Source organism: Ranitomeya variabilis, chromosome 1 (genome assembly GCF_051348905.1).
Source record: "Ranitomeya variabilis isolate aRanVar5 chromosome 1, aRanVar5.hap1, whole genome shotgun sequence".
Taxonomy (NCBI): Eukaryota; Metazoa; Chordata; class Amphibia; order Anura; family Dendrobatidae; genus Ranitomeya; species Ranitomeya variabilis.
The window spans coordinates 560,620,539-560,764,717 of record NC_135232.1 but is presented as its reverse complement, the minus strand read 5'-3'; the positions used below and the strand labels follow the sequence as shown (position 1 = coordinate 560,764,717).

The window sequence follows — 144,179 nt, the reverse complement described above, 5'->3', positions numbered from 1 at the left end:
AGGGTGGTTTTCTTCCTTATATTTGCTGCAGATAGATTCAGTTTTTTGGCGCGGTGCCATCTGGACAATTGTTTTTTCTGATACATCTCTACAACAACTGTTAAGAGGAGACTTTGTGCAGCAGGCCTTCATGGTAAAATAGCTTCTAAGAAACTACTGCTAAGGACAAGCAACAAGCAGAAGAGACTTGTTTGGGCTAAAGAACACAAGGAATGGACATTAAACCAGTGGAAATCTGTGCTTTGGTCTGATGAGCCCAAATTTGAGATCTTTGGTTCCAACCACCATGTCTTTGTGCGACGCAGAAAAGGTGAACGGATGGACTCTACATGCCTGGTTCCCATCGTGAAGCATGGAGGAGGAGGTGTGATGGTGTGGGGGTGCTTTGCTGGTGACACTGTTGGGGATTTATTCAAAATTGAAGGCATGCTGAACCAGCATGGCTACCACAGCATCTTGCAGTGGCATGCTATTCCATCCAGTTTGCGTTTAGTTGGACCATCATTTATTTTTCAACAGGACAATGACCCTAAACACACCTCCAGGCTGTGTAAGGGCTGTTTGACCAAGAAGGAGAGTGATAGGGTGCTACGCCAGATGACCTGGCCTCCACAGTCACCAGACCTGAACCCAATCGAGATGGTTTGGGGTGAGCTGGACCGCAGAGTGAAGGCAAAAGGGCCAACAAGTGCTAAGCATTTCTGGGAACTCCTTCAAGATTGTTGAAAGACCATTCCCGGTGACTACCTCTTGAAGCTCATCAAGAGAATGCCAAGAGTGTGCAAAGCAGTCATCAAAGCAAAAGGTGGCTACTTTGAAGAACCTAGAATATAAGACATAATTTCAGGTCCACATTTTTTTGTTAAGTATATAATTCCACATGTGTTAATTCATAGTTTTGATGCCTTCAGTGTGAATGTACAATTTTAGTAGTCATGAAAATACAGAAAAATCTTTAAATGAGAAGGTGTGTCCAAACTTTTGCTCTGTACTGTATATTATTTTATTTCAAAACTGTAAAACTCTCTCTAGCTAATTCTCTAACATATTAAAATTAATTCTAACGGTTCTTAAAACTGAAGTAGTGAAATTGTTTAATCTTAATCAATATTCAAGTCCAACAACAATATTCTTGACAGCAGCAACAATGCGAGGGACCCGTTATCAACCCCCAACCAGTGGCGTAGGAAGGGGAGTCCGGGGGGGACCCAGAGAGGAGGAGGAGGAAGAAAAAAAAAAAAAAGGGAGACGCGGGCCGTTTAAATCTTCGGGCGGCGCCGACCGCCGCCACGACCAGGGCCCCATCCCTCCCGATGCTGACGCTGGCATTGGGCCCCCCGTTCTAATACTCACCTCTCCTGGTTCCTGCGGCAGCTGCAGCGTCTTCGGCTCCCTCTGACTCTGCGACGTCTCAGGGCAGAGGGTGCGATGACGTCATCACTGCGCGCTCAGCCTCTCTGTCCTGAGCGTTGCAGAGCCGGAGAGACACTGAGTGCACCGGACCTGCGCTGGGAACGGGAGAGGTGAGGATTTTACTTTTTTTTTTTCTTTATATCTAACTCAGACACACTGGGGGTAATATGCTGGACACACTGGGGCAGATAGATTGCTGGACACACTGTCTGGGGGCAATGCTGGACACACTGGGGCAATGCTGGAGACCCTGGGGCAGATTGCTGGACACACTGGGGGCAATGCTGGACACTGGGGCAGATTGCTGGACACACTGGGGGCAATGCTGGACACTGGGGCAGATTGCTGGACACACTGGGGGCAATGCTGGACACTGGGGCAGATTGCTGGACACACTGGGGAAATGCTGGACACTGGGGCAGATTGCTGGACACACTGGGGGCAATGCTGGACACTGTGGCAGATTGCTGGACACACTGGGGGCAATGCTGGACAGACTGGGGGCAATGCTGGACACTGGGGCAGATTGCTGGACACACTGGGGCAATGCTGAACACTGGGGCAGATTGCTGGACACACTGGGGCAAAGCTGGACACTGGGGCAGATTGCTGGACACTGGGGGCAATGCTGGACACTGGGGCAGATTGCTGGACACACTGGGGGCAATGCTGGACACTGGGGCAGATTGCTGGACACACTGGGGGCAATGCTGGACACTGGGGCAGATTGCTGGACACACTGTGGGCAATGCTGGACACTGGGGCAGATTGCTGGACACACTGGGGGCAATGCTGGACACTGGGGCAGATTGCTGGACACACTGGGGCAATGCTGAACACTGGGGCAGATTGCTGGACACACTGGGGCAATGCTGGACACTGCGCCTGTGCGGCCGCCCTGCTTGTGAATCCCAGCCCCGCACTCTGCATAATGCATAACACACTGCGGTGCTGGGATTACCAAGGTGGGTGGCCGCACTCGCTGCACAGGCGCAGTCTGCAAGCCTGGCTGTGACGTCAGACGGCCAGAGCTCTCTGCGCCTGCACTAAACAGCGATACACAGCGCAGGCACCGGATTTAATGGGTAAACAGCGCTGAGGGGGCGGCGCCCGGCATTGAGTGACGGCAATGGGGGGGGCGCCAAACTCGGGAACAGCCCCGGGCGGCAAAAGCTCTAGCTACGCCAGTGCCCCCAACGTAGGGGGGCAGGCTACAAGGCGTATCCAGACCCAGGGTTCTGCCACGCCAGCGGGTTTTGCTTCAGGTCTCTATGTAAACAATCATCAATTAAAGGCAACTTTGGAACCATCCCTTTAAGGGTTCCACATAAAACCAGTAGAAAGTACCTAAGGAGGTGCCAACTATATACAGTAAAGTCTTGATCATGCCCAGTTCATGATTCTGCAGTTCTTTTGAAACAAATAACTGAATTGTCAAATCAAGAACCTGATCGAGTTCAAGAATACTCTTCAACAGGAACTTTAGAGGTTAAACTTTTGCAGTCATTAATCAAACTTTAGAAAAACTGTCTATTTATTTTTCCAGGGTAACTGGGAAGGATTGCCACTTCCTGGTCATTAAAGGCCATGTTCACACTTTGCGGTTTTTACCACGGAACCACCGCGATTTTGATGCTGCGGGTCCGCAGCAGTTTCCATAGCGTTTCCATTTACATGTAAACCCTATGGAAACCGCAAACCGCTGTGCACATGCTGCGGGAAAAAACGTGCAGAAACGCAGCGGTTTAAAACCCGCAGCATGTCACTTCTTTGTGCAGAATCGCTGCGATTCTGCACCCATAGGAATGCATGGAACCGCTTACTTCCCGTATGGGGCTGTGCCCACGTTGCGGGAAGTAAGCGGATAATGTGCGGGTGGTACCCGGGGTGGAGGAGAGGAGACTCTCCTCCAGGCCCTGTGAACCATATTTGGGGTAAAAAAAAGAATAAAAATAAAAAATCATGTTATACTCACCTCTCAGCGCTGCACGCGGCCGGCCGGTCAGAGTTGCTGTGCGAACAGGACCTGCGGTGACGTCGCGGTCACATGACCGTGACGTCGCAGTCACATGACCGTGACGTCACGAAGGGTCCTTCTCGCACATCATCTTTGGAACCGGACCGCCGGGTGCAGCGCCGAGGAGATCCGGACATCAGAGGGTGAGTATAACCAATTTTTATTATTTTTAACATTACTATTGATGCTGCATATTGCTGCATATGCAGCATCAATAGTATAGGAGTAATCCCGCAGCGGAAACCACGGAACAAACCGCTATAAATCTGCAGGGATAACCGCAGCGGTTTTGCCCTGCAGATTTATCAAATCCCCTGCGGGAGAACCCACAGAGGTCACCCGCAAAGTGTGAACATGGCCTAATACTCTGGATCATATTTCCCCATGGGTACTGCACACCAAGGTCTATTGGCTAGTTCCACTACTGGAGTCTGTGTAGACTGGTCACGTTTGGGCATTGGCCTGACCTGGGCTGTGATTTTTGCAGGGGCTGAGGGTGGTACTAGCTTTTTGCAGTCTAGTGCATACCATTCTTTTTCTCCAATCTGACAGGTATAGGTCACATGGTCGCCAATATTCAGGTCCCTATCAGCGTGTCCCTCAATTAAGTTTGACTCCACATCCCTGCGGTTGATGAAAATTTTGTTTATCATGCCTGCTTCCTTTATAAAGCCCCAGCCTTGCTGTTTATTAAAGTTTTCAACTTCCCCCAGCCGCAGTGGTCCTCTCTCTGACCCTGGGGCCTGTCGCATGCGGGCCTTTCCTGCAAGATTCTTTTCCTCAAATGCTGCTACACAAGCTAAGGATTCCTGTCGCTCCCTCTCCTCCCGGCGCCTGCAGTGCTTCCGCCAGGTGATCATGGGGATCTCACCCTGGAACGCTATCATATCCTCCTCCACAGGGCCCTCTGCAAAAATCATGGGCTCCGGGGAGCTAGCCTGGGGCCCACTGACGGGGATCAGTGGCGCTGTCAGCTGTCTCAGTTCGTTAGTGTTCCGCGGTATCCGGAGACATGTCTGTCCGCCCGGTGGTGTCAGCGTGATCGGAAATGGGCCTAGCAGAGTGTTGTCGGGCCCAGAAGATGGTGTCGAGCTGCCGGCCGGGATATCCTCTAGGTACGGTGGTGTGTCGTTGAGGGCCTCATCACCCTGGTCGGGTGTGTATTGCAGGGGAGGTGAGTTCAGAAACTCAATGGGACCTTTCGCCGTCGGGGTTGTCAGGGTCATGCCCCTTACATCTGCCTCCGGAGCACTGGAACTCCTCTTCGGCTCCAGAACGGTCAGGGTAGTTAGCGGTCAAGGCCTCTCTCCACCCGGCCATGATTTCCTGCTGCAACCGTGTAAGTTGTCAGGTCAGCTCCTCCATTTCTTTCCGCAGGAGGTCCGGGTTCATCATCGGCGAAGGGTGCAGTTCTTGCGGGTCCCGGCTGGGAGAGTCCTCTTGCTCCATCCCACGGTCTGGGGTCCGCTCACCTTCCTCCACCATCTTGATTACCGGTTCTGCCTCCTCGGTGTTGCTTCCCGTGGTTTTGCTGCACCACACCTGTCTTCATGGGCGGTTCCTTTTCTTCTCCCCGCCATCCCAGATCAGGAAGTGGACCTCTCTAGTTGATGGGCATATTTCTCGGACATAGTAATACTGATGAGGGGCGGCCATGGTTTTCACTCCATTCCTCCAGGTGCCGTCAACGACGGCACACTCATTTCCTCCCACACACCACATGGTGCTATAATGGCAGCGGTTTTGGCGCAATTTACAGTTCAATAGTCGCACAACAAATCACAGTCTCTGAGGCGCACATGACCCAGTTCGCTGGGTTGGTCCATCCTGTTCGTCATGCCAAGTTGGAATGCACCGCCAGGGCAGCAGGGTATCGGGTCCGGTCTTAAAGGGGATGTCACGGTGGCTGCGACCCGGTCCGTGGCCCTGGGCACCCAATTAAAGGGGAAGGTCTTTAAGGGAATTTGTAATGTATATGTTCGTAATGGCACCTGTGGTTTTCGGTCAAGTGAGGACCGACGCTGCTTAAAGGGGTCCTCTGTGTTGATGTTGTTGCAGCAAGATAGTAACACTTCCCACAGGTGAAGCGGGGTCCCCAGGGCTCACAAGGTGTGTGACAAAGATGGTATATGCCGATGAATAAGTGGAGGACACAGAGTCTTTTACCTGGTTTACTGATGGTAGCAATCCTCAGTCCAGGGTACCAAGTTCAGGGTAGCTGTGGTCCAGCCGGCTTGGAGGCAATAGGAGATCCCTCTCCCAGGTGAGGTCCGTAAGCCTTTCCTACTTGCTTTGTTTAGTTGGTTAGGTCCCTGCCACTTGAAGCTCAGTGCAAGTCCCCTCTCTCCTGTCCTAAGATAGATGTCTGTACGATAGGCAGTTCGAGCCTGTTTTTAGGGACTCTATCTTGCCCCAGGCTCTAAAGTTACTGCTTCACCTCAGACTTGATGCAGGCAATTGACATACAGTCCTATGTCCTCCGGTTCTGCTAAGTGTCCTAGAGTCCCACTATAGCCTCGAGATCTCGGTACCCGGTTCTGTGCTGTGGCTCCCATGGTGTCCTTCCGCTGTTCCCCTTCTACTTCTCACTCATTCCAGGGGTAGCAGCTCTCTCGTGGCTGCTCGGCCCCCACGTCTGCTCCAGACGTCCTTCAACTCTCAGACTCACTACAAATTGACTGGCTCCTCCTCCAGACCAGGATACATAAAGTGTAAGGAAGCTCCCCTGAATCTGGTTTCAGAGCTCCCCCTCCTGGCCTAGATTCAGATTTGTTGAATGCGAGTGCCTTACCTGATAGAGAGAATCTCCCTTGCCAACATACGTAACATCACTGCAACAACCGGTTCCCTGGGGTGTTGCACATGAACCAGTTAACAGCCTAAGTATGTAACAGTACAGGCACAGAGGGCGATTAAATGCATAAAGCATGTGAGAACATGAAAGCGAGGAACCTGATTATGATTTAAGTTAGCTTGAATGTGCAGCACCCCAGAGTCCTGGTTGTTGCAGTACTGTGGCTCCGCCACTACGGGGAGCTATGGTACGTCTGATTGCACTAAGGAGTTTCTCTGATCAGGTACACTCACACCACACTTCACACTCCGGCCACCGGGGGGGTGGTCCTATCTAGTAGGCCACTCCTCACAACTCTGGTAAAACTGGGGGTTGGACAGGAAGACAGGGAGAAGTAGCTGGGAAGAGCTAGTGAGAGGACCTGTCAGGGATGGGATCCTGGCAGACTCCTCAGAGCAGAACTAACCAGTAAACAACGGGAATACAGAAAAGGAGAAATACCAGAAGGGGTCTTGCTGTTAGACCGAGGCAACATCCTTCTGAGGCGCAACAGTCGGTGGCCGGAACGCCGAGCAAGTAAGAGACTTTAAGTACATTGCAAACCACGGCAGGACAGCTAACTACAGGTTGGCTGTCTCACTTAACACCTAAGCAGACAACGGAGGCAGCTGCGGGAGAGGGGCGACTCTAGAGTCCGGAAGAACTCCAGGCCTACCCCGTCATACGGGTGCGTCCTACCATATCACCTGGGGGACGGAAAAAGAACAGTAGAGACAGAAAGAAACAGTTGTGAGGACTATCCCGGGAGCTCAGCAGGGAAGAACTACAACACACAGCGCTAGAAGGTAGATACTGATTCCCACCTGTAAAGAGAGCTCCTGATGTGTCGTTGGACCGGCCGGTCTCTGAAAACCCAGTTAACAGCGCTCTGGACTGAGGTCTCCCACATCTTCAGTAAAGAGGTAAAGAGACTGCAATCTGGTGTCCTCGTTATTTACCGCGACCTGCACCCCACAACTACACCACCGTTACAACATCACTTATTCTACCGGACGTCCCCCACTGACAGACAGGGCCACGGACCGGGTCCAGCCACCGTGACAACCCCAGGACTGAGACCCAGAGGCCCGGCTCCGGGTACCCCTAGGCCCTGCGGCGGTGTGGGGGCGCTCCAACTTGGCATCACGAACAGGATCTACTTAAGCCTGAGGAATCAGGTCATGTGTGCCTTGGAACTGTGATTTGTTGTGCTTGGACTGTACTTTATTGAGAGAACTGTGTGCTACTGCTTGCCGCGGAAAGTTACCGCCAAAATTCGCCATTGCCGCGCGCGGAGGGAAGAGCCTTAGCTACGTGGGCGGGATCAGCCAAAAGAAGCGCGGGACGGAAAGCGCGGTGAGATGCCAATCCCGGAAGAGGAACTCCGACCTCCAGCAGGTTAGTGGGAGGAAGGGACGGCCATGTCCGAGTCGGGAGGAGAGGAGATTGCGGTCGCAGCCGCGGACGCAGGGGCAGCTCCGGTCCCCGCAGCAGGCGAAGCCGTGGCCCTAATACCACCACTGGCTGCCGCAGAACCCGCTGCCCCCATCAGCCAGTCGGACACTGCCGCTAATGCAAAAGCCATAATGCCCTTCTCCATGCCCTACCTGCCCGGAGCGGCCTGGCTCCCACGATACTCTGGGGAGGCGCATACGTTCACTGACTTTAAGGAAGGGCTCTGCAGCCTGCTCGAGTTCTATCCCCTAACCGAGCCTCAGAAGGTCCATATGATAACCGGCCAACTCTTTGGGGCGGCTCTGAGAGAATTGAAATCCTGGCCCGCTGAGGATAAAGGAACTGCACAACAGATTTTTGCCAAGCTTAAAGCCACCTTTGATACTCGCACTGCTACAGAAATTAAACTGACTTTTTATGGATGCAAACAAAGGTCACAGGATAGCTTACGGGACTATGCCCTTAATCTCCAGGAAGCGATGCGGGCCATTAAGCAGAGTGACCCCGGCAGCATGCAGGATGAGGATAAAATCCTGAAGGAGCGGTTCATTGAGGGGCTCCTGTGCAGTCACCAGCGGAGCCAATTGCACTTCCTGGCCATGCAAAATCCAGACTTGACTTTTGCGCAGTTTAAAGATAAAGCTATCCAGGCATTGCAGGAGCGACAGCCCAGCCGCGCAATACCACCCAGGCGCCCCGCTCTCACATACCACCAGGAGGTGGCATCGGATACCCCAGTTGCCGCGGAGGCCGACGCCCAGAGCTTCGAGGACGACTCCCCTGCAGGACTCCGTCTCCAAATGCAAGAGCTAACCAAGAGCGTTGCTGCCCTGGCCCGGACGGTGCAGTCCCTACAGGAGGCCCCCAAAGAGAAGATCCAGTTGGCTTCCAGTCCGGAGGATGTCCCTTGGATGCGACAGAGGAGGACTCCGCCGACTAGGAGCCGGCCCGACGATCGCTTCCACCCGGATGGACGACCCATCTGCCGCCGCTGTCACCAGGTGGGCCATCTTGCAAGGTACTGTCCTTTAAACGAGCAACCCCTGGGGCAAAGGGCCAACCCCCAGGAGTAGGACGGTCAGGCCCGCGGCATTGGAGAACCAAGTATATTGGAGGACGACCAGTTCTCCCTGTAGTGATTGATGGAATCCCCTTGAATGCTTTGCTGGACAGCGGTTCTCAGGTGACGACTATACCTTACGTGCTCTACAAACGGTATTGGGAGGACGCTGATATTACTCGTGGCCCTGACGATGATTTCACCATAATCGCCAGTAATGGTCAGCCGTTGCCACAGGTGGGGTATAAGGAGGTCACCATCAAAGTGGGGCGGGTGGAATTGAAAGCCCAAGGGATTGTGATTGTAGATATTGATCGTCGAGAATGTAATCCCATGATGACTCTTGGTACTAATGTTATAGAAAATTGTCTTGCAGAAGTGATTGTTTTGTTGCAACAGGTGGCAGAAACCGCTGGCCACAGTGAGCAACGTGCCCTGCAGAAGGAAATCAGAGCTCTGATGCAGAGACAACAGGTAGAGCTGACTGGTGGTGAGATTGGTCGTGTCACTGTGAGTGATTCAAACCCCATCGCGATACCCCCCAAAAGTGAAATGTTAATATGGTGTCGAGCAGCCATAGGCCTCAGGGGTAAGGACTACCAGGCCTTGGTGGAACCTGTATATTCAGACAATAGGCCTACTGTTCTGACAGCCCGGGGGGTGGTCGACGTCCGACAGGGGAGAGTGCCCGTACGTGTCCTCAATTGTGGGGAGGAAGAGGTCCACCTAACCAAGTATACCACGCTCGCCAAACTGTTCACTGTCAATAATAGTGTAATACAGACACCTGAACCCTTGGTCCCGTCAAACGTGGCGGAGAACAAAGGTTCTGCCGAGCACTTGAAAGACTGGTGTCGGGAATTGCATGTGGGCACTGACTCTACCCCATCTCATCAAATACAGGGGGCTTACAGAGTGGTACACGAGTACGAGCAGGTATTCAGCAAACACCCCTCAGATTTTGGGCAGGTGAAAGGGATCCAACATCACATCCCCACAGGAGATCACCGACCCATAAAAGAGAGATATCGCCCTGTACCCCCAGCTCATTACCAGTGTGCCAAGGACATGTTGCGAGAAATGAAGGAGGCTGGGGTGGTGAGAGACAGCTGTAGCCCCTGGGCGGCTCCGTTAGTCCTTGTTAAAAAGAAAGATGGTACAATGAGGATGTGTGTTGACTACAGACAGTTGAATCGCATTACACATAAGGACGCATACCCACTGCCCAGGATAGAGGAGTCTCTGGCTGCCTTAAAATCTGCTAACTATTTCTCTACCTTAGATCTCACCAGTGGGTACTGGCAGGTTCCTGTGGCGGAGGCGGACAAAGAGAAGACGGCCTTCACGACGCCAATGGGCCTCTGTGAGTTCAACTACATGCCCTTCCGATTGTGCAATGCTCCCCGGAACGTTCCAGAGGATGATGGAGAGCTGCCTGGGACACCTGAACTTTGAAACCGTGCTGCTATATCTGGATGACGTCATAGTCTTCTCTAAAACCTACGAAGACCATCTGAAGCACCTGGCCGAGGTGTTTGAAGCCTTGTCCAACTTCGGCCTAAAAGTGAAACCGTCCAAGTGTCATCTGCTGAAACCTAAAGTGCAGTACCTGGGCCATGTGGTGAGCGCTGAAGGAGTGGCCCCAGACCCTGACAAGGTCACAGTGATCAAGGACTGGCCAAAGCCCAGTGACCTCCACGAAGTCCGGCAGTTCCTCGGGCTGGTAGGCTATTACCGGAGGTTCATTAAAGACTTCACCAAAAAGGCCGCACCCTTGCAAAACCTGTTGGTGGGCCAACCAAAGAAGACCAGGGGAAAGAACACCCCCTTTGACTGGAACGGGGAGCTGGAAGAATCCTTCACCTGCTTGAAGTCGGCGCTGACGGGGGAAGAGGTACTGGCTTACCCCGAATACGACCAACCGTTTGTGCTGTACACAGATGCCAGTAATGTGGGATTAGGAGCCGTGCTGTCTCAAGTCCAGAAAGGCAAGGAAAGAGTGATTGCTTACGCCAGCAGGAAACTCCGTCCCACGGAAAGGAACCCTGACAACTACAGTTCCTTCAAACTGGAATTTCTTGCCCTCGTCTGGGCGGTGACAGAGAGGTTTAAGCACTACCTGGCCTCTGCGAAATTCACCGTCTTCACGGACAACAATCCGCTAACGCATCTGGATACTGCCAAACTCGGGGCTTTGGAACAGCGGTGGATGGCCCGGCTGTCCAACTATGATTTCACCATCAAATATCGGGCAGGGCACCAGAATGCCAATGCCGATGCTCTGTCCCGAATGCCCAATTTACCAGAAGTGGGAGAAGACCCGGAGGCACTTGAAGAAGTGGAGCTGCCTGCCTTCCATCGCCCCAAAGCCACTCAGAACTCTCACCATGTGAAGAACAGGCACAAGAACCAACCGGATGCCACGCTGAATCCCCTGCCCCACCACGGATGGGCAGAAACCCAGGATAGTGACCCCGCGGTCCGTCAGGTGAAGGAACTCTTGACGCAGGCTGGCTTGCACCCTGGCCCAGATGATCCACAAGAGACCCAACAGCTGTGGAAGGGGAGAAGCAAACTGTTTATCCATGATGGCAAGTTGTGCAGGAGGAGCATCGACCCACGTACTCATGAATTGGTGTGGCAGATAGTGGTGCCAAGGCGAGATGCGCCCATGATTCTGGGAGCCTACCATGATGGAGCCGGACACTTTGGATGGAAGAAGCTGGAGAAGCTGCTCCGAGGGAGGTTCTATTGGATTGGCATGAAGAGAACCATTGAGAAGTGGTGTCGGGAGTGTGGTCCATGTAGTCTGCGCAGGAAGGACCGTGACAGTCAACGGGCTCCCCTGCGGCCTATCATCACCAAACGGCCGCTCGAACTGGTCGCGCTGGACCATGTGAAGCTGACGCCTAGCCGGTCGGGCTATATCTACGCCCTTACCATCGTGGACCACTACTCCAGGTTTTTGGTGGTTGTGCCTGTCAAGGATCTAACAGCTAGGACTGCCGCCAGGGCCTTCCAGCAGCACTTTTGTAGGCCCCATGGCTACCCAGAGAAAGTACTGACCGATCAGGGGCCTGCATTCGAAGCGGAAGTGTTCCAAGAATTCTGCCAGTTGTACGGGTGTAAGAAGATCAGAACTACACCGTACCACCCTCAAACCAACGGGATGTGCGAGAAGATGAACCAGGTGGTAATTGATTTATTGAAGACCTTACCGGTGGAGGAACGGAACCTGTGGCCGACAAAGTTGCCTGACTTAGTGGATATGTACAATCACATCCCCGTAAGTTCCACCAACTGTACTCCAGCGTACCTGATGCGAGGAAGATCTAGTCGGTTACCCGTTGATCTGGACATGGGGGTCCTAGTACCCGAAGATACCTCGCCGGATGCAGATTGGGATGCAGAAAGGCAGCGAAGGTACCGCGAAATACAGGAGTGTGTAGAGAGAAGTCTCGCCCAGGCCAGGCAGAAACAAGAAAGGGACTACAATCAACATGCTCCTGCGACTCCCCTGTCACCTGGTGAGCAAGTGCTTAAACGAAAGAGGAGGTTACACAAGCTCGATGACCAATGGGAAGCGGAACCGTATACCATCTTGCCATCCGACTTCGACAACACTAAGGTCTGTCTCATCAGCAAGGACAGAGGGGAGACCTCGGCAGCAGTATCCAGGGATCACCTTAAGGTCTGCCCCGATAAGTTGAAAGAGGGGGGCACGGCCCCAGAAATCTCCCCGCCGGTAGAAAAGGAGAAGGTGTTCCATACTGTCCTTGGTGACTTTCCCCAGTCCTGGACTCAGATAAACCAAGCCCTCGTGGTACCTGTCCTAATGTTTCCACAGCCGGACCCGCCAGAAACGATGGAGGTACCAGATCATCCGGCCCCACTACCTCAACAAGCCTTACCTGATGAAGCCATGCCAACCGTTGAACCGGCAAATCCTCCCTCTGCTATCGGTGAATCTGCTGTACCCACTGTTGATAGCAGCAGCTCTGAGAGCCCTAACCTGCCAGTGCTACCCAGACTCACTAGAAGTGTAGCTAGAAGACAGTGCACTACACCAGCGGTAGCAAGAATAGCGGGCCCTGTTAGGCCAATAGCAACCCCTGCGCTGCGAAAGTCCACACGCAGCACTCAAAATCAAACTCCCCTCCGCTACAAACCTTGGAGGTATTAATAAGGGCCGCTATTTAATTGAAAATGTTTGTATATATATCTTTTTGTTACAGGGTTTTAAATGGACAATAGAGTAATGGACGGTGAATTGCTCAAAAACTTTCAAAAAGGGGGCCCCTTTGTTTACCCGGGGTCCCCGCTGTTTCAACCACTGAACTGAGAGTCATAAACTATGCATGACCTAACTTTTGCAACGTTCAAGAATCCTCACCTCCTGTAAAGGGAAGCATTGTTATGTTCAATTGTTATGCTATTTCAAAAATTTGTGTGTTTTCTGTTAACATGTATTATTGTTCTTGTTTTCCCAGTCCCGGAGTACTGGATTTAACCGGGGGGGAGTGCAGCACCCCAGAGTCCTGGTTGTTGCAGTACTGTGGCTCCGCCACTACGGGGAGCTATGGTACGTCTGATTGCACTAAGGAGTTTCTCTGATCAGGTACACTCACACCACACTTCACACTCCGGCCACCAGGGGGGGTGGTCCTATCTAGTAGGCCACTCCTCACAACTCTGGTAAAACTGGGGGTTGGACAGGAAGACAGGGAGAAGTAGCTGGGAAGAGCTAGTGAGAGGACCTGTCAGGGATGGGATCCTGGCAGACTCCTCAGAGCAGAACTAACCAGTAAACAACGGGAATACAGAAAAGGAGAAATACCAGAAGGGGTCTTGCTGTTAGACCGAGGCAACATCCTTCTGAGGCGCAACAGTCGGTGGCCGGAACGCCGAGCAAGTAAGAGACTTTAAGTACATTGCAAACCACGGCAGGACAGCTAACTACAGGTTGGCTGTCTCACTTAACACCTAAGCAGACAACGGAGGCAGCTGCGGGAGAGGGGCGACTCTAGAGTCCCGGAAGAACTCCAGGCCTACCCCGTCATACGGGTGCGTCCTACCATATCACCTGGGGGACGGAAAAAGAACAGTAGAGACAGAAAGAAACAGTTGTGAGGACTATCCCGGGAGCTCAGCAGGGAAGAACTACAACACACAGCGCTAGAAGGTAGATACTGATTCCCACCTGTAAAGAGAGCTCCTGATGTGTCGTTGGACCGGCCGGTCTCTGAAAACCCAGTTAACAGCGCTCTGGACTGAGGTCTCCCACATCTTCAGTAAAGAGGTAAAGAGACTGCAATCTGGTGTCCTCGTTATTTACCGCGACCTGCACCCCACAACTACACCACCGTTACAACATCACTTATTCTACCGGACGTCCCCCACTGACAGACAGGGCCACGGACCGGGTCCAGCCACCGTGACAACCCCAGGACTGAGACCCAGAGGCCCGGCTCCGGGTACCCCTAGGCCCTGCAGCGGTGTGGGGGCGCTCCAACTGGGCCACACAGGGATAGTTAGGTTAATGCTTTGAGGCGGTAGGCCAGTCTGAACAATTGCATTTTTTTGACACACTTAACACTGGTGGGATTGGGGATTAATTGTATTAACCTGGTAGTGCATTCCAGAGAATTGGCGCAGCACATGAAAAGTCTTGGAGACGGGAGTGGGAGGTTCTAATTATTGAGGATGTTAACCTCAGGTCATTAGCAGAAAGGAGAGCACAGGTAGGGTGGTAGGCTGAGATCAGGGAGGAGATGTAGGGTGGTATGAGCCATGGAGCACTTTGTGGATGAGGGTAATAAGTTTGTACTGATTCTGAAGTGGATGGGTAACCAGTGTAATGACTGGCACAAGGTAGAGGCATTGGAATAACGGTTGGTGAGGAATATTATCCTGGCGGCAGCATTCAGAACAGATTGGAGAGGGAAGAATTTGGTAAGAGGGAGACCTATTAGTAGAGAGTTACAATAGTCCAGATGAGAATGAATAAGAGAAACAGTAAGAGTTTTTGCAGAGTCGAAAGTAAGAAAAGGTCAAATTCTAGAAACATTTTTGAGGTGCAGATAACAAGAGCGAGCCAGTGATCAGATGTGGGGGGTGAATGAAAGCTCAGAATCAGGTATGACCCCAAGGCAGTGGGCATGTTGCTTGGGAGTACTGGTGGAACCACACACGGAGATGGCAATGTCAGGCAAAGGTAGGTTAGTAGAGGGAGAAAACAGGAGGAGTTCAGTTTTTGACAGGTTCAGTTTCAGTTAGAAGGAGGACATGATGTTAGAGACTGCGATAAGACAATCACTGGTGTTTTCTAAAAAGGCAGGTATGATGATCCAGTGTCGAATACTGTGGAGAGATCCGAGAGAATTAGCATGGAGCAGTGACCATTAGATTTAGCTGTTAGTAGATCATTAGAAACTTTAGTGAGGGCAGTTTCAGTAGAGGGTAAAGAGTGGAAACCAGATTGAAGAGGGTCGAGAAGAGAGTTATCTGAGAGACAGCGCATAAGACGGGAGAGAACCAGGCATTTGAGGAGTTTAGAGATGAAGGGAAGATTAGAGACAGGTATATATATATATATATATATATATATATATATATATATATATATATACTGTATATACAGGGCCGTATTTAGAGTTTCTGCTGCCCTAGGCACTTTTAGTGCTGTCTCCCCCTTTGGTGAGTATGACACTATCGGCAGTGACTTTGGCAAGAATCGCTGATGTGAAAGTCGCCTTTTGCAGCAGATCCGGCAGTTTTTCTGCATGTCCCGCTTAACGGATCACTTACGGCAACACTGCGCTTGGCCTCATTCATTCCCTATGGGATTTGCGGCACTTGCCATGACCTGGCAAATGCGGTACCATACCTCCCAACTTTTGAAGAAGGGAAGGAGGTATAAAGTTTGCTGCGCGTGTAGTGCGCCGCGGCAAATTTTAGGCCACGCCTCTGACCACACCCATTTCACAACTAGTCACGCCCATATCCACTTCCCAACCACAGCCATTTAGCACTGCTGATCACACTGTTCTATATACAATAATTATAAACAAAAAAATATGGCCACACAGTGCTCCATACTGTATAATGGCCAAACATGATGCTCAATACTGTATAACGGCCACACATGATGCTCCATACTGTATAATGGCCACACACAGTTCTCCATACTGTATAATGGCCACACATGATGCTCAATACTGTATAATGGCCACACATGATGCTCCATACTGTATAATGGCAACACACAGTTCTCCATACTGTATAATGGCCACACATGATGCTCCATAGTGTATAATGGCCACACATGATGCTCCACAGTGTATAATGTCCACACAGGATGCTCCATACTTTATAACGGCCACACATGATGCTCCATACTGTATAATGGCCATTGGCCACACATGATGCTCCATACTGTATAACGGCCACACATGATGCTTCATACTGTATAACGGCCAAACATGATGCTCAATACTGTATAACGGCCACACATGATGCTCAAACTGTATAATGGCCACACACAGTTCTCCATACTGTATAATGATCCCACATGATGCTCAATACTGTATAATGACCCCCCTCCTGTATGCTTGGCTAATCCCTCCAATCCCATATGCATGGCTCATATCCCCCTCCTGTATGCATGGCTCATATTCCCCCTCCTGTATGCATGGCTCATATTCCCCCCCTGAATGCATGGCTCATATTCCCCCCCCTGTATGCATGGCTCATATCCCCCCTGTATGCATGGCTCATATTCCCCCCCCTGTATGCATGGCTCACATTCCCCCCTGTATGCATGGCTCATATTCCCCCCCTGTATGCTTGGCTCATATTCCCCCCCTGTATGCATGGCTCATATTCCCCCCCTGTATGCTTGGCTCATATTCCCTCCCTGTATGCATGGCTCATATCCCCCTGTATGCATGGCTCATATCCCCCTGTATGCATGGCTCATATCCCCCCTTGTATGCATGGCTCATATTCCCCCCTGTATGCATGGCTCATATTCCCCCCCTGTATGCTTGGCTCATATTCCCCCCCCCCATATACATGGCTCATATCCCCCCCGTATGCATGGCTCATATCGCCCCCTGTATGCATGGCTCATATCCCCCCGTATGCATGGCTCATATTCCCCCCCCTGTAAGCATGGCTCATATTCCCCCCCCCCCCGTATGCATGGCTCATATCCCCCCTCCTGTATGCATGGCTCATATTCCCCCCTGTATGCATGGCTCATATCCCCCCCCCTCTATGCATGGCTCATATTCCCCCCCCTGTTTGCTTGGCTCATATCCCCCCCCATATGCATGGCTCATATCGCCCCCTTGTATGCATGGCTCATATCCCCCCCTGTATGCATGGCTCATATCCCCCTGTATGCATGGCTCATATCCCCCTTGTATGCATGGCTCATATTCCCCCCCCCTGTATGCTTGGCTCATATTCCCCCCCCCCTGTATGCATGGCTCATATCCCCCCCTGTATGCATGGCTCATATCCCCCCCTGTATGCATGGCTCATATCCCCCCTGTATGCATGGCTCATATCCCCCCCTGTATGCATGGCTCATATCCCTCCTGTATGCATGGCTCATATCCCCCTTGTATGCATGGCTCATATTCCCCCCCTGTATGCTTGGCTCATATTCCCCCCCTGTATGCATGGCTCATATCCCCCCTGTATGCATGGCTCATATCCCCCCCTGTATGCCTGGCTCATATCGCCCCCCTGTATGCATGGCTCATATCCCCCCGTATGCATGGCTCATATCCCCCCCGTATACATGGCTCATATTCCCCCCCGTATGCATGGCTCATATCCCCCCCCTCCTGTATGCATGGCTCATATCCCCCTGTATGCATGGCTCATATCCCCCCCTGTATGCATGGCTCATATTCCCCCCCCCTGTATACATGGCTCATATTCCCCCCCCATATGCTTGGCTCATATTCCCCCCCTGTATGCATGGCTCATATCCCCCCGTATGCATGGCTCATATCCCCCCCTGTATGCATGGCTCATATTCCCCCCCCCTGTATGCATGGCTCATATTCCCCCCTGTATGCATGGCTTATCTCTCCACCCCCCTTGCCCCGCTCCCCCCGCCCCCATCTTGCATGGCACGCCGGCTTATGTCCTCCTTCATCCCCCCGTCCCTCATACTCACCTGTCCCTCACCGCGCGGCCACTGACATCCTTCTGGCTCTGTCCCGACTCAGCACCTTCTTCCTGTGTGAGCGGGGATGTGATACCGCTCATTAAGGTCATGAATATGCGCATATTCATGACCTTAATGAGCGGTACCATGTGACCGCTCATTCAGGACGAGCTCCAGACGCCGAGACCAGGCATCGCTGGAGCAGGGTGAGTATCGTCTTCAAGGAGGGTGGGTGGGAGGTGGGCGGCCGGGGGGGGGAAGGGACGTGGGGGCAGTCGGGAGGTGACCCAGGACTTATGACGAAAAAAAAACAAAAAAAACAACAAACCTTGCTCAGGTGCCGCCCCCTGCATTGTCCCCGCCCTAGGCACGTGCCCTCAAGTGCCTAGTGGCAAATACGGCCCTGTATATATATATATATATAGTTAGCGGCACAGTTTTGGTCAAGGGATGGTTTTTTAAGTAATGGATGTATGATGGCATGCTTAAATGAGGAGGGAAAGATACCGGAAGAGTGAGAGAGGTTCAATATTTTTGTTAGGTGAGAGGTTGAGAGGTGACAGTAGGGGAAAGGGACTGGAGGAGATGTGAAGGAATGGAGTCACTGGTGCAAGTGGTTGGTCTTCTTCTGTGACTGGTTCAATGTTAGAGAGTGAGCTAGATGCAGTGGGGGAGGGAGGACAGTGCATGATATGAGGGGATTGGGAGATAATTTCTTGTCGCATATGGCCAATTTTTTATTTGAAATAATTGGCCAGATCGTCAGCATGGAGATCCGTGGTTGGGGCCTGCACTCTTGGGTTGAGTAGGGAATGAAAAGAGTCAAAGAGACGTTTAGGGTTATTGGACAGTGAGGTGATGAGGGTGTTGAAATAGGTTTGTTTGAAGAGGTGAGGGGCAGAGTTGTATGTTTTAAGCGTAAACTTATAATGGATGAAATCTTCGGGTAGATTGTATTTTCTCCAGAGGCGTTCGGCGCACCTGGAGCACCGCTGTGGGCAACGGGTTTGCAGCATGTGCCACGGTTGTCGCCATCTGTGCCGAGTTGTTCTATGTATAGGAGATGCAATTTCATCCAGGGCACTTTGCAGGGCTTCATTGTAATGCTTCAGTGCAGAATCAGAAAAGGAGAGGCAGGAGATAGGGGATAATGAGGACTGTAAGTTCTTCATAAGTTTCTGGGTGTTAATGGCCTGTATGCTTCTATAAGTGTGGAAAGTGGGGGTGACCTTAGCGGGATGGTAGTTCTTGATGAAATGAAAAGTTGAGAATGAAAGAAGGTTGTGGTCAGAGAGTGGAGTTTGTGAAATCATCCACTGAGCAAAGCCAGCAAAAGACCAAGTCGAGTGAGTTTCCATCTTCATGAGTTGGAGACTTAATATGCTGCGAGAGATAAAAGGTGAGAAGCAGATGGGGAGAGGGGAAAAGCAATGGGGATGTTGAAATCACCCATGATGAGGGTGAGGATGTCACAGGAGAGAAAGTGTGGAAGCCAGGTGGCAAAGTGATCCAGGAACTGATGGGAGGGGCCCGGAGGACGATACACCACAGCCACTGGCATGGAGAAGGGGATGTAGAGTCTGACAACATGGACCTCAAAAGAAGGGAAGACAAGTGAGGGTACTTGGGAGATAACATGGAAGGTACATTTGGGTGAAAGGAGTAGACCACTGCCTCCACCTGCTCTGTTGTCCGATCTTGGGGTTTGAGAAAAGTGTAGTCCACCATATGAAAGAACAGCAGCAGCGGTGGTGTCTGACTGTTGGATCCAGGTTTAAGTAAGAGCTAGAAGGTTAAAAGAATTTGAAAGGAAGACTGTTGTGAATTCCGTTCTCGAACTCCCTCCTGTGGTCATGAATGGTACTTCGGCGAGTTCTGTCCGTGGACTCCCTCTGGTGGCTGTGAGTGGAACTGCTGGTTCTGAGGTTGTTTCCTCAGCTGCCCTCGTTTGCGGCTAGGCTGGCTTTTCTATTTAACTCCACTCAGATCGTTACTTCATGCCAGCTGTCAATGTATCGGTACTGGTTCAGATCTCTCTCGGATCTTTCTGATGACCTGTCTACTCCAGCAGAAGCTAAGTCCCTGCTAGTTCATTTGTTGTTCATTGTGTACTGAATATATTTATTAGTACTTGCTAAGTTCTTGTCCAGCTTGCTAATATGATATTGCCTTGCTAGCTGGAAGCTCTGGGGTGCAGAGTGGCACCTCCGCACCGTGAGTCGGTGCGGGGGTCTTTTTGCACACTCTGCGTGGCTTTTTGTAGTTTTTTGTGCTGACCGCATAGATTCCTTTCCTATCCTCAGTCTATTTAGCAAGTCTGGCCTCCTTTGCTGAAAACCTGTTTCATTCCTGTGTTTGTGACTTTCCTCTTAACTCACAGTCAATATTTGTGGGGGGCTGCCTTTTCCTTTGGGGAATTTCTCTGAGGCAAGGTAAGGCTTTATTTTCTATCTTTAGGGGTAGTTAGCTCTTAGGCTGTGAAGAGGTGTCTAGGGAGAGTTAGGTACGCTCCACGGCTATTTCTAGTGTGTGCGATAGGATTAGAGTTTGCGGTCAGCAGAAATCCCACTCCCCAGAGCTTGTCCTGTTTTCTAGTTTAACCATCAGGTCATTCCAGGTGCTCCTAACCACCAGGTCATAACAGAAGACGTCATGGATGAAGGAGAGTTTACTACACACTGAGCGAGAATTCCAAAGGGCACAATTGAAAGAGACAGAAGGCATGCATGGAATATTAATAAGGTTAGATGGGTTTCTGAGTGTAGCAATTGGGAGGTTTAACTTGCTATAACATGGGGGGCCGGGGTTGGGAGAGATGTCTCCTGCGACTAAGAGAAGGAGGATAGAAAGAGTGAGCAGATGGTTAAGTGATTTGTGAGAGCATCTCATGGGACTGAGTAGATCTGCGCTGTTTAGCAATGTGAACAGAGCGTGAGTGTGATACATAGGTGAGGAAAGGACAGAGGGGCCGATATGGATGGAGTGTAAAGAGTTAATGCAATGGCGGTGAATGTGAGTGAATGCAGCAGCCAGGATATAGATTATACAAATGCATATGCTGAACATTTGTTGTGCTCCAAATGTACAGGGAATAGATTTATTTAATTGTCTTACCTGTCTCCTGTCCTGTCTAACTGCCATGTTATAACTGCCAGTACTTTGATAAAATGTACTTCGATTAAATGTGCACAAATGTCTCCCAGGCTGTGTCTCAATATATAGGAGACTACCTCTTAGCTCTTACTTTTTTTTCCCCTCTCATTAGCAATCAATCAGACTAAGGCTGTGTGCACACTTTGCGGATTTGATTGCAGTTCCGCAGCGTTTTAAGCGGCACGGAATTGCATTAAATCCGCAGTGTAGTGCGCAACCAATGTAAGTCTATGGGAGCCGCAGACTTGTTGTGCACATGCTGCGGAAAATGCCGCACCGAAATGCAGCTTTTTTTTCAGCAGCATGTCACTTCTTTTGTGCGGAACTGCAGCATTTCTGCACCCATAGACTTGCATTGAGTCGGGCACATCTGCAGCAAAACCGCAGATGTGAAAAAGATCTGCAGTTTTGCTGCAGATGTGGGTCTGAGAACCGCTGCAGTTCGGAAGGAGGGAAATGTATGGGCGGAGTGTGGGTGGTGACTGCGTGCGTGTATGTGTGTGCGGGCGGGGTCTGCGGACTGTTCTGGTGTGTGTGGTGCTGTGTGGGTGTGTGCGGGACTGTTCGGGTGTGTGCGGGGCTGTCCAAGTGTGTGCGGGGCTGTTCGGGTGTGTGTGGGACTTTCCGGGTATGTGCGGGGCTGTTCGAGTGTGTGCGGGGCTGTCCTGGTGTGTGCGGGGCTGTCTGGGTGTGTGCGGGGTTGTTCGGGTGTGTGCGGGTCTGTCCGGGTGTGCGCGGGGCTGTTCGGGATGGATAGGCGTCTTATTGACGCCTCTCCATTATTAACCGGGCTTAATGTCACCTTACAATAGCAAGGTGACATTAACCCCTTATTACCACATATCCCACCGCTACAGGGGAGTGGGAAGAGAAAGGCTAAGTGCCGGAATTGGCGCATATTACAGATGCGCAATTTCTGGGGCAGCTGGGGGCTGGTATTTTTTAGCCGGGGGGCAAATATCCATGGCCCCTCTCTAGGCTATTAATATCAGCCTGCAGCTGCCTGTGTAGCATTTCTGGCTATAAAATGTAGAAGGGCCCCACGTCATTTTTTGGGGGGTCTCCCTATTTTAATAGCCAGTAAAGGCTACGCAGACTGCTGCGGGCTGATATTCATAGCCTGGGAAGGAGCCATGGGTATTATCCCTCTCCCATGCTACAAATATTGGCCCCTGGCCGTCGGCTTTTACCCCTGGTGCAGAAAATTGCACGGGAGCCAAAACCATTTTTTTCCCGTTTTTTTTTTTTAAATTAAATGTTCATTAATAAAGATCGACCTTGCTGTTATATAGCCCATGTGTTCCTGTTTCCATATTACAGTATATATCTATGGATAATCTATCTATATATTTATAGATATATCTATAGATACATAGATATATCTATCCATATATCTATAGGGTATTAGTCTACGGGCCGGATTGCCGGCGCTTTGGATGGAGCAGAAAACTCGCTGCGCCCAAAGCGCCGCCCCTTTCTGTACGCTCGGTGATTCCGGATGTGTTTATTGCACACATATGGAATCTCCGCATCTCATACGTAGGACCCTGTGATTTACCTTGCAGCGACGGAGCGTCGCCGCAAGGTAAACAGACATGCTGCATTCTAAAAAGACGTGCCGCATATCCATAAACGCAAGGCCACCGGATGCGTGTTCGCACGCATAGTGGAGACGGGATTTCATAAAATCCCCTCCACTATGCGGTAACGTCTGGATGCTGCGGGTTGAACACTGCGGTTGTACGCAGCATCCAATCTGCAGCTAATCCCGATGTAATCCGGCCCATGGACACATATCCTACGCTATCCATATATCTATTGAGTCGCCCGCCAGGGCCGTGTGGTACCCGGTACCGGGTCCGGTGTTCACAGGGGCATGTCACGGTGGTGACCTGGTCCGTGTCCCTGGGAGCCCATGTAAAAGGGGAAAGTCTTTAAAGGGATTTGGTGAATAGAGTTTATGTTCGTGATGCCACCTGTGGTATTCGGTCAGTGGGGACCGACGCTGCTTTAAGGGGTCCTCTGGGGTGATGTTATGGCAGCTAGATGGTATAACTTCCCACAGGTGAAGTATGTCCCCAGGGCTCCCGGTGTGTAGATGGATGATGGTGAATGGCGCAGTAAAGAACGAGGACACAGGTTAGCAGTCTCTTTACCTGGTTTACTGAAGACTTCAGGCAGCCACAGTCCAGGGAACCAGATCACAGGGCAGGCAGGGTCCGGCCGGTTTGGAAGGGAATCCAGAGTCCCCTTTACCAGGTGGAGTTAAAAGCCTTCCTCTAGCGCGGTGGTGTTGTAATCCCTTACTGTCTATGGCTTCACATAAGGTCCTCACAGTTGTTCTCTCTGTCCCCCATATAGGATAGGACATAGCCTGTATGACTGGTGACTTGAGCCTTTTTACAGGGACTCTAGCACACCCCGGGCTCTATAGGTGTCACCGTGCCTCCTGGGTATTAAGGCGGAGAGCAGAATATTATCATCTGTCCTGTGATGTCCGGCTGTTACATGGAGCAGAATATTCTCATCTGTCCTGTGATGTGCGGCTGTTACATGGAGCAGAATATTCTCATCTGTCCTGTGATGTGCGGCTGTTACATGGAGCAGAATATTCTCATCTGTCCTGTGATGTGCGGCTGTTACATAGAGCAGAATATTCTCATCTGTCCTGTGATGTGCGGCTGTTACATGGAGCAGAATATTCTCATGTGTCCTGTGATGTGCGGCTGTTACATGGAGCAGAATATTCTCATCTGTCCTGTGATGTGCGGCTGTTACATGGAGCAGAATATTCTCATCTGTCCTGTGATGTGCGGCTGTTACATGGAGCAGAATATTCTCATCTGTCCTGTGATGTGCGGCTGTTACATGGAGCAGAATATTCTCATCTGTCCTGTGATGTGCGGCTGTTACATGGAGCAGAATATTCTCATCTGTCCTGTGATGTCCGGCTGTTACATGGAGCAGAATATTATCATCTGTCCTGTGATGTGCGGCTGTTACATGGAGCAGAATATTCCCATCTGTCCTGTGATGTGCGGCTGTTACATGGAGCAGAATATTCCCATCTGTCCTGTGATGTGCGGCTGTTACATGGAGCAGAATATTCTCATCTGTCCTGTGATGTGCGGCTGTTACATGGAGCATAATATTCTCATCTGTCCTGTGATGTGCGGCTGTTACATAGAGCAAAATATTCTCATCTGTCCTGTGATGTGCGGCTGTTACATGGAGCAGAATATTCTCATCTGTCCTGTGATGTGCGGCTGTTACATGGAGCAGAATATTCTCATCTGTCCTGTGATGTCCGGCTGTTACATGGAGCAGAATATTATCATCTGTCCTGTGATGTGCGGCTGTTACATGGAGCAGAATATTCCCATCTGTCCTGTGATGTGCGGCTGTTACATGGAGCAGAATATTCCCATCTGTCCTGTGATGTGCGGCTGTTACATGGAGCAGAATATTCCCATCTGTCCTGTGATGTGCGGCTGTTACATGGAGCAGAATATTCCCATCTGTCCTGTGATGTGCGGCTGTTACATGGAGCATAATATTCTCATCTGTCCTGTGATGTGCGGCTGTTACATAGAGCAAAATATTCTCATCTGTCCTGTGATGTGCGGCTGTTACATAGAGCAGAATATTCTCATCTGTCCTGTGATGTGCGGCTGTTACATGGAGCAGAATATTCTCATCTGTCCTGTGATGTGCGGCTGTTACATGGAGCAGAATATTCTCATCTGTCCTGTGATGTACGGCTGTTACATGGAGCAGAATAATCTCATCTGTCCTGTGATGTGCGGCTGTTACATGGAGCGGAATATTCTCATCTGTCCTGTGATGTGCGGCTGTTACATGGAGCAGAATATTCTCATCTGTCCTGTGATGTGCAGCTGTTACATAGAGCAGAATATTCTCATCTGTCCTGTGATGTGCGGCTGTTACATAGAGCAGAATATTCTCATCTGTCCTGTGATGTCCGGCTGTTACATGGAGCAGAATATTCTCATCTGTCCTGTGATGTGCGGCTGTTACATGGAGCAGAATACTCTCATCTGTCCTGTGATGTGCGGCTGTTACATAGAGCAGAATATTCCCATCTGTCCTGTGATGTGCGGCTGTTACATGGAGCAGAATACTCTCATCTGTCCTGTGATGTGCGGCTGTTACATAGAGCAGAATATTCCCATCTGTCCTGTGATGTGCGGCTGTTACATGGAGCAGAATATTCTCATCTGTCTTGTGATGTCCGGCTGTTACATGGAGCGGAATATTCTCATCTGTCCTGTGATGTGCGGCTGTTACATGGAGCGGAATATTCTCATCTGTCCTGTGATGTGCGGCTGTTACATGGAGCAGAATATTCCCATCTGTCCTGTGATGTGCGGCTGTTACATGGAGCAGAATATTCCCATCTGTCCTCTGATGTGCGGCTGTTACATGGAGCAGAATATTCTCATCTGTCCTGTGATGTGCGGCTGTTACATGGAGCATAATATTCTCATCTGTCCTGTGATGTGCGGCTGTTACATAGAGCAGAATATTCTCATCTGTCCTGTGATGTGCGGCTGTTACATGGAGCGGAATATTCTCATCTGTCCTGTGATGTGCGGCTGTTACATGGAGCAGAATATTCTCATCTGTCCTGTGATGTACGGCTGTTACATAGAGCAGAATATTCTCATCTGTCCTGTGATGTGCAGCTGTTACATAGAGCAGAATATTCTCATCTGTCCTGTGATGTGCGGCTGTTACATGGAGCAGAATATTCCCATCTGTCCTGTGATGTGCGGCTGTTACATGGAGCAGAATATTCTCATCTGTCCTGTGATGTGCGGCTGTTACATGGAGCAGAATATTCTCATCTGTCCTGTGATGTGCGGCTGTTACATGGAGCAGAATATTCTCATCTGTCCTGTGATGTCCGGCTGTTACATAGAGCAGAATATTCTCATCTGTCCTGTGATGTCCGGCTGTTACATGGAGCAGAATATTCTCATCTGTCCTGTGATGTGCGGCTGTTACATGGAGCAGAATATTATCATCTGTCCTGTGTTGTGCGGCTGTTACATAGAGCAGAATATTCTCATCTGTCCTGTGATGTGCGGCTGTTACATAGAGCAGAATATTCTCATCTGTCCTGTGATGTCCGGCTGTTACATGGAGCAGAATATTCTCATCTGTCCTGTGATGTGCGGCTGTTACATGGAGCAGAATATTCTCATCTGTCCTGTGATGTGCGGCTGTTACATGGAGCAGAATATTCTCATCTGTCCTGTGATGTGCGGCTGTTACATAGAGCAGAATATTCTCATCTGTCCTGTGATGTCCGGCTGTTACATGGAGCAGAATATTCTCATCTGTCCTGTGATGTGCGGCTGTTACATGGAGCAGAATATTATCATCTGTCCTGTGTTGTGCGGCTGTTACATAGAGCAGAATATTCTCATCTGTCCTGTGATGTGCGGCTGTTACATAGAGCAGAATATTCTCATCTGTCCTGTGATGTGCGGCTGTTACATGGAGCAGAATATTATCATCTGTCCTGTGATGTGCGGCTGTTACATGGAGCAGAATATTCCCATCTGTCCTGTGATGTGCGGCTGTTACATAGAGCAGAATATTCTCATCTGTCCTGTGATGTGCGGCTGTTACATGGAGCAGAATATTATCATCTGTCCTGTGATGTGCGGCTGTTACATAGAGCAGAATATTCTCATCTGTCCTGTGATGTCCGGCTGTTACATGGAGCGGAATATTCTCATGTGTCCTGTTATGTGCGGCTGTTACATGGAGCATAATATTCTCATCTGTCCTGTGATGTGCGGCTGTTACATGGAGCAGAATGTTCTCATCTGTCCTGTGATGTCCGGCTGTTACATGGAGCAGAATATTCTCATCTGTCCTGTGATGTGCGGCTGTTACATGGAGCATAATATTCTCATCTGTCCTGTGATGTGCGGCTGTTACATGGAGCAGAATATTCTCATCTGTCCTGTGATGTGCGGCTGTTACATGGAGCAGAATATTTTCATCTGTGCTGAGATGTGCGGCTGTTACATGGAGCAGAATATTCTCATCTGTCCTGTGATGTGCGGCTGTTACATAGAGCAGAATATTCTCATCTGTCCTGTGATGTGCGGCTGTTACATGGAGCGGAATATTCTCATCTGTCCTGTGATGTGCGGCTGTTACATGGAGCAGAATATTCTCATCTGTCCTGTGATGTGCGGCTGTTACATGGAGCGGAATATTCTCATCTGTCCTGTGATGTGCGGCTGTTACATGGAGCATAATATTCTCATCTGTCCTGTGATGTGCGGCTGTTACATGGAGCAGAATATTCTCATCTGTCCTGTGATGTGCGGCTGTTACATGGAGCGGAATATTCTCATCTGTCCTGTGATGTGCGGCTGTTACATGGAGCAGAATATTCTCATCTGTCCTGTGATGTGCGGCTGTTACATGGAGCAGAATATTATCATCTGTCCTGTGTTGTGCGGCTGTTACATAGAGCAGAATATTCTCATCTGTCCTGTGATGTGCGGCTGTTACATGGAGCAGAATATTCTCATCTGTCCTGTGATGTGCGGCTGTTACATAGAGCAGAATATTCTCATCTGTCCTGTGATGTCCGGCTGTTACATGGAGCAGAATATTCTCATCTGTCCTGTGATGTGCGGCTGTTACATGGAGCAGAATATTCTCATCTGTCCTGTGATGTGCGGCTGTTACATGGAGCAGAATATTCTCATCTGTCCTGTGATGTGCGGCTGTTACATAGAGCAGAATATTCTCATCTGTCCTGTGATGTCCGGCTGTTACATGGAGCAGAATATTCTCATCTGTCCTGTGATGTGCGGCTGTTACATGGAGCAGAATATTATCATCTGTCCTGTGATGTGCGGCTGTTACATAGAGCAGAATATTCTCATCTGTCCTGTGATGTGCGGCTGTTACATGGAGCGGAATATTCTCATGTGTCCTGTTATGTGCGGCTGTTACATGGAGCATAATATTCTCATCTGTCCTGTGATGTGCGGCTGTTACATGGAGCAGAATATTCCCATCTGTCCTGTGATGTGCGGCTGTTACATAGAGCAGAATATTCTCATCTGTCCTGTGATGTGCGGCTGTTACATGGAGCAGAATATTATCATCTGTCCTGTGATGTGCGGCTGTTACATAGAGCAGAATATTCTCATCTGTCCTGTGATGTCCGGCTGTTACATGGAGCGGAATATTCTCATGTGTCCTGTTATGTGCGGCTGTTACATGGAGCATAATATTCTCATCTGTCCTGTGATGTGCGGCTGTTACATGGAGCAGAATATTCTCATCTGTCCTGTGATGTGCGGCTGTTACATGGAGCAGAATATTCTCATCTGTCCTGTGATGTGCGGCTGTTACATGGAGCAGAATGTTCTCATCTGTCCTGTGATGTCCGGCTGTTACATGGAGCAGAATATTCTCATCTGTCCTGTGATGTGCGGCTGTTACATGGAGCATAATATTCTCATCTGTCCTGTGATGTGCGGCTGTTACATGGAGCAGAATATTCTCATCTGTCCTGTGATGTGCGGCTGTTACATGGAGCAGAATATTTTCATCTGTGCTGAGATGTGCGGCTGTTACATGGAGCAGAATATTCTCATCTGTCCTGTGATGTGCGGCTGTTACATAGAGCAGAATATTCTCATCTGTCCTGTGATGTGCGGCTGTTACATGGAGCGGAATATTCTCATCTGTCCTGTGATGTGCGGCTGTTACATGGAGCAGAATATTCTCATCTGTCCTGTGATGTGCGGCTGTTACATGGAGCGGAATATTCTCATCTGTCCTGTGATGTGCGGCTGTTACATGGAGCATAATATTCTCATCTGTCCTGTGATGTGCGGCTGTTACATGGAGCAGAATATTCTCATCTGTCCTGTGATGTGCGGCTGTTACATGGAGCGGAATATTCTCATCTGTCCTGTGATGTGCGGCTGTTACATGGAGCAGAATATTCTCATCTGTCCTGTGATGTGCGGCTGTTACATGGAGCGGAATATTCTCATCTGTCCTGTGATGTGCGGCTGTTACATGGAGCAGAATATTCTCATCTGTCCTGTGATGTGCGGCTGTTACATGGAGCAGAATATTCTCATCTGTCCTGTGATGTCCGGCTGTTACATAGAGCAGAATATTCTCATCTGTCCTGTGATGTGCGGCTGTTACATGGAGCAGAATATTCTCATCTGTCCTGTGATGTCCGGCTGTTACATAGAGCAGAATATTCTCATCTGTCCTGTGATGTGCGGCTGTTACATGGAGCAGAATATTCTCATCTGTCCTGTGATGTGCGGCTGTTACATAGAGCAGAATATTCTCATCTGTCCTGTGATGTCCGGCTGTTACATGGAGCATAATATTCTCATCTGTCCTGTGATGTGCGGCTGTTACATAGAGCAGAATATTCTCATCTGTCCTGTGATGTGCGGCTGTTACATGGAGCGGAATATTCTCATCTGTCCTGTGATGTGAGGCTGTTACATAGAGCAGAATATTCCCATCTGTCCTGTGATGTGCGGCTGTTACATGGAGCAGAATATTCTCATCTGTCCTGTGATGTGCGGCTATTACATGGAGCAGAATACTCTCATGTGTCCTGTGATGTGCGGCTGTTACATAGAGCAGAATATTCTCATCTGTCCTGTGATGTGCGGCTGTTACATAGAGCAGAATATTCCCATCTGTCCTGTGATGTGCGGCTGTTACATGGAGCAGAATATTCTCATCTGTCCTGTGATGTGCGGCTGTTACATGGAGCGGAATATTCTCATCTGTCCTGTGATGTGCAGCTGTTACATGGAGCGGAATATTCTCATCTGTCCTGTGATGTGCGGCTGTTACATGGAGCAGAATATTCTCATCTGTCCTGTGATGTCCGGCTGTTACATGGAGCAGAATATTATCATCTGTCCTGTGATGTCCGGATGTTACATGGAGCAGAATATTCTCATCTGTCCTGTGATGTGCGGCTGTTACATGGAGCAAAATATTCTCATCTGTCCTGTGATGTCCGGCTGTTACATAGAGCAGAATATTCTCATCTGTCCTGTGATGTGCGGCTGTTACATGGAGCAGAATATTATCATCTGTCCTGTGATGTGCGGCTGTTACATGGAGCAGAATATTCTCATCTGTCCTGTGATGTGCGGCTGTTACATAGAGCAGAATATTCTCATCTGTCCTGTGATGTGCGGCTGTTACATGGAGCAGAATATTATCATCTGTCCTGTGATGTGCGGCTGTTACATAGAGCAGAATATTCTCATCTGTCCTGTGATGTGCGGCTGTTACATGGAGCAGAATATTCTCATCTGTCCTGTGATGTGCGGCTGTTACATGGAGCGGAATATTCTCATGTGTCCTGTGATGTGCGGCTGTTACATGGAGCGGAATATTCTCATCTGTCCTGTGATGTGCGGCTGTTACATGGAGCAGAATATTCTCATCTGTCCTGTGATGTGCAGCTGTTACATGGAGCAGAATATTCCCATCTGTCCTGTGATGTGCGGCTGTTGCATGGAGCGGAATATTCTCATCTGTCCTGTGATGTGCGGCTGTTACATGGAGCAGAATGTTCTCATCTGTCCTGTGATGTGCGGCTGTTACATAGAGCAGAATATTCTCATCTGTCCTGTGATGTGCGGCTGTTACATGGAGCAGAATATTCTCATCTGTCCTGTGATGTGCAGCTGTTACATGGAGCAGAATATTCTCATCTGTCCTGTGATGTCCGGCTGTTACATGGAGCGGAATATTCTCATCTGTCCTGTGATGTGCGGCTGTTACATGGAGCGGAATATTCTCATCTGTCCTGTGATGTGCGGCTGTTACATGGAGCGGAATATTCTCATCTGTCCTGTGATGTGCGGCTGTTACATGGAGCAGAATATTCTCATCTGTCCTGTGATGTGCGGCTGTTACATAGAGCAGAATATTCTCATCTGTCCTGTGATGTCCGGCTGTTACATGGAGCGGAATATTCCCATCTGTCCTGTGATGTGCGGCTGTTACATGGAGCAGAATATTCTCATCTGTCCTGTGATGTGCGGCTGTTACATGGAGCGGAATATTCTCATCTGTCCTGTGATGTGCGGCTGTTACATGGAGCAGAATATTCTCATCTGTCCTGTGATGTGCGGCTGTTACATAGAGCAGAATATTCTCATGTGTCCTGTGATGTGCGGCTGTTACATGGAGCGGAATATTCTCATCTGTCCTGTGATGTGCGGCTGTTACATAGAGCAGAATATTCTCATCTGTCCTGTGATGTGCGGCTTTTACATAGAGCGGAATATTCTCATCTGTCCTGTGATGTGCGGCTGTTACATGGAGCATAATATTCTCATCTGTCCTGTGATGTGCGGCTGTTACATGGAGCAGAATATTCTCATCTGTCCTGTGATGTGCGGCTGTTACATAGAGCAGAATATTCTCATCTGTCCTGTGATGTGCGGCTGTTACATAGAGCAGAATATTCTCATCTGTCCTGTGATGTGCGGCTGTTACATGGAGCAGAATATTCTCATCTGTCCTGTGATGTGCGGCTGTTACATGGAGCAGAATATTTTCATCTGTGCTGAGATGTGCGGCTGTTACATGGAGCAGAATATTCTCATCTGTCCTGTGATGTGCGGCTGTTACATGGAGCAGAATACTCTCATGTGTCCTGTGATGTGCGGCTGTTACATAGAGCAGAATATTCTCATCTGTCCTGTGATGTGCGGCTGTTACATGGAGCAGAATATTCTCATCTGTCCTGTGATGTGCGGCTGTTACATGGAGCAGAATACTCTCATCTGTCCTGTGATGTGCGGCTTTTACATGGAGCAGAATATTCTCATCTGTCCTGTGATGTGCGGCTGTTACATGGAGCAGAATATTCTCATCTGTCCTGTGATGTGCGGCTGTTACATGGAGCAGAATACTCTCATGTGTCCTGTGATGTGCGGCTGTTACATGGAGCAGAATACTCTCATGTGTCCTGTGATGTGCGGCTGTTACATAGAGCAGAATATTCTCATCTGTCCTGTGATGTGCGGCTGTTACATGGAGCAGAATATTCTCATCTGTCCTGTGATGTGCGGCTGTTACATGGAGCAGAATACTCTCATCTGTCCTGTGATGTGCGGCTTTTACATGGAGCAGAATATTCTCATCTGTCCTGTGATGTGCGGCTGTTACATGGAGCAGAATATTCTCATCTGTCCTGTGATGTGCGGCTGTTACATGGAGCAGAATATTCTCATCTGTCCTGTGATGTGCGGCTGTTACATGGAGCGGAATATTCTCATCTGTCCTGTGATGTGCGGCTGTTACATAGAGCAGAATATTCTCATCTGTCCTGTGATGTGCGGCTGTTACATAGAGCAGAATATTCTCATCTGTCCTGTGATGTGCGGCTGTTACATAGAGCAGAATATTCTCATCTGTCCTGTAATGTGCGGCTGTTACATAGAGCAGAATATTCTCATCTGTCCTGTGATGTGCGGCTGTTACATAGAGCAGAATATTCTCATCTGTCCTGTGATGTGCGGCTGTTACATGGAGCGGAATATTCTCATCTGTCCTGTGATGTGCGGCTGTTACATGGAGCAGAATATTCTCATCTGTCCTGTGATGTGCGGCTGTTACATGGAGCAGAATATTCTCATCTGTCCTGTGATGTGCGGCTGTTACATGGAGCGGAATATTCTCATCTGTCCTGTGATGTGCGGCTGTTACATGGAGCAGAATATTCTCATCTGTCCTGTGATGTGCGGCTGTTACATGGAGCAGAATATTCCCATCTGTCCTGTGATGTGCGGCTGTTACATGGAGCAGAATATTCTCATCTGTCCTGTGATGTGCGGCTGTTACATGGAGCGGAATACTCTCATCTGTCCTGTGATGTGCGGCTGTTACATGGAGCAGAATATTTTCATCTGTCCTGTGATGTGCGGCTGTTACATGGAGCAGAATATTCTCATCTGTCCTGTGATGTGCGGCTGTTACATGGAGCAGAATATTTTCATCTGTGCTGAGATGTGCGGCTGTTACATGGAGCAGAATATTCTCATCTGTCCTGTGATGTGCGGCTGTTACATAGAGCAGAATATTCTCATCTGTCCTGTGATGTGCGGCTGTTACATGGAGCGGAATATTCTCATCTGTCCTGTGATGTGCGGCTGTTACATGGAGCAGAATATTCTCATCTGTCCTGTGATGTGCGGCTGTTACATGGAGCGGAATATTCTCATCTGTCCTGTGATGTGCGGCTGTTACATGGAGCATAATATTCTCATCTGTCCTGTGATGTGCGGCTGTTACATGGAGCAGAATATTCTCATCTGTCCTGTGATGTGCGGCTGTTACATGGAGCGGAATATTCTCATCTGTCCTGTGATGTGCGGCTGTTACATGGAGCAGAATACTCTCATCTGTCCTGTGATGTGCGGCTGTTACATGGAGCAGAATATTATCATCTGTCCTGTGTTGTGCGGCTGTTACATAGAGCAGAATATTCTCATCTGTCCTGTGATGTGCGGCTGTTACATAGAGCAGAATATTCTCATCTGTCCTGTGATGTCCGGCTGTTACATGGAGCAGAATATTCTCATCTGTCCTGTGATGTGCGGCTGTTACATGGAGCAGAATATTCTCATCTGTCCTGTGATGTGCGGCTGTTACATGGAGCAGAATATTCTCATCTGTCCTGTGATGTGCGGCTGTTACATAGAGCAGAATATTCTCATCTGTCCTGTGATGTCCGGCTGTTACATGGAGCAGAATATTCTCATCTGTCCTGTGATGTGCGGCTGTTACATGGAGCAGAATATTATCATCTGTCCTGTGATGTGCGGCTGTTACATAGAGCAGAATATTCTCATCTGTCCTGTGATGTGCGGCTGTTACATGGAGCAGAATATTATCATCTGTCCTGTGATGTGCGGCTGTTACATGGAGCAGAATATTCCCATCTGTCCTGTGATGTGCGGCTGTTACATAGAGCAGAATATTCTCATCTGTCCTGTGATGTGCGGCTGTTACATGGAGCAGAATATTATCATCTGTCCTGTGATGTGCGGCTGTTACATAGAGCAGAATATTCTCATCTGTCCTGTGATGTCCGGCTGTTACATGGAGCGGAATATTCTCATGTGTCCTGTTATGTGCGGCTGTTACATGGAGCATAATATTCTCATCTGTCCTGTGATGTGCGGCTGTTACATGGAGCAGAATATTCTCATCTGTCCTGTGATGTGCGGCTGTTACATGGAGCAGAATATTCTCATCTGTCCTGTGATGTGCGGCTGTTACATGGAGCAGAATGTTCTCATCTGTCCTGTGATGTCCGGCTGTTACATGGAGCAGAATATTCTCATCTGTCCTGTGATGTGCGGCTGTTACATGGAGCATAATATTCTCATCTGTCCTGTGATGTGCGGCTGTTACATGGAGCAGAATATTCTCATCTGTCCTGTGATGTGCGGCTGTTACATGGAGCAGAATATTTTCATCTGTGCTGAGATGTGCGGCTGTTACATGGAGCAGAATATTCTCATCTGTCCTGTGATGTGCGGCTGTTACATAGAGCAGAATATTCTCATCTGTCCTGTGATGTGCGGCTGTTACATGGAGCGGAATATTCTCATCTGTCCTGTGATGTGCGGCTGTTACATGGAGCAGAATATTCTCATCTGTCCTGTGATGTGCGGCTGTTACATGGAGCGGAATATTCTCATCTGTCCTGTGATGTGCGGCTGTTACATGGAGCATAATATTCTCATCTGTCCTGTGATGTGCGGCTGTTACATGGAGCAGAATATTCTCATCTGTCCTGTGATGTGCGGCTGTTACATGGAGCGGAATATTCTCATCTGTCCTGTGATGTGCGGCTGTTACATGGAGCAGAATATTCTCATCTGTCCTGTGATGTGCGGCTGTTACATGGAGCAGAATATTCTCATCTGTCCTGTGATGTGCGGCTGTTACATGGAGCAGAATATTCTCATCTGTCCTGTGATGTCCGGCTGTTACATAGAGCAGAATATTCTCATCTGTCCTGTGATGTGCGGCTGTTACATGGAGCAGAATATTCTCATCTGTCCTGTGATGTCCGGCTGTTACATAGAGCAGAATATTCTCATCTGTCCTGTGATGTGCGGCTGTTACATGGAGCAGAATATTCTCATCTGTCCTGTGATGTGCGGCTGTTACATAGAGCAGAATATTCTCATCTGTCCTGTGATGTCCGGCTGTTACATGGAGCATAATATTCTCATCTGTCCTGTGATGTGCGGCTGTTACATAGAGTAGAATATTCTCATCTGTCCTGTGATGTGCGGCTGTTACATGGAGCAGAATATTCTCATCTGTCCTGTGATGTGCGGCTGTTACATGGAGCAGAATACTCTCATGTGTCCTGTGATGTGCGGCTGTTACATAGAGCAGAATATTCTCATCTGTCCTGTGATGTGCGGCTGTTACATGGAGCAGAATACTCTCATGTGTCCTGTGATGTGCGGCTGTTACATGGAGCGGAATATTCTCATCTGTCCTGTGATGTGCGGCTGTTACATAGAGCAGAATATTCCCATCTGTCCTGTGATGTGCGGCTGTTACATGGAGCAGAATATTCTCATCTGTCCTGTGATGTGCGGCTATTACATGGAGCAGAATACTCTCATGTGTCCTGTGATGTGCGGCTGTTACATAGAGCAGAATATTCTCATCTGTCCTGTGATGTGCGGCTGTTACATGGAGCAGAATATTCTCATCTGTCCTGTGATGTGCGGCTGTTACATGGAGCAGAATATTCCCATCTGTCCTGTGATGTGCGGCTGTTACATGGAGCAGAATATTCTCATCTGTCCTGTGATGTGCGGCTGTTACATGGAGCGGAATATTCTCATCTGTCCTGTGATGTGCAGCTGTTACATGGAGCGGAATATTCTCATCTGTCCTGTGATGTGCGGCTGTTACATGGAGCAGAATATTCTCATCTGTCCTGTGATGTCCGGCTGTTACATGGAGCAGAATATTATCATCTGTCCTGTGATGTCCGGATGTTACATGGAGCAGAATATTCTCATCTGTCCTGTGATGTGCGGCTGTTACATGGAGCAAAATATTCTCATCTGTCCTGTGATGTCCGGCTGTTACATAGAGCAGAATATTCTCATCTGTCCTGTGATGTGCGGCTGTTACATGGAGCAGAATATTATCATCTGTCCTGTGATGTGCGGCTGTTACATGGAGCAGAATATTCTCATCTGTCCTGTGATGTGCGGCTGTTACATAAAGCAGAATATTCTCATCTGTCCTGTGATGTGCGGCTGTTACATGGAGCAGAATATTATCATCTGTCCTGTGATGTGCGGCTGTTACATAGAGCAGAATATTCTCATCTGTCCTGTGATGTGCGGCTGTTACATGGAGCAGAATATTCTCATCTGTCCTGTGATGTGCGGCTGTTACATGGAGCGGAATATTCTCATGTGTCCTGTGATGTGCGGCTGTTACATGGAGCGGAATATTCTCATCTGTCCTGTGATGTGCGGCTGTTACATGGAGCAGAATATTCTCATCTGTCCTGTGATGTGCAGCTGTTACATGGAGCAGAATATTCCCATCTGTCCTGTGATGTGCGGCTGTTGCATGGAGCAGAATATTCTCATCTGTCCTGTGATGTGCGGCTGTTACATGGAGCAGAATGTTCTCATCTGTCCTGTGATGTGCGGCTGTTACATGGAGCAGAATATTCTCATCTGTCCTGTGATGTGCGGCTGTTACATGGAGCAGAATATTCTCATCTGTCCTGTGATGTGCAGCTGTTACATGGAGCAGAATATTCTCATCTGTCCTGTGATGTCCGGCTGTTACATGGAGCGGAATATTCTCATCTGTCCTGTGATGTGCGGCTGTTACATGGAGCGGAATATTCTCATCTGTCCTGTGATGTGCGGCTGTTACATGGAGCGGAATATTCTCATCTGTCCTGTGATGTGCGGCTGTTACATGGAGCAGAATATTCTCATCTGTCCTGTGATGTGCGGCTGTTACATAGAGCAGAATATTCTCATCTGTCCTGTGATGTCCGGCTGTTACATGGAGTGGAATATTCCCATCTGTCCTGTGATGTGCGGCTGTTACATGGAGCAGAATATTCTCATCTGTCCTGTGACGTGCGGCTGTTACATGGAGCGGAATATTCTCATCTGTCCTGTGATGTGCGGCTGTTACATGGAGCAGAATATTCTCATCTGTCCTGTGATGTGCGGCTGTTACATAGAGCAGAATATTCTCATGTGTCCTGTGATGTGCGGCTGTTACATGGAGCGGAATATTCTCATCTGTCCTGTGATGTGCGGCTGTTACATAGAGCAGAATATTCTCATCTGTCCTGTGATGTGCGGCTTTTACATAGAGCGGAATATTCTCATCTGTCCTGTGATGTGCGGCTGTTACATGGAGCATAATATTCTCATCTGTCCTGTGATGTGCGGCTGTTACATGGAGCAGAATATTCTCATCTGTCCTGTGATGTGCGGCTGTTACATAGAGCAGAATATTCTCATCTGTCCTGTGATGTGCGGCTGTTACATGGAGCAGAATATTCTCATCTGTCCTGTGATGTGCGGCTGTTACATGGAGCAGAATATTTTCATCTGTGCTGAGATGTGCGGCTGTTACATGGAGCAGAATATTCTCATCTGTCCTGTGATGTGCGGCTGTTACATGGAGCAGAATACTCTCATGTGTCCTGTGATGTGCGGCTGTTACATGGAGCAGAATATTCTCATCTGTCCTGTGATGTGCGGCTGTTACATGGAGCGGAATATTCTCATCTGTCCTGTGATGTGCGGCTGTTACATGGAGCGGAATATTCTCATCTGTCCTGTGATGTGCGGCTGTTACATGGAGCAGAATATTCTCATCTGTCCTGTGATGTGCGGCTGTTACATGGAGCGGAATATTCTCATCTGTCCTGTGATGTGCGGCTGTTACATGGAGCAGAATATTCTCATCTGTCCTGTGATGTGTGGCTGTTACATAGAGCAGAATATTCTCATCTGTCCTGTGATGTGCGGCTGTTACATAGAGCAGAATATTCTCATGTGTCCTGTGATGTGCGGCTGTTACATGGAGCGGAATATTCTCATCTGTCCTGTGATGTGCGGCTGTTACATAGAGCAGAATATTCTCATCTGTCCTGTGATGTGCGGCTATTACATGGAGCAGAATACTCTCATGTGTCCTGTGATGTGCGGCTGTTACATAGAGCAGAATATTCTCATCTGTCCTGTGATGTGCGGCTATTACATGGAGCAGAATACTCTCATGTGTCCTGTGATGTGCGGCTGTTACATAGAGCAGAATATTCTCATCTGTCCTGTGATGTGCGGCTATTACATGGAGCAGAATATTCTCATCTGTCCTGTGATGTGCGGCTGTTACATGGAGCAGAATATTCTCATCTGTCCTGTGATGTGCGGCTATTACATGGAGCAGAATACTCTCATGTGTCCTGTGATGTGCGGCTGTTACATAGAGCAGAATATTCTCATCTGTCCTGTGATGTGCGGCTATTACATGGAGCAGAATACTCTCATGTGTCCTGTGATGTGCGGCTGTTACATGGAGCAGAATATTCTCATCTGTCCTGTGATGTGCGGCTGTTACATGGAGCAGAATACTCTCATGTGTCCTGTGATGTGCGGCTGTTACATAGAGCAGAATATTCTCATCTGTCCTGTGATGTGCGGCTATTACATGGAGCAGAATACTCTCATGTGTCCTGTGATGTGCGGCTGTTACATAGAGCAGAATATTCTCATCTGTCCTGTGATGTGCGGCTGTTACATGGAGCAGAATACTCTCATGTGTCCTGTGATGTGCGGCTGTTACATGGAGCGGAATATTCTCATCTGTCCTGTGATGTGCGGCTGTTACATAGAGCAGAATATTCCCATCTGTCCTGTGATGTGCGGCTGTTACATGGAGCAGAATATTCTCATCTGTCCTGTGATGTGCGGCTATTACATGGAGCAGAATACTCTCATGTGTCCTGTGATGTGCGGCTGTTACATGGAGCATAATATTCTCATCTGTCCTGTGATGTGCGGCTGTTACATGGAGCAGAATATTCTCATCTGTCCTGTGATGTGCGGCTGTTACATGGAGCAGAATATTCTCATCTGTCCTGTGATGTGCGGCTGTTACATGGAGCAGAATACTCTCATGTGTCCTGTGATGTGCGGCTGTTACATAGAGCAGAATATTCTCATCTGTCCTGTGATGTGCGGCTGTTACATGGAGCAGAATATTCTCATCTGTCCTGTGATGTGCGGCTGTTACATAGAGCAGAATATTCTCATGTGTCCTGTGGTGTGCGGCTGTTACATAGAGCAGAATATTCTCATCTGTCCTGTGATGTGCGGCTGTTACATGGAGCAGAATACTCTCATGTGTCCTGTGATGTGCGGCTGTTACATAGAGCAGAATATTCTCATCTGTCCTGTGATGTGCGGCTGTTACATGGAGCAGAATACTCTCATGTGTCCTGTGATGTGCGGCTGTTACATGGAGCGGAATATTCTCATCTGTCCTGTGATGTGCGGCTGTTACATAGAGCAGAATATTCCCATCTGTCCTGTGATGTGCGGCTGTTACATGGAGCAGAATATTCTCATCTGTCCTGTGATGTGCGGCTATTACATGGAGCAGAATACTCTCATGTGTCCTGTGATGTGCGGCTGTTACATAGAGCAGAATATTCTCATCTGTCCTGTGATGTGCGGCTGTTACATGGAGCAGAATATTCTCATCTGTCCTGTGATGTGCGGCTGTTACATGGAGCAGAATATTCCCATCTGTCCTGTGATGTGCGGCTGTTACATGGAGCAGAATATTCTCATCTGTCCTGTGATGTGCGGCTGTTACATGGAGCGGAATATTCTCATCTGTCCTGTGATGTGCGGCTGTTACATGGAGCAGAATATTCTCATCTGTCCTGTGATGTCCGGCTGTTACATGGAGCAGAATATTATCATCTGTCCTGTGATGTCCGGATGTTACATGGAGCAGAATATTCTCATCTGTCCTGTGATGTGCGGCTGTTACATGGAGCAAAATATTCTCATCTGTCCTGTGATGTCCGGCTGTTACATAGAGCAGAATATTCTCATCTGTCCTGTGATGTGCGGCTGTTACATGGAGCAGAATATTCTCATCTGTCCTGTGATGTGCGGCTATTACATGGAGCAGAATACTCTCATGTGTCCTGTGATGTGCGGCTGTTACATGGAGCAGAATATTCTCATCTGTCCTGTGATGTGCGGCTGTTACATGGAGCGGAATACTCTCATGTGTCCTGTGATGTGCGGCTGTTACATAGAGCAGAATATTCTCATCTGTCCTGTGATGTGCGGCTGTTACATGGAGCAGAATACTCTCATGTGTCCTGTGATGTGCGGCTGTTACATAGAGCAGAATATTCTCATCTGTCCTGTGATGTGCGGCTGTTACATGGAGCAGAATACTCTCATGTGTCCTGTGATGTGCGGCTGTTACATGGAGCGGAATATTCTCATCTGTCCTGTGATGTGCGGCTGTTACATAGAGCAGAATATTCCCATCTGTCCTGTGATGTGCGGCTGTTACATGGAGCAGAATATTCTCATCTGTCCTGTGATGTGCGGCTATTACATGGAGCAGAATACTCTCATGTGTCCTGTGATGTGCGGCTGTTACATGGAGCATAATATTCTCATCTGTCCTGTGATGTGCGGCTGTTACATGGAGCAGAATATTCTCATCTGTCCTGTGATGTGCGGCTGTTACATGGAGCAGAATATTCTCATCTGTCCTGTGATGTGCGGCTGTTACATGGAGCAGAATACTCTCATGTGTCCTGTGATGTGCGGCTGTTACATAGAGCAGAATATTCTCATCTGTCCTGTGATGTGCGGCTGTTACATGGAGCAGAATATTCTCATCTGTCCTGTGATGTGCGGCTGTTACATGGAGCAGAATACTCTCATGTGTCCTGTGATGTGCGGCTGTTACATAGAGCAGAATATTCTCATCTGTCCTGTGATGTGCGGCTGTTACATGGAGCAGAATACTCTCATGTGTCCTGTGATGTGCGGCTGTTACATGGAGCGGAATATTCTCATCTGTCCTGTGATGTGCGGCTGTTACATAGAGCAGAATATTCCCATCTGTCCTGTGATGTGCGGCTGTTACATGGAGCAGAATATTCTCATCTGTCCTGTGATGTGCGGCTATTACATGGAGCAGAATACTCTCATGTGTCCTGTGATGTGCGGCTGTTACATAGAGCAGAATATTCTCATCTGTCCTGTGATGTGCGGCTGTTACATGGAGCAGAATATTCTCATCTGTCCTGTGATGTGCGGCTGTTACATGGAGCAGAATATTCCCATCTGTCCTGTGATGTGCGGCTGTTACATGGAGCAGAATATTCTCATCTGTCCTGTGATGTGCGGCTGTTACATGGAGCGGAATATTCTCATCTGTCCTGTGATGTGCGGCTGTTACATGGAGCAGAATATTCTCATCTGTCCTGTGATGTCCGGCTGTTACATGGAGCAGAATATTATCATCTGTCCTGTGATGTCCGGATGTTACATGGAGCAGAATATTCTCATCTGTCCTGTGATGTGCGGCTGTTACATGGAGCAAAATATTCTCATCTGTCCTGTGATGTGCGGCTGTTACATGGAGCAGAATACTCTCATGTGTCCTGTGATGTGCGGCTGTTACATAGAGCAGAATATTCCCATCTGTCCTGTGATGTGCGGCTATTACATGGAGCAGAATACTCTCATGTGTCCTGTGATGTGCGGCTGTTACATAGAGCAGAATATTCTCATCTGTCCTGTGATGTGCGGCTGTTACATAGAGCAGAATATTCTCATCTGTCCTGTGATGTGCGGCTGTTACATGGAGCAGAATATTATCATCTGTCCTGTGATGTGCGGCTGTTACATAGAGCAGAATATTCTCATCTGTCCTGTGATGTGCGGCTGTTACATGGAGCAGAATATTCTCATCTGTCCTGTGATGTGCGGCTGTTACATGGAGCGGAATATTCTCATGTGTCCTGTGATGTGCGGCTGTTACATGGAGCGGAATATTCTCATCTGTCCTGTGATGTGCAGCTGTTACATGGAGCAGAATATTCCCATCTGTCCTGTGATGTGCGGCTGTTACATGGAGCGGAATATTCTCATCTGTCCTGTGATGTGCGGCTGTTACATGGAGCAGAATGTTCTCATCTGTCCTGTGATGTGCGGCTGTTACATGGAGCAGAATATTCTCATGTGTCCTGTGATGTGCGGCTGTTACATGGAGCAAAATATTCTCATCTGTCCTGTGATGTGCGGCTGTTACATGGAGCATAATATTCTCATCTGTCCTGTGATGTGCGGCTGTTACATGGAGCAGAATATTCTCATCTGTCCTGTGATGTGCGGCTGTTACATGGAGCAGAATATTCTCATCTGTCCTGTGATGTGCGGCTGTTACATGGAGCGGAATATTCTCATCTGTCCTGTGATGTGCGGCTGTTACATGGAGCGGAATATTCTCATCTGTCCTGTGATGTGCGGCTGTTACATGGAGCAGAATGTTCTCATCTGTCCTGTGATGTCCGGCTGTTACATGGAGCATAATATTCTCATCTGTCCTGTGATGTGCGGCTGTTACATGGAGCAGAATATTCTCATCTGTCCTGTGATGTGCGGCTGTTACATGGAGCAGAATATTCTCATCTGTCCTGTGATGTGCGGCTGTTACATGGAGCAGAATATTATCATCTGTCCTGTGATGTGCGGCTGTTACATGGAGCAGAATATTCTCATCTGTCCTGTGATGTGCGGCTGTTACATAGAGCAGAATATTCCCATCTGTCCTGTGATGTGCGGCTGTTACATGGAGCAGAATATTCTCATCTGTCCTGTGATGTGCAGCTGTTACATGGAGCAGAATATTCTCATCTGTCCTGTGATGTGCGGCTGTTACATGGAGCGGAATATTCTCATCTGTCCTGTGATGTGCGGCTGTTACATGGAGCGGAATATTCTCATCTGTCCTGTGATGTGCGGCTGTTACATGGAGCGGAATATTCTCATCTGTCCTGTGATGTGCGGCTGTTACATGGAGCAGAATATTCTCATCTGTCCTGTGATGTGCGGCTGTTACATAGAGCAGAATATTCTCATCTGTCCTGTGATGTGCGGCTTTTACATAGAGCGGAATATTCTCATCTGTCCTGTGATGTGCGGCTGTTACATGGAGCATAATATTCTCATCTGTCCTGTGATGTGCGGCTGTTACATGGAGCAGAATACTCTCATCTGTCCTGTGATGTGCGGCTGTTACATAGAGCAGAATATTCTCATCTGTCCTGTGATGTGCGGCTGTTACATGGAGCAGAATATTCTCATCTGTCCTGTGATGTGCGGCTGTTACATGGAGCAGAATATTCTCATCTGTCCTGTGATGTGCGGCTGTTACATGGAGCATAATATTCTCATCTGTCCTGTGATGTGCGGCTGTTACATGGAGCAGAATACTCTCATCTGTCCTGTGATGTGCGGCTGTTACATAGAGCAGAATATTCTCATCTGTCCTGTGATGTGCGGCTGTTACATAGAGCAGAATATTCTCATCTGTCCTGTGATGTGCGGCTGTTACATGGAGCAGAATATTCTCATCTGTCCTGTGATGTGCGGCTGTTACATGGAGCATAATATTCTCATCTGTCCTGTGATGTGCGGCTGTTACATGGAGCAGAATACTCTCATCTGTCCTGTGATGTGCGGCTGTTACATAGAGCAGAATACTCTCATCTGTCCTGTGATGTGCGGCTGTTACATAGAGCAGAATATTCTCATCTGTCCTGTGATGTGCGGCTGTTACATAGAGCAGAATATTCTCATCTGTCCTGTGATGTGCGGCTGTTACATGGAGCAGAATATTCTCATCTGTCCTGTGATGTGCGGCTGTTACATGGAGCAGAATATTTTCATCTGTGCTGAGATGTGCGGCTGTTACATGGAGCAGAATATTCTCATCTGTCCTGTGATGTGCGGCTGTTACATGGAGCAGAATATTCTCATCTGTCCTGTGATGTGCGGCTGTTACATAGAGCAGAATATTCTCATCTGTCCTGTGATGTGCGGCTGTTACATAGAGCAGAATATTCTCATCTGTCCTGTGATGTGCGGCTGTTACATGGAGCAGAATATTCTCATCTGTCCTGTGATGTGCGGCTGTTACATGGAGCGGAATATTCTCATCTGTCCTGTGATGTGCGGCTGTTACATAGAGCAGAATATTCTCATCTGTCCTGTGATGTGCGGCTGTTACATGGAGCAGAATATTCTCATCTGTCCTGTGATGTGCGGCTGTTACATAGAGCAGAATATTCTCATGTGTCCTGTGATGTGCGGCTGTTACATGGAGCAGAATATTCTCATCTGTCCTGTGATGTGCGGCTGTTACATGGAGCAGAATATTCTCATCTGTCCTGTGATGTGCGGCTGTTACATGGAGCAGAATACTCTCATCTGTCCTGTGATGTGCGGCTGTTACATAGAGCAGAATATTCTCATCTGTCCTGTGATGTGCGGCTTTTACATAGAGCGGAATATTCTCATCTGTCCTGTGATGTGCGGCTGTTACATGGAGCATAATATTCTCATCTGTCCTGTGATGTGCGGCTGTTACATGGAGCAGAATACTCTCATCTGTCCTGTGATGTGCGGCTGTTACATAGAGCAGAATATTCTCATCTGTCCTGTGATGTGCGGCTGTTACATGGAGCAGAATATTCTCATCTGTCCTGTGATGTGCGGCTGTTACATGGAGCAGAATATTCTCATCTGTCCTGTGATGTGCGGCTGTTACATGGAGCAGAATATTCCCATCTGTCCTGTGATGTGCGGCTGTCACATGGAGCAGAATATTCTCATCTGTCCTGTGATGTGCGGCTGTTACATGGAGCAGAATATTATCATCTGTCCTGTGATGTGCGGCTGTCACATGGAGCAGAATATTCTCATCTGTCCTGTGATGTGCGGCTGTTACATGGAGCAGAATATTCTCATCTGTCCTGTGATGTGCGGCTGTTACATGGAGCAGAATATTCTCATCTGTCCTGTGATGTGCGGCTGTTACATGGAGCAGAATATTCTCATCTGTCCTGTGATGTGCGGCTGTTACATGGAGCGGAATATTCTCATCTGTCCTGTGATGTGCGGCTGTTACATAGAGCAGAATATTCTCATCTGTCCTGTGATGTGCGGCTGTTACATAGAGCAGAATATTCCCATCTGTCCTGTGATGTGCGGCTGTTACATGGAGCAGAATATTCTCATGTGTTCTGTGATGTCCGGCTGTTACATGGAGCAGAATATTCTCATCTGTCCTGTAATGTGTGATTGTTAAATAGAGCAGAATTAGGTGACAAATAGGCTGTAAAATGGAATAAACCAATTTTGCTTTTAAACTTGAATTCATTACTTTTTGAAAATAAATATTTATTTTTTCTGTGATCTAACCATAGTGCAGCTCCTCTCCTCTATACTTGCCTAGAGGTGGTGAGTCTGACAGATATGATCATGGAGAAGCACGTCTTCTTGTTTAGCCCCTGGAACCTGCATTGTAGGCGGTCCGCTCCCTCACCTGTCAGTCAGAGCAGAGACCCCCATCTGTTACCATTCCCACCGATCCTCCTTCTCTCCAGAACCAGAAGAGGGGGAGGGCCTGAGCATCGTGTTCACCCTCCACAGAAGAGGCTCAGCTGCACAGCTCCATCCATCCTTGATTCAGCAGGTGCCTACTTATACAGCCTGTGTGCGGCAATGAAGCTGGAAAATCATCGAGAGAAGCAAGTGGGCAGCGTTCTCCGCAGGTATGTACTAGTATCTGCTCCTAGGTCACTTCGTACCCACAGGGCACCAGTATCTTCCTCTGGTCACTCAGTATCAGTATCAGCAGCAGGTCACCAGTATCTTCCTCTGGTCACCAGTATCTGCTGCAGGTCACCAGTATCTTCCTTTGGTCACTCAGTATCAGTGTCAGCAGCAGGTCACCAGTATCTTCCTCTGGTCACCAGTATCTGCTGCAGGTCACCAGTATCTGCTGCAGGTCACCAGTATCTTCCTCTGGTCACCAGTATCTGCTGCAGGTCACCAGTATCTTCCTTTGGTCACTCAGTATCAGTGTCAGCAGCAGGTCACCAGTATCTTCCTCTGGTCACCAGTATCTGCTGCAGGTCACCAGTATCTGCTGCAGGTCACCAGTATCTTCCTCTGGTCACCAGTATCTGCTGCAGGTCACCAGTATCTGCCTCTGGTCACTCGGTACCAGTATCTGCTGCAGGTCACCGGTATCTGCCTCTGGTCACTCAGTACCAGTATCTGCTGCAGGTCACCGGTACTTGCCTCTTGTCACTCGGTACCAATATCTGCTGCAGGTAACCAGTATCTGACTCTGGTCACTCGGTACCAGTATCTGCTGCAGGTCACCAGTATCTGACTCTGGTCACTCAGTATCAGTATCTGAGGCATGTCACCAGGATCTGCCTCTGGTCACTCGGTTCCAGTATCATCTGCAGGTCACCAGCATCTTCCTCTAGTCACTTGGTACCAGAATCTAATGCAGGTCACCAGTATCTTCCTCTGGTCACTCAGTACCAGTGTCAGCTGCAGGTCACCAGTATCGTCCTCTGGTCACTTGGTACCAGTGTCAGCTGCAGGTCACCAGTATCTTCCTCTGCTCACTCGGTAACAGTATCTGCTGCAGGTCACTAGTATCTGCCTCTGGTCACTCGGTAACAGTATCTACTGTAGGTCTACTGCAGGTTAACAGTATCTCCTGCAGGTCTCCAGTATCTACTGTACCTCTGGTCACTCGGTATCAGTGTCAGCTGCAGGTCACTAAAATCTTCCTCTGGTCACTCTGTACTAGTGTCACCTGCAGGTCACCAGTAGCGTCTTCTGGTCACTCGGTACCAGTATCAGCTGCAGGTCACCAGTATATTCCTCAGGTCACTCGACACCAGTATTAGCTACCGGTCACCAGTATATTCCTCTGGTCACTTGGTACCAGTATCAGCTGCAGTTAACAGTATCTTCCTCTGGTCTCTCAGTACCAGTGTCAGCTGCAGCTGGTCACCAGTATCTTCCTCTGGTCACTCAGTACCAGTATCAGCTGCAGGTCACCAGTATCTTCCTCTGCTTACTCGGTACCAGTATCTGCCTCTGGTCGCTCAGTAGCAGTATCTACTGTAGGTCACCAGTATCTGCCTCTGGTCACTCAGTACCAGTATCAGCTGCAGGTTAACAATATCTTTCTTTGGTCACTCTGTACCAGTATCTGCTGCAGGTCACCAGTATCTGCCTCTGATCACTCAGTATCAGTATCTGCTGCAGGTCACCTGTATTTGCCTCTGGTCACTCGGTACCAGTATCTACTGCAGGTCACTAGTATCTTCCTTTGGACACTCAAAACCAGTATCTTCTGAAGGTCACCAGTATCTTCCTCTGGTCACTCGGTACCAGTGTCAGGTGCAGGTCACCAATATCTTCCTCTGGTCACTCGGTACCAGTATCAGCTGCGCGTCACCAGTATCTTCCTCAGATCACTCGATACTAGTAGTAGTTACAAGTCACCAGTATCTGCCTCTGGTCACTCGGTACCAGTATGTGTTGCAGGTCACTATTATCTTCCTTTGGTCACTCGGTACTAGTATCTGTTGCAGTTCACTAGTATCTTCCTCAGGGTCATTCGGTACCAGTATCTATTGCAGGTCAATAGTATCTTCTTCTTTTCACTCGGTACCAATATCGGCTGCAGGTCACTAGTATCTTCCTCTGGTTACTAGGTACCAGTATCATCTGCAGGTCACCAGTATCTTCCTCTGGTTACTAGATACCAGTATTAGCTGTAGGTCACCAGTATCTTCCTCAGGTCACTCGATACCAGTATCAGTTGCAGGTCACCATTATCTTCCTCTGGTCACTCTGTACCAGTGTCAGCTGCAGGTCACTAGTATCTTCCTCTGGTCATTCGGTACCAGTATCAGCTGCAGGTTACTAGTATCTTCCTCTGATCACTCGGTGCCAGTATCAGCTGCAGGTCAATAGTATCTTCCCCTCGTCACTTGGTACCAGTATCTGCTGCAGGTGAACAGTATCTTCCTCTGGTCACTTGGTACCAGAATCAGCTGCAGGTCACTAGTATTTACCCTGGATCTGACGGTACCAGTATCTGACTAAGGTCTCTCTGTATTGGTACCTGCCCCAGGCTTAATTTGCGGGGGGCATCAGAGCATAGGCAGCCTGGAAGGGGATCACCAGTGAGATAAAAGTAAGGAGAACTTGGTGACTCCAATCTGCGTCACAGTCCTTGCCGTTATATATCGGTTATATGCCCGTGCGGCCACAGCCGTCCCCATCTGAGTGGTCAAATGACATAATTGAAATTTCCGGTAAGAATGGTAATAGTTAAATGTGAGCCACGTATAGAGCACATCTGACAGAGGTTTCCATGGCAACTGCTGAAGCAGGGCTTCCTGGGAGAGGGCGACACGTATAGACGGAGACAACTGCCGGTGCTAATTTTAGTAAATTCATTGACTTCTTGGTTAACCCTGCCTGTGCTGTTGTCACTGACATGGGGGGCATCAAGTCGCTTGCATGGCGGTATCTGTGACAGCCAGACCATACAGTGATGTTAGATTGTCATCTGCGTCATTGCTGCCCACAGTCTCCTGTGAGGGCATAGAGGTAGGATTAACAGCGGGCCCCTTGTGACTGAGGGGCTCCACTACTATTGTCATGGTGGTTGGGGACCCTGCTACCGTTCATCTAGGGGACGGAAGTTGGGGTCACCTGGTGGGTTCAAACCATACAGTTGAAGTCCGTCAGCAGCTTCTATTTCTGTTCTCCTGTCCCCCCTCCCCCGGTTGGCAGCATTACTACTGATCTATCTCTTCTCTATTCAGGGGGCTAAAGCTGGGGTCACCCCGTGGGTAGTTGTCACACAATTGGGGCCCATTAGCAGTCTCTGGGCTTCAGTTCACCCCCATCTTCCATGTTGGCAGCACTAATCTTTCTCTTTTTTGTCCAGGCTTTAACTACTTCTGGTCTTAAATACAATGGCCAAGAACAACAATGCCTTCACGTCCATCCCTGACTCAACAGTCCCTAACAGTAAAGCGTCCTTTTCCCATCCTTCCAAACTGGCTGAGAGGCTGGAGAAAGCCGACCGGAAGCTGCGCCGCCGCCAGCGATACGTGGAGAAGGACGGCAGGTGTAACGTACAGCATGGAAATGTGCGTGAGACTTATCGTTATCTGACAGACATCTTCACCACCTTGGTGGACCTGAAATGGCGGGTGAGCTTGCTGGTGTTCATCATGGCCTATGCCATCACATGGCTTTTCTTCGGTGTGATCTGGTGGTTCATTGCTTACTGCCGTGGAGATCTGGAGCATTTGGAGGACTCAGAGTGGACGCCCTGCATCAAGAACCTCAATGGCTTTGTGTCCGCTTTTCTCTTCTCTATAGAGACAGAGACAACCATTGGGTATGGACACAGGGTGATCACAGACAAGTGCCCTGAGGGCATTGTTCTACTCCTTCTTCAGGCTATCCTCGGCTCCATGGTGAACGCCTTCATGGTGGGATGCATGTTTGTAAAGATCTCCCAGCCCAACAAGAGAGCAGAGACTCTGGTGTTCTCCTCACATGCTGTCATCTCTCTAAGGGATGACAAACTCTGTCTTATGTTCCGGGTAGGAGACCTCCGACAGTCGCACATTGTGGAGGCCTCCATACGTGCCAAATTGATCAAATCCAAGCAAACACAGGAAGGCGAGTTTATTCCTCTAAACCAGACGGACATCAACGTGGGCTTTGAGACAGGAGATGACCGCCTCTTTCTGGTCTCCCCCCTCATTATCAGCCATGAAATAAATGAGAACAGCCCATTCTGGGAGGTTTCAAAGAGGCAACTGGAGAAGGACGAGTTTGAGATCGTTGTGATCCTGGAAGGGATGGTGGAAGCCACAGGTACGAGCTGCTTGCGAATGAGAAAAACCCTGCCATTCCTTTCCAAATTTTCTCACACCCTGACCTTCCCAGTCTTTGGTTAATTAGGTGAAGAATCCCGAAACCCCTGATGAGGACCAGTACAGTGACCCCTTTAGGACTATACATGATGGAAACAGGCAGTAGTGCTGCTCAACATAACCTTTACTTACATAGAACATGTACAACATAACTCAGTACTGACATCCACTCGTCAAGGTTAACAATTATTATTTATGAGTCTGTGCTGCTTTTTCCATGATTATATATGAGTACTCACCAACCTAGGGGAAGGCTCCATCTTTATCTCAGGAGCAGGGATGCCATGCAGGAATTAGGGATCACCCTTTTCAGGGATGCTAGAGGAGCATGGCTTTATTGGTGGGGTTCAGGCATGAGGAGCAACACCCCACCATTGAGTCCACTTCTAGTAGAGATGAAGGACCCGGAGGAACCCTTGTGAAAAAGGAAAGGGGGAGAAACAGCAAATTACAGTCATACCTAATCTGTAGGAGCATATTAGATGGACGGACTGAACAAAGTTTACACTACACGGTGGACTCACTCGTAGCTGCCTGACTCTGGGCACTAAAGGTTGGTATAGCATCCACTGATATAACCTTTGTTAGCTTCATGGTTTTTGATCCTTAGTGTTTTTAACTCTAACATGGTGAACAGTAAATAGGAAAACAATTGATCAGAGATTAAAGTATGACTTCAATCTGTCCCCACCACAAAACAATGCCCTCACTCTGTCCCAAGCTGCCTCCTCTCCATACTGTACCCTCACATTGTTATCTCCATTCTAAATCCTTACATTACCCTCTCCTATTTCTATACTAAAACCTCACACTGCCACACTTCACACCCTCCCTCTCCAAACTGTGCCTTCACACTGATCTCCTATCGATAATGTCCCCTCCCTACACTGTCCCTCCCAATACTTAGCTCTAACATTGTCCTTCCACAATGCTATACCATCACTGTCCTCCCTACTCTCTCCAAACTGTGCCCTCTCTGTCCCCACCCATGTTGCCCTTCTGTTAAAATACCTCTCTCCATACTGTGACCTCACACCTTTGCTCCAACCCGCCCCCTTTCCTTACAGTCCCCCTACCATATTGTGTCCTCTTATCATCCTCCTCCCACACAGCCCCTTCTCCATACTGTGCCCCCACTGTTCCACAACTCAAGCAGCCCCCACCATACTGTGCCCTCAGATAGGTAGCCCCCCGCTACCCCCTTTCCATATTTTGCCCTCACACTGCCGTCTTTCCATACTGAGACCTCGCACAGTACCCATTAACACTGCCTTTTTCATACTGTACCCTCACAAATCCTCATATCCTACACCCTGCCCCTTTTCCATATTGTGCCCTCACACAGCCTTTAGCCCACACTACCCCCTTTTCTTAGTCCACCCACTATATTGTGCCCTTTTAGTGTCCACCCCCCACACTGCCACATCACCATACTGTACCCCACTGTCCCACTACTCGAGCTGCCCCGCTCCATACTGTGACCTCACACAGACACCCCCTTTCCATAATGTGCCTTCACACAGTACCCTTTAACATTGCCTTTTCCATACTGTGCCCATTGTCTTCCTATACTATACGCTGCCCCCTTTTCATAATGTGCCTTCACACAGCACACCCCAAACACTGCCTCCTTTCTATACTGTGCCCTCACACAGCCCACCCCCACACACAAGCTGCCCCCTATATATACTGTACCCTCACTCGGTCTTCCCCCATGGTGCCCCTTTGGTAGTGTCTTACTCCCTTTGACAGCAAATAATTATTGAATATGTACTACAATCAGCAAGGCGTAATGTGTAAGTATCTTCCTGTATTTGTCAGCTGTCTGGAAACTATTAATCTTGACCAAATATGTAACTTAAGTTGTTGAGATGCAGGCTAAAACTTACAGGATCCTCCACTGCTCCTGCACACCCTCATTACTGTGCTGCTCTCCAGCCTGTCAGGTACAAACTTATTCTGATACATATGAATTTTTCACACTGTCCAGAGCACCTGCTGACATTTTTCTGCATCCCAGTTTCTATGTTTTCACACACACAGATGTGGCAAAACTCACACTTATACAATCAGAAAATGTTAGAGTTGGAGAAGGACCTCTGGGGTCATCATGTCCAACCAAATGCAGGAGTCACTAAACCCATCTCACACAGATGTCTGTCCAACGTCTGTTTGGGGACTTTCATTGAAGGAAAACTCACCACCTCTCAAGGCCGCCTGTTCCACTCAATGACCACCCTCATGGTTAAAAAGATTTTTCTAATACCTCTAATACCTAATCTGTATCTTCTCCCTTTCAGTTTCATTCCATTGCTTCTTGTTCCATGTGAAAATGAGAATAATGATGATCCCTATACATTGACATCTGTTCAGATATTTGTAGACAGACTATTAAGTCTCCTCTTAGCCTTCTTTTTGCAAGCTAAAGATTCCCAGATTCTTTAACCATTCCTCGTAGGACATACTTTGCAGTCCGCTTACCATCCTGGTAGCTCTTCTCTGAACTTGCTCCAGTTTTTCAATATCGTTTTTAAAATGTGGTTGTCTTGTCCGGAGTTTGTCACGTCCTCCTGGGATATCTGGGGTTAGGCGATCTTTATGTACTGTGAATCACAGGTCTTCTATTTAGCCTGTGTGTTTTGTTCCTCATATTAAATGGACTTCGTTTCCTTTGGCACTGACAAGGTTAACAACTTTTCCTATGCTGGTTAGAGACATGCAGCTCCATCTCACAGCTGCTCCTGAACTGCTCATTTTCTCGCTCTATAAAAGCTGTTCAGACCTTCTCATCCCCACCTGTGAAAGTTTACATCCTTCCTGGTTTGCCGGAGTTGGTGTGATGAAGTTGGAGATCATAGTTGCTGCTGTAGATTGTCGTGTGCTGTTTTTGGGTGTATGCTTTCCTCATTATCTTATTCCCATTTGGCTTGTACATTCCTATCCTTCCCTTTAAGATAAGGTCACACCAGGCGTTTTTTTCTGCAGTAAAACTTGATCTTTTGGCAGGAAAGAAGTCTCAGAAAAAAGCACGTTTTCCTTGTTTTTTTCGTGCATTTATTGTGGCGGTTTTGGCATGCTAGATTTGTCTCTTGTGCATGTTGATAAAGTCTAGTGTTTGAAAAAAAGTACTATTCTATAGAATTAGGTATTGGCCCAAAAAATGCAGCAAAACCTGATACCTGCATTTTTTCACCACCCATTCAATTAAATGGGTGAAAGACGCTGAAAGAAGTGACATGCTCTATTGTGAAAAAAAACATGCAAAGCACAAAATCCTGATGACAAAAAACAAGCTGTGTGTATGAGATTTCTGAAATCTCATAGATTTTGCTGGTACTGTAAAACGCAGCTGAAAATTTGTATTAAAAAAAGCTGCAAAAACGCCTAATGTGAATATAGCATAATTCCTCTCTACCCTTGATGAGTATTTTTGTATGCAAGTTGCTTACAGCGGTGACCTTCTGTAAAAAGCTTACCGCAGGTCAGCAGGTGTGGGTTGATGAGGCTACTGCTCCCATTGGGCTACATCTGCTGTCACCGATAGCCGTGACAGCAGGTGCCGCTGATGGGAAACGTAGTATCATCTGCCAGCGCCTGTGCTCACAGTTGAAAAAAAAGTAAAATATTTACATAAACATTCACATAAAAGTAAAAACCCATTATACCCACCTAACAACAAATTCCCGACGCCCTAGTCTCCTAGAAATAATGTAAAATAATAAACCAACATATACTCACTTGTCCGCCATAGTCCATGTAATTCCGAGTGTCCCATGGCGAGCTCAAGTGTAGAACAGTCACATCGGAAGATGTAACCGCTCTACTAGGCCACCGGCGATACACGGAGGTAATCGCTCCGGCAGTGTATCACTGAACTGCCGTGAGAGTTCGCTGGAGTTCATCAGCTTCGGTGCTCTCACTTATGGCACCGCTGCGTGAGAACTTTCCCCCTGTTAAATACCATTTTATTAGTTGCTGCCCATTGTTCAAGCTTATCTAGAACCTTCTGAATCCTTTCTGTCTTCTCTAGTGTTAGCTATCCCTTCTAGCTTTGCATCATCTGCAAATTTGATTAGTTTACCTTCAGCTCCCTTATCTAGATCATTTATAAAAATGTTGACAACACTGGGGCCAGGAAAGAGCCTTGTGGTACCCCACTTGAAACACTCTTCCAATTGGATTTACAACTATTTCCAACACTCACTGAGCCCGTTATGAATCCACCTAACCGTGGCCTTGTCAATCCCATACATACAGTTTATTTTTTCAATAAGGAAAGCCTGAGATACTTTATCAAATGCTTTGCTGAAGCCGAGATATACTATATCTACTGCATTTCCCTGATTCGCCCAGTCAGTGATTCCATCATAGAAGGAAATTAGATTAGTCTGGCATGACTTGTTTGCTATCAATTACTGTATTCTTATCCAAGTACTTACATACATGCTGTTTAATAATTTGTTCAAATTTATGTTTATGGATAGTGTTTATTTTATTCCTTTGATGGCCTTTCATTTTGGGGCACTAAGTCTACTTGGTGTACTACTGCATCTGCAATCCTTGATGTTTCTTTGGTGTCTTAAATGCTGAGGAATAAATGCAGATACTTATTCAGCACACAGTACAATCAGGGAGGCATCTGACTGGCTGTATGTCTTGGGTCATTGTCATAATCTTCAGTGTAAAGAAGAAAAAAGGAGTAGAGATGAGCAAACTTGTTCGGAAAATGTTTGCCAATCTCAAATTGTGCACGAAAATAGCTAATTTGGATTTGTGTTCCAATTCCCGAGCAGTTTCCCTCAAAGTTGGCAAAATTTGGGCATAGTTCCGTAAATGATTGCGTTTCCACTAATGCTTATGTTAGGACTTTGGCTAGGATAGTAGTGCTGTAAAAAAACACATACCATAAGATACGGCCTTCCCAAAACCCTGTCTGATGACAAATGCACATCTAGCAGGATGCAGCAGGCCTCCACTAATAAAGGCAAAGGGCAGCACAGGTGCAAACCACTGATAAAAACAGCCACCCCCACACCTACCAGATTATGGAGAGGTTGGCCGCCTAGTAGAAAAAATTGCACATTGATATAGTTTGCATAGGAGGCCAGTCACACAGGTAAGTGTGATGTAAAGTGTCTGGCTTGCAGACTATTAATGAAGCCCTTGTATTAACAGGTGGGCTGCCCAGCACTATAATATGCAACGCACAGGGACAGACTCCCTAATAGACCAAACCAACAAAAAGAGGCCTAGCTGCATCCTGAAAAAAATGATACGATAAAAAGTGCAAAAAATTAATGCATATGATAAATACATTAAATGAGGTATTGGTTAATATTTTGTACAAAATAGATAAGCTTGCAATCCACATCAAGGGTACCCATACTTGCGAGTCCTATGACTAATATCAAAAGCAGCTAACATAGAAAAATAAAAAAAAACACATACCATATGACCATACGATATTGCCTTCCCAAAACCCTGTCCGATAACAAATGCACATCTAGCAGGATGCAGCAGGCCTCCACTAATAAAGGCTAGCGGCAACATAGGTCCAAACTGCTAATAGAAACAAGCCACCCCCACACCTACCAGACTATAGAGGGGTTGGCTGCCTAGTAGAAAAAAATGGCAGAATGATATGGCTTGCATAGGACGCCAGTCACACATGTGTGATGCAAAGTGTCTGGCTTGCAGTCTATTAATGACGCCCTTGTATTAACAGGCGGGCTGCCCAGCACTATAATTTGCAACACACAGGGACAGATGCCCTAATAGACCAAGCCAACAAAAAGAGGCCTAGCTCCATCCTGCACAAAATGATATGATAGTGCAAAAAATTAATGCATATGATAAATACATGAAATGAGGTATTGGTTAATATTTTGGCCAAAATAGATAAGCAACCCACGAATAGGGTCCCCTTACTTGCGAGTCCTACCACTAATATCAAAAACAGCTAACAGAAAAATTAAAAAAACACATACCATAGATACGGACTTTCCAACCCCGTCTGATGACAAATGCACATCTAGCAGGATGCAGCGGGCCTCCACTAATAAAGGCTAGGGGCAGTACAGGTGCAAACTACTGATAAAAACAGCCACCCCACACCTACCAGATTACAGAGGGGTTGGCTGCCTAGTAGAAAAAAAAGTAGTGCTGTATGATGAGCAGGAGGGGACATGTTTGGTCAGGAGAGGGGTGGGGGAGAGGTCAGACCAGTGGCGGACTGTTACTCTTTTTTAATTAACTTAATGTGTGGAAATTCCGGCAGCCAATCAGGGTGCAGAAACCATTCACAAAGTCCAGACACAAGGGCTTCTGTCATTAGCTGCCGAAGTAACATGTCTCTCTCCATATAAAATGCGGACATGTTGTGTTGGTGGTGCCATTTTGCCAGTGTAAGGGTATGTGCCCACGCTGCAGATTTCGCTGCGGAACCGCAGCGTTTCCGCAGCTGCGGGTCCGCAGCGGTTTCCCATAAGTTTACAGTACAATGTAAACCTATGGGAAACGAAATCCACAGTGCACATGCTGCGGAAAAAACGCACGGAAACGCAGCGGTTTATATTCCGCAGCATGTCAGTTCTTTGTGCGGATTCCACTGCGGGTTTACACCTGCTCCAATAGAAAACTGCAGGTGTAAACCGGCAGCGGAATCCGCACTAGAAATCGCGATAAATCCGCAGTAAAAGCCGCAGCAGTTTTGCACTGCGGATTTATCAATTCCGCTGCGGAAAATTCCGCAATGGAATCCGCAGCGTGTGCACAAGCCCTAACAGCGCAGAGAGGCCACTCCTGCTGCTGTAAGTAGTCAGCTAGTTAGATAAGCAGTTTATTGTCAGCTAAATAGGATCCTGTGTGAAATAGACCTTCCAGCATCTAACTAGTTTGTGCTAATATTGTGGTGCAGGCAATCATGACACATTTCCTAATCTAAATCGTTTGTGCTAATACTGTGGTGCAGTCAGAAGGCCATATTTCAGAATCTAAATCCTTTCTGCTAATAGTGTGGTCCAGACACACAATTTCAGCAAATAAACACTGATTGTTAATTTAGTGACAGGTGACTGACAGGTCTGGGCCTAGAGTTTTGAAACAGCTGGTTTAACCCCTTAAGTGGTTTGCACGTTAATGACCGGGCCAGTTTTTACAATTCTGACCACTGTCCCTTTATGAGGCTATAACTCTGGAACGCTTCAACGGATCATGATGATTCTGATATTGTTTTCTCGTGACATATTGTACTTCATGATAGTGGTAAAATTTCTTTGATATTACCTGTGTTTATTTGTGAAAAAAACAGAATTTTGGCAAAAATTTTGAAGATTTCGCAATTTTCCAACTTTGAATTTTTATGCCCTTAAATCACAGAGATATGTCACATAAAATACTTAATAAGTAACATTTCCCACATATCTACTTTACAACAGCACAATTTTGGAACCAACATTTTTTTTTGTTAGGGAGTTATAAGGGTTAAAAGTTGATCAGCAATTTCTCATTTTTACAACACCATTTTTTTAGGGAGCACATCACATTTGAAGTCACTTTAAGGGGTCTATATGATAGAAAATACCCAAGTGTGACACCATTCTAAAAACTGCACATATCAAGGTGCTCAAAACAACATTCAAGAAGTTTATTAACCCTTCAGGTGTTTCACAGGAATTTTTGGAATGTTTAAAAAAAAAAAAAAAATTTAAAGGGAACCTGTCACCCCCAAAATGGAAGATGAGCTAAGCCCACCGGCATTTGAGGATTATCTACAGCATTCTGAAATGCTGTAGATAAGCCCCCGATGTATCCTGAAAGATGAGAAAAAGAGGTTAGATTATACTGTGGGTAAAATCCTGGAGGGCATTGTAAGGGATGCTATACTGGAGTATCTAAGGAGGAATAACCTCATGACCCAATATCAACATGGGTTTACTAGGGACCGTTCCTGTCAGACAAATCTGATCAATTTCTATGAAGAGGTAAGTTTCAGACAGGACCAAGGGAACGCAGTGGACGTAGTGTATGTGGACTTTTTCAAAAGCTTTTGATACGGTGCCACACAAATGGTTGATACATAAAATGAGAATAATGGGATAGGGGAAAATATGTGTAAGTGGGTTAAGAGCTGGCTCAGGGATAGGAAACAAAGGGTGATTAATGGAGCACACTCGGACAGTCGCGGTTAGCAGTGGGGTACCACAGGGGTCAGTATTGGGCCCTCTTCTTTTTAACATATTTATGGTGCTTGAACCCTATTGACTTATCAAAGTCAAACATCAGAATAAAGTGACTATGACACCCTCCTGTCCTGTGTGTGAAAAGTAAGTGCACCCCCGGCCCGTGGGTGAAAAGTATGTGCACCCCCGGTCCCGTGGGTGAAAAGTAAGTGCACCCCCGACCCCGTGTGTAAAAAGTAAGTGCACCCCCGACCCCGTGGGTGAAAAGTAAGTGCACCCCCCGCCCCGTGGGTGAAAAGTAAGTGCCCCCCTTGTGTGTGAAAAGTAAGTGCACCCCCCGGTCCCGTGTGTGAAAAGTAAGTGCACCCCCGATCCCGTGTGTGAAAAGTAAGTGCACCCCCGGCCCCGTGTGTGAAAAGTAAGTGCACCCCCGGTCCCATGTGTGAAAAGTAAGTGCCCCCCGTCCTGTGTGTGATAAGTAAGTGCACCCCCGGTCCCGTGTGTGCAAAAGTAAGTGCACCCCCGGTCCTGTGTGTGATAAGTAAGTGCACCCCCGTCCTGTGTGTGATAAGTAATGGGGGGATGTCTTTATATAGGGGGATGTCTGTATATAGGGGGATGTCTGTATATAAGGGGGATGTCTGTATATAGGGGAATGTCTGTATATAGGGGGATGTCTGTAAATAGGGGGATGTCTGTATATAAGGGGGATGTCTGTATATAGGGGGATGCCTGTAAATAGGGGGGATGTCTGTATATGAGGGGGATGTCTGTATATGAGGGGGATGTTTGTATATAGGGGATGTCTGTATAAAAGGGGGATGTCTATATATAAGGGAGATGTCTATATAGGGGGATGTCTGTATATAAGGGGGATGTCTGTATATAAGGGGGATGTCTATATATATATAAGGGGGATGTCTGTATATAAGGGGCATGTCTGTATATAAGGGGCATGTCTGTATATAAGGGGCATGTCTGCATATAAGGGGCATGTCTGTATATAAGGGGATGTCTGTATATAAGGGGATGTCTGTATATAAGGGGCATGTCTGTATATAAGGGGATGTCTGTATATAAGGGGGATGTCTGTATATGGGGGATGTCTGTATATAAGGGGGATGTCTGTAAATAGGATGATGTCTGTAAATAGGGGGATGTCTATATATAAGGGGGATGTCTGTATATAGGGGGATGTCTGTATATAAGGGGGATGTCTGTATATAGGGGGATGTCTGTATATAAAGGGGATGTCTGTATGTCATGATCCCTTAGCCGCGGCCAGCAGTTTGTCACAAAATCCCCAGGGATTCCTGACCACTGCCACCAATGTCACGGATTGGGGTGACTTTAGACAGACGGCTATCACATGTGCAGGGGGGCTTATCTTAGTTATCCCTCCACTGCCACAATGTGATAAAAAAAACACACACAAGGCTATTGACCTCTTAGGGTACCGTCTCACAGTGGCAGTTTTGTCGCTACGACGGTACGATCCGTGACGTTCCAGCGATATCCATACGATATCGCTGTGTCTGACACGCAGCAGCGATCAGGGACCCTGCTGAGAATCGTACGTCGTAGCAGATCGTTTGGAACTTTATTTCGTTGCTGGATCTCCCGCTGTCATCGCTGGATCGGTGTGTGTGACACCGATCCAGCGATGCGTTCGCTTGTAACCAGGGTAAACATCGGGTTACTAAGTGCAGGGCCGCGCTTAGTAACCCGATGTTTACCCTGGCTACCATCGTAAATGTAAAAAAAAAAAAAAAGCACATACTCACATTCCGGTGTCCGTCAGGTCCCTAGCCGTCTGCTTCCCGCACTGACTGACTGCCGGCCGGAAAGTAAAAGCAGAGGGCAGCGGTGACGTCACCGCTGTGCTGTGCTTTCACTTTACGTCCGGCACTCAGTCAGTGCGGGAAGCAGACAGTTAGGGACCTGATGGACACCGGAATGTGAGTATGTACGGTTTGGTTTTTTTTACATTTACGATGGTAACCAGGGTAAACATCGGGTTTCTAAGCGCGGCCCTGAGCTTAGTAACCCGATGTTTACCCTGGTTACCCGGGGACTTCGGCATCGTTGGTCGCTGGAGAGCTGTCTGTGTGACAGCTCCCCAGCAACCACACGACTTACCAACGATCACGGCCAGGTCGTATCGCTGGTCGTGATCGTTGGTAAATCGTTTTGTGTAACGGTACCCTTAGTTTACAGAAGGGGCTTATTTTAGGTATCCCACTGCTCTTCCATATACCATGAACTGCAGGGATTTGTGTATATCCCGCTTACAGTTCCACTTAAACCTTGCAGCTCTCTGGCGCCCCCCTTTCTGTCAGGTCAGATTAGGTACTGCACCTAGGGTAATTAGTCGCCAGAAAGGCTGCCTGCTATGTACTGGCTATTGGGCACGCTGCAGCGACGCGATAAACTACTTCCACTCAGGCAGGAACAATAATTATCAATGCCGCAGTCGCTGCAATGTCACCCAAAGGCCTGCACACGGTAGTGTCACCAGCTTCGATTAAACGGGTCCGAAGCTAACCCAAAACAGTAGCGTAAATTCCCTTCAAGAGACAGGGTACGTTTTTAGAGCAGGAGAACGAGTCTAGTATTAATTATTATACTCATAAAGTTTATGCAGTGTTTATAAAAAGTTCTATAAAGATGTTACAATATGAGACAATTGCAAATATGTACAAAGTAATTATATAAAAAAAAACAAGGATTACATGAGAAATAACACTTACAGTTGTTCAAAGCATTGCAGGCAACCCGGCTAGTGAACTTTCCATCTATCCCAGTGCATCAGGGCGTGCACTCTGGGCTCTTCAGGTAAAAACTCAAATCTGACTCTCTTGGACGCCTGCCAGCACTTAAAACCTACAGCCTGTGACCTCACAGAAAGGGCTGGCTTTCCCAAACCCTCCTACCTCTTCAGTTCTCCTGAAGACATATATATAAGGGGGAAGTCCGTATATAAGGGGGATGTCCGTGTATAGGGGGATGTCTGTGTATAGGGGGATGTCTGTATTTAAGGGGGATGTCTGTATATAAGGGGGATGTCCGTGTATAGGGGGATGTCTGTGTATAGGGGTATGTCTGTATATAAGGGGGATGTCTGTATATAGGGGGATGTCTGTATATAAGGGGGATGTCTGTATATAAGGGGGATGTCTGTATATAAGAGGGATGTCTGTATATAAGGGGGATGTCTGTATATAAGGGGGATGTTAGTATATAAGGGGATGTCTGTATATAAGTGGGATGTCTGTATATAGGGGGATGTCTGTATATAAGGGGGATGTCAGTATATAAGGGGGATGTCAGTATATAAGAGGGATGTCTGTATACTGTATAAGGGGGATGTCTGTAAATAGGGGGATGTCTGTATATAAGGGGGATGTCTGTATATAGGGGGATGTCTGTATATAAGGGGGATGTCTATATAGGGGGATGTCTATATAGGGGGATGTCTGTATATAAGGGGGATGTCTGTGTATAGGGGGATGTCTGTATATAAGGGGGATGTCTGTATATAAGGGGGATGTCTGTATATTGTGGGATGTCTGTATATAGGGGGATGTCTGTATTTAAGGGGGATGTCTGTATATAAGTGGGATGTCTGTATATAGGGGGATGTCTGTATATAAGGGGGATGTCTGTATATAGGGGGATGTCTGTATATAAGGGGGATGTCTATATAGGGGGATGTCTATATAGGGGGATGTCTGTATATAAGGGGGATGTCTGTGTATAGGGGGATGTCTGTATATTGTGGGATGTCTGTATATAGGGGGATGTCTGTATTTAAGTGGGATGTCTGTATATAAGTGGGATGTCTGTATATAGGGGGATGTCTGTATATAAGGGGGATGTCTGTATATAGGGGGATGTCTGTATATAAAGGGGATGTCTGTATATAGTGGATGTCTGTATATAAGAGGGATGCCTGTATATAAGGTGGATGTCTGTATATAAGGGGGATGTCTGTATATAAGAGGGATGTCTGTATATAAGGGGATGTCTGTATATAAGGGGGATGTCTGTATATAAGAGGGATGTCTGTATATAGGGGTATGTCTGTATATAAGGGGGATGTCTGTATATAAGGGGATGTCTGTATATAGGGGGATGTCTATATAAGGGGGATGTCTGTCTATAAGGAAGATGTCTGTATATAAGAGGGATGTCTGTATATAAGGAAGATGTCTGTATATAAGAGGGATGTCTATATAGGGGGATGTCTGTATTTAAGGGGGATGTCTGTATATAAGGGGATGTCTGTAGATAAGTGGGATGTCTGTATATAGGGGTATGTCTGTATATAAGGGGGATGTCTGTATATAGGGGATGTCTATATAAGGGGGATGTCTGTATATAGGGGATGTCTGTATATAAGAGGGATGTCTGTATATAAGGGGATGTCTGTATATAAGGGGGATGTCTGTATATGGGATGTCTGTATATAAGGGGGATGTCTGTATATAGGGGGATGTCTGTATATAATGGGGATGTCTGTATATAGGGGGATGTCTGTATTTAAGGATGTCTGTATATAGCGGGATGTCTGTATATAAAGGGAATGTCTGTATATAGGGGGAAGTCTGTATATAGGGGGAAGTCTGTATATAGGGGATGTCTGTATATAATGGGGATGTCTGTATATAGGGGAAGTCTGTATATAAGAGGGATGTCTGTATATAAGGGGATGTCTGTATATAGGATGTCTGTATATAAGGGGGATGTCTGTATATAAGGGGGATGTCTGTATATAGGGGATGTCTGTATATAAGGGGATGTCTGTATATAAGGGGGATGTCTGTATATAGGATGTCTGTATATAACGGGGATGTCTGTATATAAGGGGGATGTCTGTATATAGGGGGATGTCTGTATATAAGGGGGATGTCTGTATATACGGGGATGTCTGTATATAAGGGGGATGTCTGTATATAAGGGGGATGTCTGTATATAGGGGGATGTCTGTATTTAAGGATGTCTGTATATAAGGGGATGTCTGTATATAAGTGGGATGTCTGTATATAGCGGGATGTCTGTATATAAAGGGAATGTCTGTATATAGGGGGATGTCTGTATATAGGGGAAGTCTGTATATAAGAGGGATGTCTGTATATAAGGGGATGTCTGTATATAGGATGTCTGTATATAAGGGGGATGTCTGTATATAAGGGGATGTCTGTATATAAGCGGGATGTCTGTATATAGAGGGAAGTCTGTATATAAGGGGGATGTCTGTATATAGGGTTGTCTGTATATAAGGGGGATGTCTGTATATAAGGGGGATGTCTGTATATAAGGGGAATGTCTGTATATAGGGGGATGTCTGTAAATAAGGGGGATTTCTGTATATGAGGGAGATGTCTGTATATAGGGGATGTCTGTAAATAAGGGGGATGTCTGTATATGAGGGGGATGTCTGTATACAAGGGGGATGTCTGTATATAGGGGGATGTCTGTATAGGGGGATGTCTGTATATAAGGGGGATGTCTGTATATGGGGGATGTCTGTATAAAAGGGGGATGTCTATATATAAGGGAGATGTCTGTATATAAGGGGGATGTCTGTATATAGTTGGATGTCTGTATATAAGGGGGATGTCAGTATATAGGGGGATGTCTGTATATAGGGGGATGTCTGTATATAGGGGAATGTCTGTATATAAGGGGATGACTGTATATAAGGGAGATGTCTATATATAAGGGAGATGTCTGTATATAGGGGGATGTCTGTACATAAGGGGGATGTCTATATATAAGGGAGATGTCTGTATATAGGGGGATGTCTGTATATAAGGGGGATGTCTGTATATAATGGGTGTCACGATTGACACTGTGACCGTCACCCCTACGTCACGGATTGGGGTGACTTTAGGCCAGCAGATGTCTATCACATGTGTAGGGGGCTTATCTTCATTATCCCTCCACTGCTACAATGTGATAAAAAAACACACAAGGCTATTGACCTCTTAGTTTACAGCAGGGGCTTATTTTAGGTATCCCACTGCTCTTCAATATACCATGAACTGCAGGGATCTATGAATATCCCGCTTACAGTTCCACTTAAACCTTGTGGCTCTCTGGCGCCCCCCTTTCTGTCAGGTCAGATTAGGTACTGCACCTAGGGTAATTAGTCGCCAGAAAGGCTGCCTGCTATGTACTGGCTATTGAGCACGCTGCAGCGACGCGATAAACTACTCCCACTCAGGCAGGAACAATAATTATCAACGCCGCAGTCGCTACAACAACACCCAAAGGCCTGCACGGTATGCTGCCACCAGCTTTGATTAAACGGGTCCGAAGCTAACCCAACACAGTAGTGTAATTCCTTTGAGGAGACAGGGTACGTTTTAGAGCATGAAGAACTAACTAGTACTTTAAATATTTTAACTCCGAAAGAAGGCAGTGTTTTTATATAAAAAAAAATATTACATGGGTGTTACAGAAGAGACAATTGAAATATGTACAAGGTAATTATAAAAAAACAGGGATTACAATAAGAAATAACACTTACCGTATTTTTCGGACTATAAGACGCACCCAGGCTTTAGAGGTGGAAAATAGGGAAAAAAATATTTGAAGCAAAAAAATGTGGTAAAATATTTAATAACATACTATTATATGTGGTGTTATTATATATAATAGTATGTTATTATGTTGGAAGCTGCGGGACCAGTGTGGTGTCTGTGAAGTACTATATGAAGATGCTGGAGGGTGAGTATAAGAATGGGGGCTCAGGGCTTATATTGAAAGCACCACTCCAGCACTGCAAAATAACACTGGAGTGCTGCTTTAAAATCCCATGGGAGAACTGTAACTCCCAGCATGTCCTGCAGATCCTATGACATGCTGGGAGTTATAGTTCACTAAAGGAGTGGCAGAGTGCTTTATTGTGTTTTGGAAAGACTAACCTCTTAATTGTGGCAGCCAGCCTGTGGTGAGGTAAAAGCATCCCATGGCTGCACACACAGAGCCCTCCCTCTTATTGCCTTTCCACAGCACAGGTAATGGAAGCCAGCAGATTCTAGTGTTTGAGTCTGAAGGACCTGTGATGATGTCAAGAAGAGGGAGGGCTCTGTGCTGCCATGTGATGCTCCAACCCACCCACTTCTGACATCATCACAGGTCCTCCTTGTGCACACTGCACAGCACTCAGCTCCAGCCCAGGCAGGTATGCAGCGATCTCCTCTCCCCCGGACCCTGCTGCTGCTGCCTTTTCCTCCCCCAGACACACGGATCTCCCCAGCTGCTGCAGGAATCAGCGCTGAGGAAACCATGTGTGTCGCTGCTTAAGTGCAGTATTCATTTGCTGCTCCCAACTCACCGCTCAGGTGATAGGTGGGCGGGGAGTAGCTAATGAATATTCACTACACTTAATCATCGGGACCACATGGTTTCCCCAGCAGCTGATTCCCGGCAGTGGGGACATTTTTCTGCCGCCTGAAGTGGGATATCATTCCGATCCCACTCGCTGCTGCCCCCCTCCCCACATGCTACATCACTACCATAAGACGCACCCACACTTTCCTCCCAAATTTGGAGCAAAAAAGTGCGTCTTATGGTCAGAAAAATACGGTACATGTGGTCAAATCATTTGAGGCAACCAGGCTAGTGGAGTTTCCATCTGTCCCAGTGCATTAAGACTCTGGGTAGGAACAGCTCTTCAATTCAGACTCCAGCAGACAGACCCTTGCTGGAGTCTGGCCAAAAAACTTATAGCTGCAGCCTGTGACATCACCAAAAGGGTTGAGTTAAGATCGCCCTCCTCTTTCTTCAGTCTTAGTAAATGTCACACAAGTTTGTCTAATACCTATATCTCTGCTCCAGAACATGTCATAGTCATAACAAACCCAGCATTCATCTCGTCTTAATATTGGCATTCTAATGAGACCAAATATGTCCTATTTGTGATGCATAATTACAGAGAAATCCCTACTTCTTTACCAGATGGAGTTAGAAGCCCGTGCTTACCGTGGCGGATAGATCCACCGAGGGAGATTAAGAATATGTATTTTCCTGTTCCTATCTTAAATGGTTGGCCCAATATCTTACAATAATGGAACAAAAGACCCTCATGGATTCTAGAGATTTCTAATCCAGTTCTAGCTGGCAAAGCTTTCCAATGCAGCTATGCCGGACGTAAATTCCTTTCTTCAATAAAACTCCCCCCACATACATTGGCAAGGCAGCTCTTGGCTGAGTGAAAGGGAAGGGGGTTTTGTAGCCCACAGTATGGGCTGAAGGACAAAACTACAACATCATATTATACTTCATATAATATCGTGACACCTCCCCTTTTGGTGTGCGCTACGGAGGCAGAACCCCTCGGTATGCCTCCATGCGTACCTCAGTAGGTTCACTCTGGCGGGACAGTCCATCTGCATTTCCATGCTCCCTGCCCCTTTTGTGTTCAATGGAGAAGTCAAACTGCTGAAGGGTAAGGCTCCAGCATAGCAACCTGCCGTTGGTTCCACACGACGTTTAGCCAGCGCAGAGGGTGGTGGTCGGTCACCATGGTGAAGGTGCGACCGTACAAGTAGGGCTGCAAATGCTGCAGGGCCCAGACTATGGCCAGGCACTCCTTCTCGATGGTGGAGTAGGCCACTTCCCTTGGCAAAAGTTTCCGGCTCAGGTACAACACGGGGTGCTCTTGGTCCTCCGAGTCAACCTGGCTGAGCACAGCACCAAGGCCAAAATCGCTGGCGTCGGTCTGTACCAAGAACGGTCGACTGCTGTCTACTGCTTTCAACACAGGGGCGTTGCACAGTGCTGTTTTCAACGCCTGGAAGGCCCCCTCACAGCCATCTGTCCAGTTGACGATGTGGGGTAGCTTCTTCCTGGTGAGGTCCGTCAAAGGTTTTGCCAGGCTACTATAGTGCTGAACGAAGCGCCTATAGTACCCTGCAGTGCCCAAGAAGGACATCATCTGTTTCTTGGTCCTGGGAGTGGGCCAGTTCACGATCGCGCCCACTTTCTCAGGCTCTGGCTTTAGGGTGTCTCGGCCTACCCGGTCTCCCAGGTAGTGGACCTCCCTCATGCCCATCTGGCACTTTCCCGGCTTGATAGTCAGTCCTGCTCGGTGAATTCGCCTGAGCACCTCCTCGAGATGCTGCAGGTGTTTCTCCCAGGAGGGACTGAAGATGGCAATGTCATCCAAGTATGCCACTGCGTACTTCTCCAGTCCCTGAAGCAGGAGGTTGACCATCCGCTGGAAAGTGGCAGGGGCATTCTTCATGCCGAAGGGCATGACCGTGGACTCGTACAGTCCAAAGGGTGTGATAAAGGCAGACTTCTCCTGCGCCTCGGGGCTCAGGGGAATCTGCCAGTATCCTCGACTCAGATCCATTATGGTCATTGGTCAGGTATTTTGCGCCAGCTAACTTCTTAAGCAGCTTATCGATGCGCGGCATTGAGTGCGCGTCAGAGGCTGTAATGGCGTTGAGCCCCCTGTAGTCCACGCAGAACCGGGTGGTCCGGTCCTTCTTTGGCACGAGAACTACAGGTGAGGCCCACGCGTTCTTTGACCGTCGAATCACCCCCAGCTATAACATCTCATCCATCTCCTGGCGCATAACCTGCTGCACCTGGTCGGAGATTCGATAGGGTGTTCGCCATAGTGGGGCTTGATTTCCGGTGTCCACCTCGTGGACTGCTAACTTAATCCTTCCAGGTCAGTTGGAAAACACGACCCGGAAGGGTTCCAGGGTGGTTTGCAACTGCAACCACTGTGGTTCAGTTAGCGAGGCGCTTACCTCTACATACTCGATGGACCCACCGGCCTTGCCTTGGGCAAGCATGTCCAGGAGGGCGTCTTCCTCCCCGTCTTCGGGTGCGCTGCAGACCGGTAGGACGAAAGGTTCACGTTCGTGATGAGCCTTCATCATGTTGACGTGAAAGGCCTTTCGCCTACCCCGCGCGTGGTCAAGCGTGACCACGTAGGTGACCGGGTTGAGCTGTTGGTGGACGACGTACGGGCCCTCCCAGGCTGCCTGAAGCTTATCCGTTGGTATGGGGACCAGCACCCACACCTTTTGACCCACGTGGTAGGTCCGCTCCTGGGCGTTCTGGTCGTACCAGTGCTTCTGATCAGCCTGAGCCTGCGTCATGTTGTCATGCACCAACTGCGTCAAGGTCTGCATCTTGTCACGGAAGCGCATGACATACTCCACTATGGACACTTCAGAAGGGTTTGGCTCCTCTTCACAGGATTCTCTTACCAACCCAAGGGGTCCCCTGACTCGCCTGCCATACAGAAGCTCGAAGGGGGAGAACCCCGTTGAGGCCTGCGGAACCTCTCGGTAAGCGAATAGCAGGTGTGGGAGGTACCGCTCCCAGTCGCGCTCTTGGGTCTCAACCAGCATGCGTAGCATCTGTTTGAGGGTACCATTGAAGCGTTCACACAAGCCATTGGTCTGTGGGTGATACGCACTCGATACCAGGTGCTTCACCTGCATTTTCTTACAGAGAGCCTCCATTAGGCGAGACATGAATTGGGTCCCTTGATCAGTGAGCATCTCCCTGGGAAATCCTACACGTGAAAAGATAGCCAACAGGGCATCCGCCACCTTATCTGCCCTAGTTGACGACAGAGCTACTGCCTCTGGGTACCGGGTAGCGTAGTCTACCACAGTAAGGATGTATTGCTTTCCAGAGCTGCTGGGGACGGCCAGCGGGCCTACAATGTCCACCGCAATCCTCTGGAAAGGCTCCTCTATCCCTGGCAAAGGGATCAGGGGAGCCTTAAGAGCAGGCCCCGCCTTCCCCACTCTTTGACAGGTGATACAGGTGCGGCAGTAGTTTGACACATCTGTCCCCATCTTAGGCCAATAGAAGTGTTGAGACAGCCGGGCCTTTGTTTTGCTGATCCCCAAATGTCCAGCTAGCGGGATCTCATGGGCAATCCGTAACAACTCACCCCGGAATTGCTGCGGAACGACCAGCTGTCTTTCCCTCAACCACTCCTTTTGTGATTCTCCGGGTACTGTCTCCCGGTACAACCTTCCTCGTTCCCAGACCACCCTCTCATCAGTCTCGGAGATGGTCGTCTTGGCGAATTGTCTCAAACTCTCTAGGCTCGCATCTGTGTGCAGAGCAGCCTGAAAATCCTGGCTAGGGGAAGCCAGAAGCAATGTCAGGGTCCCTTCCCCACGGGAACCCTCTTGGACCTGCTCTGGGTCCACCTCTGGTTCAGTCGCACTGATGACTGAGGAGGGTCCGGCAGGCAAACTGTTATCTGCGTTCCGGGCACTCTGACTGCGGGTGACAGCAGCTACGTAGGCTGTCTCCCCGGGGATTTCTACCGACCCATCAGCCGACGCTGCTATGGGTTCTACCTCTCCATCCACCCCCATTACCTCAGGAGCATTGCTACTTATGGGCCAGTTACCTTCCTCGGTGGCACTGGTCAATTGCATAGCATCACCTTCCTCACGGTTCCCATGCATCTCCCCATTTCGTGTAGCACCGACACTTGCCCCTGCTAGGGGTTCCTCAGCCGTCTCACTCCGCAGAGCGACGTGGCTGAGCACTCCTGTGTCCTATGGACACATCAACTTTCACAGAAAAATCATTATCAGGTTCCATTGGCACAGGTACAACATTTTCACCATCAATCCTAGGGAAAAAATGGTTATCGGATGCATCATTACAAGATAAAGCATGGTCAGGTAACACATGCGATTTCCCATCATCATCATCATCATCATCAGGGTTAACGTTACCCTCATTAGTAGATTGGGGAGGGGTGTCAGGGACGTAGTATGCAACCATCCTCCCCAAATCAGTCCCCAACAAAACATCAGTGGGCAAATTATCAGACAGCCCCACTTCCTTCACCCCGCTCCCAGCACCCCAATCAATATAAACCCGGGCCATTGGCAAGGGACAGCTGATGCCCCCAATCCCAGTGACAGTTAGGGTTTTCCCCGGAATGATTTCTTCAGGGGCCACCAGTTCGGGACGGATGAGGGTTCGTTCAGCCCCGGTGTCTTTGAAGCCTGTAGCAACATGGCCTCCCACGGCGACGTGCTGTACGTTGTCACACACCCTCCCAGCCATACCACCCACCAAAAGAACTGCTGCATTAGGCCCTGGGGCCTTGGATGAGGTGTTCTTCTGCTTGTCTGGACATTTGGGACTGATATGACCAGTCCGCTTGCAGACATAACAGTGGCGAGGCTCAGTGGTAGGTCTGATGCTGTTGGCTACGGGGACAGGACCTCTGGTGTGTTGGCTGGCAGGGGTACTGGAGTTGGTTGCAGGCTTACCCCCTCTCCAGCTGGTGGTGACTGGCTTCCGCACTTCCGATCTATGGTTGGCCTCATAGGCATTGTCAATCTGCGCTGCTTTCGTCACGTCTTTGGGTTCTCTGTCCATCACGAAGTGTCGCACCTCAGCTGGGCAAAGATGGAAGAACTGGTCTTTGATCATCAGGTCTCGCAGCTGTGCAAAGGTGGTCACTGACAGTCCTTGGGTCCACTGGTCAAAGTGGGTCCCCAGTCCATGCACCACATCACTGTAACTTTCTATGGTACACCTCAGGTGTAAGCTGGTACTTTGTTACCAGGGCCTGCTTGATGGCCTCATAGTCACCATCTTCTTCTTGCGGGAGTGCAGCAAACGCCTCCAGAGCTTTGCCTCTCAGCCCTGGTGTCAGGTACCGGGCCCATTCATCTGAAGGCAGCCGGTAACTCTGCAGGCTTTCTCAAAGGCCCGCAGATAAGTGTCCAAGTCCCCGTCCTTTTCCATAACAGGGAAGTGATCAGGCCGGGGCTTCGGTATCTGAGTGCTGCTGGGCTCACGGCTGGACTGGGACGACCCCTGCATTTGCAGTCAGGCTAACTGCAGCTGGTACTCCCGCTCCGCTTGCCGCTCGGCTCGCTGGGCCTGAGCCTCTCGCTCTGCTCGGGCCTCTCGCTCTGCTCGGGCCTTTCGCTTGGCTCTCTCAGCCTCCTGCCGGTATTGCTGAATCAGCTGCCGACGTCCCTCATGGTCGTCAGTGGGGAATTCTTTCAAGGCCGCCCACATGTGGGGGTCCAATTCGCCCTGGTTGCTTATCGGGCCAGCATTCAGTGGTTGGACCTCTGCTGCAGCACCATGTTCGCTTGTGCTGGCTTCTGCGGTCTCTGGGCTCTGTGAGTGGTCTAGAGCGGCTTCCCATTGCACCAGAACTGCGACCAGTTGGCTTTTGTTTTTGCCTGAAAAGTCAATGTGCTGTGACTTGCATAAGGCAATAAGGGTGTCTCTAGTCTGCTGCTCATAAAAGGTTTCTCCCAGCCCAACTATGGTTGCCAAATAAAAGATAGGACAGAAAAACAAAGAGAAAGGGAAGGGATAATTACCAGTACACACAATTGTCTCAGGACTAATAAACACTGAGTTCGTTCTCCAAACTTATTTGCGCAGAGTCCTCGCAAGAACTTTGCAAGTTTTTAGTGAGAGGAATGATTGCTCAAACCAAATCACTAATGCTCTAATATCCCACCGCCTTGCCACCAATTTGTCACGATTCACAGTGACCGTCACCCCTACGTCACGGATTGGGGTGACTTTAGGCCAACAGACATCTATCACATGTGCAGGGGGCTTATCTTAGTTATCCCTCCACTGCTACAGTGTGATAAAAAAACACACACAAGGCTATTGACCTCTTAGTTTACAGCAGGGGCTTATTTTAGGTATCCCACTGCTCTTCAATATACTATGAACTGCAGGGATCTATGAATATCCCGCTTACAGTTCCACTTAAACCTTGCAGCTCTCTGGCGCCCCCCTTTCCGTCAGGTCAGATTAGGTACTGAACCTAGGGTAATTAGTCGCCAGAAAGGCTGCCTGCTATGTACTGGCTATTGGGCACGCTGCAGCGACGCGATAAACTACTCCCACTCAGGCAGGAACAATAATTATCAACGCCGCAGTCGCTACAACAACACTCAAAGGCCTGCACGGTATGCTGCCACCAGCTTCGATTAAACGGGTCCGAAGTTTACCCAACACAATAGCGTAATTCCCTTCAGGAGACAGGGTACGTTTTAGAGCATGAAGAACGAACTAGTACTTTAAATATTTTACTCCGAAAGAAGGCAGTGTTTTTATATAAAAAAAAATTACACGGATGTTACAGAAGAGACAATTGAAATATGGACAAGGTAATTATAAAAAAACAGGGATTACAATAAGAAATAACACTTACATGTGGTCAAATCATTTGAGGCAACCAGGCTAGTGGAGTTTTCATCTGTCCCAGTGCATTAGGACTCTGGGTAGGAACAGCTCTTCAAGTCAGACTCCAGCAGACAGACCCTTGCTGGAGTCTGGCCAAAAAACTTATAGCTGCAGCCTGTGACATCACCAAAAGGGTTGAGTTAAGATCGCCCTCCTCTTTCTTCAGTCTTAGTAAATGTCACACAAGTTTGTCTAATACCTATATCTCTGCTCCAGAACATGTCATAGTCATAACAAACCCAGCATTCATCTCGTCTTAATATTGGCATTCTAATGAGACCAAATATGTCCTATTTGTGATGCATAATTACAGAGAAATCCCTACTTCTTTACCAGATGGAGTTAGAAGCCCGTGCTTACCGTGGCGGATAGATCCACCGAGGGAGATTAAGAATATGTATTTTCCTGTTCCTATCTTAAATGGTTGGCCCAATATCTTACAATAATGGAACAAAAGACCCTCATGGATTCTAGAGATTTCTAATCCAGTTCTAGCTGGCAAAGCTTTCCAATGCAGCTATGCCGGTCGTAAATTCCTTTCTTCAATAAAACTCCCCCCACATACATTGGCAAGGCAGCTCTTGGCTGAGTGAAAGGGAAGGGGGGGTTTTGTAGCCCACAGCATGGGCTGAAGGACAAAACTACAACATCATATTATACTTCATACAATATCGTGACAATGGGGATGTCTGTATATAAGGGGGATGTCTGTATATAGGGGGATGTCTGTATATAAGGGCGATGTCTATACAGGAGGATGTCTGTGTATAAGGGGGCTGTCTCTATATAAGGGGGGTGTCTCTATATAAGGGGATGTCTGTATATAAGGGGGATGTCTGTATATAAGGGGGATGTCTGTATATAGGGGGATGTCTGTATATAGGATGTCTGAATATAAGGGGGATGTCTGTATATATGAGTGGTGTCTGTATATAGGAGTGGTTTGTATATAGGGGGATGTGGCCAAAGTGGCTGCCGAGAAGCTGTGTGCACCAAAGTGGCTACCAAGGATTCCTGCATGCCAAAATGGCTACCAAGGGGCCAAAGTGGCTTACAAGGGGCCCCGCACATCAAAGTGGCTACCAAGGGGCCAAAATGGCTACCCTGGGGCAGGGCCCTGCATGCCAGACATGCTCCTGAGGTTCATTGGTAGCTGGCAGCGCTGTTCAAGCACCATGTATTTCCTTCAGGAAATGCCTATCTAGTTATTATTATTCTCCACGTTTTCCGCAATTAATGCGGCCCAAATCGCTCGGCGCACAGACCCCGTTCAGGTGGCGTTTCGAAGCCCTCGGTGGGGACAGGTGTGCTATGTATTTTTGGAGTCGATCCGATTTGTAGTTTTTTTTTAAAATCGCATTTTTTAAAAAAAAATTTCCCATAGGAAATAATGGTGACCTTTCCATTACCCCCAACTTGACCTTCCAAAGATGGCAGCTTTGCAAATGTACGGTGTCCATTTTAGGACATGATCATTTATCAAAGTCAAACATCAGAATAAAGTGACTATGACACCCTCCCATCCCGTGTGTAAAAAGTGCACCCCCGGTCCCGTTTGTGAAAAGTGCACCCCCAGTCCCGTGTGTGAAAAGCGCACCCCCAGTCCCGTGTGTGAAAAGTAAGTGCACCCCCGATCCCGTGTGTGAAAAGTAAGTGCCCCCCGGTCCCGTGTGTGAAAAGTAAGTGCGCCCCCGGTCCCGTGTGTGAAAAGTAAGTGCGCCCCCGGTCCCGTGTGTGAAAAGTAAGTTCGCCCCCGGTCCCGTGTGTGAAAAGTAATTGCGCCCCCGGTCCCGTGTGTGAAAAGTAAGTGCGCCCCCGGTCCCGTGTGTGAAAAGTAAGTGCGCCCCCGGTCTCGCATGTGCAAAAGTAAGTGCGCCCCCGGTACCGTGTGTGCAAAAGTGTGCCCCCGGTCCCGTGTGTGCAAAAGTAAGTGCGCCCCCGGTCCCGTGTGTGCAAAAGTAAGTGCGCCCCCGACCCGTGTGTACAAAAGTAAGTGCGCCCCCGGCCCCGTGTGTGCAAAAGTAAGTGCGCCCCCGGCCCCGTGTGTGCAAAAATGCGCCCCCGGCCCCGTGTGTGCAAAAGTGCTGCTGTAAAGCTGGCAGCGCTGTTCAAGCACCATGTATTTCCTGCATGAAATGCCCATCTAGTTAATATTGACCTTTTAGGAGGCATACAGGCATACAGAGCAGAATTTCAATATTTGCAGATGACACTAAACTCTGCAGGGTAATCAATACAGAGGATAATTTTATATTACAGGATGATTTATGTAAACTAGAAGCTTGGGCTGACGAATGGCAAATGAGATTTAATGGGGATAAATGTAAGGTCATGCACTTGGGTAGAAGTAATAAGATGTATAACTATGTGCTTAACTCTGGGCAAAACCGTCAATGAAAAAGACCTGGGTGTATGGGTGGATGACAAACTCACATTTAGTGGCCAGCGTCAGGCAGCTGCTACAAAGGCAAATAAAATAATGGGATGCATTAAAAGAAGCATAGATGCTCATGAGGAGAACATAATTTTACCTTTATACAAGTCACTAGTTCGACCACACTTAGAATACTGTGTACAGTACTGGTCTCCGGTGTATAAGAAAGACATAGCTGAAGTAGAGCGGGTGCAGAGAAGAGCGACCAAGGTCATTAGAGGACTGGGGGGGTCTGCAATACCAAGATAGGTTATTACACTTTGGGCTATTTAGTTTGGAAAAACGAAGGCTAAGGGGTGATCTTATTTTAATGTATAAATGTATGAGGGGACAGTACAAAGACCTTTCTGATGATCTTTTTAATCATAGACCCGAGACAGGGACAAGGGGGCATCCTCTACGTCTGGAGGAAAGAAGGTTTAAGCATAACAACAGACGCGGATTCTTTACAGTAAGAGCAGTGAGACTATGGAACTCTGCCATATGATGTTGTAATGAGTGATTCATTAAATTTAAAAGGGGACTGGATGCCTTTCTTGAAAAGTATAATGTTACAGGTTATATACTGTATATTAGATCCCTTGATAGGGCGTTGACCCAGGAAACTAATCGGATTGCCATCTGTGGAGTTGGGAAGGAATTTCTTTCCCCAATGTGAAGCTTACTCTTTGCCACATGGTTTTTTTTTGCCTTCCTCTGGATCAACATGTTAGGGCATGTTAGGTTAGGCTATGGGTTGAACTAGATGTACTTAAAGTCTTCCTTCAACCTTAATAACTATGTTACTATGTTACATCGGGGGCTTATCTACAGCATTGCAGAATGCTGTAGATAAGCCCCTGATGGCGGTGGGCTTAGCTCATCTTTCATTTTGGGGGTGACAGGTTCCCTTTAACTTTTTTCACAAAAAATTTAATCAGCTCCAATTTGTTTTATTTTACCAAGGGTAACAGGAGAAATTGGACCCCAAAAGTTGTTGTACAATTTGTCCTGAGTACGCTTCTACCCCATTTGTGGGTGTAAACCACTGTTTGGGCGCATGGCAGAGCTCGGTAGGGAAGGAGCGCCGTTTGACTTTTCAATGCAAAATTGACTGGAATTGAGATAGGATGCCATGTCGCGTTTGGAGAGCCCCTGATGTGCCTAAACAGTGGAAACCGCACACAAGTGACACCATTTTGTAAAGTAGACCCCCTAAGGAACTTATCTAGATGTGTTGTGAGAACTGTGAACCCCCAAGTGTTTCTCTAGTTTATAACGCAGAGCCGTGAAAATAAAAAATCATATTTTTTCCACAAAAATTATTTTTAGCCCCGTTTTGTATTTTCCCAAGGGTAACAGGAGAAAGTGGACCCAAAAAGTTGTTGTCCAATTTGTCCTGAGTACGCTGATACCCCATATGTGGGGGGGAACCACCGTTTGGGCGCATGGCAGAGCTCGGAAGGGAAGAAGTGGCATTTTGGAATACAGACTTTGATGGAATGGTCTGTGGGCGTCAAGTTGCGTTTGCAGAGCCACTGCTGTACCTAAACAGTAGAAACCCCCCACAAGTGACCCCATATTGGAAACTAGAGCCCCCAAGGAACTTATCTAGATGTGTTGTGAGAACTTTGAACCCCCAAGTGTTTCACTACAGTTTATAACGCAGAGCCGTGAAAATTAAAAATCTTTTTTCCCACAAAAATTATTTTTTAGCCCCGGTTTTGTTTTTTTTCAAGGGTGACAGGAGAAATTGGACCCCAAAAATTGTTTTGCAATTTGTATTGAGTATGCTGATACCCCATATGTTGGGGTAAACCCGTTTGGGTGCACGGGAGAGCTCGGAAGGGAAGGAGCACTATTTTCGTTTTTCAACGCAGAATTGGCTGGAATTGAGATCGGACACCATGTCGCATTTGGAGAGCCCCTGATGTGCCTAAACAGTGGAAACCCCCAAATTTTAACTGTAACCCTAACTTAAACACACCCCTAACCCTAATCCCAACCCTAACCACACCCCTAACCCAAACATGCCCCTAGCCCTAACCCCAACACACCCCTAACCCCAACACACCCCTAACCCTAATCACAACCCTAATTCCAACCATAAATGTAATCCAAACCTTAACTTTAGCCCCAACCCTAACTTTAGCCCCAACTATAATTTTAGCCCCAACCATAACTTTAGCCTAACCCTAACTTTAGCCCCAACCCTAACTGTACCCCCATCCCTAACTTTAGTCCCAACCCTAACCCTAATGGGAAAATGGAAATAAATACATTTTTTTAATTTTATTATTTTTCCCTAACTAAGGTGGTGATGAAGGGGGGGGTTGATTTACTTTTATAGCGGGTTTTTTTTGTGGATTTTTATGATTGGCAGCCGTCATACACTAAAAGACGCTTTTTATTGCAAAAAATAGTTTTTGCGTCTCCACATTTTGAGAGCTATAATTTTTCCATATTTGGGTCCACAGAGTCATGTGAGGTCTTGTTTCTTGCGGAACGAGTTGACGTTTTTATTGGTACCATTTTCAGGCACATGACATTTTTTGATCGCTTTGTATTCCGATTTTTGTGAGGCAGAATGACCAAAAAACATCTGTTCATGAATTTCTTTGTGGGGGGGGGGGGGGGGGGGCGTTTATATCGTTCTACGTTTGGCAAAATTGATAAAGCAGTTTTATTCTTCGGGTCAGTACGATTACAGTGATACCTCATTTATATCATTTTTTTTATGTTTTGGCGCTTTTATACGATAAAAGCTATTTTATATAAAAAATAATTATTTTTGCATCGCTTTGTTCGGTGGTATGATAATAAAGCGTTGTTTTTTGCCATTTTTTTTCACTGAAGGGGTTAACTAGTGGGACAGTTTTATAGGTCGCGTCGTTACGGACGCAGCGATACTAAATATGTGTACTTTTAGTTTTTTTTTTAGATAAATATATTTATTGGAACAATATTTTTTTTTTCTTTATTTGGGAATTATTATTTTTTTTTTTACACATGTAAATATATTTTTTTTTACTTTGCCCCGTCCCGGGGGGGACATCATACTATAGTGTCAGATCGCTGATCTGACACTTTGCAAAGCAGTGTGTCAGATCAGCGATCTGACAGGCACTGCAGGGAGGCTTCCCTGAGCCTGCTCTGAGCAGGCGCTTGAAAGCCACATCCATGCAGCCCCGTGGCCATTTTGGATCCAGGGCCTGCAGGGAGGAGGAGGTAGGAGACCCTCGGAGCAACGTGATCAAATTGCTTTGCTCCGAGGGTCTCAGGGAAGCATGCAGGGAGCCCCCTCCCTGAGCGATGCTTCCCTATGCCAGGGGAACACTGCGATCATGTTCGATCAGTGTTCTGGGGTTAATGTCCCAGGAGCGGTCCGTGACCGCTCCTGGCACATAGTGCCGGATGTCAGCTGTAATAATCAGCTGACACCCGGCGGCGATCTGCCGCGCTACCCCCGTTAGCACGGCCGATCGCCTATGACGTACTATCCCATCACTGGGAATTAAGTCCCAGGTCACCTCGACAGGATAGTATGTCATATGGGATAAAGGGGTTAAAGTGTGGACAAAAGTAAGGTCATGGTGGAAGGGGGAATGGGCTTAGTGTTCGACATATGTGTGGGTTAGATGGTAATGTTACTGAAAGCTGTATTGAAAAATCACCGGCTCGTCCTATCCAAAGACAACTGACATCTGTTACTGGATGGGCTACTCGACTCCCTTTATTTGGCAGCCGCACAGAGGTACACCGTATGAGGGACAGAAAGAGCATGTGCTCCAGTGGATGGCAAGAGCTGCATCAAGTGGCCTCTCCCCCTCTTCCTCCACCTTAACACAACACACAGTACATTCCTCAGAGGTGGCACCTCAATTACCCTTGTTTCCCACTACGTCACAACTCTCCAACTGACTGTGGGGAACCACAGGTGGGCGAGTCTGCCGAGCTGTTCATACATTCTATTCAAGGGCATGAGAAGTCTGCTCCAAAGATTCACAGAATCCAGAGGAGGAAAGCATCTTCACCAATGACCAACATTTTTCCTGTTGGTTCTGGGGCCAGGAGAAGTAGAGTCTGAGCAGAATCCAGACCCTCGTCACCAGAAATAAACCCCCGGGGGTGAAGGTGATCCTGATGACTCAGATCCCTGAGGCGCACGCGGACTGTACTGTGCTGTCAGGGCAGTAAAATGAGGAGTGACTCTCAGGGAGAGGAGTGGGAGAACAGAGGATGACGATGAGGTTGTAGATCCCACTTGGTGCGAACCCAGAGGCACGCAGCTGAGTAGCTCAGCAGAAGTGAAGAGGAGGATGAGGTTACATTGCTGCTTGCCGCACAGACATGGAGTGATGCAACCACGACAAGCACTCCATACTCAGCCACAACTCTGGCTGTGGCCAGTAGGAGTCACGGGTCTGTAGTTAGCAGGGGCAGCAAGGGCTGCCTCACCTACGCTTTTTTTGAGACCGCAAAGAATGAGGAAAAATTGCAATAATTTGACTGCTACATACATAAACTAGCACATGTGTGATCAACATTCGTTACTCGGGAATCTCACTGCGCTAAAATGCAGACTAGCGGCCCTCGCCAAACACTCTGCAGGATAGCTGCCATATCAAGGCTCCATAGCGAGGGACACAGATTTGACATTCTACAGAATGTCAGCTTAGGGGATCATAGCCCCCGACTGAAAGAATACAGATCTGCTACATTGACCATCACTGAACCATGGATACGTTTGGGGTAGTCAGGATTTGGATCAAGCGGTCACCTGGCTCCATGGAGATGTTCTGAGAAGCCAGGTCGCCTGGCCTTGTAGCTCAATGGACTGTCAGCTTCCTAAACTTGTCGATGTCTCCTCTCTGTACAAGCCACAGGTGGGGTAGTCGGCCCATGGAAGCTCTGGACACATCGCTTATCCCAGGGAGTCAGCGGAAGGATGAGATTTTGTACCATCTTGGGTATTTTGCTCAGACAGTTCTATATGCTTTTTGTTTGTGGTACAAACAGCATATAGTATTGCAACACTGTTTTACCCTCAATCTGTGTAGCCTGAGTAGTATTATGCCCACGGTAAAAGGAGAGTGGGCATTCAGTGGGATGATCCCTGCTCCATGTGGTTTCAGCTAGCGGACTAGAGCACCCACTGACCTCCGTGTATCCACACCGCCTAGCTTTCATCAAGATTAACAAGTCATGGCTCTCCAATGACTTTTGCATCCCAGTCCCAACACTAGGCGATGGTGTCGTTTTTAGTATCATGCATTGATCTTGCATTATTGCAGTCTGTGGCTTCTTCTGCTGATCTTACAATTTTTGGAAATGTTGGGTCTTCATCTACTGAGTTGCCTGTAGTGGAAGGTGTGTCAGAGGCCCATTATACTATTTCTATTCTTGAGAAATTGATGCCACGTTAGTGGTGTGTAACAATAACTTTTTGAAATGTGAAGACTCCCAAATTGGGTCTCCAACTGATGGGTTGCCTGTAGTGGAAGGGGTGTTAGAGCCCCATTATACTATTTCTACTCTGGGGAAATTGATGCCACTTTAGTGGGGTCTGCCCCTAAGTTTTGGAAATATTTGGACTCCAAGTTGGGTCTCCATCATGTGTGCTGCCTGTAGCAGTAGGGATCCCAGACCAGCAGGCCCGCACTTACTTTCAGTCAACTACCTGTATTACTATCCTTACATTTTTCCAACATTAGTGGTCTACCAAGCTGATTTTTGTGCCACCTGAGAGTGGCTGAGCAGAAAAGCAGTTTGAGCTGTTGCATGAGGTACCGTACTCCCAGCATAGCAGGCCTACAGCGAACCCTCACCCACCTCATCTTAATTGAAACTTCAATTCAAAGCTGTAAATGCTGTCCCAAACCGATACCTCATGCATGGCCTGTGGCTGACTGCTGCTTTGCCATTATCACATTTCTACTGTGGGTCAATTGGTGCCACTTTTCCTGGTGTCTGCCCCTAATTTTTGGAAATGTTTGAACTCCCAGTGGGGTCACCTTCATGTGTGTTGTCTGAATTTGGCAGACCTCTCAGAGCACCAGGCGTGCACCTGTCACTCATCCACCTGTTACTAATCAATGTTTTAGCTAGAAATGCTGGTCCAAGCCGTCCCATGCATCCATTCTGCGCAATTATACTATTTGTATAATTGGGTCAATTGATGACTTTTCCTGGTGTCTGCCGCTAATTTGAGCTGTTTTGGCAGCTTTTTTGCATCCCCCCCCCACCCCCGAAGGTGTTGTCTATGTGTTTATTTTTTCTTCTTATTGAATTTAGTGGGGTTGGGGTATCTTAGGCGAACATCGGGAGCCCTGGCAGTAATGATACCGTTCTGCAAAGCTCTGATCTCACAACATTTAGTCTGGAATCACAGGAAGAGATGGGAGGATCTACACAAGCCTCATACACATAAGATCTGGGGTCAGTTCTCCAACATATTTGGCACAACCTCCTGCTGAAATCCTTCTTAACCTGTGTACAAGTTAATGCTAGGTCTTCCTTTTCACTTTTCTTTATTCTCCTTCCTTTTTCTTATTAGTTTTTTAAAAATTATTATTTTTTTTTAAAGCATTCTTTCTTTTGCAGTATTTTTCCCCACACCTGCCTAATACGTTTGCACAATACTGTTTGGGTGAGTTTCAGTTGTGGATGGGTTGCTGCAGTGTTGGCCTCTCGCCCGTCTGAGTTTCCTTATTGTTGGCCTCTCACCGATCTGGGTTTCCGTACTCTTGGCCTCTCGCTCGTCTGGGTTTCCATACTGTGGGCCTCTTGTCCGTCTGGGTTTCAGTACTGTTGGCCTCTCGCCCATCTGGGTTTCCGTACTGTTAGCCTCTCGCTCGTCTGGGTTTTCGTACTGTTGGCCTCTGGCCCATCTGAGTTTGTACAGCGATGAGCTCTTGCTTGTCTATGGATAGTGCATTAAATGCTTCTCTTGTTGCAGGAATGACATGCCAGGCACGAAGCTCTTACCTGGTAGATGAAGTGTTATGGGGTCATCGCTTTATGTCTGTGCTCAGTCTGGAGGATGGATTTTATGAGGTGGACTACAACACATTTCACCAGACTTTTGAAGTATCTACTCCTTCCTGCAGCGCACGGGAGCTAGCTGAGAATGCTGCTAGAATGGACGCCCATCTCTACTGGTCCATTCCCAGCCAACTGGATGAGAAGGTGGAAGAGGGCACAGAAAAAGATGGCATGGACAAGCAGAGAAATGGCAGCGTGAGCAGTCCTGAAAGTGAGCCAGTCCTGCAGGAGTGAATGTGCAGTCCTTCCTACATACACTGACCTGCTCTGTTTCACAAATTGCTAAACCTCTAAAAACCAAGCAGTTTTCATATAACTCTCTCCAGCACCTACATTCACTATTCTCAAACTATTGCGCTTTTCTCCTGGCGAATCCACTCATCTGTCCGTCCGCTTGCCTACTGATCATTTTGCCTGGTTATGCTGTTAGCCTACTATGCCTTTCGCCCCGCGACGCCGTCCATGTACTAACTGGGCAACTTGCCCAGGAATTGCGTCCTCATGCACGCAGTGCTTCTCGCCCAGCTATGTTGTCCTCATGCACGCTGCGGCTCTCACCCCCGGCTATGTCGTCCTCATGCACGCTGCACCTCTCGCCCTCGGCTATGTCGTCCTCATGCACGCTGCACCTCTCGCCCTCGGCTATGTCGTCCTCATGAATGATGTGCCTCTTGCCCTCAACTATGTCATCCTCATGCACACTGCGCCTCTCGCCTTTGGCTATGTTGAACTTATGAAGGTGTGCCTCTTGCCCCCGGCTATGTCGTCCTCATGCACACTGCGCCTCTCGCCTTCGGCTATGTTGTCCTCATGAAGGTGTGCCTCTTGCCCCAGGCTATGTCATTGTCATGCATGATGCACCTCTTGCTATGCCATCCTCATGCACACTGCGCCTCTCGCCCCTAGCTATGTCGTCCCCATGCAAGCTGCACCTCTCACCCCCCAGCTATGTCGTCCCCATGCAAGCTGCGCCTCTCGCCCCAACTATGTCGTCCCCATGCACGCTGCGCCTCTCGCCCCTGGCTATGTCGTCCTCATGAACGTTGTGCCTCTCTCCCCCAGCTATGTCGTCCTCATGAACGCTGCGCCTCTTGCCCCGGCTATGTTGTCCTCATGAACGCTGCACCTCTCGCCCCGGCTATGTTGTCCTCATGAACGCTGCACCTCTCGCCCCGGCTATGTTGTCCTCATGAACGCTGCACCTCTCGCCCCGGCTATGTTGTCCTCATGAACGCTGCGCCTCTCGCCCACGGCTATGTCATCCTCATGAACGCTGCACTTCTCACCCGGCTATGTTGTACTCATGAATGCTGTGCCTCTCACCCCTGGCTATGTTGTCCTCATGCACGCTGCACTTCTCACCCGGCTATGTTGTACTCATGAATGCTGTGCCTCTCGCCCACGGCTATGTCATCCTCATGAACGCTGCACTTCTCACCCGGCTATGTTGTACTCATGAATGCTGTGCCTCTCACCCCTGGCTATGTTGTCCTCATGCACGCTGCTCCTCTCACACCCAGCTATGTCGTCCTCATGCACACTGCTCCTCTCACCCCAGGCTATGTCATCCTCATGCACGATGCGCCTCTCGCCCAATGACGTCATCCTCATGAATGGTGAGTCTCTTGCTTGGCTATGACTCATGAACGCTGCACCTTTTGCCATGCAACACTGTCTTTCCCATGAGCCTCCCTTCTGGCTTGCTCCACCACATACAGCATTACTTAATCTCCACATTAACCCCATCTACACCAGTCACTCCCAGAGTAATCAACATGTGAACCAATCACAACCACTCCAGAGAAGCGGTTCTAGATCAGGTCCTGGCTTGTAAAATATCAAAGTTCTGTGCCTGCTGCACAATAAAAAGGCTGATGCCCACCCGTGTGCAAATTATTTACCCCCTCTCACTGGATGACACCAACTTCATCAGTTTGAGTGGTATATGTAAATGAGATGTCAACGCCGAAGGAACCTAAGCATCTGCAGTTCTCAGCTCTAAACGAAAAAAAGAACCAAGAAGCCTGCACGGCCCACAAGTATTCATCCGGTCCAGAGACACCAGACTGTTCTACATCACACCCAAAAGGGACAAATACATCAAGAGGCGAGAGAAGAGGACTGCTTTAGAAGACAGGAATGCTGCTCACACTTGTAATAACCAGTCAGCCTTGAACTGTAAGAGAATGTTGTATGGAGGGTCAGGGGGTGACCACCCTATATATGACTATACCAGTATATAGAATACCCGATAAGTTAGAATCGGGCCACCATCTAGTTATACTATAAACATCACCACAAAGTAACTACTATGAGGGAGATACTAGTGGAGAGGTCACATTGGTCAGGATTCAGGGGGACAATGGGTGGTGGTGATCATTATGTGGAGAAAAGATACATGGGAGGGGTGCCCCAGAGGACAGGGTCTTGGAGGGTGCACAGAAGATGTGGGGCGGGGGTCACTAGAGGGCAGACAGAGAGTATGCGGAGCAGGGGTCACTAGAGGGCAGAGAGTACGTGGGGCGGGGGTCACTAGAGGGCAGAAAGAGAGAGGACGCAGGGCGGGGATCACTGGAGGGTGGAGAGAGAAGACACAGTGGTGGGGGTGACTGGAGGGCAGAGAGAGAAGACACGGAGGGGTGACTGGAGGGCAGAGAAGACACGGTGGCGGGGATGACTGGAGGGCAGAAAAGACATGGCGGTGAGGGAGACTGGAGGGCAGAGAAGACACGGTGGCGGGAGTGACAGGAGGGCAGAGAAGACACGGCGGGGATGACTGGAGGGCAGAAAAGACATGGTGGTGAGGGTGACTGGAGGGCAGAGAAGACACGGTGGTGGGAGTGACTGGATGGCAGAGAAGACACGGTGGTGGGGGTGACTGGAGGGCAGAGAAGACATGGTGGCGGGGGTGACTGAAGGGCAGAGAAGACACGGTGGCGGGGATGACTGGAGGGCAGAGAAGACAAGGTGGCGGGGTGAGTGAAGAGCAGAGAAGACAAGGTAGTGGGGGTCACTGGAGGGCAGAGAGAGGAATAGTGGCAGAGAGAGGGCAAGGGGCAGGGGTCACTGCAAGGCAGAGAGAAAGGACCCAGGGCGGGATCACCGGAGGATGGAGAGAAAGGACGCGAGGTGACGTCACTGGAGGGAACAGGGCAGGGTCACTAAGACGAGGAGTAAAAGCAATTGTATAAATGAAAAGCATATACAGATTGAGGAGATAGGGAGGTGGAGGTTGAAGAGCGGATATGACCTACACAGTACAGAGTCAGATACCACAGGAGGGAAGAACGGTGGAGACCACATCCAGAGAAGAGGGGGCACAGCAGCAGCCAGACCAAGGCACCTGGAATGTGGCACTCTACCCACCACATATTCATTCCTCAAACCCCATCGCTTACCTTGACTCCTCCCACTATGTTACAGGAGGCTGTGATGTTATTGGATGATTCACATTTTATTGGTTATTTGTCACATTAAGAGGCCTGGGGCCCAGGATTAAAGGGAACCTGTCACCCCGTTTTTTCCGTATGAGATAAAAATACTGTTAAATAGGGCCTGAGCTGTGCATTACAATAGTGTATTTTGTGGACCCCGATTCCCCACCTATGCTGCCGAAATACGTTACCAAAGTAGCCGTTTTCGCCTGTCAATCAGGCTGGTCTGGTCAGATGGGCGTGGTGTCTTCCCCCAGATCTTGCTTAGTTTTCTGTTGGTGGCGTAGTGGTTTGCACATGCCCAAGGTCCCGAATCCACTGCACAGGGGAGTGAAAAGAGCGCGATCTGTGCTATTCCCCCGGTGATCGGTGGGGGCGGCCATCTTCCTGTGGCCGCGCGTGCGCAGATGGAGCCCTCTGCTGCCCGGGGCTTCAGGAAAATGGCCGCGGAATGCCGCGCGTGCGCAGATGGAGATCGCGGCGGCCATTTTCCTGAAGCAGAGTTCGCATCTCAGGCCCTATTTAACAGTATTTTTATCTCATACGGAAAAAACGGGGTGACAGGTTCCCTTTAAGTTCACAGTAGACACCGGAGTAGTGCCCCTCATCACTCCCTAACCGCCACTAAGCACATGCAGCGGGAGCAGAGAGGATTATGGACAGGCAGTGCCCACATTTGGTTGAGATCAGGTAGGGCTTCCTGAGGACCCCAACATCAATGCAGGGCAGCTGTGGGATGTCATGTGGCCATTGCCAGTCACCACTTGTCCTGCAGAGTCAAATTTATCTAAGTGCTAATGAGAAAGTCAACAATCACAAGACTAAACATGGTGTCCGTCCATCAGCACCACCCTGCCTATTGCGCCTCATGTAAAAACACAGGTGAGAAGACTCCACCCACTCTTCATGTGCACCAATTCTGCCCTCACCGCTTCCGGCTGCGCAGATGGCGAATGTAGCAGCAGGTGACTGTTGACAAAATGGTGACGCCCACGACCAGAGCACTGGCAAAACCGCCAATCATCGGGATCAGGAGGAGGTCGCGAGCTGAAAGAAAACAGAAGATGTCATCACAGTGGGTGGAGCCTAAAGGTCACTGCTCCAGCAAGAGGCAGACCAAGCACAAAGCGGACAAAGACCCCGCCATTTCCCCCCCATCACATTGTACACCCTGGCATATACATACCTCGAGCATATGGGTAGAGTCTGATGGAATTAGACTTTGTGGATGCTGCATTGTGCCAGCTGAGGTCGGGGTACTGAATCCAGGCGGTGACTGCGCAGTGATACGATCCCTCGTCCTCAGCCTGGATGTTGTACAGACGCAGACGATAACGCTCTGCTTCCACCTTATCCGTGCTCAGCTCTCCACCAGAGACCCGGGAGCCCGCTTCCGACACGCCCTGCCGGCTCATCGACGCCAGGAGCCGACCCGATTTTTCATGTGGTTCCTCCCCTGCAAGCTCTACCCACCAACTGACGGCAAAATGAAGAGATGGTGGAGGGGTGTCCATCGTGGTATTACAAAGCAGGACAGCCGTGTCACCACGATATATGGGGGCAGAGTCCAGAAGAACAAAGGCGCTCACGGCAATATCTACAGGAATAGAAGGAAAGAGCGTCAGGCGGCGGATTCTCTGCCTAAAGAGGAGCGTCAGGCGGCAGCTTCTCTGCCCAAAGTTGAGAGTCAGGCCGCGGCTTCTCTGCCTAAAGAGGAGAGTCAGGCGGCAGCTTCTCTGCCCAAAGATGAGAGTCAGGCCGCGGTTTTCTAACTTAGGTTGGAATGAAAGATAATCATGCTACATAGCCTCTACTGTAAGAAAGGGGTGATACCACTACTTCACCTTATGAGGGGGGTCGTCACACTATGGAGGTCTCAAATGGTGGGTGTGTTGTTGGGTTCATCACACTGCTTTACCTTGTGGTTTCATTAGCACTCTCAGGCTCGGTGACGTTTTCTTGGACACCTCCTCTTGTCTCGCCCCTGGGTAGGACACAATGGCGGTGACCCGGCAGCTGTAGGATCCGATATCGCTGGGCTGGGCAGAGTAAATCCTCAGGCGGTAGGATCCTGGGAAGGGGGAGATCTTCTCCAGAGAGATGTGTCTCACTCCCACGTCCTCCCCAGTGTATTGCTCTCCAAGCTGCACCTCTCCGTCTGATGTCATGGATGAAACCCGCTGTCCAGGGGAACCTGGCACTGTCATTAGCCACCACTCCACAGAGAAGAGCACATCTGGGGTAGGAGGCAGCAGCATGGACACACTGCAGAACATTTCCGCCATGTCCCCAGACTGCAGGCGGAGCTCCAGAGGAGAGGACGAGACCGTCAGCAAAGAGTCTAAAGAAAGGGAGAGATACAGGAGACAGTGATGAGACCGCTAGCAGATAGTGATGAGATCTCCAGTAGTGGTGAATACTAGCAAGTAAGCTATGAGATCCCGATTCTTTGCGTTGCAGGGTTGACACGACTTTGGGAGCTAATCATTAACCAAGCTTACAGGCTGGGGTTTCAGATAGAGTGGCAGCTGCATAGGAGAGTGCCGCTGCTGATCCTCATGCCTCTCCTACCTATGGTCTGCACGGACACCTGGGCCAGCACTGCTCTTTTCTCGGTGATCTTCTGCCATCTGCCATCAGGGTCCTGGATCCACTGTGCTGCAGTACAGTGGTAGGTGGTGGCATCCTGTGGTCGCAGGCGGGCAATTACCATCTTGAAAGTGGAGTTATCAAACTTCTCCACCCGGATCTCCTCATTCAGGTAGCGCTCCATGTACAAGGCCGGCTCCACGCTGAAGTCCCACCGCACAGAGATAATGTCCTGCAGGGTCTCCCGTCCCACTGGAGTTCCGGATGCACTCACCCCAAATGTCACTGAGAGATGGGTGTGCAGAGGAGAGGCGGATAGCGCGGAGCATGAGAGGTGCAGCTCACGGCCCTCCACCAGGTGCAGCTGAAGAGGTGGAGGGGAAGACAGGCGTCCTCTACTGGAGCCCACTGAGGAAACATGCAGGGTGTCCGGGATAACTGCGAGAAGAAAAGGCAGAATATGAGGCCTCTGCTGGAGAATACTGCCCGCTACGTCCAAGGACCCATCCAGCACTACACATCGCACTACTGCCTGGGACTCTTCCCACACTCCATTGCTACTGCCTGGGACTGCTCCTGCCTGGGACTGCTACTGCCTGGGACTGCTCCTACCCCCTCCCTCCCTACTGCTCAGATCCCTTCTATGATCCTTCCCCCTTCCTCGCTCTTTCTTGGGACCCCTCCCTCACTCCATCCTGAAACCCCGCTTATGCTCCTTCCTAAATCCCCTCCTATGCTCCTCACTCCTGCCCCTTGCTACTGTGACATCCCTGCTATGCTCCTTCACCCTCCCTAGCTCCTGCACGGGACACCCCACACACTCTCCTCGCTCTTGGCCAGGACACCTCCCTACACTCCCTCGCTCTTGCTAGGGATGCCAACACTCCCTCGCACTTGCCCGGGACACCCCCCCATACGCTCCCTCGGCCTTGCCCGGGACATCCTCCCCCTATGCTTCCACGCTACTTCCTGGGACCCCCCTACGCTCCATCATTACTTCCCGAGACCCTTACTACAAGCCTTTCCCCTCCCTCACTACTGTGTGAGACCCCTCTTATTCTCTTCCCTATGGCCTGGAACCCCCCCCATATACTCCATCTCCCTCCTTCCCCCTGTCACTACTGCCTGGGGTAAATTCAAAGGAATGGAGCACACTCAGCAAATCATGTGGTGCAGGCTGTACTTGGGAAGAACCCAATACCAGTCAAATAAGCGAGAAAACAGCCGCACTCTCTCGGGTTATAGCTTGCAAAGTGGTGTATTTATTCACATGTGTTTGACATTCAAATATATGTACACATACAGCAGGATAAGAAAAAAAGTGACGTTTCGACCCAGTTCCGGGTCTTTCTCAAACTGAGTAGCTGATGCTGTTTGAAAATTTGAAATTAGGTCCCAAAAGGGGCTCCTCTTGGTGTGGCGCTGGGGTATCCTGCTTCCTGGAAACACATGTGAATAAATACACCACTTTGCAAGCTATAACCCGAGAGAGTGCGGCTGTTTTCTCGCTTATTTGACTACTGCCTGGGGCACTGCCAATATACACACATTTTGCAATTGCCATGTACACTTCCCTTTTACTGGCCAGGATCCCACTACAGCACAGGATCCTATTCACACACTTTCCCCACATTATGGAAATGTATGTGCCCCCTGTAGTCTGTGTTACTTAACACTCAGCACTGTCATGTGACTACTCAGTGGTAGCACCTTTCATGGTGATTTTGTCACTGTAGCTCCCAAGGTAGCGGGCATCTGTGGTTGGGGTGTAGCACTCGTAGACGCCCGCATCTTCACTGCGCAGGCTCTGTATGCGGAGCTCCACGCTGTCTCCACTCACTCGATGGATGGAAATATCGCCACTGCTCACCCGAGGAGAGAACACAGCGTACGAGAAGTCAGGGTCCTTTGTGCTGGCGATAGCAATGGAGTTATCAGGAGCCCCGGGCCGGTAAACAAACCACTCAAAGTTCTGGACAGTCGGACCCTCATACCCACTGACATTACAGGGGATGGAAACCGATGAACCCTCTACACGGTACAGGGGGCCACTTGGAAGCTTCACCTCCCGGGCAACAACCAGGCCTAGAACACAGGATGAAAGGAGACCATCAGCATGATGACAGAATCACAGAGGGACCACAACATTTGAATAAGGGGGGGGAGAGAGTGTATAGCAGCCAAAAGGAGGAGGAACAACAGGATATGACGAGGAGGAACAACACGAGAGGAGGAGGAGGAAGAACACAAAATGACAAGGAGGAAGAGGAATATCACGAGATAACGAGGAACAACATGAGATACCGAAGACGAGGAACATAAGATAACGAGGGGTAACAGGACATAACAAAGAGAAGGAGGATGATCAACATATGATAATGAGATGGAACATGAGATTACAAAGACGAGGGTATAGCAGACACTGAGGAGGGGGGTACAATATGATATAACAAGGAGAACCAAATGAGATAATGAGGGGGACACGATATACAGCAAGGAAGAGGGTACAACATTCTATGAGAAACAACATGGGCAACGAGGAAGAGGATCAACATGTGACAGAACATGAGATACTGAGGGGTTACAACACACATTGAGGAGAGGACAGCACACACACACAGACTGAGGAGGGGTATACAGCGCACACACCTAGGAGTGGGGGTACAACAGGCACGCGCGCACACACTGAGGAGTGGGGGTACACCACCCATGCGCGCACACACACACTGAGGAGTGCGGGAATAACACACGCACACACTGAGGAGTGGAGGTACAACCCACACACTGAGGAATGGGGGTACAGCGCACACACACTGAGGAGTGGGGGTACAACACACACTCACATTGAGGAGTGGGTGTACAACACCCACCGAGGAATAGGGGTACAACACACACACACACACACCGAGGAGTGGGGGTACAACACACACAAACTGAGGAGTGGGGGTACAATACGCACACACTGAGGAGTGGGGGTACACCACCCATGCGCGCACACACACACTGAGGAGTGCGGGAATAACACACGCACACACTGAGGAGTGGAGGTACAACCCACACACTGAGGAATGGGGGTACAGCGCACACACACTGAGGAGTGGGGGTACAACACACACTCACATTGAGGAGTGGGTGTACAACACCCACCGAGGAATAGGGGTACAACACACACACACACACACCGAGGAGTGGGGGTACAACACACACAAACTGAGGAGTGGGGGTACAATACGCACACACTGAGGAGTGGGGGTACACCACCCATGCACGCACACACACACTGAGGAGTGCGGGAATAACACACGCACACACTGAGGAGTGGAGGTACAACCCACACACTAAGGAATGGGGGTACAGCGCACACACACTGAGGAGTGGGGGTACAACACACACTCACATTGAGGAGTGGGGGTACAACACCCACCGAGGAATAGGGGTACAACACACACACACCGAGGAGTGGGGGTACAACACACACAAACTGAGGAGTGGGGGTACAATACGCACACACTGAGGAGTGGTGGTACAACATACAAACTAAGTAGTGGGGGTACAATGCACACGCACTGATGAATGGGGGTTCAGCGCACACACTGAGGAGTGGTTGTAAAACAGACACATTGAGGAGTGGGGGTACAGCACACACTGTAGAGTGGGGGAACAGCGCAAAAGCACTGAGGAGTGGTTGTACAACACACATAGAGGAAACAGTGCACACACGCACTGAGGAGTGGGGGTACAATGCACACACAAGGAGAAGTGGGGATACAACACACACACAAACTGAGGAGTGGGGGTACAACATGCACACACACACCGAGGAGTGGGGATACAACACACACACACATTGAGGAGTGGGGGTACAATGCCCACGCGCTGTGGTTGTACAACACACACACTGAGGAGTGGGGATACAGCACACACTGTAGATTGGGGGAACAGCACACGCACTGAGGAGTGGGGGTACAACACACACACTGAGGAGTGGGCGTACAACACGCACACACTGTGGAGTGGGGGTAGAAAAAAAATCAGCCTCAGGGGATGGAATATACTGTGCTCTGTGAGATAAAGAAAAATGTTTAAGGGGGAAGGTTGAATCAGGATACGTTGGAGGACTTAGATGGAAGAGGATCCAAGCTGAGATGGATGGATGGTCTATGCAGTTTTGGAGATTGGTTGCCAGCTGGAGGAGTGTCTGAGCTGTGACTGCACACTATACCGGCTGTAGATACCAAAAGCTGTGGGTCAACCAAAATTTGGGAGACAGTGGGTATTGCCTAGTATGGGGCCAGTGAAACTACCGATGTCAGTATGGGAAATTGTGGACTGAGGACATTGTAGGTTAGCCATCTACCTAGATTTGTTGTACAACCATGGATGTATGGAACAAAAATAGTTGCATCGTTAACCAGCCTAGGTGGTTTTTAATAACACACAACCTCAGATCTTCACGAGGGTACAGCGCACGCACTGAGGAGTGGGGGTACAGCACACACACACACACTGAGGAGTGGGGGTACAACACACACACAAAGAGGAGTAGGGGAACAACACACACTGAGGAGAGGGCGTAAAACAAACACAGTCGAGTGGGGGTACAACACACACATACTGACGATTGGGGGTACAACACACGGACTGAGGAGTGGGGGTACAATACACATGCACTGAGGAGTGGGGGTACAGCACACACACACTGAAGAGTGGGAACAGCGTACACACACTGAGGAGTCAGTGTACAGCGAGCACACATGCACTGAGGAGTGGGGGAACAGTGTGCTCACTGACAAGTGGGGGTACAACCTACTGAGGAGTGGGGTACAACACACACTGAGGAGAGGGGTACAACACATACTTGGAGTGGGGTTACAACACACACTCAGGAGTGGGGATACAATGCACACGCACTGAGGAGTGGGGATACAATGCACACGCACTAAGGAGTGAGAGTACAACACACATGCACTGAGGAGTGGGGGTACAATACACACTGAAAAGTATGGGTGCAACACACACACTGAGGTGTCGGTATACAGCGAGCACACGCACTGAGGAGTGGGGAAACAGTGTGCACACTGAAGAGTGAAGGTACAACCTACTGAGGAGTGGGGGTACAACACATACACACTGAAGAGTGGGAGTACAACATACACACACTGAGGATTGGGGGTACAACAAACACAATGAGGAGTGGGGGTACAACACACACTGAGGAGTGGGGGTACAGCACACACACACTGAGGAGTGGGGGTACAATAAACACAGAGGAATGGGGCCACAACACACACACAGAGGAGTGGGGATACAGCACACACACTGAGGAGTGGAGGTACACCATACACACACTGAGGAGTGGGGGTACAACACACACACTGAGGAGTGGGGGTACAACACACACACTGAGGAGTGGGGGTACAACACACACACTGAGGAGTGGGGGTACGGCACAGACATTGAGGAGTGGGGATACAACACACACACACACTAAGGAGTGGAAGAAGAACACACAAAGAAGTGGTACACCACAGACACTGAGGAGTGGCGTACAACACACACATGAAGGAGTGGGGGTACAGCACACACATACACACTGAGGAGTGGAGGTACAATACACACTGAGGAGTGGTGGTACGGCACAGACATTGAGGAGTGGGGTACAACACGCACACACACACTAAGGAGTTGAAGTACAACACACACAGAGGAGTGGTGGTACATCACAGACACTGAGGAGTGGGGTACAACACACACACACTGAGGAGTGGGGGTACAACAAACACTATAGGAGTGGGGCCACAACACACACACACAGAGGAGTGGGGATACAGCACACACACTGAGGAGTGGAGGTACAACATACACACACTGAGGAGTGGGGGTACAACACACACACACACTGAGGAGTGGGGGTACAACACACATTGAGGAGTGTTGGTACGGCACAGACATTGAGGAGTGGTGGTACAACACGCCTACACACTAAGGAGTGGAAGAAGAACACACAGAAGTGGTACACCACAGACACTGAGGAGTGGGGTACAACACACATGGAGGAGTGGGGGTACAATACACATTGAGGAGTGGTGGTTCGGCACAGACATTGAGGAGTGGGGTACAACACGCACACACTAAGGAGTTGAAGTACAACACACACAGAGGAGTGGGGGTACACCACAGACACTGAGGAGTGGGGTACAACACACACGGAGTGGGGGTACAGCACACACATACACACTGAGGAGTGGGGGTACAACACGCACACCCACTGAGGAGTGGAGGGTACAGCACACACACACACTGAGGAGTGGGGGTACAATAAACACAGAGGAATGGGGCCACAACACACACACAGAGGAGTGGGGATACAGCACACACACACACTCAGGAGTGGGGATACAATGCACACGCACTGAGGAGTGGGGATACAATGCACACGCACTAAGGAGTGAGAGTACAACACACGTACTGAGGAGTGGGGGTACAATACACACTGAAGAGTGGGGGTACAACACACACTGAAAAGTATGGGTACAACACACACACTGAGGTGTCGGTTTACAGCGAGCACACACGCACTGAGGAGTGGGGAAACAGTGTGCACACTGAAGAGTGAAGGTACAACCTACTGAGGAGTGGGGGGTACAACACATACACACTGAAGAGTGGGAGTACAACATACACACACTGAGGATTGGGGGTACAACAAACACAATGAGGAGTGGGGGTACAACACGCACACACACTGAGGAGTGGGGGTACAATAAACACAGAGGAATGGGGCCACAACACACACACAGAGGAGTGGGGATACAGCACACACACACACTGAGGAGTGGAGGTACAACATACACACACTGAGGAGTGGGGGTACAACACACACTGAGGAGTGGGGGTAAAGCACAGACATTGAGGAGTGGGGGTACAACACACACACACACACACACTAAAGAGTGGAAGAAGAACACAAAGAAGTGGTACACCACAGACACTGAGGAGTGGGGTACAACACACACATGAAGGAGTGGGGGTACAGCACACACATACACACTGAGGAGTTGAAGTACAACACACACAGAGGAGTGGTGGTACATCACAGACACTGAGGAGTGGGGTACAACACACACACACACTGAGGAGTGGGGGTACAACACACACACTGAGGAGTGGGGGTACAACACACACTGAGGAGTGGGGTCACAACACACACACACAGAGGAGTGGGGATACAGCACACACACTGAGGAGTGGAGGTACAACATACACACACTGAGGAGTGGGGGTACAACACACACTGAGGAGTGGGGGTACAACACACACTGAGGAGTGGGGGTACAACACACACTGAGGAGTGGTGGTACGGCACAGACATTGAGGAGTGGGGTACAACACGCACACACACTAAGGAGTTGAAGTACAACACACAGAGGAGTGGTGGTACATCACAGACACTGAGGAGTGGGGTACAACACTCACACACACACTGAGGAGTGGGGGTACAACAAACACTGAGGAGTGGGGCCACAACACACACACACACAGAGGAGTGGGGGTACAACACACACACTGAGGAGTGGGGGTACAACAAACACTGAGGAGTGGGGCCACAGCACACACACACAGAGGAGTGGGGATACAGCACACACACTGAGGAGTGGAGGTACAACATATACACACTGAGGAGTGGGGGTACAACACACACACACACACACTGAGGAGTGGGGGTACAACACACATTGAGGAGTGTTGGTATGGCACAGACATTGAGGAGTGGTGGTACAACACGCCTACACACTAAGGAGTGGAAGAAGAACACACACAGACACACAGAAGTGGTACACCAGACACTGAGGAGTGGGGTACAACACACATGGAGGAGTGGTGGTTCGGCACAGACATTGAGGAGTGGGGTACAACACGCACACACTAAGGAGTGGAAGTACAACACACACAGAGGAGTGGGGGTACACCACAGACACTGAGGAGTGGGGTACAACACACACGGAGTGGGGGTACAGCACACACATACACACTGAGGAGTGGGGGTACAACATGCACACCCACTGAGGAGTGGAGGGTACAACACACACACACTGTGGAGTGGGGGTACAGCACACAAACAGAGTGGGGTTACAAGACACACTGAGGAGTGGGGTCCAACACACACACTGAGGAGTGGGGGCACAGTGCACACAAACTGAGGAGTGGGGGTACAACGCACACACACTGAGGGGTGGTACAGAGCATACGAGCACACTGAGTGGGGGATACAACACGCACACACACACTGACGAATGGGGGTGGAACACACACTGCTGTTCCATGTATGTTGTTATATTTTTCTCTGCTGCCACCCAATGGACTTTTTCCGTATGGCAGCTTGTTATTAATTATTCTTGTGGGCATGTCTTCCACTTCCGGTTCAGGTGTCGAGTCCTCTCTTCCTCTGGCAGCCATTTCAGTTTCAGTTTCTTGCTGTTGTGAGGACACACTTGAACCGGGCATAGGAAGGCATCAGTCTTTCGACCTCTCTCTTTTGTTGCTCACACTTGCAGTCATACTTGGTGCTACATCTTACTGTACCTTGTCTACACCTGCATTTCTGGAGAAAGTACTGTATTACCAGTTATACACTGTATGTCCAGATTTCCAAATAAACAAGTCTGGATTGCACAATCCCTGGAGTGCATCATCTCTCCGGACGCTGAGCAGCATTGGTCTTGTCTGCCTCACATGGAGGAAAATACTGAAGGTATGATAATTCTCTCTCACAACCCTTATTAATCACCCACACCTCCATTCGCCTCATGTGGGGACAGTACACACACACTGACAAATGGGGGTATAACACACAAACACTAAGGAGTGGGGGTACAACACACACACTAAAGAGTGGGGGTACAACACACTGAGAAATGGGGGTATAACACACATTAAGAGTGGGGGTACAGCACACGCTGAGGAGTGGGGGTACAGCACATACGGAGGAGTGAGGGTACATCACACACGGTGAGTGAGGGTACAACACAAACTGAGTGGGAGTACAACACACACTGAGGAGTGGGGGTACAGCACACACACTGAGGAATAGAGATACAACATACACACTGAGGAGTGGGGATACAACGCGCACACACTGAGGAGTGGAGGTACAGCACACACACTAAGGAATGGAAGGATAACACACACAGAGGAGTGGTGGTACAGCACAGACACTGAGGAGTGGGGTTCAACACACAGAGTGGGGTTGCCAGGAATATGATGTACTTGATTCTATATTATCACGCACACTGAGCTCTGCTACATCCATTAGGTCTGTGGACAGACACACGCTGTGGGCTTTTGACTCCCCTTCCTCCCAGCTCCTTCTCCCTGCTGACAATACAGCTGTAACGTGAAACTCTAGTGTGTGACTCTGTTTCCTCTCCCTCAAGAATGCGGAGGTGAGCAGAAAACCCATTCTTTGTTTCCAGTCATGTGCGTTCTGTTGTTTATGAGAGTTATTCAAGAGGGAATAATTCGACCCCAGGTAGTGGGATAAGTGGGAAAGTTACATATTTGGGATGTGCCAGGGTAGAGCGACATGCACAGTGTTTTTCTAAGCTCAGCGCCTAGCAGAAACAGAAACGGATTACTACTTAACCAGTTCACACAGCTACCCCATGTGTAGACGTAACCCCTTAATGACAGCCAATACATCTTTTAACTGACCTAAGATATAAGAGAATAGCATCCTCATACAGGTGACAATCCAGCAGCCGTCAGCTGCACACTATAGCTGACAACTTGCTGCATCAGCCACGATCAGCGTTTGCACCGTCCAAATCTGTTTAACTCCTTAGATGCTGCTGTCAATAGTGACATCATTATATATGGTTAACAGAGTGTGGCTTCTCCCTCATTATCCCCATCGGCACCTCAGATCATGATTTTGTGGTCCTGATGTTTGCCATGGCAATTCATGACCAAATAGCGGCCTTAGAGTCTGTCGGCTGTAGTAATCTGTTTAGAAGTTAGAGGCATTTAGGTGGTAAAAATACATATTGTCATTTCTGTCATGTCACTTTGCATTAATTCTTGAAAAGCACCTGAAGGGTTAATAAAGTACCTGACTGCAGTTTTCAATATATCAGGGGGTGCTGTTTTTAACCCCTTAGTGACGGAGCCAAATTTTTAAAATCTGACCAGTCTTACTTTATGTAGTAATAACTCTGGAACGCTTGAACAAATCCCAGTGATTTTGAGACCGTTTTTTCGGGACACATTTTACTTTGTGTTAATGGTAAATTTAGGTCAAAATGTTTTGTGTTTATTTATAAAAAATATAAGAAATTTGAGAAAAATGTAAAAAAAAAATAGCAATTTTCAAACTTTGAATGATTATCCCTTTAATCCAGATAGTCATACCACAGCAAAATATTAATAAATAACATTTCCCTCATGTCTGCTTTACATCAGCACTATTTGTAAAACGTTATTTTATTTTATTAGCATTTTAGGAGGTTTAAAAATGTAGCAGTAATTTTTCATTTTTTCAAGGAAATTTACAACATTTATTTTTTTTAGGACTTATCCATATTTGAAGTGCCTTTAGGGGTCCCATATATTGGGAAACCCCCAAAAGTGATACCATTTTAAAAACAGCACCCTCTTACATTTTAATACCGGCTGTCAGGTAGTTTATTAACCCTTCAGGTGCTTTTCAGGAATTAATGCAAAGTGGCATGACAGAAATGAAAATGTGTATTTTTACCACCAAAATGCCTCTAACTTCTGAACAGATTACTATAGCCGACAGACTCTAAAGGCCCCGTCACACATAGCGATTTACCAACGATCACGACCAGCGATACGACCTGGCTGTGATCGTTGGTAAGTCGCTGTGTGGTTGCTGGGGAGCTGTCACACAGACAGCTCTCTCCAGCGACCAACGATCAGGGGAACGACTTCGGCATCGTTGAAACTGTCTTCAACGATGCCGAAGTCCCCCTGCAGCACCCGGGTAACCAGGTTAAACATCGGGTTACTAAGTGCAGGGCCGCGCTTAGTAACCCGATGTTTACCCTGGTTACCAAAAAAAACAAACAGTACATACTCACCATCTGATGTCCGTCAGGTCCCTTGCCGTCTGCTTCCTGCTCTGACTGAGCCGCCGTACAGTGAGAGCAGAGCGCAGCGGTGACGTCACTGCTGTGCTCTCACTTCTCACTGTACGGCGGCACTCAGTCAGAGCAGGAAGCAGACGGCAAGGGACCTGACGGACATCAGATGGTGAGTATGTACTGTTTGGTTTTTTTTACATTTACGCTGGTAACCAGGGTAAACATCGGGTTACTAAGCGCGGCCCTGCGCTTAGTAACCCGATGTTTACCCTGGTTACCAGCGAAGACATCGCTGGATCGGTGTCACACACACCGATTCAGCGATGTCAGCGGGACCTCAACGACCAAAAAAAGGTCCAGGCCATTCCGACACAACCAGCGATCTCGCAGCAGGGGCCTGGTCGCTGGTACGTGTCACACATAGCGAGATCGCTACTGAGGTCGCTGTTGCGTCACAAAACTTGTGACTCAGCAGCGATCTCGCTAGCGATCTCGCTATGTGTGACGGGGCCTTAAGGCCACAATTTGGTCGTGAAGTGCCATGGCAAACATCAGGACTACACAATCATGATCTGAGGGCACCAATTGGGATAAAGAGGAAGCCCCAACACTCTGTTAACCATTTATATGATGTAGTCACTATTGACAGCAGCATCTAAGGGGTTAAACAGATTTGGACAGTGCCAACACTGATCGTGGCTGATACAGCAAGTTGTCAGCTATAGTGTACAGCACACAGCTGCTGGATTGTCACCTGTATGGGGAGGCTATTCTCTTATATCTCAGATCAGTTAAAAGACGTATTGGATGTCATTAAGGGGTTAAAATGGTATAACTTTTGGGGGTTTCACAATATATAGAACCCATAAAGACACTTCAAACATGGATAAGTCCCTAAAAAATAAATGTTTTAAATTTCCTTGAAGAAAATGAAAAATTGCTGCTACATTTTTAAACCTCCTAAAATGCTAACAAAATAAAAGAACATTTTACAAATGGTGCTGATGTAAAGCAGACATGAGGGAAATTTAATTTATTAATATTTTGCTGCGGTATGACTATCTGGATTAAAGGGATAGTCATTCAAAGTTTGAAAATTGCTATTTTTTAACATTGTTCTCAAATTTCTGATATTTTTTATAAACACAAAACATATCTACCTAAATTTACCATTATCATATAGTATATTGTGTCACGAAAAAAACGTCTCAAAATCACTGGAATTTGTTGGAAGCGTTCCAGAGTGTCACAATTCCCACCGTGACTATCAACTATATGTCACGGATCGGGGCGACCTTTGGCCAGCACCCGGCTATCACATGTGCAGGGGGGCTTTTCTTAGCTATCCCTCCACTGCTACAATGTGACGAAACCACACACAAGGCTATTGACCTATCAATTTACCGCTGGGGCTTATTTTAGTTATCCCACTGCTGCTACAATGTAATATGAACTGCAGGGATTTATTTATATCCCGCTATACAGTTCCGCTTGAGAACTTGCAGCTCTCTGGCACCCCCTTACCTCAGGTCAGACTAGGTACTGTACCAAGGGGAATTAGTTGCCAGAAAGGCTGCCTGCTATGTACTGGTTATTGGGCACGCTGCAGTGAGGGCGATATAACTACTCCCACTCAGGAAGGAATAATAATCATCAACGCCGCTATCGCTACAACGACTCCCAAATGCACAGAACAAGTATGCTGCCACCAGCTCTGATTAACCGGGTCCAAATCAGTAGCGCAATTCACTTCAGAAGACTTAGGGTACGTTTTAGAGCAAGACAACAAAGCTAGTAATTTATATATTTTACTTCATAAAAGATCAGGCAGCGTTTATAAAAGGTATATAAAGATGTTACAATATGAGACAAAGTATGTACAAAGCAATTATAAAATAAACAGGGATTAAAGAAAGATAAAAATCACATTTTGCTTAATTCATTTCAGGCTAGCCATGCTGGTAGGCGGAGCCTGTCATGATTCCCCAATGGCATGGGAACATCAGAAACACAAAATAACAGACTAGCTCTCGGGTGATGGAAACTCAAGCTGACCGTGACCTAAATCTACCACACAACTAACAGTAGCCAGGGAGCATTCCTACGGCTGCCTAAATCCCACGCGCCAGCCGGAGAACTAACTACGCCTGGAAGAGGAAGGAACAGACCTGGCTTACCTCCAGTGAAATTCCCCAAAGATGATAGTAGCCCCCACATATATTAACGGTGAGTTCAGAGGAAAAGACATACACAGTATGAAGGTAGATTTAGCAAAGCGAGGTCCACTTACTAGATAGAGGAAGGATACAAAAGAGGACTTCACGGTCAGCTGAAAAACCCTTTCAAAAACCCATCCTGAAATTACTTTAAGACTCCTGTGTCAACTCATGACACAGGAGTGGCAATTTCAGTCCACAAGAGCTTCCAGTAACAGGAAATGACAAACTGTAAACTGGACAAAAAATACAAAACAAAAAGGACAAGAGTCCACTTAGCTGATCAGCAGACTAGTAGCACGAACATGCAACTGAATGACTCAGGTTACAATGATGACCGGCAAGGAAGTGACTGGAGAGCAAGGCTAAATAGGGAACTCCCAAAACTGATGGAAGCAGGTGAGCTGAGGCAGAAAAGTACACACAAGTCTCCAGTACCACCAGCCACCACCAGGGGAGCCCAAAAAGCGGATCACAACAGGAGCCCAAATGTCCCAGTGCATCAGGAAGTCTGGATAGTGTGAAATCCCAGGCAAGAATGAAGGGGGTTAAGTGCCGTGCCTTATACTTGCTGGTTTGTGACATCACTAAAGAGGTTGGTTTACCTGCACCATCCCCTCTCTCAAAGTTACAGATTTTACTAACAATACTTATAATTCTCATATCTTGGCTTGTGAATCTGGCAGAGTCACAACACACACATCATTCATCTTATTTTGAAATGAGCTATTCAAAGACTACACACTCGGGCTAGCTATGCCACATGGTTTAGGAGAAATCCATTTCTCTGGTTCTGTTAGAGCTAGAGTTTAACAAGAGGCGCCGTAACGACGCTCTATCAATGCATTTTCTAAATATTGTCCTGGCACATCTCTATCATACTCTGACGGAGTGTTAAGGCTTATTAAATATCTCCACCTTTTAGCAAACCTCATGTGTTTGAAGACAAAGAAAGCTTGCACACGCTCCTGGCTAATTAGCATTCATGGCTTGGAGGAGGGGAAGAGCAGAGAGGAATTTAAAGGCCCCATGCTGGGGCTTCAAGTTACACAGGGATTGTACTTCCTGCAGTGGGCTGAGAGGGGGAAGGGGGGCCAGAGGCCACTGCATGTGTGATATCAAGGGAGAATTAAGAATCATAAGCGATTTTATACATTAACGTGACACAGAGTTATTACTACATAAAATGATACTGGTCAGATTTAAAAAATTTGGCTCCGTCACAAAGGGGTTAAAAGGAAGCTAACCTCATGAGAAGACATGCAATACTTTTGTTGTCACTCTACGAGGTTCCCAGGGTACGCTATGACGGATATGAGTTTTAATAAAGTTCTGAGTCTCTTTGGAAAGGGGAGTGGAGTTCATGGCGCTGCCCACTCAATGATGTCAATACCAGGTGGGTGTAAGATAGTGGAATCTCATTTTGCACTAGGTTTTTGCCCAGGGAGGCAGATAAAGAGACACTCTTGAGATGCATTTTGATGTCACCCCCTCCCCCATGCCGCATGGTCAGCCATGATATAAGACAAATGTAAGTTTACTTTCATCTTTAATCCCTTTCATTTTGAGATCGATCTGTACATTATAATGGTCTCATTATGGTAATACTAGATGGTGGCCCGATTCTAACGCATCGGGTATTCTAGAATATGTATGTATGTATGTATATAGCAGCCACATAGTATATAGCACAGGCCACGTAGTATATAGGAGGCATGTAGTATATAGCAGACAAATACTAAGTGGCCTGTGCTATATACTATGTGGCTGCTATATACATACATACATATTCTAGAATACCCGATGCGTTAATACAGGCCACGCAGTACATAACACAGCCCACGTACTATATAACACAGCCCACGCAGTATATTGCAGCCACGCAGTATATAACAGCCCACGCAGTATATAACACTGCCCATGTAGTATATAGCACAGCCCCCGCAGTATATCACACAGCCCACATAGTATATAACACTGCCTATGTAGTATATAGCACAGCCCCCACAGTATATCATACAGTCCACGTAGTATATAGCACAGCCCCCGCAGTATATCACACAGCCCACGTAGTATATAACACTGCCCATGTAGTATATAGCACAGTCCCTACAGTATATCACACAGCCTGCGCAGTATATAACACTGCCAATGTAGTATATAGCACAGCCCCCGCAGTATATCACACTGCCCATGTAGTATATAGCACAGCCCCCGTAGTATACCACACAACCAACGCAGTATATCACACTGCCCATGTAGTATATAGCACAGCCCACGCAGTACATCACACTGCCCATGTAGTATATAGCACAGTCCCCGCAGTATATCACACTGCCCATGTAGTATATAGCACAGCCCACGCAGTATATCACTGCCCATGTAGTATATAGCACAGCCCACACAGTATATCACACAGCCCACGCAGTATTTAGCAGTGTGGGCACCATATCCCTGTTAAAAAAAATAATTAAAATAAAAAATAGTGATATACTCACCCACCGGGATCCATCGAAGCTCTAGCGATGGCGTGCGGCTGCTGCCATCTTCCGTTCCCAGGATGCATTGCGAAATTACCCAGAAGTCTTAGCGGTCTCGCGACACCACTAAGTCTTCTGGGTAATTTCGCAATGCATCTCAGGGAACGGAAGATGGCGGCAGCCGCGTGCGGCTCGGCGGACTACAGAGGGTGAGAATAGCAGGTGTTTTGCTTTTTTTAATTATTTTTAACATTACATTTTTTTACTATTGATGCTGCATAGGCAGCATCAATAGTAAAAAGTTGGGGACATACAGGGTTATAGGTAATGGCAGCGGTTAACGGAGTGCGTTACCCGCGGCATAACGCGGTTTGTTACCGCTGCCATTAACCCTGTGTGAGCGCTGACTGGAGGGGAGTATGGAGCAGGCGCCGGGCACTGACTGCGGGGAGTAAGGAGCGGCCATTTTGCCGCCGGACTGTGCCCGTCACTGATTGGTCGTGGCCGTTTTGCCGCTAACAATCAGCGACTTGGATTTCCATGACAGAGGCCACGACCAATGAATATCCGTGACAGACAGACAGAAGGAAGTGACCCTTAGACAATTATATAGTAGATCTTTTTATTTACTTTTGTAAACACTGCTTAATCTTTTTGGAGTAAAAGCTATATTTACTAGTCTTGTCCTCCTTGCTCTAAAACATACCCCAAGTCCTCTGATGTAAATTACGCTACTGATTGGGTTGGCTCCTGACCCGCTATTAGTCATAGGAATAGGAGCTGGTGGCAGATCATACAAAGCTTGTTGGGTAACACTGGCAGGGACGGAACAGGGTTTTTAAGTGTATTGCTCGGCTGCGGCTGGGAATAATTATATCACCTTCGTGGCAGCGTGCCCAATAGCCAGTACACGAGCAGGCAGCCTTTCATGCGACTAATTACCCTAGGTGCAGTTCCCTGACTGACTTTAGGGTAAGGAGGGCACCAGAGAGCTGCAAGTTCTTAACCGGAACTGGGAAAGTGGGATGTAAATAAATCCCTGAGAAAAGAACTGGGGCAACCAAACACCCCCAGTTCTTGACAGGGGTGCCTGGAGTTTTCTGTTAATCCTTGTCCGTGTTGCCCTTATAGCTGGCCTCTGTGCTCTCCTCCCTGTGCCCTCCCACAATCCCCTAACAGTGCTGCGGGCTTCCCCTCATCCCCTGGGGAACCATGCATCTCTACCCCCCTGAACTCTCCTTAGGCCCCGTGGCTTCCTGTCGGCCTCCCGGAGGGACCCACCACCTTCGTCCTCTGGCTCCTCGGGCCCCATAGCTTCCTCCCTGTCGGCCTCCCCGATTGACCCACCTCCTTTGTCCTCCTCGACCCCTGGTCCATCGTCTCGTTGGCGGTTGGGCGGCGCACCCGGATACCCTTTCTCTCGCTGCTGCCTCATCCTGCGTCCCTGAGTGTGCGGCGGGGGCCACGGGGCGCACACTGCTGGTCTCATCCATCGCTGCTACTCCCATGCCACAGCCCCGGACGGCCTGGGCCCGGACCCCTGCGGCTTCTGCTTATGGCGCAGCGAGGTCCGGATATGCCCTGCCCAGTTGTGCCCCGAGCGGCCGCAGGCCAGGAATGGCCAGACCCAAGCCCCATCAGCGGCGCTTTCCTCCTCCCACTTCCGGACTCAGGCCGGGACGCGAAGGGCCCAGGCCCCCGCTCACTTCCCAGCTCGTCATAACCAGGCCCAGCCTACATTCACACGACTTCTGGCTGTCATCACAGCATTTCCGGTACTGCCTCGGCCCAGTCCGCTGCAGAGGATGGTCTAAGGTCCCTTCATCCTGATCCAATCCGATCGATCTGTGCGCTCTGCAGCATCAACAAACCAATAGCACCATAAACGTATCTGCACCAAGCAGCGATACACTGCTAACCCCCACAAACACAAGCAAATAAAGATGGTGCATTAACCCCTGATCTCACATATACAGCAATTAATTTCGATGATAGGAACATTTTACCACCACCTCCCTCGCGACACAGAACACCGCTACCAGCGACAGCCCCGAACATGATTTATGAACTCCTCATTGCTGACCTCACTACCCCCAACACACCCTATAGCGACAGCGGTCCCAGGCATAAAAGCCGCAGGACCTCCTACCCCTCCTCAGGCAACTCCCGTCGCCATTCCCTCTATCCCTCCAAGAGACGTTCATCATGCTACCACCGCAGGCACGGATCCCATAGGAGCTGCCACAGATCTCATTCCACTACATGGCATTCCCCTTTCATATCGGTGCAGTCTGACGCATCTGAGTGTCACGATGGGTGGTGCGAGCACACGACATATGCCAGCGGTCACGTGCTCCAACACTGACTGACAGCTAGAGTGAATCTTCACCCAGGGCTACCAGCCAGCCCAACCACCAGATCAACCCCGGAGATTCGACCTCAACGGGGTACCTCGGGCTCAGGCACAGGACAGAGATCAAACGTCACATGCTCCATCACTGGCTGTCAGCCTGGGAGATCTATCCCAAACTCCCAGGGCTTCTAGCCACTTCAAACATAGAACCTCAACCATCGGCACTGTGGGAGCCGAAGTCCCTCCATCAACTGGAGTCACTTGGCCAGAGTCAGAAAGCGCAGAGGATTTTGATTCCAGCGAACTTCACGCTGCACATTGCTCGGGAATTAACGTACAACTCAGCCCCAGGCACATGACAGACGCCAGCTGTCACGTGCACCACCAGTGGCCGCCAACCTGGGAGACACGAGCCATCGATACAACAGGTTCCGGAGTTCCCCCATTACCAGAATAACACGGGCTTGGCTGCGTGGCTATTTTGATGAGTCAAGTACCCCATCATTGGCTGCCAGTCCGGGAGTTCCATCCCCATCTCCCTGGGCCTCTGGCCAACACCGAACCATCGCTACAGCAGGAGTCGGAGTTCCTCCAGCACCTGGAGCCACTCGTGCTCACACACACGGCAGTCAACAGCAGCTATGTGTCACTTCATTTAAAAAAAGGGGGGACTCAGTGGATGGTGGAATGAGTCCCGGTAGTGGACCCAGCAGACAGCGGAGTATGGGTCCCTGAGGTGGACTCAGCTAATGGTGGGATAGGGGTCCCTGAGGTGCACTCAGCGAACGGTGGAATATGTGTCCTTGAGGAGGACTCAGCAAACGGAGGAACCAGCTAATGGTGGAATATGGGTCCCTGAGGTGGACTCAGCGGACAGTGGAATATGGGTCGGTCTCTGACGTGGACTGAGCAAACGGCCTAATATATAATTCATACATATCCCATGGCGGTTCCGCATGGAGGCGGTATGATGAGGGTTTCCGCAGGAGGCAGGCCCTGCAACCCGATATAAGCAGGGGAGTAAAAGCTACAGATGTTTGGCTACGACTCATGCTGTCACAAAAACACACCTTTTCATTAGATGATAAATTTGCTAACTGTTATCTTCCGATTGGCAGGCCTTCAAAGTCCCTCTCCCAAATGCACAATCATCGTGTCCATTGTCCTCCATCCCTATGGGACACTGTGGCCAATCACTGATGCCATTAATCCATGCTTTGGTTACACTGGCTAACTGACAGGTTTATTGTAAAGGTACCTTCACACTTAACGACGCTGCAGCGATACAGACAACGATGCCGATCGCTGCAGCGTCGCTGTTTAGTCGTTGTGTGGTCGCTGGAGAGCTGTCACACAGACAGCTCTCCAGCGACCAACGATGCCGAAGTCCCCTGGTAACCAGGGTAAACATCGGGTTACTAAGCGCAGGGCCGCGCTTAGTAACCTGATGTTTACCTTGGTTACCATTGTAAAAGTAAAAAAAAAACAAACGCATACTCACATTCCGGTGCCCGGCGTCCGCTTCCCTGCACTCCTCCTGCATCCTGTGTAAGCGCCGAACATCTCCGGCATCTCCCACAGAGCAGAGCGGTGATGTCACCGCTCTGCTTTACGGCCGGCACTTACACAGGATGCAGGAGGAGTGCAGGGAAGCGGACGCCAGGCACCGGAATGTGAGTATGTGTTTTTTTTTTAACTTTTACAATGGTAACCAGGGTAAACATCGGGTTACTAAGCGCGGCCCTGCGCTTAGTAACCCGATGTTTACCCTGGTTACCAGTGAAGACATCGCTGGATCGGTGTCACACACACCGATTCAGCGATGTCAGCGGGAGATCCAGCGACGAAATAAAGTTCTGGACTTTCAGCAACGACCAGCGATCTCACAGCGGGATCCTGATCGCTGCTGCATGTCAAACACAACGATATCGCTATCTAGGACGCTGCAACGTCACGGATCGCTATCGTTATCGTTGTAAAGTCGCTTAGTGTGAAGGTACCTTAAGGCGTGGAAAGAGTGGTGCTCTCTAATTCAGGGTCGGCCAGTCGATAAGAGCGATCGTGTAAAATGCAAGGTGTCAATAGAAGTTTTGGAAGTGACTCAGGCAAGAGACGAGTCGGTTACATCAGCGCAATGGCATTTTTCGGGAATAGCCTTTGTCTTCCAACTAATGGGGTGGACGGATATTACTAAGTTCTTTTTCATCAAACAAGCCATTAATGGCTGCAAAAGGTTCCAACCTAGTCAGGAATGCTGCCGCCCCAATTCATCGAGTCTACTGTATAATATTATCACAATCTCCTTATCAGTGTGCAAGTCGCAAGATTAGGCAATCCTCGTATCTGCAGTTTTCGCTATCACCTTTTTTTTTTTTCGGCGCACTTCGCATTAACTAATTGGTGCCGCACGGCGGTCAAAAACCAAACCATCCAGAACGCTGTTCCAAACTATTTTTTTTATCAGGACCTAATATATAATTCATACAAGTCCCACGACGGTTCAGCATGGAGGCAGTAAGACGAGGAGTTCCGCAGGCGGTTGGGCATGCAACCCAATCTAGGCTGGGGTGTAAAAGCGACATTAGTGTGGCTACTTCTCTTGCTGTCCCAAAAACAGCCCCCCCTTTTCAGCAATGACCACTCGGCAGCTGCAGGCCAGAAGTCAGTGGTCGTACAGAGACCAGGGGCCTGCTTGTTATATAACGAGGGATACTGCCGATTCCATGCGTCTTGCAAATATAGACACGACTGCTCAGGCTGTGGAGGTGGACACCCGGCAGCGAGGTGTACCCGCCACGCAAACAGAGCACTTACAAGACATAACCCCGTTGAACGTAACCGCGATGGGCCCCTGGCTAAACTTTTCCCCCAATAAAGAAGCTATACCAGCTATATTATGGTTTTTATATACGGCCTTCTTATCCCCTTCAGATTTAGTCAAACACCAACATTGGCGAACAATCTAAGACCGGCGTGCGAATTCCCCGAGATTTTACATTAAAAGATCAAAAAAACAGGTAGAACAGTTGATAGGTAAAATCAAAAGCATTGGTAGGCGAGTTAATCAACGAAGATCTCTTAATATGCAGTGAGACTCTGCGCATTAGAGCGTGGAAATCCAAATGCCATCCCACCAGTAGGGGGACGTGGGTCTTCGTCAAGGCGTCAGATGGCCCCATATGCCCTGTAAAAATAGCAGACACTATACGGTAATAAGATACCCGTGTAGATTCTCTCTCTCACACACCGACGGGTCCCCTTTTACTAAATATCAGTTTCACGCAATTTTTGAACAGTGCTTAGAGGCAGTCGTCTTTAACCCAAAGGAATACTGGACACATTCCTTCCGAATAGGAACCACCACCGAAGCAGCTAGGGCAGGAGTATCGGAAGAAGAAGGACAGAGAATCGGTAGTTGGAAATCTGCATGTTTTGCCAGTGCCACAAAACCTGATCATCTTGGCAGGAAAGAAGCTGCACCAAAAACGCAGGTTTAGGTGCGTTTTTTCATGCGTTTTTTTTCTCTTTGTGCATGCCAAAAAAGTTGAGTGGACACAGAAAAAAAACAACTTCCTGTAGATAGTGTGGTGTTGCGCTTACTTTTTGTGTTGGAGGACACTCGCTTGGCACGGGATTAATGTAGTCAGGCACGGTTTTCTCACATAAATCAGTCTATTTGGTTTATTTAGGCATCATAAACCACAAAACAAAGTCCATTTCAATACATCCATAAACATATCACGACCACCAGTCTTGTTCATGCAGCAGATACATTTCTCTGCCTTATATTACAGTCCCCTTGTCCGGGGTTACCTTCCAGGAGCTCCGCTCCTCACGCTGACTCCTTGTCAGTCCTGTCTTTGAAAACACAGAAGCCGTCCCAGGCTCTGCAGGTACATGGTCTCACCAGGTGCTTCCAGAAAGACTCCACTCACAGGAGCTTCCAACACAGACCGTCCAGGTCCATGGTCTCTCCAGGTGCTTCCAGGAAGACTTCACTCACAGGAGCTTCCAACACAGACCGTCCAGGTCCATGCTCTCTCCAGGTGCTTCCAGGAAGACTCCTGTTATGATCCCAATGGCAGGGGACCTCAAAGATTACAGCAAAGTCTGCAAAACATAAATACCAGCTCATAGGGAAGTGGTAACTAGGCTGACCATATACCTGATCCTAGCGCAAACACTAACAGCAGCCGGGGAACGTGCCTACGTTGATTCTAGACGTCTCGCGCCAGCCGGAGAACTAACTACCCCTATCAGGGAAAATAAGACCTCTCTTGCCTCCAGAGAAAAGACCCCAAAGTAATACAAGCCCCCAACAAATAATAACGGTGAGGTAAGAAGAAAAGACAAACGTAAGAATGAACTAGATTTAGCAAAGAGAGGCCCACTGACTAATAGCAGAATATAGTAAGAAGACTTATATGGTCAGCAAAAAACCCTGCAAAATATCCACGCTGAATATCCAAGAACCCCCAAACCGACTGACGGTGTGGGGGGAGAATATCAGCCCCCCTAGAGCTTCCAGCAATAACAGGAATCACATATTGTACAAGCTGGACAAAAAATATGAACAATGCAAATGATCAAGAGTACGAAAGCAGGACTTAGCTTATCTTGCAAAGAACCAGGACCTGAAGACAGGAGCAAACAGAAGAGAACTGATTACAACGATGCCAGGCACTGGACTGAGAATCCAGGAAGTTTAAATAGCAACACCCCAGGCCTAACGAAGCAGGTGAGCACCAACCTGGTAAAAGACAATCCAAGTGCCAAATCACTAGTGACCACAAGAGGGAGCCAAAAAGTATAGTTCACAACAGACTCCACTCACAGGAGCTTCCAACACAGACATGACCTCTTCCAGGACCTCCAGTACAGGCCATTCAGGTCCAAACACTCTCAACCATGTGACCCACACCCTGGTCACATTATGAAGCTGTAACCACTCCCACAGGTGGGAGGTGTGTGTGTGTGTGTGTGTGGCTAGTTTGACCCGCCCAGCTCTTCAAACTAGCCCAGTAAGTCTCCCTCTATAAACTATACAAATACTTGTGGGACTACAGGTCCCAGAACAATACTGCAGGCTTACCGTGCAGACTTCCTCCGCGACACATATTGGTCATTTACAATTCTCCCGGACTCTGTCTCATCACCACAGTTATACCCACGACTGCCATGCATTCTTATGGCTTCAATACGCCTCCGTGCATATCCTGAAGAGACCATGCAGCGGCCCCTACCTGTAACAGGGGTCACTGCACGACAATAGATAGAATAGGTAGAATGAACAGATAGATTGATAGGATGGAATGAATAGATTGATAGAATAGATAGATTTGTGGAATAGATATATTACCTGCGGTAACCTCTTCCCTGGTATTTTCCCACGTTGCAGAGGTTACCTCCGGTCAGGCTGTGAGGGAGCGCAGGCTCAGTGACGTCACCGTTCGTTACTGAGCCTGCGCCCGCTGTGTCTCATTCATTCCCCAGTAGCTTACAGCCGGGAGCGGCCGCATTAGCAGCACTCCCGGTTGTAAGCTTTATCTCCCCCAGATACTGCGTGGGACACTCGTTATATTGGACTACGACGGATCAGGGAGTATACATTTGTTTTTTTATTTTATTTTTACTTCAGAAGATCGATGGCTTCACTTGGAATGGCAGAACACTAAAGAGATGACAAAACTGTGTTTCATTAAAATGTGTGTGTTTAATGTGTGTGTTAAAATGTGTGTTTTATTTCATTTTTTCTGCATGTGTGTGTTAAATAAACACACATAGATAGATGATAGATATATATCGATAGATACGATAGATGCGATAGATAATAGGTAGATAACAGATAAAACCAAGCCCGATGTTTAGTAATAAACATAATAAAATGGTACATAAAGAGTTAGGCCGGGATCACACATGCGGGAAACTCGGACGAGTACTGCAATGCGTAGGCGCCGGGAAAGGTCAGAGAGGCCCGACGCCTGCACACTGCAGTACTTTGCTCTGCCCTCAACAGGGCAGACATGGAGCATGCCGCTGCATGTATTGCTATGCAGCCACACGCTCCCCTCCCGAGTGATGGCGGCAGTGCCAGGTATTGAGGTGCGAGATTCGTGCGAGTTTCTCGCAAGTGTGACAACGGCCTTAAACGCAATATCTGTTTAATTGAAAAAAAAATGGAGTGGGCTTCAGTGCAATTTTCTGTGCCAGAGAGGGAAAGCCAGCGACTGGGGGACCGATGTTTGTAGCCTGGGAAGGGGTTAATACAATACCCATGGAGCTTCCCAGGCTATGAGTATCAGCCAGCAGCTGTATATCTAGCCTTTACTGGCTATTAAAATAAGATACCTATCCATTACTAATCCTATAGTTGGTAAACGGTTAATAAAACACACACATGCAGAATAAAGTATTTTAAGGAAATCAGACACCACACAATTTTGCTATCTTTAACCCCTTAACGACCGCCGATACGCCTTTTAACGGCGGCCGCTAAGGGTACTTAAACCACAGCGCCGTTAATTAACGGCGCTGTGGAAAAAGTGAATAGCGCCCCCCAGAGTCGGATTTTCTCTGGGGTCTCGGTTGCCGAGGGTAGCCGAGACCCCAGAGAACATGATTCGGGGGGTTTTTACCGACCCCCGAGTTGCGATCGCCGGTAATTAACCGTTTACCGGCGGTCGCAACAAAAAAAAAAAAAACGCGATGTGCCGTTTAATTTCTCTGTCCTCCGATGTGATCGCACATTGGGGGACAGAGAAATGTGGTCCCCGATGGCCCCCAATAGCCCCCCAATACTTACCTACCTCCCCCGGTGCTCCTCGTGTCTCCCCATGGGCGCCGCCATCTTTTTTCCGGGAAAAAATGGCGGGCGCACGCGCAGTACGCCCGCCGCCCGGCACCCGGATGTTCTTTGGGGTCTCGGCTGCCGGGGGTAGCCGAGACCCCAAAGAACATGATCGGGGTCGATTTGCACCGACCCCTGCTTTGCGATCGCCGGTAATTAACAGTTTACCGGCGACCGCAAAAAAAAAAAAAAAAAAAAAGCGATCAGTTATTTCTCTGTCCTCTGATGTGATCGCACATCAGAGGACAGAGAAATAGGGGGATTCGGGGACCCTATCATACTCACCCGGGGTCCCTGGGTCCTCTTCTGTCTTCTCCTGCCAGCCGGCTTTTTCATCATGGCGGGCGCATGCGCAGTGCGCCCGCCATCTGCTGCCATCTGCCGGCCGGCAGGAGAAGACAAGTTGGGGCTAAAATTAGGGTTAGGGTTAGGGTTAGGGTTAGAGTTAGGGTTAGGGTTGGGGCTAAATTTAGGGTTAGGGTTAGGGTTAGGCTACTTTCACACTAGCGTTTTTTGGCTTCCGTCGCAATGCGTCGTTGGAGAAAAAACGCATCCTGCAAAAGTGCTTGCAGGATGCGTTTTTTCTCCATTGGCTTGCATTAGCGACGCATTGCGACGGATTGCCACATGTCGCATCCGTCGTGCGACGGATGCGTCGTGCTTCGGCAGACCGTCGACACAAAAAAAACTACATGTAACTTTTTTGTGCGACGTGTCCTACATATTTCAGTGCCACGTGCCACGTATTTAAGTGACACGTGCCACGTATCAAAGTGCCACGTGCCACATATTTCAGTGCCACGTATCAAAGTGCCACGTGCCACGTATCAAAGTGCCACGTGCCACGTATCAAAGTGCCACGTGCCACGTATCAAAGTGCCACGTGCCACATATTTCAGTGCCACGTGCCACGTATCAAAGTGCCACGTGCCACGTATAAAAGTGCCACGTGCCACGTATCAAAGTGCCACGTGCCACGTATCAAAGTGCCACGTGCCACGTATCAAAGTGCCACGTGCCACATATTTCAGTGCCACGTGCCACGTATCAAAGTGCCACGTGCCACGTATCAAAGTGCCACGTGCCACATCTTTCAGTGCCACGTGCCACATATTTAAGTGACACGTGCCACGTATCAAAGTGCCACGTATCACGTATTTCAGTGCCACGTATTTAAGTGACACGTATCACGTATAAGTGCCACGTGTCACGTATTTAATTGCCACATATTTAAGTGCCACGTATCAAGATTTTCCATGGAGAACAGACACATCCAGAGATATGTCTGCTCTCCACGGCTGCAGCAACACACTGACAGGAGCCATAGTTCCTGTCGGTGTGTCACTGCGCATGCGCGAGCGAGTTTACCGGCGGTCATTGACCCCGGCACTCTCGCTTAACGGCAGTGCTGCGTGGGAAAGTTCAACGCAGCTGTACTGCTGTTAACCGAGACGCCGGAGTCATTGAACTCCGGAACAGTACGCGATACACTGCTAGGAGCTTCGCTCCTGGCAGTGTATCGCCGGAGAGCAGCCGATCGGCGTGGGACACTCGTTTTATGGATTCTGCGGACAGGGAGTATGAATTTGGTTTATTATTTTTGGATTTTTTCCTGGAGGATCGAGGGCTTCGCCTACAAGTGTGCTGTTGGTGAGTATATACTCTGTGTTATATGTTGTATGTACTGTGTGTCATGTATGTGTATTGTGTGTAGGTGTTTTGTGTAACTTTACAATTGTGCTAAGTCGCCGGACACAGGGACAACTCTCCCATCCTAATACCGGATGGGAGTAGTAGTCCCATACGGCGACTTAGCACAATGGTGGCACTAGCGTCGCATGGGGACACACACACGCACACACACGCACACACACACACAGAAGGACTCCATGCTGCTTCACTGGGGGGCGGGGGCTTCCCTCTTCCTGTCCGACGTCACGTCCGGTCCTGGGTGTCAACCCCTCCGTACAAAGACGCCGACACCCAGGACAAAGGCGCTGTGTGTGGAAGGTAATATGGGGCCCTAGGGGGATACGCAGACACGCCGCTGCGTAAAGAATTGACATGTCAATTCTTTTTACGCCGGCGTGTTTGCAGACAAAAGCGCCGCGTTTTTTTGCGGTGTGTCTGAACGGCAAAGTGAATTTCTCATTCACTTTGCCGGCAGACGAAAATGACATTGCGCATTTTTGAAAAGCGCCCGCAAAATAGCGCTCAAAAATGCGCTATGTCTGAAAGTAGCCTAAGGCTTCTTTCACACTTGCGTCGGTACGGGGCGGTCGCAATGCGTCGGCCCGATGTACCGACGCACGTTGTGAAAATTGTGCACAACGTGGGCAGCGGATGCAGTTTTTCAACGCATCCGCTGCCCAGTCTATGTCCTGGGGAGGAGGGGGCAGAGTTACGGCCACGCATCCGCGGAAATGGCGGACGCGACGTACAAAAAAAAGGTTACATTGAACTTTTTTTGTGACGACGGGGGCTAAAGTTATGGTTAGGGTTGGGGCTAAAGTTAGGGTTGGGGCTAAAGTTAGGGTTAGAGTTGGGATTAGGGTTAGGGTTTGGATTAGGGTTGGGATTAGTGTTACGTTTGGGATTAGGGTTGGGATTAGGGTTAGGGTTGGGATTAGGGTTAGGGGTGTGTTGGATTTAGGGTTTTGATTAGGGTTATGGTTAGGGTTGAGATTAGGGCTGTTTTGGGGTTAGGGTTGTGATTATCGTTAGGGTTGTGATTAGGATTATGGATCGGGTTGAGATTAGGGTTAGGGCTGTGTTGGGGTTAGGGTTGGAGTTAGAATTGGGGGGTTTCCACTGTTTAGGTACATCAGGGGGTCTCCAAACACGACAGCCAATTTTGCGCTAAAAAAGTCAAATGGTACTCCCTCCCTTCTGAGCTCTGCCGTGCGCCCAAACAGTGGTTTACCCCCACATATGGGGCATCAGCGTACTCGGGATAAATTGGACAACAACTTTTGGGGTCCAATTTCTCCTGTTACCCTTGTGAAAATAAAAACTTGGGGGCTAAAAATCTTTTTTGTTGGAAAAAAATATATTTTTTTATTTTCACTACTCTGCATTATAAATTTCTGTGAAGCACTTGAGCTTTCAAAGTTCTCACCACATATCTAGATAAGTTCCTTAGGGGGTCTAGTTTCCAAAATTTGGTCACTTGTGGGGGTTTCTACTGTTTAGGTACATTAGGGGTCTGCAAACGCAACATAACGCCCGCAGACAATTCTATCAAAGTCTGCATTGCAAAATGGCGCTCCTTCCCTTCCGAGCTCTGCCGTGCACCCAAACAGTGGTTTACCCCCACATATGGGGTACCAGCATACTCAGGACAAATTGGACAACAACTTTTGGGGTCCAATTTATCTTGTTACCCTTGTGAAAATAAAAATTTGGGGGCTAAAAAAATCTTTTTTGTGGGAAAAAAAATATTTTTTATTTTCACTACTCTGCATTATAAACTTCTGTGAAGCACTTGGGCATTCAAAGTTCTCACCACATATCTAGATAAGTTCCTTGGGGGGTCTATTTTCCAAAATGGGGTCACTTGTTGGGGGTTTCTACTGTTTTGTTACATTAGGGGTCTGCAAAGGCAACATAACGCCCGCAGACAATTCTATCAAAGTCTGCATTCCAAAATGGCACTCCTTCCCTTCCGAGCTCTGCCATGCGCCCAAACAGTGGTTTACCCCCACATATGGGGTACCAGCATACTCAGGACAAATTGGACAACAACTTTTGGGGTCCAATTTCTCTTGTTACCCTTGTGAAAATAAAAACTTGGGGGCTAAAAAATCTTTATTGTTAAAAAATATATATTTTTTATTTTCACGACTCTGCATTATAAACTTCTGTGATGCACTTGGGCATTCAAAGTTCTCACTACACATCTAGATAAGTTCCATGGGGGGTCTAGTTTCCAAAATGGGGTCACTTTTGGGGGGTTTCTGCTGTTTAGGCACATCAGGGGCTCTCCAAACGCGACATGGCGTCCGATCTCAATTCCAGTCAATTTTGCATTGAAAAGTCAAATGGCGCTCCTTTGCTTCCGAGCTCAGCCATGCGCCCAAACAGTGGTTTACCCCCACATATGGGGTGTCGGCGTACTCAAGACAAATTGTACAACAGCTTCTGGGGTCCATTTTCTCCTGTTACCCTTGGTAAAATAAAAATTTGGAGGCAAAAAGATCATTTTTGTAGAAAAAATGCGATTTTTTTATTTTCACGGCTCTACGTTATAAACTTCTGTGAAGCACCTGGGGGTTTAAAGTGCTCACCACACATCTAGATAAGTTCCTTAAGGGGTCTAGTTTCCAAAATGGTGTCATATGTGGGGGGTCTCTACTGTTTAGGCACATCAGCGGCTCTCCAAACGTGACATGGCGTCCGATCTCAATTCCAGCCAATTCTACATTGAAAAAGTAAAACGACACTCCTTCTCTTCCAAGCTCTGCGGTGCGCCCAAACAGTGGTTTACCCCCATATATGGGGTATCGACGTACTCAGGAGAAATTGCACAACAACTTTTGTGGTCTAATTTCTCCTGTTACCCTTGTGAAAATAAAAATTTGGGGGCAAAAAGATCATTTTTGTAGAAAAAATGAAATTTTTTATTTTCACGGCTCTACGTTATAAACTTCTGTGAAGCACTTGGGGGTTCAAAATGCTCACCACACATCTAGATAAGTTCCTTGGGGGGTCTAGTTTCCAAAATGGTATCACTTGTGGGGGGTTTCCACTGTTTAGGCACATCAGGGACTCTCCAAACGCGACATGGCATCCGATCTCAATTCCAGCCAATTCTGCATTGAAAAAGTCAAACGGTGCTCCTTCACTTCCAAGCTCTGCGGTGCGCCCAAACAGTGGTTTACCTCCACATATGGGGTATCGACGTACTCAGGAGAAATTGCACAACAACTTTTGTGGTCTAATTTCTCCTGTTACCCTTGTGAAAATAAAAATTTGGGGGCAAAAAGATCATTTTTGTAGAAAAAATGAGATTTTTTATTTTCACGGCTCTACGTTATAAACTTCTGTGAAGCACTTGGGGGTTCAAAGTGCTCACCACACATCTAGATAAGTTCCTTGGGGGGTCTAGTTTCCAAAATGGTATCACTTGTGGGGGGTTTCCACTGGTTAGGCACATCAGGGACTCTCCAAACGCGACATGGCATCCGATCTCAATTCCAGCCAATTCTGCATTGAAAAAGTCAAACGGTGCTCCTTCACTTCCAAGCTCTGCGGTGCGCCCAAACAGTGGTTTACCTCCACATATGGGGTATCGACGTACTCAGGAGAAATTGCACAACAACTTTTGTGGTCTAATTTCTCCTGTTACCCTTGTGAAAATAAGAATTTGTGGGCGAAAAAATCATTTTTGTGAAAACAAATGCGATTTTTTATTTTCACGGCTCTACGTTATAAACTTCTGTGAAGCACTTGGGGGTTCAAAGTGCTCACCACACATCTAGATAAGTTCCTTGGGGGGTCTAGTTTCCAAAATGGTGTCACTTGTGGGGGGTTTCCACTGTTTAGGCACATTAGGGGCTCTCCAAACGCGACATGGCGTCCGATCTCAATTCCAGCCAATTCTGCATTGAAACAGTCAAACGGTGCTCCTTCACTTCCAAGCTCTGCGGTGCGCCCAAACAGTGGTTTACCTCCACATATGGGGTATCGGCGTACTCAGGAAAAATTGCACAACAAAATTTGTGGTTAAATTTCTGTTTTTACACTTGTGAAAATTAAAAAAAATGGTTCTGAAGTAAAATGTTTGCAAAAAAAAGTAAAATGTTAATTTTTTTCTTCCTCATTGTTTTAGTTCCTGTGAAGTACGTAAAGGGTTAATAAACTTCTTGAATGTGGTTTTGAGCAGCTTGAGGGGTGCAGTTTTTAGAATGGTGTCACACTTGGTTATTTTCTATCACATAGACCCCTCAAAATCACTTCAAAGGTGATGTGGTCCCTAAAAAAAACATGGTGTTGTAAAAATGAGAAATTGCTGGTCAACTTTTAACCCTTATAACTCCCTAACAAAAAAAAAAATTGTTTCCAAAATTGTGCTGATGTAAAGTAGACATGTGAGAAATGTTATTTATTAACTATTTTTTGTGACATATCTCTCTGATTTAAGGGCATAAAAATACAAAGTTTGAAAATTGCAAAATTTTAAAAATTTTCGCCATATTTCCATTTTTTTCATAAATAATCGCAAGTAATATCGAAGAAATGTTACCACTAACTTGAAGTACAACATGTCACGAAAAAACAATCTCAGAATCAGCGGGATCCGATAAAGCGTTCCAGAGTTATAACCTCATAAAGTGACACTGGTCAGAATTGTAAAAATTGGCTCGGTCATTAAGTACCAAATTGGCTCTGTCACTAAGGGGTTAATACACTGGTAATCCAAGGGAAGCCATCGATCTGAAAAAAATAAAATAAAATAAACCAACAGTATACTCCCTGAGTCGAACGCAGTCCTTAATAACGAGTGTCCCACAACGAGTCCAGTTCTGCTACATCTGGATGCCGGACATCCAGACATAGCAGAGCTTATAGATGACCGCCAAAGATAACTCTCCGGCGGTCACCTGCACTGCAGTGTTCTCACAATCAGCTGATTGTGAGAACCAGCCTAGTGACCGGAGATAACCCCCGGTCACGTGAACAGCAGTTCTCGCGGTAAGCTATGTTATCACGAGAACTGCAGTGGAGGTGGACTTCCAGCGGTGTGACAAGGTAAGGAAACGTTCACATTTGCGTTGTGCGCCGCAGCGTCGGCGCCGCAGCGCACAACGCAAACAAAAACGCGGCAAAACGCACGCTAAAACGCTGCGTTTTGCGCCGCATGCGTCCTTTTTGGCCGAAAGTTGGACGCAAAAAAAATGCAACTTGAAGCGTTTCTTGCGTCCAACGCTTGCGGCCATGCGGCGCAAAACGCAGCACAACGCATGTCCATGCGCCCCCATGTTAAATATAGGGGCGCATGACGCATGCGGCGCCGCTGCGGCGCCCGACGCTGCGGCGCTGACCGCAAATGTGAACGTAGCCTAAGACCTTATTTGTATTTGTAGACATGCGTAGTAAGCTGAGTTTATGCAGTTATTACGCATGTGACTTTACCGCATCTAATGATAGTCTCTGGTAAATTTACGGTGCAGCAACAGAGCATCGCCGCAGTGTAAACAGACATGCTGCGTTCTGGAAAGACGCGTCGCATGTCCAGATACGCAGGTCTGCCGCCTGCGTCTTTTAACGCATAGTGGAGACGGGATTTCATGAAATCCCCTACACTATGCTGTAACATCTGGACGCTGCATGTTTGACGCTACGGCTCTACGCAGCGTCAAACATGCAGCATTTCCTGACCATGGAAACATACCCTTACAAGCGGCTGTAAGCCCACAGTTTGGGTAGTGGGACATTCCTTTGTCTACTGGGCAAGCAAAAGAGCCAAACGTCGGCCAGGCGGTAAAAATCTAGGCTTCGCAAAACTGGAGGTCAACTGGAGAAGCATCAGAGGGCTCTAGTGGTGCCAGATCTTCTCGGAAATGGTCAACATCGCTAAAAGGGCCGGTGATACTAGTGCTACACACCGGCGGTAATGATCTGGGCAAACAAAAAGCAGCATTCACCTCACGGACATCGGGCTCAACATATTTCTGTCAGGTTTGCAGGATGGAGTTGAACAGGCCCTAATGATGACAGATGGGGGGGGTTGGAGTCCTGTGTAGGTCATACACATGATCCTCTGTGGAGGAAGTGTAGAGAGGGGCAAGGTTAGTAACCGCTCATTGGCCTATTCGCCTGGCGGTCACAGATGGGGCCTTCAGCGATGAGTCCGTTGCGAAACGTAATTGCCTCTCACTGCTTATCAAATTAATAAACTGACCGACCTGTTCAACCCATCTAGGCCTGTTTGTGTTTTCATTATGGGATCGGTGGGAGTGGAGAAGGCACTGTTTATGACACACAAGTCTCTGCAGTAGAACACACATGGACGAGTGGGGGTACAATATACTGAGGAGTGTGGTACAACACACAAACTGAGGAGTGGGGTACAGCAAACACATACTGATGAGAGGGTGTACAACACACACATTAACGAGTGGAGGAACAGCGCACACATACACACTGAGGAGACGGTGTACAGTGAGCAGACATGCACTGAGGAGTGGGGCAACAGTGTGCACACTGACAAGTGGGTGTACAACACACAAGAGTGGGGGTACAGCAAACACACTGAGGAATAGGGGAACACACACTGATGAGAGATGAGAGGGGGTACAACATATACTGAGGAGTGGGGTTACAACACACACAAACACACACACACAGAGGAGTGGGGGTACAACAGACACTGAGGAATGAGGGGTACAACACATACACATTGAGGAGTGGGGGATACAACACACACGCACTGAGGAGCGGGGGATACGGCGAACACGCACTGAGGAGCGGGGGATACGGCGAACACGCACTGAGGAGCGGGGGATACGGCGAACACGCACTGAGGAGCGGGGGATACGGCGCACACGCACTGAGGAGCGGGGGATACGGCGCACACGCACTGAGGAGCGGGGGATACGGCGCACACGCACTGAGGAGCGGGGGATGCGGCGCACACGCACTGAGGAGCGGGGGATGCGGCGCACACGCACTGAGGAGCGGGGAGTGCGGCGCACACGCACTGAGGAGCGGGGGGTACGGCGCACACGCACTGAGGAGCGGGGGGTACGGCGCACACGCACTGAGGAGCGGGGGATACGGCGCACACGCACTGAGGAGCGGGGGATACGGCGCACACGCACTGAGGAGCGGGGGATACGGCGCACACGCACTGAGGAGCGGGGGATACGGTGCACACGCACTGAGGAGCGGGGGATACGGCGCACACGCACTGAGGAGCGGGGGATACGGCGCACACGCACTGAGGAGCGGGGGATACGGCTCACACGCACTGAGGAGCGGGGGGTACGGCGAACACGCACTGAGGAGCTGGGGATACGGTGAACACGCACTGAGGAGCGGGGGATACGGCGCACACGCACTGAGGAGCGGGGGGTACGGCGCACACGCACTGAGGAGCGGGGGATACGGCGCACACGCACTGAGGAGCGGGGGGTACGGCGCACACGCACTGAGGAGCGGGGGGTACGGTGCACACGCACTGAGGAGCGGGGGGTATGGCGCACACGCACTGAGGAGCGGGGGGTATGGCGAACACGCACTGAGGAGCGGGGGGTATGGCGAACACGCACTGAGGAGCTGGGGATACGGCGAACACGCACTGAGGAGCGGGGGATATGGCGCACATGCACTGAGGAGCGGGGGATATGGCGCACACGCACTGAGGAGCGGGGGATATGGCGCACACGCACTGAGGAGTGGGGGGTATGGCGAACACGCACTGAGGAGCGGGGGATATGGCGCACATGCACTGAGGAGCGGGGGATATGGCGCACATGCACTGAGGAGCGGGGGGTACGGCGCACACGCACTGAGGAGCGGGGGATATGGCGCACACGCACTGAGGAGCGGGGGGTATGGCGAACACGCACTGAGGAGCGGGGGATATGGCGCACACGCACTGAGGAGTGGGGGGTATGGCGAACACGCACTGAGGAGCGGGGGATATGGCGCACATGCACTGAGGAGCGGGGGATATGGCGCACATGCACTGAGGAGCGGGGGGTACGGCGCACACGCACTGAGGAGCGGGGGATATGGTGCACATGCACTGAGGAGCGGGGGATATGGCGCACATGCACTGAGGAGCGGGGGGTACGGCGCACACGCACTGAGGAGCGGGGGGTACGGCGCACACGCACTGAGGAGCGGGGGGTACGGCGCACACGCACTGAGGAGTGGGGGATATGGCGCACATGCACTGAGGAGTCTGTGTCTAGCGAGAAGAACACAGGCACTGAGGAGTGGGGTACAGTACACATACATCCGGGGTCCGCACTCACCCGCTGTGCACAGAAGAAGAAGCGGCGCTATCACCACCGACATAATGCGAGCAACGGGCGAAAAAGAAGAGGAAGCCCCGCCCCGCATCTGACTCCACCCCGAAACGGTGACAATAGTCGCTATAAAGTTCCTCCCACCGCACCTTTGATTGATGACGTCATAGCTGCAGTTTGCTGTGAGCGGACAAGATTCTGTAGTCTCGCGCCCCCGTGTCTATGTACACCTGTATATACCGCTGCCCCGTGACTGCACACCTGTATATATCACTCCTCCTGTGTCTGTGTAGTATATACCGCTCCCCCGTGTCTGTCTACACCTGTATATACCGCTCCCCCGTGTCTGTCTACACCTGTATATACCGCTCCCCGTGTCTGTATACACCTGTATATACCAATCCCCCCGTATCTGTGTACACCTGTATATACTGCTCTCGTGACTGTGTATGCCTTTATATACCACTACCACATGTCTGTGTATACTGCTCCCCCTTGTCTGTGCACACCTGTATATACCTCTCCCCTGTGTCTGTGTACACCTTAATATACCGCTCCCCTGACTGTGCACTCCTGTATATACTGCTCTCCTCATGTCTGTGTACACCTTTATATACCACTACCACATGTCTGTGTATACTGCTCCCCCGTGTCTGTACACACCTGAATATACGACTCCTCTTGTGTCTGTGTAAACCTGTATATACCGCTCCCTCGTGTCTGTGTACACCTGTATATACTGCTCCCTGTTTGTGTACACCTGTATATACCAGTCCCCTGGTCTGTGCACACCTTTATATACCGCTCCCCCGTGTCTGTCTAGACCTGTATATACTGTACACCTGTATATACTGCTCCCCCGCGTCTGTGTACACCTGTATATACTGTTCCGTGTCTGTGTGCACCTGTATATGCAGCGCCCCAGAGTCCTGGTCGTTGCAGTACTGCGGCTCCGCCGCTAAGGGGGGCTATGGTACGTCTGATGGCACTGAAGGAGTTCATCTGACCTGGTAACACAGACACCAATACATTTCACAGTCTGGCCTCCAGGGGGAGCTAAGGGTACTATTCATTAGGCCACTCCTCACAGTCTGGTAAAACTGGGGGTTAGGCAGGAAGTTAGAGAGAACGCTGACTGGGTTGGAACCAGGCAACACCTTGTGGCAGAGGGTGTTGTAGGGGAAGATTCGGTAGGGTCCCTGTCAGGGGTGGGATCCTGACAGAGGCCTGGCAAACAGAGAGAAAGCTACGGGACCGCGCCTGCGCTTCATAGCGGCGGTGCCCTAAGAAAGGACAAGAAGCGAGATTTATTGTGCTGAGTGAGAAACGAGATCAACGCAACAGGGAGAAAGACCAGTAGGAGTCGTGCTGTTAGACCGAGGCAACATCCTACTGAGGCGTAACTAACCGGTGGCCGGAACGCCGAGGAAGTACAGAGCTCTAAGCATTACTTCAAACCAACGGCAGGGCAGAGAGCTATAGGCTGGCTGTCTCACCTACATCACCTACGCAGACATAGGGGGCAACTTGTGGAGAGGGGCGACTCTAGGGTCCCGGAAGAGCTCCGAGCCTTCCCGTCATACGGGTGCGTCCTACCATAAGATCTGGGGGACGAGATTAAGAAGAACATCAGAATCGAGTTGTGAGGGAACACGAGAAACAGACACAACAGTTGTGGGGACTATCCCGTAAGCACAGCAGGGGAGGACCACAACACATAAGCGCTAGAAGGAAGGCACAGATTTCCACCTGCGAAGGGAACTCTGGATGTGCCATCGCTCCGGCCGGACTTGCGCAGCCCGGCTAACCGTATTCCGGTCTGAGGACCCAGAAGTCTTCAGTAAAGAGGTAAAGAGACTGCAACCTGGTGTCCTCGTTATTTACTGCACCGCACCACCACCACCATCCATATCTATTACTGTACGCCCCTCAGCAGGGTCATGGACCGGGTCTAGCCACCGTGACAACCCCAGAGCAGAGACTCAGAGGCCTGGTACCGGGTACCCCTTGGCCCTGCGGCAGTGGGGGCGCTACAACTTGGCGTCACGAACAGGATCTACTTAAGCCTGAAGAATCGGGTCATGTGTGCCTTGGAACTGTGATTTATTATACTTGGACTGTGATTTATTGCAAAGACTGTGCCGCGCCACTTGCCGCCAAAATCCGCCATTACAGCGCTGAGGAGAGCGCAGGAGAAGAAGGAGGGCGTGGAGTGGGTGTGAACAAGCTGGAGAGCGCGAAAGACAATGGCCGCCCAGTCTAAATATTTCTGCACTGTGAGGACGTGTCCGTCAGCAGCCGAGATCCGCCTCCTAATCCTCAGTGGAGGGCGGAGACAACGAAAACGAAACCGCCCACGAAGGAGAGAGCGGGAAAAGGATCAGGAAGCGACCCACGTGGAGGACGCCATGGCCAACAGCTCGGAACCCGAATGTGGGGTGGAAGCAGAAGTCTCCCCCAACTACCCGGACGAGTACCGCAGCTAATTCTCCACGGACAGTGCTGATCTGTTGCGGGCTGAGATGGGAGACCTGATCCACCAGCTCCTTCAGCTAAACGCGGAGGCCCAGGCTCCGCACCAGGTGGCGCCGGAAGGAGGTCCTCTGACATCGGATCCTGTACCACTACCGGAGTTGTTGCTGGGACCCTCGCCGACACCGCCAGCGGAACCTGCCGCGGAGGAGGAACCTGCATCGGCTGGTGAGTCCGTCGACCCTGTCCCGCCAGCAGAGGACTTGTTAATAGGCCCCGTTGCGGCACCCCCTCTCCCTGGGACCCATAGACTCCAACGCCTGTTACCATGGGAGGAGGCAACGGGCATGGAACACCGCCTGAAGGCCCCGATCGCGCCAACCACCCTGTTGTGTGAGACCCGTGCGGAGCGCACGGTATGCCGCTGGGTGAACCCAGGATCCGACCTCATGGGGTTCCCCGGGGTGAAGACACGGGAAGGGGAGATGGTGCAGCCCCTGAGCTGGGAGGAATACCAGGCCCAGCTGGAACAGCAGTGGAAGGAGAAGGAAAAGGAGTACCAGGCCGGGCTGGAGGCCTACCATCAGAAAGACCTGGCGGTCAAGGACCGGGCCCGCAAGGACCCCACCGCTCACCAGGCCTCGCGCAGGCAGGGCATCATCACCACCTTCAAGCTCCGCGGATGCTGGGGCTTCATTAAAGAGCCGGGCCTGTATGCGGAGGTGTTTGTAAACCGGAGGGATGTTGAGTCGCACCTCAGAGAGGGCCACCCAGGCCGAGATCTCTACCCGGGGACGGGGTTAGTTACACCAGGCACTTTGGGGAAAAGGGGTGGTTTGCCCTGAACGTCCACAAGAGGCAGAACCCTGTGACGCCCCCGATTAAGGTGCCAGTGAAGCTGACCCCTGTAGCAAAGGTGCCCCCATGTGGCCAGCCCATGATCACCACCAGGACCACCGAGGTCACTCCAACGTGCACTATGGTCAAGACCACAACGTGCAGCATCGTCACTTCAACCACCATCGTGGCCAAGGAGGCGCCTCCTCAGGTGGGTGGTGCTTCTGCTGCTCCAGCACTGAAGACAGTGGGTACACAAACCCCCAGATGGGACAGTACTCCACCTTACGCAGTGCCAGGCGGCGGGCAATATCCTAAGGGGTTGCCTCCGCCGGTGCTGCCCCCTGATTGGTTTCAGTAAATATCTGAACGCTTTGCCATTGTAAATAAGTTAATTGTTTTCATTGTTTTTCTCTGCTATTTTGCTGCTAAAACCCGTCCAGGGTTAACTCTTAAAGGGATCCCTTTGTTGACCCGGGATCCCTATTGCTTTTTGTTTGTTTTCTACGTTTGCACAAGTTATCCAGAACTGCTGAATCATGAACAATGCATGATACAAACTCCTTGTATATAGTTTGCACCTTCTTAAAGGTGCTCTCTACTGGTTTTACATAAAAGACGGACTCTTTGCGAAGATACGGTTCTTGGAACCTGCACTGGAGTCCTTGCTGCATACGGACTTGCAGCTTGAAAACTTGCACTACCTCATAGAGACTTGGTTCCCTCTTAAAGGGGATGTTCACATCTTGCACTTATGAACAGTGTTGCCTTAAGATGGTTGAATGGCAATAATGTCTTGAAAAGAAAGTATTGATGATGTTGATATGTGAAAGTTAAATGTAACCAATTAGTTGATTGTAAGAAATGTTCAATAATGTTAATAGAAGAATGAGGACAGGAAGTGAACCCGTAGGGGTTAGTGGTGAGTCCTCTTAGGAGCCATATAGGGATGGCTCAGTGATCTTGAACTGAAAGAAAAATATGTTCTATACTGTGTATAGTAGTGGAAGGACAGTAGGCTCGGGTGGAAAGGAGCGGTCCTGTAACAGAAAGGAGAGGCAGTAGGTCTGGAGCAGTTAGGACAGGCGGTCCTGCAGACGTAAAGTAGGAGAATGCATAAAAGTTAATTAGCCTTATATGTGATATAAGAAGGTCTTTAGTGGATTTAGCGAGTACGTCCTTAAAGGCAAAGTTGGATTATTGTTCAGAATTTGCACACAGTAGAATACCCGGTTGGGTAAGAAAAGTTATTTATAGTAAAGTTATTTAAAAGTGTTTAACCATGTTTGTAACGTTCAAGTGTCCTCACCACCCATAAAGGGAAGCTCTGTTAAAAAGTTGACTTGTACTTGCATTTTCAAAATTGTATGTCTTTTTGCTGACATGTATTGTTGTTTTCTTCCCAGTCCAGGAGTACTGGATTTAACCGGGGGGGAGTGCAGCGCCCCAGAGTCCTGGTCGTTGCAGTACTGTGGCTCCGCCGCTAAGGGGGGCTATGGTACGTCTGATGGCACTGAAGGAGTTCATCTGACCAGGTATCACATACACCAATACATTTCACAGTCTGGCCTCCAGGGGGAGCTAAGGGTACTATTCATTAGGCCACTCCTCACAGTCTGGTAAAACTGGGGGTTAGGCAGGAAGTTAGAGAGAACGCTGACTGGGTTGGAACCAGGCAACACCTTGTGGCAGAGGGTGTTGTAGGGGAAGATTCGGTAGGGTCCCTGTCAGGGGTGGGATCCTGACAGAGGCCTGGCAAACAGAGAGAAAGCTACGGGACCGCGCCTGCGCTTCATAGCGGCGGTGCCCTAAGAAAGGACAAAAAGCGAGATTTATTGTGCTGAGTGAGAAACGAGATCAACGCAACAGGGAGAAAGACCAGTAGGAGTCGTGCTGTTAGACCGAGGCAACATCCTACTGAGGCGTAACTGTTGTGATTCGGTTCGTGGGCTCCCCCGGTGGTCTCTTGTGGTACTGGTGTCCTGCAAGCTTTGCCTTCTCAGTTCACCTGTTCCTATCAGGATGTGGGAGTATCCTATTTAACCTTGCTCCTCAGTCATTCTAATGCTGGCCATCAATGTATCCAGAGTGATTCTGTTGCATGTTCCTGCTCCCAGTTTTCTGCTCAGCTAAGTTGGACACTTTAGTCCTTAAGTCTATTTTTGTATGTTTTGTTCAGTTTGCACTTATGTGAATCTCTGCAGCTGGAAGCTCTTGTTGGGCTGAAATTACCACTCCAGTGGCATGAGTTGTCACATGAGTTAAGGTAATTTCAGGATGGTGTTTTGAAGGGTTTTGCAGCTGACCGCGAAGTCCTCTGTTGTATCTTTCTGCTATTTAGTTAGCGGGCCTCTCTGTGCTAAATCTGCTTTCATACTACGTGTGTCTTTTCATCTGCTCTCACCGTTATTATATGTGAGGGGCTGCTATCTCCTGTGGGGACATTCTCTGGAGGCAAGCCAGGACTGTGTTTTCTTCTACCAGGGGTAGTTAGTTCTCCGGCTGGCGCGCGGCATCTAGAGACAACGCAGGAATGCCCCCTGGCTACTTCTAGTGTGGTGTGTAGGTTTAGCATCGCGGTCAGCTCTAGTTTCCATCACCCGAGAGCTTGTCCGTTTATTCTATGCTTCTGATGTTTCCTTGCCATTGGAAACCATAACAGTATGGCCAGCCAAAATGTTTAATCTATAGGCTGAAGCAGGAGAGAAAAAGAACTGTGTGAAACCTTTTTTTTTTTTTTTTTTTTTTTTTTTCCTTCCTCTGAAGTTGCACTCCAGCTCTAATTGCAGTCTCCTGTTTTCCTCTCCTCTTAACCCCTGAATGGCTCAGACTTTATCTGTTGAAATATGGATCCCCAGAGTCTGGCTACCAATTTGAATAATCTTGCCTCTAAAGTTCAGAATATACAAGATTTTTTGTTACATGCTCCTCGGTCTGAACCTAAAATTCCTATACCGGAGTTTTTTTCTGGAGATCGATCTTGTTTTCTAAATTTTAAATACAATTGTAAATTGTTTCTTTCGCTGAGATCTCATTCTGCTGGAGATCCTGCCCAGCAAGTAAAAATTGTTATTTCTTTACTGCGGGGTGACCCCCAAAATTGGGCATTTTCATTGGCACCAGGGGATCCTGCGTTGCTCAATGTGGATGCGTTTTTTCTGGCTTTGGGGTTGCTTTATGAGGAACCAAATTTGGAGATTCAGGCTGAGAAAGCCCTAATAGCCCTCTCTCAGGGGCAAGATGAAGCCGAAATATATTGCCAAAAATTTCGAAAATGGTCTGTGCTTACTCAGTGGAATGAGTGCGCTCTGGCGGCAATTTTCAGAGAAGGTCTCTCTGATGCTGTAAAAGACGTCATGGTGGGGTTTCCTGCGCTTACTGGTCTGAATGAGTCCATGACAATGGCAATTCAGATTGATCGGCGTTTACGGGAACGCAAACCTGTGCACCAGTTGGCGGTGTCTTCTGAAGAGGCACAACAGAGTATGCAATGTGATAGCTTTCTGTCCAGAAGCGAACGACAGATTTATAGGCGCAAAAATCATTTGTGCTTCTATTGTGGAAATTCTACTCATGTTATATCAGCATGCTCTAAACGAACAAAGAAAGTTGATAAATCCTCTGCTATTGGCACTTTGCAGTCCAAGTTTATTTTGTCTGTAACTCTAATTTGTTCGTTATCTTCTATTGTTGCGGATGCGTATGTGGATTCTGGCGCCGCTTTGAGTCTTATGGATTGGTCCTTTGCCAGGCGCTGTGGGTTTGATCTAGAGCCTCTGGAAGTTCCTATACCTTTAAAGGGTATTGATTCTACACCATTGGCTAGTAATAAACCACAATACTGGACACAAGTGACTATGCGTATGACTCCAGACCATCAAGAGGTGATTCGCTTCCTTGTACTGTATAATCTACATGATGTGTTGGTGCTGGGATTGCCATGGTTGCAAACTCATAACCCAGTCCTTGACTGGAAAACAATGTCTGTACTAAGCTGGGGATGTCAGGGAAATCATGGGGACACATCTTTGGTCTCCATTGCTTCATCTATTCCCTCTGAAATTCCTGAGTTTTTGTCTGATTATCGTGAGGTTTTTGAGGAATCTACTCTTAATTCTCTTCCTCCTCACAGAGATTGCGATTGCGCCATAGATTTGATCCCTGGCAGTAAATTTCCTAAGGGTCGTCTATTTAATCTGTCTGTACCTGAACATGCTGCCATGCGAGAGTATATTAGGGAGTCCTTGGAAAAGGGACATATTCGTCCTTCTTCGTCTCCTCTTGGAGCGGGGTTCTTTTTCGTAGCTAAAAGCGATGGTTCTTTGAGACCTTGTATTGATTATAGACTCTTGAATAAGATCACAGTCAAGTATCAGTATCCTTTGCCATTGCTGACAGATTTATTTGCTCGCATTGAGGGGGCGAAGTGGTTCTCTAAGATTGATCTTCGCGGTGCGTATAATTTGGTGCGAATTAAGCAGGGGGATGAGTGGAAAACCGCATTTAATATGCCCGAGGGCCATTTTGAGTATTTGGTGATGCCTTTTGGTCTGTCAAATGCCCCTTCGGTCTTTCAGTCTTTTATGCACAATATTTTCCGTGAATATCTGGATAAATTTATGATTGTGTATTTGGACGATATCTTGATTTTTTCGGATGACTGGGAATCTCATGTTCAACAAGTTAGGAGGGTTTTTCAGGTTTTGCGGACCAATTCTCTGTTTGTTAAAGGTTCAAAGTGTGTTTTTGGGGTTCAGAAGATTTCTTTTTTGGGGTACATTTTTTCCCCCTCTTCTATTGAGATGGATCCTGTGAAGGTTCGGGCTATTTGTGACTGGACGCAACCGACTTCTCTTAAGGGCCTTCAGAAATTTTTGGGCTTTGCTAACTTTTATCGTCGATTCATAACTGGTTTTTCTAGCGTTGTCAGGCCTTTGACTGATTTGACTAAAAAGGGTGCTGATGTTGCAGATTGGTCTCCTGCTGCTGTGGAGGCCTTTCGGGAGCTTAAGCGCCGTTTTTCTTCTGCTCCGGTGTTGTGCCAGCCTGATGTTTCTCTTCCTTTTCAGGTGGAAGTTGATGCTTCCGAGATCGGAGCGGGGGCGGTTTTGTCGCAGAAAAGTTCAGATTGTTCAGTGATGAGACCTTGTGCGTTCTTTTCTCGAAAATTTTCGCCCGCCGAGCGAAATTATGACGTCGGTAATCGGGAGCTTTTGGCGATGAAGTGGGCATTCGAGGAGTGGCGTCATTGGCTTGAGGGTGCTAAACATCAGGTGGTGGTCTTGACTGATCACAAAAATTTGATTTATCTTGAGTCGGCCAGACGTCTGAATCCTAGACAGGCGCGCTGGTCGTTGTTTTTCTCCCGGTTTAATTTTGTGGTTTCGTATCTGCCAGGTACTAAGAATGTGAAGGCGGATGCCTTTTCTAGGAGTTTTGAACCTGATTCCCCTGGTGATTCTAAACCTACGGGTATACTTAAGGATGGGGTGATATTGTCTGCTGTCTTCCCAGACCTGCGACGTGCTTTACAAGAGTTTCAGGCGGATCGGCCTGATCGTTGTCCGCCTGGTAGATTGTTTGTGCCGGATGAGTGGACCAATAGAGTCATCTCGGAGGTTCATTCTTCTGCGTTGGCAGGTCATCCGGGAATTTTTGGTACCAGAGATTTGGTGGCTAGGTCCTTCTGGTGGCCTTCCCTGTCTCGGGACGTGCGTACTTTTGTGCAGTCTTGCGATGTTTGTGCTCGGGCCAAGCCTTGTTGTTCTCGGGCTAGTGGGTTGTTGTTGCCCTTGCCTGTTCCTAAGAGGCCTTGGACAAACATCTCTATGGATTTTATTTCTGATCTCCCTGTTTCTCAGAAGATGTCCGTCATTTGGGTGGTGTGTGACCGCTTTTCTAAGATGGTTCATTTGGTGCCCTTGCCCAAGCTGCCTTCCTCATCTGAGTTGGTGCCCCTGTTTTTTCAGAATGTGGTTCGGCTGCATGGTATTCCGGAGAATATCGTTTCCGACAGGGGATCCCAGTTTGTGTCCAGATTTTGGCGGGCGTTTTGTGCCAGGATGGGCATTGATTTGTCTTTTTCGTCTGCATTTCATCCCCAGACAAATGGCCAGACGGAACGTACTAATCAGACCTTGGAGACTTATTTGAGGTGTTTCGTGTCTGCTGATCAGGATGACTGGGTCTCCTTTTTGCCGTTGGCTGAGTTTGCCCTTAATAATCGGGCCAGTTCTGCCACTTTGGTCTCCCCTTTCTTTTGCAATTCAGGGTTCCATCCTCGTTTTTCATCTGGTCAGGTGGAGTCTTCGGATTGTCCTGGAGTGGATACCATGGTGGATAGGTTGCATCGTATTTGGGGGCAGGTGGTGGACAATTTGGAGTTGTCCCAGGAGAAGACTCAACGTTTTGCTAATCGCCATCGTCGTGTTGATCCTCGTCTTCGTGTTGGGGACTTGGTGTGGTTGTCCTCCCGTTTTGTCCCTATGAGGGTCTCTTCTCCTAAGTTTAAGCCTCGGTTCATCGGTCCTTATAAGATTTTGGAAATTCTTAACCCTGTGTCTTTTCGTTTGGACCTCCCAGCATCCTTTGCTATCCATAATGTCTTCCATCGGTCATTATTGCGGAGGTATGAGGTACCACTTGTGCCTTCTGTTGAGCCTCCTGCTCCTGTGCTGGTTGAGGGTGAATTGGAGTACGTGGTGGAGAAAATCTTGGACTCCCGTGTTTCCAGACGGAGACTTCAATATCTGGTGAAATGGAAGGGCTACGGTCAAGAGGATAATTCTTGGGTTACAGCTTCTGATGTTCATGCTTCTGATTTGGTCCGTGCCTTTCATAGGGCTCATCCAGATCGCCCTGGTGGTTCTTGTGAGGGTTCGGTGCCCCCTCCTTAAGGGGGGGGTACTGTTGTGATTCGGTTCGTGGGCTCCCCCGGTGGTCTCTTGTGGTACTGGTGTCCTGCAAGCTTTGCCTTCTCAGTTCACCTGTTCCTATCAGGATGTGGGAGTATCCTATTTAACCTTGCTCCTCAGTCATTCTAATGCTGGCCATCAATGTATCCAGAGTGATTCTGTTGCATGTTCCTGCTCCCAGTTTTCTGCTCAGCTAAGTTGGACACTTTAGTCCTTAAGTCTATTTTTGTATGTTTTGTCCAGTTTGCACTTATGTGAATCTCTGCAGCTGGAAGCTCTTGTTGGGCTGAAATTACCACTCCAGTGGCATGAGTTGTCACATGAGTTAAGGTAATTTCAGGATGGTGTTTTGAAGGGTTTTGCAGCTGACCGCGAAGTCCTCTGTTGTATCTTTCTGCTATTTAGTTAGCGGGCCTCTCTGTGCTAAATCTGCTTTCATACTACGTGTGTCTTTTCATCTGCTCTCACCGTTATTATATGTGGGGGGCTGCTATCTCCTGTGGGGACATTCTCTGGAGGCAAGCCAGGACTGTGTTTTCTTCTACCAGGGGTAGTTAGTTCTCCGGCTGGCGCGCGGCATCTAGAGACAACGCAGGAATGCCCCCTGGCTACTTCTAGTGTGGTGTGTAGGTTTAGCATCGCGGTCAGCTCTAGTTTCCATCACCCGAGAGCTTGTCCGTTTATTCTATGCTTCTGATGTTTCCTTGCCATTGGAAACCATAACACGTAACTAACCGGTGGCCGGAACGCCGAGGAAGTACAGAGCTCTAAGCATTACTTCAAACCAACGGCAGGGCAGAGAGCTATAGGCTGGCTGTCTCACCTACATCACCTACGCAGACATAGGGGGCAACTTGTGGAGAGGGGCGACTCTAGGGTCCCGGAAGAGCTCCGAGCCTTCCCGTCATACGGGTGCGTCCTACCATAAGATCTGGGGGACGAGATTAAGAAGAACATCAGAATCGAGTTGTGAGGGAACACGAGAAGCAGACACAACAGTTGTGGGGACTATCCCGTAAGCACAGCAGGGGAGGACCACAACACATAAGCGCTAGAAGGAAGGCACAGATTTCCACCTGCGAAGGGAACTCTGGAGGTGCCATCGGACCGGCCGGATTTGCGCAGCCCGGCTAACCGTATTCCGGACTGAGGACCCAGAAGCCTTCAGTAAAGAGGTAAAGAGACTGCAACCTGGTGTCCTCGTTATTTACTGCACCGCACCACCACCACCATCCACATCTATTACTGTACGCCCCTCAGCAGGGTCACGGACCGGGTCTAGCCACCGTGACAACCCCAGAGCAGAGACTCAGAGGCCAGGTACCGGGTACCCCTCGGCCCTGCGGCAGTGGGGGCGCTACATATACACCGCTCCCCGTGACTGTGCACACCTGTATATGTCACTCCTCCTGTGTCTGTGTAGTATATACTGCTCCCCCGTGTCTGTGTGCACCTTTATATACCGCTCCCCCATATCTGTCTACACCTGTATATACCGCTCCCCCGTGTCTGTGTACCCCTGTATATACCACTTTCCCGTGACTTTGCCCTCCTGTATATACTGCTCTCCTCGTGTCTTTGTACACCTTTATATACCACTACCACATGTCTGTGTATACTGCTCTCCATGTCTGTGCACATCTGTATATACCACTCCTCTTGTGTCTGTGTACACCTGCATATACCGCTCTCCCGTGTCTGTGCACACCTGTATATACCGCTCCCCCGTGTCTGTGTACACCTGTATGTATCGCTTCCCTGTGTCTGTATACACCTTTATATACTTCTCCCCTGTGTCTGTCTACACCTGTATATACCGCTCCCCTGTGTCTGTGTACACCTGTATATACCGCTCCCCCGTGTCTGTGTACACCTGTATATACCGCTCCCCCGTGACTTTGCACTCCTGTATATACTGCTCTCGTGTCTGTGTACACCTTTATATACCACTACCACATGTCTGTGTATACTGCTCCCCCATGTCTGTGCACACCTGTATATACCACTCCTCTTGTGTCTGTGTACACCTGCATATACCGCTCCCCCGTGTCTGTGCACACCTGTATATACCGCTCCCCCGTGTCTGTGTACACCTGTATGTACCACTTTCCTGTGTCTGTATACACCTTTATATACTTTTCCCTTGTGGCTGTCTACACCTGTATATACCGCTCCCCTGTGTCTGTGTACACCTGTATATACCGCTTCCCTGTGTCTGTATACATCTTTATATACTGCTCCCCTGTGTCTGTCTACACCTGTATATATCACTCCCTTGTGTCAGTGTACACCTGTATATACCTGTCAGTGATCACAGGGGGGGGATATTTTTGATTAACCCACCGCTGCCACCAATATGTCATGAACCGGAGGTGTTTGGTTGCCCCCAGTTCTTTCTTCCGGGGATATATTTATATCCCACTTCCCAGTTCCGGTTTGGAACTCGCAGCTCTCTGGTGCCCCCCTTACCTTCAGGTCAGACAGGGAACTACACCTAGGATAATGAGTCACCAGAAAGACTGCCTTGCTATGTACTGGCTTCTGGGTCCTGCAGCGAGGATGATATAACTACTCCCGCTCAGGTGGGAAAAATAATTATCAACGCCGCCCATCGCAGCCAGTTTCCCCAAAAGCGCAGGACACTTTCGCTGCCACCAGCTCCTATTTCTTATTTAATAACGGGTCAGGAGCCAACCCAATCAGTAGCAATGGCTTAGGTCAGAGGCTTTAGGGTAAGTTTTAGAGCAAGGAACTCAACACTAGTAAATATTATAACTTTTACTCCGAAAACGGTTTAGCAGTGTTTACAAAAGTATATAAAAGATATTATAAAAGGAGACAATTATCGTATGTACAGACAATTATGAATAAAAGGATTAAAGATGAAAATACACTTACAGTTGCTTCATTTCATCAAAATGCATCACAGAGCGTCTCTCAGCTAGCTCCCTGGACAAAAGACTAGTGCAAAATGACCTCCCACTATCTTATACCTCTGCCCAAAACCAAGGCACTCCCCTTGTGCTGACCTCACTGGGTGGCTGAATACTTCCCTTCTTGAAAGATATGAAATCCTGCTATTACCCATATCTTTTAGGCTCGAGTCACACACAACGTATAAAAATACTCTCCGTTTTTTACAGACCAAATACGCAGAAATGTTCCCTGAACAGTGATCCGTATGTCATCCATAGGCAAGGTGTGGCTGCGTATTTTGCGCATGTAAACCTTCGTATGGCGAGATTTTCTCGCTGGCTTGCAAAATGGACATATAATGGATCCATGGGCTCAAATATTCGTGAAAGCATGTATACAGTCTATATATAGATATATATATCTATATATATACGTAATTGTCTAAGGGGCACTTCCGTCTGTCTGTTTGCCTGTCTGTCTGTCACGGAAATCCCCCGTCTCTGATTGGTCGCGGTCGCTAGGCCGCGACCAATCAGCGACTGGCACAGCCCAGCCGAGAATTAGTCCCTTCCCTACTTCCGTTCCAGTCAGTGCCCGGCGCCTGCTCCATACTCCCCTCCAGTCAGCGCTCACACAGGGTTAATGGCAACGTTAACGGACCACATTATGCCGCGGTGTAACGCACTCCGTTAACCCTGTGTGACCAACTTTTTACTATTGATGCTACCTATGCAGCATCAATAGTAAAAAAAATCTAATGTTAAAAATAATAAAAAAACAAAAAACCTGCTATTCTCACCTTCCGTCGTCCGCCGATGCGCGTGCAGCTGCCGCCAGCTTCCGTTCCCAGAGATAAATTGCAAAATTACCCATAGGTAGGCACAAATATTAAAAGTTGGTGGAAACAGCGTGGCCACTGTTATATACTGCGTGGCCTGTGTTATATACTGCGTGGGCTGTGTTATATACTGCGTGTCTGTGTTATATACTGCGTGCCCTGTGTTATATACTGCGTGGCTGTGTTATATATTGCATGGTCTGTGTTGTATAGTGCGTGGGCTGTGTTATATATTGCATGGGCTGTGTTATGCACTGCATGGGCTGTGTTATATACTGCGTGGGCTGTGTTATATACTTCGTGGGCTGTGCTATATATTACGTGGGCTGTTATATACTGCGTGGGCTGTGTTATATACTGCGTGTCCTGTGTTATACATTACGTGGACTGTTATATACTACGTGGCTGTGTTATATGCTGCGTGGCTGCTATATACTACATGGCTCCTATATACTACATGCCCTATGCTATATACTATGTGGCTGCTATATACATACTGTACATACATACATATTCTAGAATACCCGATGCGTTAGAATCGGGCCACCATCTAGTCTATATATATAATCGTCTAAGGTCCACTTCCGTCTGTTTGTCTGTCACAGAAATCCCGTGTCACTGATTGGTCGGCGGCCGGCTGGGCGCGACCAATCAGCGACAGGCGCAGTCTGGCGGTGAATTGGCGCGGGATTTAAACACCACTTCGCTGATTGGTTGCGCATGGCCCGCCGCATCCAATCAGCGACAGGTGCAGTCCGGCCACGAATTGGCGCGGGATTTAAATCCCACGTTGCTGATTTGTCGCGCCCAGCCGGCCACGACCAATCAGCGATATTGGAGCGGGATTTAAACACCAGCCTCGTTCCAACAAACCTGGGAGCAGGGTTTGACACGCTGTTCGAATATACTTATTGCCCTATTAATTGAACACGACAGGGAGTTGTTCTCTACTACGAAGACACACATTAAGGAGTTAGAAACTAAACTAAACAAATTTGAAGAGGCGCAAGTGGGGGCCTTCAAAATTAAGCTTAAGGACACGCTGGATAAGTATGAGGCAGAGATTATTGTAGGCAAACGCAAGAAATTTCAGAGAGATAGAATGGATTACGAGCAACAGCAGGTATATAGATGGAGACATAAGGGTAACACTAGTACGGACACTTCTAACCACAACAAGAGTGCTACCCTTCCTGTGAGCACCGAACCCTCTCTAAGGCTGGGTTCACATTGCGCTAGGGCAGTCCGTCTAACGGACACATTTTTAAGTAGTAAAAACGCAATGTAACGGACATTGTAACGCACCCATAGACTTTCATTTGTATGACGCATCGTAACGCATGTCAAAATTGGCATGTGTTTGCAACATTCCGTTTTTTTATGACGTACCTTCGAACGCGGCCTGCAGCCTTTTTGGGTCCGGTCAAGCTAACGCAAGATTAACGGAAGCGCTAATTCTGCCATTCAAGTCTATTGCTAACGCAGCCAGACGCTGTTAAATATTAATTATTAATTGAATTATTCATATTCTCAATCCTGTACTGAGCACATTGCTTCTTGCTGACATTACAAAGGGCTATTTCTGTGTATGTAGCTCAGAGTATAAGGGTATGTTTCCACGGTAAGTAAACGCTGCTTGTTTGACGCTGCAGCGTCAAACAAGCAGCGTCCAGCTGTTCCAGCATAGTGGAGGGGATTTTATGAAATCCCGTCTCCACTATGCGTGGAAACCCGCACGCGGCGGCCCTGCGACTCCGGACATGCTGCGCGTCTTTTCAGATCGCAGCATGTCCGTACACCTTGCGGGGACGCAGCGTCCCCGCAAGGCATATCACAGGGCCCTATGGCGAGGGGTGCGATGATCCCGGATGTGTACTGTACACATCCGGCACCATCGCGTCCCAGAAAGGGGGCGGGGCTTAGCGCCGAGCGGCTTCGCCGCTGCGGCGATACCGCCGCCCCTCCGGACCATGGAGCCATACCCTAAGGGTATATGTCCACGTTCAGGATTGCTTCAGGATTTGGTCAGGATTTTATGCAGGTAAAATCCTGACCAAATCTGCACCTGAGGTCACTGGCAGGTCACCTGCGTTGTCCTTGAGTTTTTTCTGCAATGCAAGGACATGCTGCATTCTTAAAAGACGTGCCGCATGTGAGTTTTCTCGGGTGTGCCGCATGCGTCTTTTACTGCATAGTGGAGACAGGATTTCATGAAATCCCCTCCACTATGCTGTAACATCTGGACGCTGCTTTTTTTATGCATGCTGCTCAACGCTGCGTCAAAAACTCAGCGTTTCCTGAACGTGGACACATACCCTTAGTCAACACCATATAAAGGGGAACACGTGGTCTGAGGGACATATAAATAACGTCTCTCAGGAGGGTGTGGGGGCTTTTGTCATGTGGGGGTTGTCACCTCCTGCCTTCACCATCATTCTCCATGGACATCAGACAAATCACACAAGGAAGGAACAGCTGGTAGCCATAATGATTCCAGACTTCACACAAACAGATGGCTTTTACCATTCAGAACTTTGGAAAAGATGAGTAACAAGCGCTGATATTTACACATGGACAATCTGTTCGTAACTATTTCATCCTTTTTATGTTTTGCTGCAATGTGGTTTTTCTGTGGACAATTCAATAAACCACTACTTTTTTATGAGAATATCATGACATTTTTTCTTTAAGAGTAATGCACCTGGTAAAGTCCTGATTAAATAAATGTGCGAAATAAGCATATTTAACAGACGTAAATCAAGCAAAATATCCAACTGAAACCATACGTTGGATTGCGTTAATGAGGGTGGTGGGTGGTCCATGAGGGTCCATGTGGTCATGTGACAGGAAATATGATTGCAGCCATTTTGGAGCATATACTCTGCCAGCACATATTGTGAAAACGCCAGCAGCACAGTGTGTGTGTCTTGCAAGCGATCAGAGGCAATGTAAGTACAATTCTATGTATATATTTTTCTGTGTACATGATTTGAGTGTGTAGTGCCTGTCGGATGTGTGTGTACTAAATGTATTGTTTTGTATGTACACAGATGTCGGATAGTGAGGGATCAAGCAGCAGCAGCGTGTCTGCAGTGTTCTCTTCACAATCGGTATGCTTTCGATTTAAAAAGCCACAATAATGTTGTGTCACTCCAGTGTATTGAGGTAATAATGTGTAATCATGTTTTTATTGAAAATAGGAATCTTCTGATCCCAAACCTGCAAGGCAACCCCCCCCAAAAATTGGCAAAAGTGACAAAGAAGGTACATGCCACACATTTTGTGTCTTTAATTAACACATAAATTACTTGATACAAGAATTTTAATTTTTTTTTTTTTTACTACACCATAGGTTGTTGAAAAGGGAAAAAAAAAGAAACAGCCTCGCCGTCTGTCTTCACCTCACCTAAAAGTGGTAAATATCACTCAAAATGTTCCTTTTTGACCCAAAAAAATACTAATTAGTTGTTTCCTTTTTTTTAAATTAAAAAATCAAACTGTAACGGGGTCTACCAAGCTGGGGTACCTCTTTCAGTACCACCCCCTGTTTCAGGAGATCCACTTTGCTTTGGCCTGAGTCTGAATGAAGGACGCTGGCTGGAATTCCTTGATTACATGAGAGCATATAAAAGCTGACTGCTTCTCCACGTATTTCCAGTCTCACCACACTTTATTCACAGAACACAGAATATATATCACACAGATACAGAGGGCAGGCCCATTCAAAAGCGGCAGGCCAGACATACATTACAATAGCCGCAGGTGGCCAGAGCCTGCCGATATTTACTGTGGGAATTACAAAGGTGGGGGAGGTCAGAAGGGGGATATCTTGTCTCCTCTGCCCAGGGGCACAGCCTGTGGGCTGATGCATTAGGGACATATATCTCACATGGAACCTATTATATATACAAATAACTGCATAACATATTCTGGGTGTTGGGGGGTTCTGTAACACGGCTCCCCCTTTCAGTGACGCGATTGCCATACACAGTCTGATCCTTAACGGATCGGTTTGGGGATGACTGAAGTTTATGGGGCTGGTACAAGTTCCGTTTGTCGACTTAGTCCATCGGCGTTACCGTTTTGTTAGCCGGGTCTGTAGTGGATGGTGAAGTCCAGAGGTTGTAGGGCTAAACTCCACCGCAGTAATCTGGCGTTGTCTCCGGAGACCCGATTAAGCCACACTAGGGGATTATGGTTAGGAGGGAAAACTGTCATCCATACAAATATGGTTGTAACTTTTTGAGTGCCCATACTACTGCCAGGCACTCCTTCTCGATGGCCACATAGCTTACTTCACAGGGCAGTGGTTTCCGACTCAGGTAAGCTACCGGGTGTTCTTGGCCGTCCGGCCCGACTTGGCTCAGTACTGCCCCCAATCCAAACATAGAAGCGTCTGTGTGAACAAGGAAACGTTTAGTTCGATCGGGTGCGGCCAGTACAGGGGTATTGGCGAGGGCGTCCTTTAGCTGGCGGAAGGCTTCCTCACACTCTGGGGTCCAGGTTACCTGGCGGGGTTGGTTCTTACGGGTCAGATCAGTGAGGGGCTTGGCTACGCTGCTGTAATTGGGGACGGATTTCCTGTAATACCCCGCTGTCCCTAGAAACGCCATGACCTGGGTTTTAGTGCGTGGGGTGAGCCATTTGGCTATGGCCTCAATCTTGGCTGGTTCTAGTCGCCGTTTCCCACTTCCCACCCAATGTCCTAAATACTGAACCTCCGCTTTGCCCACGTGACACTTGTTTGGGTTCAGGGTGATTCCGGCCTTGTGGATCCTGTCTAATACTGTCTCTAGGTGATTTAGATGCTCTTCCCATGTCGCGCTATAGATGGCGATGTCATCCAGGTAGGCACACGCATAGTCCTGGAGACCATCCAGAAGCCGGTCAGCCAGCCTCTGGAAGGTCGCAGGGGCATTCTTCATCCCGAATGGCATAACTCGAAACTGGAATAAGCCGAACGGGGTGACAAATGCAGACTTGGGAATAGCATCAGGACTAAGGGGAATCTGCCAGTAGCTTTTGCATAGATCGATGGTGGTCAAATACTTTGTCCCCGCCAGCTGGTCTAACAGCTCATCTACGCGCGGCATGGGATACGCATCCGTCACCGTTTTCTCATTGAGCCTGCGATAGTCTACACAAAACCGTGTAGTCCCATCCTTCTTGGGCACTAACACTACGGGGAATGCCCAGGGACTATCTGATTCTTCAATGACCCCTAAACGCAACATCTCTCGTATCTCTTGTCGCATTCCTTCTCGTACAGACTCAGGGACACGGAAGGGGGGTTGTCTCAGGGGGGTCTGATCCTGGGTCTCAACCTTGTGTTGTGCCAGGTGGGTGTACCCCGGTTTCCCTGAAAACATCCTCTGTCACTGCTTCAACAACGCCTCTGCCTGCTGTCTCTCCCGGGGACCTAGGTCTTCACCCCAGTGTACCTGGTCCCATGTTTTAGACTGAGTCCTTTCCCCTAAGACATCAGGCAAGGGGAGTCCGGCTACATCCTCTGCTTCAGGTGCACAGATGGCCACTACCTCTTCAGGGCGCTCCCGGTAGGGCTTCAGCATGTTCACGTGGAACATGCGGATAACCCTGGGGTCGTCACAATCGGCGACATTATAGGTGGTGTCGGCTATTTTCCCCACTACCTGGTAGGGCCCCTGCCATGCAGCTTGGAACTTGTTCTGCCTAGTGGGTTCTAACACCAGGACCTTCTGTCCTAACTCAAAGGTGCGTTCTCTGGCTCTCCGATCGTACCATACACGCTGGCGCCGTTGGGCCACCTGCAGGTTCCCACGTACAGCCTGGGTCAGCTCCTGTAGGCGGTCCCGGAATTCCAGCACATAGGGTACAATAGGTACCCCTTCTATGGTGTCCTCCCCTTCCCAGTGTTCTAGCACTAAGTCTAGTTGTCCCCTTACCCGTCTCCCGTATACCAGTTCGAACGGGGAGAACCCCGTGGATTCTTGGGGCACCTCCCGATAGGCAAACAGGAGGTGAGGCAAGAATTTCTCCCAGTCCCTGAAGGTCCTGGTAAAAGTCCCAATGAGTTGTTTTAACGTCCCATTAAAGCGTTCACACAACCCATTGGTTTGCGGGTGGTACGGGGCGCTTCTAATGGACTTTACGCTGCACAGCTTCCACAGCTGGTTGGTCACCTCTGCTGTAAACTGGGTACCCTGGTCCGAAATAATCTCCCAGGGAAATCCAACCCATGAGAAAACCTGGAGCAGGGCAGCCGCCACCGTCTCTGCCAGTATGTTAGGTCACGCATCCGCCTCTGGATACCGTGTGGCATAATCTACCACTGTCAATATATACCTTTTCCCTGACGGACTGAGTTTGGCTAACGGCCCTATCAGATCGACCGCTACTCGGCTAAATGGTTCCTCCACAATGGGGAGGGGGCGTAATTTGGCCTTGCATCGATTTCCCCTCTTGCCAATGCGCTGGCAACTGTCACAGGTCTGGCAGTACTGACGAACATCATAGGTTACCCCCGGCCAAAAGAAGTTTTGTGTCAGACGATGCCTGGTGCGACTTTCGCCGAAGTGCCCGGCCAAGGGTATGTCATGAGAGATTCGCAGTAACTCCTGCCTATACTTCTTGGGAACTACCAGCTGTCGTTTTATAGTGGGGCTCGTCCCTGTGTGGTGCTGCTCTGTGATCCGGTAGAGGAGTCCCTGCTTCCATATAAACTGTTCCCCTTCCAGTACCCCTCTCCCCTCCTGTGCCTTCCCACGATATCCCTCCAATGAAGGATCCTCAAGTAACTCCCTCTTAAATTCATCTGGGGTGGCCCAAGAAATGTGTCTGGCTAGGGGAATACGTGTAGGGCTGGGATGTCTTACCTGGGCCTCCTCTGAGTGTGATTCCTCCTCCGCAGCTCGAGCTTGTCTCCGGGTGGTCACAGGATATGTCTCAGCCAGAGGGGCAACCGAGAAGGCAGACAACATGGGCCCCAAGTCATTTCCCAGCAAGACGTCTGCAGGCAAATCCTCC

The 144,179-nt window shown here is 48.7% G+C and overlaps 3 protein-coding genes across 5 annotated transcripts in view; 2 read left to right on the top strand and 1 right to left on the bottom strand.

Moving 5' to 3' along the window:
* Positions 1-45,921: 45,921 nt before the first annotated feature.
* KCNJ9 (potassium inwardly rectifying channel subfamily J member 9) lies at positions 45,922-84,080 on the top strand. 2 transcript variants are annotated; one of them, XM_077256774.1, is made up of 3 exons: positions 45,922-46,094; positions 49,316-50,259; positions 82,114-84,080. In XM_077256774.1, the coding sequence occupies exons 2-3, from the start codon at positions 49,344-49,346 to the stop codon at positions 82,431-82,433; spliced, it is 1,236 nt and encodes a 411-aa protein (XP_077112889.1). In that variant the 5' UTR covers positions 45,922-46,094; positions 49,316-49,343; the 3' UTR covers positions 82,434-84,080. The 2 variants fall into 2 exon arrangements, with proteins under 2 accessions (XP_077112889.1, XP_077112894.1); XM_077256779.1 differs by lacking the exon at positions 45,922-46,094 and adding an exon at positions 48,805-48,972.
* Positions 84,081-85,262: 1,182 nt separating this feature from the next.
* On the bottom strand, positions 85,263-123,331 carry IGSF8 (immunoglobulin superfamily member 8). Of its 2 annotated transcripts, none has more exons than XM_077256754.1 (6): positions 105,368-105,521; positions 89,933-90,307; positions 88,205-88,660; positions 87,552-87,974; positions 86,820-87,230; positions 85,263-86,680 (listed from the first exon to the last, which is right to left on the bottom strand). In XM_077256754.1, the coding sequence occupies exons 1-6, from the start codon at positions 105,507-105,509 to the stop codon at positions 86,559-86,561; spliced, it is 1,929 nt and encodes a 642-aa protein (XP_077112869.1). In that variant the 5' UTR covers positions 105,510-105,521; the 3' UTR covers positions 85,263-86,558. The 2 variants fall into 2 exon arrangements, with proteins under 2 accessions (XP_077112869.1, XP_077112876.1); XM_077256761.1 differs by lacking the exon at positions 105,368-105,521 and adding an exon at positions 123,204-123,331 and having other exon boundaries at positions 85,269-86,680.
* A 14,945-nt stretch (positions 123,332-138,276) lies between these two features.
* The window catches only part of LOC143797167 (uncharacterized), an 11,001-nt gene continuing 5,098 nt past the window's right edge, over positions 138,277-144,179 (top strand). Inside the window, exons 1-5 of the mRNA XM_077281057.1 lie at positions 138,277-138,297; positions 140,037-140,122; positions 140,225-140,284; positions 140,375-140,438; positions 140,527-140,589. Coding sequence (XP_077137172.1) covers positions 138,277-138,297; positions 140,037-140,122; positions 140,225-140,284; positions 140,375-140,438; positions 140,527-140,589 — 294 coding nt within the window. The remainder of the gene's footprint in view (positions 138,298-140,036; positions 140,123-140,224; positions 140,285-140,374; positions 140,439-140,526; positions 140,590-144,179) is intronic.

Bases quoted from the DNA above. Each gene is read 5' to 3' on its own strand.
- KCNJ9 (XM_077256774.1), top strand. From the start codon at position 49,344: ATGGCCAAGAACAACAATGCCTTCACGTCCATCCCTGACTCAACAGTC. The intron at 50,260-82,113 runs GTACGAGCTGCT...CTCTTGTTGCAG, and splicing joins AGGGATGGTGGAAGCCACAG to GAATGACATGCCAGGCACGA.
- IGSF8 (XM_077256754.1), bottom strand. From the start codon at position 105,509: ATGAGACCAGCAGTGTGCGCCCCGTGGCCCCCGCCGCACACTCAGGGA. The intron at 87,975-88,204 runs GTAGGAGAGGCA...CCCTTTCTTTAG, and splicing joins GGTGTCCGTGCAGACCATAG to ACTCTTTGCTGACGGTCTCG. The intron at 86,681-86,819 runs GTATGTATATGC...GTTTTCTTTCAG, and splicing joins ACTCTACCCATATGCTCGAG to CTCGCGACCTCCTCCTGATC.